Source organism: Lycorma delicatula, chromosome 2 (assembly GCF_047948215.1).
Source record: "Lycorma delicatula isolate Av1 chromosome 2, ASM4794821v1, whole genome shotgun sequence".
NCBI lineage: Eukaryota > Metazoa > Arthropoda > Insecta > Hemiptera > Fulgoridae > Lycorma > Lycorma delicatula.
The window spans coordinates 119,734,776-119,857,067 of NC_134456.1; the positions used below are offsets into that span (position 1 = coordinate 119,734,776).

The following is a 122,292-nucleotide window of genomic DNA, read 5'->3' on the forward strand; positions in this document are numbered from 1 at the left end:
TGTAGAGCAAATGTTAAACTTGAGAAAGCAATTCTGACTAGTACCTCACGAGCTTTACATACATTTCAACAAGGATAGACAGTTAGTTGAAAGAATGAATATTAGTACACCCTCTGGAAGAGGGTGTAATGCTTCAATTAAGGAGGGCAACTTTAACCCATTCCCTGACCAATATTGGATTTTTTTTTTTTAAATTACTATTTTAAAAATTTCTTATTTAAGTTTAAATTAACCTTAAAATTACTAAAAAAAATCATATTTTCCATTTTTGTGTAAACAAGAGTACGGTCACCTCCTCTGGAAGATAATTCCGTTATTGTCTTAGACAACGCTCTTTATTATTAACGGAAAATGTGTTTCTCTTTCACATACACTGACATCATTACTTCTGAAGCACCAGAAAGTGCTATGCACAATCAGAAGTTATTCATTGCAATTGATAAAATGGTAACTGCCCATAACACCTTCTTCCACTGTAGTTATTAAATTTTTTGTATCATACCAGCTTTATACCCTGTAACTAGCAGCCTTTTTTTGACTCATTTTGGTGGCTAAAATTGCTAATGCAATTTAGCCACCACTAGAGATAGCAAACTTCTTATAATCTACCATGTTTATCTACTATATATATATAGCAGCACTGAGTTATTTGGGAGTTGATGGCAAATTGTTTAATACTGGTTGTTATGTTCCAAACCTATAAAATCATTTTAATGGGATTTAAGTGTTTTTATACCTATTCCAATTTTTACAGCGGTATTAATCATTAAAAATTTCTTATGTGAAACATTATCTTATAATTAATATTTTTAGTTCTAGTTACTTCAATATATTTTTCACATACTGTTAATATGGGCATCTTCTGTTGGAAGTCTGTTTTCACAAAATTTTTATTAATTTACATACAACCATTTAACACTTGTGAGAGGTGCCATTCATTGCTGGTTACAATTCATGACCACTATGATATTACCATTAAGCTCAGTCATGAGTATTGCCAACAAAATGGCCATCACACTCAACATGATAATTAACACACTGGGCCTTAAAATTTCATTTCCTGAAATGAATAGATTCATAATACAGTTAACATTGCTTTATTTTTCAGTAAAACAGAACAACTGTAATTCTGTTAACTCTAGTCATAGAGAAGATGTCTAGTTCTTGATTTTCATAAGTTTTCAACTAACTCATCTGTTTGTAATAGAGCATTTGTTTAAATAAAATATACTAGTAAATAACCCACATAAAACAAGATAAAAAAATGGAAGAAAGCATTTATTTTAAAGAAAAAACTAATAATGAAAAGAGAGAAATTAAAAAAAAAATCAGCTACTTTGAGGTAGAAAGGAGCTGCTTACTTTTCTGAAAGATGTTGTTTAGTATCTGAGAAGCAGGTAAAGTTAGGAGAGTAATGTTATGATAAGTGCCCACTAAAGTGCAGTAACAAATTTAATTTATGAAAAATGGCGTAAAACAGTATATATTAATCTTAAAAATTATTATTCTTTTTAAGAGTACCCGCTAAAAAAAAGAACAACAGTTGAGAGGTTCAGGAAAGATGGTTATGAACATAAGACTGTATTATTTTGAGTACATTAGTGCATGTGATGCAGAAATGAAAGGGTATGTAAATCTGCATTCTCCTTTTGGTTATCAGATTATGGAAAAGAAAATAGAATACAAAATAAAATATAAAGTGGTTTTGTTGCTGCTCCCTCTTATAAAAGAGGACACCATTGAAACAGATCAAACTAGGTAGATAATAATTTAAAGAATTTCATTATTAAATATATAATCAATATAAGTTTCCTGCTGAACATGAAACTAAGTATTCAAGGAAAAAATCCACCAAATAAATATTTGTCGCCCCTTGTAAATGTCCCAATAATGTAGAAATTATACTTAGTTTACAAAACTTCACCTCAAAAATACTAAGTTAAAAAATGTACTTATTATAGTAACAGAGTTCAACTTGTCCTTTGAATGAACTAAGAGTGAATAACTCTTGCAGTATCTATAACTCTGGTCAAAGTGATGGAATTGCATAAAGACAATTATTAAGAAGCATTTAATCTACTTAAAACTTGGCTATTTAAAGGCTGAGAACTATGGAAATTACTCTGCTGAAATTGTCCACCTCAATTTATAGTAGATGTAAATGTATAATTTTTGGGTAAATATTATATCCAAAAATATAGAAAAAAGTAGTTTTTCACATGGATGAAAGATATCACTTACAGAGAAAGCAAAGAATCTACAGATCTGTTACCTTTTTTTGGAATTTGATCAAACAGTAAAAGATAAAGATATCTTGCTTATTTGGTCTGCTTTTTGTCCAGTTTAAAACAAAAATTTCATATGGTTATACCAGATTGTATTAAAAAAAAAAATTTAAATTCCCTGAAATGGGACATACAGATTTAGATTTAGACAGAAATTTTAGAAGTCTTGAGCAAAACTAAGATAACATGGAAATTTGTATGTTCCTACTCAATACAGAGATAATGAACACAACTAGTAAATAAAACTTGTTACAAACTTGACTGACCACTTTTGAGATTTCAGTTTATAAGATAAATCTGATTAATAGAAGATTGCTAAAACAGAAGATATTGTTCAGGGACTTCACAACATGGATACAATGGAAGAGTTTGTTTCATACCTTTGTTAAGGGAGTCATACAATGAATTTAGGAAAGTGAATATATTAACAAAAGTAATTAACACAGAAAATCGTGTTAACAATATTACAACAGATGAAATATGATGACAAACCATGTGGCAGATTTAATATGAAAAAGAATATCATTGATAATGATTACGTTATTGACATTTTATTACTAATATTATATATTATTTTACTAATCATGTATCTGGCTTCGCCTGATAGATATGGGTTAGAAATGAGAGCGGAGCCCTCATAGCAACATTTCTATCCCATATATTCAACATCAAATATTGTGGATGAAACCACACCAAACATTCAGAATTTTTGAATTTTAATCACCAATTTCCATAATGACGAGTTTATTTTATTGCTATATTTCTGTAAACTTAATCACTTGAGGTTGGTTGGAGGCTACACTGAAGTGAAAAGGAGAGCGGGAGTAATCTTTTCAAAGTGAAATGAAGATAACAATTTTATATCTTAGTTAAAAATGTTAGTGTGCAACATTTCATCACAACTGGAATAAAACTGTATATCTGTATAATAAACAGACATACAAACATTCTTCTTAATAGAAGATTGAATAAAATACTGTAAAATTTTCATTATATTGATTTTTTTTCCACAAGATCACAATAATACCTTAATCAGTTACAACTTCAATTTCTTAAATTTCATAAAATTTGTTGTTTAAAAAGTTAATAAAAATTTTCTAAACTACTTTATTTATGTGTTAAGAATATATAATATCTTAATTATACTTAACTGTAATTTCAGTAAGTCTCAGGTAAAATAGTAATACTGATAGACAAGAATATTACTTTAAGTAACTAAGAAAATAAATTTTTGAACACAGATAATTATAAAAAGTCAGATTCAAGGTGGGGGTAAACCCATCTTAGCAGAGAATAAAACAACACTTAATGTTGCAATTATGAAATAAAAGAGTTTAAGTAAATAGACAATATGCTTAAGAATGCTCTTCTATAAATTTAAAATATATTTTCTGTCATAAGGAACTACCAAAAATTACACAGTTGTTGGATCATTTTAATTTAGTCTCAAGAAGTAAGGGAAAAATGATTTAATTCTCTTAAACTAAATCGATATTAATTTATAATGTAAAATTTTACAATCAGAAATTTTTATAAAATTAAGTTATTTATTGTAATAGTTATAAATACAGTACATCCCCGCTATAACATGGCTCATTATACGGCGGATATGGATATAACGTGGATTATAACCTGTCCAAAAAATAAAATAGGATGATGAAATACTAGTCACCCTATCACTTACTATATTCAATATCGATGTAAAACCCACCATAAATCCTTTGAAACTGTCAACAATACGCTTCTAATATAACATCTGTCAATTAATCATGACTAATTTAAAAGCCTTGGAATTCCCAAAAACATGATTCAATAAAACTAAACGATGATTCTAACAGTAATACGAGAAATTTTTATGATATACTGCACATGACTCATTTCCTGTAACAGTGACAAGACCATCAATGTGCTGCCTGTACAAGGCACAGTATACAGTATCAGTATATACAGTACACAGTATTCAGTATAGTATCTGAATGTTATTTCGTATTGTGATTTATTGGTGAGCTGCTTTTACTGTGTTTATCAGTATTGTTAAGTTTTATTACGTTGGTTAATTTATTAGATTTTGTGGTGTTTGTTTTCGTTTGTAGTTGAATAACATGTCATCCAAACGAATAATGTATTCTGTAAAGGAAAAATTAGAAATTATTGAAAAGGTTAAGGCAGGTCGTTCGAAAGCCAGTTTATCCCAGGAATTGCGTTCCTTTATTGATCTGGTAGATGAAACAGTCAGACTTGATCGCAAAAAGGTTAGACTCAGTGATGTTAATGTTGTAGATGAGTGTATGTTCCTTTGGTTTTTGCAAAAACAGAGTGATGGAGTACCGCAGTTAGTGCCAGTACTTAAAGCCAAGGTACTAAATTTTCATGAACAAATTAACAATGTAGAAGAATTCAGTACTTCTAGCTGTTGGTTATTGTGATGGGAAAATCTATCACGGCATAGGCTAACTAAATATTGAAGGAGAATCTTGTTCAGCAGATTGATGGCAGCTGAACATTTTTTACAAATATTACAATCAGTTATAGAAGAGAATAACTTCAGTGATGAACAATTGTATAATTGTGATGAAACTGCGTTGCATTATAAACTACTGCCAACAAAAAACATAACTTTTCTTTTGTGTGCCAAAAAATCAGGAAATCATAAATTGAAGCTGTTGCTCATTGGCAAGTATGCCAGCCAACGTTGCTTCAAACACTTCAATATGAATTCATTATTGGTTATTTAAAAAAATAGTTAAACTGCTTGGATAACGTGTAATATTTTTTTAACGTGGTTTAGCAACAAATTTATGAGTTTGAAAATTGGAAGAACCTTTATTACTTCTTGACAACTGCCCAGCTCATCCGCTTACTGACTTGCTGTAATCTAAAGATGGGAAAATAATCGCAATGTTTTTACCCAAGAACACCACATCTTTGATCCAACCATTAGACAGAGGAGTTACTTGGGCATTTAAAGTCTGTTACTGACGAGAGCTACTGACCGCTATCATTTACTCAGAATTACAAGAACAGAATTTCTTAAAACTGTGTCATTAAAAAGTGTTGTACACAGTACTGAAAAAGCATGGAATAATGTAAATTCTATTACAATTCGAAATTGTTGGTCGGTATTGTCACAGAGTAATATAGAAAACATTGAAACAGGAAATGTTCATATTTTTATTGACAAATTCAACCCAGCAAGAATTGTCTGTAAGTGATCTTAATGAGTGGATTCAAGAAGACAATTCAACACCCATTGCCCATTACATGACCGATGAAGAAATTGTGAACTCCGTTCTACGATGTAACGATAATTTGTTGTAGGAAGAAGGGGGAAGATGTTGCAGAGGTTGCTGTTACAGAGAGGTCTACACACTCAGTAAAAGATGTTCTGGGAAATATAAATAGTATAATAACGTGGATGGAGCAAAAAAGTGATAGTGATGATCGTCATTTATTGCATTTACAAAGTTATATATTACATAGAAGAAACATACAAAAAAAAAAAACCAATAATCTTATTTTAAGAAATAATTACATTCAAAGAAAAAGTATCTATCTTTCACAGTTAACTTGTTTCTACTAAGTACACATTATACTGTGTTGGCTTTTTCTATTAAACCATTATTGCTTTGATTTTTTGCCTATTTTTTAATTGATTCCCTTTGTGATTTAAAATTTACTTCTCAAAATAACACGGTTACCCTATAACATGGATGTCATGTAAGTAGCCCAATAACCACATTACAGCGGGGTTACACTGTATTAAACACAGTAACTAATTTAGTACAATAAAAATAATAAATAAAATGTATTATATAACAAATAGTAAATATTTATAAACTATAAACTATAAATCAGATAAAAAAAAATAAAGAAGGAAATTAGGACAATAGTCCCTTGATCTGTACTATTTTGATATACATGGTTTTATATATATATATATATATATATAAATTGGTTGGTTATACATGTTTAAAATTATACATAGAAGCATCTGAGTTATATTGAATTTTTCAGATGAAGGCAAAGACTAACATTTCACCACAGAGGTGAACAAAAAGAATCATTAAAGTATTAAAATAAACCAGATTGAATAAATCTGACCAAATAACTTACACAGCAATGGTTAGGGAGGTAACAAGTTTGAATTTATAATTCTGCCAAATTACATCCAATTTATAATGCAATGATAAAAAATACTAAAGATTTATTTTAATGCTAATGCAGTAACTAATTGTTTAGTAACACTAGTCACACTAGCTTAACATCATAATTTTCAAAATATGTAACAAATAATTTATGTTAAATTATAACCATGAATTATACACAATACTTCTTTATTACGATGAGAATATAATGTATGTAACAGAAATTACATAACTCCATTAAATAGATGAACAAAGCATATATACATATATATATTTATTGGAGTTTTATATACACACACAGCTTCATGAAATCCTAATACTGCAATCTCTATATGTAGAAATAACAGTCGAGAAGAGATTATTTGGCATTTGCGAATAGGCCACACACTAGGCTCACTCATAGATATCTGATGACTCAAGTAGATGCACCCGTTTGTGCTTGCTGTGACTGCCAACTAACTGTGCACCACATCCTTGTGGATTGTATCTGTTATGCAGCATTGTAATGCAAATTGAAAGTAGGTGTTGGTGTTGACATGCAAAGTATGCTGGGGAACAAAGCAATGATGTTATTGGATGTCTTGCAATTTGTAATGGTCATGCATCTTTCACTCAAAAATTTGACAATTCATATGGTCTTAGTAGTCTGTTTATGATGTTTGGCATATGCCAGAGGTTAATTTCGCTTTTTTACATTACTCTTTTAATGCTGAATTCACTTCAGTTTCATTTTTATTTTAATATGTCATGGGCTCTTTCCATCTACGCTGTGTTTTTATATTACTTTAGCTTTTTTTTTTAATTGTTTCTTTTAAATATTTACACGTTTACTATATAAATATCAAACCTGGGTGCTAATATTTTGTTGTGCTCCCAGGAAAAAATCTAAATGTTATCTAAAACTGTGATGTAATCCAAAAATTCTAATTCAACTTAGGTCTTAACCTTTATAATAATTTTTCAGTATAAAACCTCCACAAAAATCAAGGAATTGGAATAAATATATGAATTTTACATGATAATGCATTTATAAATAACTTAAACAATTTATAAACTGAAACAAAAGTGCTGGATATGTCATATAATTATTAATAAACACAATGCATAAAGTAGTGCACTACTGGTAGTACTATATCCAGTTAACAAAGTATGAATATTTTATAGTGACCGAGAAAAAGTACAATAATTACATTTAAAATATTCAACACCTCATCACACAAACTAAATTACCTTCATAGAAAAATTAAAAAAATCACAGAGAATTGCAAAAACGTAAAAAATTAAAATTAATTGTAATAACTAGAACTACGTGATTAAATTTAACTAGAATCATTAATTAAATTTAAAAATAGTAAGCAACTCAAACAGAGATACACGATTTTTAACAGAAAAACCTATTAATAATTAAAAAAAACTATGGATCAATAAAATATCTAATCAGTGGTATCTCTCAAATCTCTGTTGTAATTAGGAATAAGTAAGTATTATTAGGTCAACCAATGGAAACAATTACTACATATGTAATAAAGATTTATAAGGGAAGTGTATAATCATAGGAAACATTACTGAAAAGAAAAAATATAATCCCTACTGAGATTTTGAATTTTTTTTTTTTTTATAGTCACATCATCTTAAACACGTAACTACTAAGTACATAAAATCTTATTATGTTTTTATTTCTTTCACATACTGGAATAATTTTTAAAAATTAACTGTCTCTGTGAAATGTATTTTTAAGGGCAATTTTATTATCAAAAATGACATTTTTTGTATAATTACTTATATAACTTACCTTTAATCTATTATTAAAACTGTGTACATTGGTGATATTTAATATTCTAGTGAAATTTTTATGAGCATTTATGTTGGTATGTACTTATGGTAAAGAACAGCAATGCTGATCAGTTACAATAGCAATAGTTCAAATTTCAGGGAAAGCTAAGAGAATAACTGAGTCATTAATATATATGGAAAGAATGATTATCACTAAATTATATTCATATAAATATTACCATTAAGAAACATTTCATAATTGATGTTTCAAGTTTATGTTTAGTTAAAAAAAGGTAGCAACAATGATAACAACATTCGGGGAATATCTGGGCTTGCCAAATCAAAGACATTAGTTAATAGATGGATTCTAGACATTACATTCAGATATCATACAGGCACAAAAAAAAGAAAAAAAAGAAGTAAAATGGTAAATTTACAACAAATATTATTATTTTCCTATACCATTAAAGGGAAATTAACATTAAAGATGTATTTTTAAAGAATCACAAGTTATGAAATTAAAGCAACAGAAAATCACATAAAAAATAAAACATTTAAGTAACAAAATCAATCAATTTTGAATTTATGAAGTTATTTATCTGAACATCAAATTGGAAAACTCTGCTATCCTTACTTGTTAAATAATCAAAATATATAAATAAATTAAGTTTATGAAATGACAATATAAACCTAACATTAATTAATGAATATACTATCATTCTGTTTAAATAAAAAAAAAAAAAAATAAGAATAGTAAGTATGAACACATTTTTGGTTGGGTAAGTTAAATTTTATAAATAATAATTACAAAAATAAGAACATTATGTACGAACATACACAGTATGTTTGAAAAGTCTCCAAACTGAATTAAATAAAAATATAGAATAAACAAATTAAAGATAAATTTACTCACATCAGCCCTCTACACAAAACTCTTCTCTAGTTATATGCTCATTGCACCACCTGTACAGCCTTTCAAACGCTCTGGAGAAATCAATTTCTGGGATTGTCTTCAAAAAAAGCAGCCTTTCATCTTCAACTTGAGTTTTGGCAACAGAAAATAGTCTGCTGGAGCCAAGTTGGGTGAATAGGGTGAGTGGGATAAGATTTGATTTGGAGCATAATAACGTGTTAAAACTGTTGCCACGTGTGCCGGGGCATTGTCGTGTAAGAGTCCAATTGCCCGGATCCCGGTACTCGGGCCAGATTCAAATCATCAGGCGTTTCATTACTTCCAAATAGAATTTAGAATTCATGGATCGACCAGTTGGGTCAAGTTCATGATGAATCAGGCCCTTTGAGTCGAAAAATGCAATCAATATAGTTTTCACTCTTGATTTTTATTGCCTGACTTTTGCCAGTCTTTTGTGCTCCAGGACTCAACCAAGCAGCAGATTGACGCTTTGTTTGTAGATCATACAGAAGCACCAGTTTTCATCCCCAGTTACAATTGTTTGCAAAAGTTTCGGGTCACTATCAGCGGTTTTGATTAAATCTTGAGCAGAAGAAAGACGCACCTGTTTTTGTTCTTCATTCAAGAAGTGTAGAAAGAAACAAGAACACACCTTTTGGCAGTTCATTTTTTCTGTTAGAATTCTATGTACCGCGTCTTTACCAATGTTTAGTTCTTTTGCTATAGCCTGAAGAGTAAGATGAGGTTGTTCGAGCAGGAGCGTACACACTTTTGCAACGTTTTCATCATGAACAGCTGTTGACGGCCTCCTGCTTCGTTCAACAACATCCAACGACTCTCTACAGTACTTAAACTGCTTCCAACACTTGACGGCTTGTTGTATTATAAACTAAGTTTCAATGGAAAATTTTTGAAGTTGAAGACAAAATTTTATCACGCTTCTCTATTCCATGTCACGAGCTCATACAAGGTCACACAAACGCAATGTACATGGCTGAAAATAACTCGCGATTGGAGTGATAAAACATGATAAAATTTTGTACACACATCCATCATCATACTACATAGTTCTTTGGTTGTCAGAGAGATGGTGCTACTTATATAGACTACAAAAATTTATTTCAGGAACTTTTCATACCTACTGTGTATACAGTATTTTTAATTTATGCCTTACAGCATAAAACACACCAATAATGTTGGTTGTGCAAGTTAAATTTCATACATCAGAAAATATAAATTAAATAAAAAATTTCATAAATTCTAATCATACAGCAGCACTTGTATGGATACCATATCATTTTTTTTTTTTTTTTGAGAATAAACCATGCTGAATGGAATTATAAGGAAATTATAGTGTTAAAAAAATGAGAGATTTGGTTGCACAGAAAATTTGGTATAGAACTGAACTAGTTTAAGAAGTGAACTATTATTTGCTTTCGGTCATAGCTTATTATTCCTATGTTGGCAAATTACAATTTTTACATATAATTTTAGAATACTTTACAATTAAGGGTACTGGGGAAAAGATAGAATATCCGTTTTTTGTCCAATTCTACCCTTTTTTACTATCCTATTTTACCCTTACTTATACTGTTTACAATTTACAACAGTTTTTTTATTTTTATTGCAGTATTTTTATATTTATTTTTTTATTTATATTTATAAGTTCTGTGTTAAGGGGCTGGGTGCCAATAAGTATTCCTTTGTCCATCTCTCCAACAGCCCTCCACAATCAGTCAATACACTTGCCACGGTTAGGCAGTTTCTACTTCGCCTCTTGGAAGCAAACAGACTGTGTCTGTTGTACTTTTTACAACACTAAAGTTTTCATGTGTTTTTTCTTTTCAATTGACTTCTTGTGTTATTAATTTTTTCATAACATGTCTCATATACTGCGCACTAGTGAAATCGATTATATTCTGAGCGAAAGTTCAGAAGAAGGTGACACAGTAGGGCAAATTTTATTCTTATCTCTATTATTATTCTTATTCTTTATTATAGGATTATTCTTATGTTCTTATCTTTATTTTATTCTTTGGATAAAGTATAAAATTTGTATATTTTCTCAAAGTTTCAGGCTAATGCGCTACTACCAGGTGTAAGATAATATAATTTACCTTTTTATTTGCACATAACTGTTCTAGAGGCAAGTTTTCCGTGGTACAGCACTTCGAAGTATTAGTTTTTTATTTTTCGGCCCACCCTATTGGGCACAATAGAAATTTCCAAAGAATTTGGAAATCTACTAAAAATCAATGGATTTGTGGATGACAAAGAATTACAAACCATATGAAAGGATGTTCCAATTACAGGCAAACGTACAATGAAAAAAAAAACTTTTTGAACTTTACAACAATGGAGTTCAAAAGTTTGTTTTCACAAACTGAGACTCCCTCACTGTGGCTGGAAACTATGTAAAAGTAGATAATAGTTTTGATTAAGTTATATGTGCCAAAAATTAATAACTATACCAGTTTTAAAAAAAAATTAAGCTTTTTTATAAATACTTCCCGTACTTTGAAAGTATGTTTGTTATTTACTTTAGATATGAAATGGTCAGATTTGAGTAAATGCTCTACAGTAAGATATAAATTTATTGATGAAAATGAGAAATGTATCAGTTTTCCAGCCGTGAGGATCCTGTGTCAACACAAGAGAATCAAAATTGGCTCGGTTCACTGCAAGGTAGTGGACTGGAAAGAAGATGTAAGGTGTTTCAAGTGCTGGGGTAACGGTCACATGAAAGCTTAATGTAATGGGCCTGATCGCAAGTCTCTGAGCAACTGTCTTGTCTGTAATATTGTGGGGGCAAAGGACAGGGAGCAGGACCTGTCCAATAGTGGAAGAGAAGACTAAGCAAGGTTCTGCCCAAGTATGAATTCCTCCAAATCATTGTTAATAGGACCATCCCAGTGCATGATATGCACAATGTGGCCAGGGACAAGGAGGTAGATGTAGTACTGATTAGTGAACCAAATACCAGGAAAATCAGCGAAGACTGGGTCTCAGATATTGATGGTGACAGCATTGTATGCTATCCCAGCTTCCTTTTGTTAGCACTGGCAGTGGGAGGGGATATGTATTTGTAGAGCTGCAGGATGTTGTCTACAGCTGTTACATTTCTTCCAATGTGCCACTCTAATGCTCTGAGGAATTCCTTGAGGAGCTGACAAGCTCCATTTCAAGGATGATTAAACAAGTTATCATTTTCGGGGACTTCAATGCTAAAAGCACCAACTGGGATGACCTCTCACAGAAGTTACAGACGTGAGACTCGTGAAAGCAATGGACCTGATTCGACTGGCTTGCATTAACCAGGGGAATGCCACAACATTTACCAGAGGGAACTACAATAGTGACAGTTGTAACGTTCATATCAGATGACCTCGTCAGGAGGGTGGGAGGTCATGGAAGAAGTCCCTGAAATGACCATAAGTTTATTTACTTCCAGATGCAGTTGGATCGCCCCCCAAGGGATGTAAGGCTATCAAGGTGGAGACCTACACCGGTGGAGATTGGGAGGATCAAGAAGGCACTGAGGAGGGAGGTGGCAGAGGTCAAAATGCTACTGTACGATAACTCTGTCTGCCTTATGAAAAAGGTTTGTGCACAAATCTTATCCATAAGGTGAAGCCTGCAATCCATAGATCCAAGCTGCAGAAATGGAAGGAGCTGTCTGCAGCTTGATGCTAATCATATTCCCTAACATCTAGAAAACAGAGGCATTCACATTTCATCTCACAGGAATAATAATTATAAAAATTGTTTTATATATACATATTTTATAAAAATTAATATTCAGTAATTATGAAAAAAAAAACTTTAAAATATTATTAATAAGAACAGATCATATGTATATATGTATATATGTATTTATGTATTAATGTTTTTTTGGGCAAACTTTCTTCCAACAGTGATACTCAGCTCTTGTAATATTGTTTTCATCTTGTACTTTTTGTTTTTATTGTTACAATAATCTTAGGCACAAATAATACTTTTACAACTCCTCTTCTAAATTATTGTGTTATCAATAAGACAATACATACCAAAGGGACAGAAATTTTCCTATTTGTCACTGTAGTATAAGTACTTATTGAATTTACTACTGAAGTTGTTAGAAGCAAGTCAAAAATCACTTTTCTATATCACTTAATGGCTCTCCATAAGAATGGGAGTAAGATAAGATAAATCTGTATATGATTTTCCTTTATTGCATTACTCTAAAGCTGCAGGTTTCAGAACATGAATTCTGCATTTCATTTGAGACACAATTTTATTTATTTGTGTTATTTTCAGTAACCACTTTAAAATGTTTCTCCTGTCTTTTTACTAAAGAACAACATTAATAATCTAATAAGCAACACACTTTCCTCAATGAAGCTTCTTAAGGATTATTTCAGGTGGAATAAATTTTATACTTCTATAGTTTCCCACAGTTTAATAATTTCTCTGCAAGTTGAATATTCAAATAAAAATTATCTGCGAATAATGAGCAATCACAGTCCAGGTAAAGCTCTGCTGCTTCCATAATTATATTTTTAGAAGCAGGCCCTTCTCTTATTCCCTTTTCCTTTCTACAGAAAATTTTGTACACAAGATTATAAAAATCTTTTATACACAATTTGAATATTTTTATACCATACATGTGATTTTGCTTTTAATGTATTGACAAACAAGCATTTCATCTAAAATTGAATTGTGCTTTCACTGACATACATGTTATGTCCATGCTCAACAACCATTTTAAAACTGATCAAAAATCCTTGTATTTTATGTAACCTATTATCATCTGTACTGCATTTCCATTACTGGAACAGTAAAAATAGGCTGAACATCAATTCAAAACAATTTCTGCTCATTTGTTTTCCAATAATAAACATATAAATCATCTGATTGCTAATGTGTTAAAGTAAGGACTGGGTCCGAAGGTGTGTAAAGGATTATGCCTAAAAATTTCTTCATTTCAACTAAATTTGCACCTTTCCAGTGTTTTATTCTTGCATTAAATGAAATGTACTAGCAGGATTGCATCTATTGAACAGCATACATATTAGTTTCTTCTGCTAATTCTAATAAGATGTTATCAGTCACAAACAAATTCCAAAAGTCAAAAGGACAGCACATAATAATCCATGGTTTATATTATATCTAGATTAATACCTAAACTTATATCGTCTGCATTATAAGGTATCTCGCCAGTTCATTTTCTTTCCCTACAGACCTCCATGCACAATTACCATCAGATACATTTGGCAGTACAGCAGGCAAATAAATCTTTGTTATTTTCAGGAAGAATAATTTAGATCTTTGCATCAATCAGTATATCATTGTCAATGGGAACATCTAATCTAATCTTACTTTCAGCTCCTAGTTGAATAATTAGTTTCTTAATAATTAACTGATCTAAAACAGATACATCATTGACCATAGCCAAATCTATTATAATGTTATCATCTACAGGTAAATCTAACCTCAAATTATCAACAGTTTGAATTTCTGTAATCTTCATCAACAGCCTCATCATTGTCAGTTTTCTCTTCAGAATCAGAATTGATTTTTGAATCATCTTCCAGTCTCAATCAGGATTATACTGACTATAATCTTCAAGCAAACTTTCTCATCAGTCAAAGGTGGTGTAGCACTCCACAGCAATATGATCATCATCCTTTTCTACACATAAATACTACTAAAACCTCACTAATTACACTAAATTGTTAATAAAATTGTCGACACAATAATTATTTACTGCTAAAATCAAACCTCAACAAAAACAAGAATACACATAAAAAAAAGGCAAATAAACATTGTGTTAACTGAAATACTGAATTCTTCATTGCAAACAGAGATATGAAAACAAGTATACAAAGAACTTGCCAATACAATAAAACATATTTGAAAAATCTCACAAAAACTAATCTGAAATATAAGTAATTGTAAACTATTAAATATTTCAATAACATATAAAAACTAAAAGAAAAGTCATATTTTTAAAATTTGTTCTTTAAAATAATATGTTATTTGTACATAAAATATGAGACGTAAAATAAGGTTTTGCTTCATTAAAAAGATCTTATTCATTAAGGTCTTGCCTCAGAAATGAATACAGTGATATATAAATATCAGCCTCATGGCTCCAGGAAATAATAAAGAAAAGCCTGATTTTAAGTCTCATGGAAGTTAAATTGATACACTAATTTGTTTACTGGCATTCATCTAAATGATGCGAGACCTAATTTTAGGTCACATGGCAATTAACCTTTTAAACAAAAAAATTTCTCTTGCTACCTAATATAATACAAAAAATGTACTTATAAATTAAAAGAATAGTAGTCAAGTGTATAAAAAAAAGGAAGAATGGAGATCATTAAATAATCTTATAATCATAATTTAAATAAATTCAGTCAAAAACCATCTACAGACACTTCTTTGCTAATTTTTAAGTAACTAGAAGTATAGAAAACATAATAAAAAATTTTTTATTTTACACAAATTATTTATCAATTGTCATGCAAATCTCTAAATACTATAATAAAGAAACGTTATGACTTTATTTTATAAATACCATAAAAAAATGAATTTAATTTTTAAACATTTTTAACTAACTTCATATCAAAACGTGATCAAAATATAAAAATACTGATCACTAATTAAATACAACATTACAACTGTAAAGTTTTTTGAAGAATATATTAATTACATTACAAATGATATTCCAATTGTAGATAAATTATAAAATATTTTTTAATAAAAATGTAAATTGACAAAAAAGAAGTTCACAAGAGTTGGCATAAAAGGCACTGGTAAATACTATAAAAAAATACATACTTTTAAGTAAAGGCACATTTAAGTTAACAACAATTGTCAGTAATATTGTATCTGATTACTCTTTTCATGATTTTTCTGTTATCTGATAACAAAAACAACCTGAAAAGATAACTAAAATTTTGTTCCAATAAAAATTATTAGCTCTTTTATTAAAATTACTTTTTTAAAGCAGAAATAAAATTAACTACATCGTTTAAAGCATAAATTGAAGTATATGCTGATTTTCATACGCTATTCAGATATACATATATTTGCAGCAAGAATATTTAATATATACAAACATAATATTATTTTACACAGCCATAAGATTATCTTCTGTTAGAACAGAAAGATGCAAGGTACCAGAGGAAGGTAATTGTGTTTCATCATCATTCTGCTTCTGTTTAACTGGTGCTACAAGGATAGCAGATAAAGGAGTTGGACTATGTGTAACTAAAGCAGGTAGTTCACACTGTCCTAAAAGTTCATCAGGTAAAATTGTATTATGATTATAAACCTGAAAAAAAAGGCATTAATGTACACATTTTTACATAGACACTCAATCATAGGAATAAAATTTTTAAGTTGAAAAAAATATGCTACAACAGAAATAAGCTTGCTTACATACTAATAAAGAAATTCTACACTTTAACATCATAATCACAATAATGCTGGTAGAACAGCTGCATCTGATACCTCAAGATAACAGTTCCATGGCATGAGAAGTATGAATCTTTTTGGTATATGTTAAATTTGATCTAACAACATTGAAAAGTAAGATTGGTGCACTTGAACAATGATAAAAAAGTAATGTAGATTAAAATAAGTTTTATGATCACACAGATCTGAGAATTTGGATCAAAATTTTAAGGTAAATATGATTTAGAATAAAATAAAGAATAGCGAGAAAGAAACAGCTTGTTTTTGTAGAGTGGTATTGGGATGTAGATGTTTATCTACTCTACTGCAGAGTGGCATTCAAATTAAATAACTTTTACACAATATCAAATTTTCTTTTTGTCTTTCATTAAAGATAGGATTTTTTTTACCAAACCATATTTTTTAACATTATAATAAGTAACTATAATTTACCATAATTTTAATGAATAATGGAATGGAAAGAGGACTGTAAAGGAAAGAGTTTCTATTATAACAGCTACATTGGCTGTCTGTAAAGAAAGAATACGCTTTTCAATCAACAATGGATACAGTATTTGCTTGATGTATATGTACAACTGTTTAAATGTCTAGTACTGCAAAGGATTAACTGTTGAATGACAGTTTCTATAAATACCTAGTAAAAACAGTCTAAAGAATGTTTCAGATAATCAAAAGAATACGTGAAATGGATCCCCTAGGCACTTTTGAATTCCTTTTCCCACTTTTGAACTAATTAATTTTTTCTTCTGACTAAATTAAGTGGTATTTACTGAGGTAACAAAAGTCAATACCATGAAGAAAACTGCACGTGGTATAGAGATCTTTACGTCACTTAATTATGAACATAAAACGCTAATACACATAGAACAGTAAAATAGTGAACTATAGTTGAATGATATTAATTTATCACTCGACATTAAAGTTTCTAATTTCAATTACCTTTAACTTGAGTGGCTTATCAACATTTTTTCGGTAAAAAACAAATGAATTATTCCAAACAGGATCAAAATCATTCTTAGCAGGTGGTGTTTTACCTTTCTTGGACTCACATACAATAACACAATAAGGATTAAGTTCTGAAAGAAAAAAAAAATTATGAGCATTTACTGAACTAGAATATTTCTAGTAATCATCATACTTAACCCATCCCCTTTTTGAGTGGAGGAAAATTCTTATAAAAATAGTCTAATTTATATCAAATATTTTCAATAGAGTTATTATTAATAATAAAATTAAGAAAATATATATATAGTCATTGATAATAGTCTGGCAAATTACATTCCAGTAGCAGAATACACTTACATCTTTTGAACTTAAATGCAAAAATTTAATTTCTTTAATTTGAGCAAAAAAATTGCTATAATAAAAGTAGATTTCAAACTAAGAATTGGAAATACTTATTAATATTTATTAATTTAAATCTAAATAATAGTATGTTACAAATGAAAAGGTTCAAAAGACTGCAGATGTTATCTATAATATTGAAGATAATAATCTATTAGTTTCAATTTGATTGAAAGAGAAAATCTTTTTTTAATATTTTTAATTTTTGTTTTTTAAATACAAGATAGAAATACTTTATATTTAAGAATTTTACAATTTTATACAAAACAGGTAGTGAAAATATTCTTACAGGGTACACAGATAGTAGGGCTTAATAAGTAATAGATAATAAAGTTTGGGTCTGTAACAAATATTAAAAGGAAATATTTAAAAAAATAATATTCTTATGGTTAAATACAAGTAATTAGACTATATAAAAATATTGGTCACTTTTTTAAAAAATTATCTGAAATTAATGAAACAGTTTATAAACTGGTTGTTAATGTTGGTAAATGAATATGAGTATAACAAAAATGTGCTTTGACAATTGAAAAATTAAGAATCAAACATACCATAACTGTGAACAGAGTACATAACCAAAAGTATATATTTTCACACAGATTATAATCAGTGTTGGGAATATACTGATACTGAGTTTCTATTGTAAAATTAGAAACTGCACCTTAAATATCAGAAATTGGATGCACTGAAAACTTATTTATTCATTGATTTACAATAATTTAACAAACATTTATTTATGGAATATAATTTCAAATCTTTAAGTAAAGATAAACAACCCATATCTGAAACTGGACACTGAATTTTTTAATACAATGGTTTTAACTTAAAACAAGAAACTATACAATTGTTAAACTTTTTCTCTTAACAGTTTTTATTTTTTCATAACTTATTTACTTTTACTATAATCTTGCATATTTTTTATCTCTTTTATCTGGAGATTTTTTTCTCTTTTACAGTATTTAAATGAGAAGGTTATGTAGTTAAAGAAATTGGTGAAGTTTAAAAATATATTGCTTGAACCATTAAAATACTAATAACAATTTATTATATTCATTACCACTTACTTGAACTTTGCCAATAACTTGGGTTAATTCTAGTTAGTGATTCAGCACGAATAATTTTTATCACAGTAACCCATTGAAATTCTCCAGTAACACAGCTTAATGGACATTTTGGAAAGTCCTCTTTCAATTCTCTGAAATTATATATTTAATAAAAATAGATGAAATATTTCTTTTGACACTACTAGATACTTTTATTAAATAAAAATATAATTAATATTAATTCTGATATAGTGAATAACAGATAAATAAAAAAATGAAAAAACAATAAACAAAATAATGAAAGTATTAAGAATACCTTAAGTGTATGTTACGATGAGAAAAAATCCTTAACAAGTATCCAGCATGTTCTCCAGGTTTAAAAGTAGTTGGTATTACAACATATCGTCCTTCTGTCAAAGAGCCACGATAGACAACTTCTCTCCGTCGCTTATGATCAAGATTGATAATAGTAGGGCAATGAGGCCATTGTCTATGTAAACGAATAGCTCTATTCTCTTCTACCTTAAAAAATAACATAAAATATTACATGTATTAATTTAGTAAAGGCAATAAAATATAAATTACATTTTTTCATAATGAATTAAGGTTAAACATTTCAATTAGATAGTAAAAAAATATTGAATGTAAATGATTTTTTCAAATCTTCTAGAATGAATGATGCCACTTGGGTTGCATGCATGTTTTACACTTCAATTCAGTTTTATGATTTCATCATAAGATTATGCTAATTGTATTTATCCTAAGAAAAATCACAAACATTTACTATTTAATTTCTTAAGTACTGAAAGTTGTGTTTTCTTATGTACATTTTTACTCTTTAATATCTTAATACAGTAAAATTTAAATAAAAACTGGTTAAACTTCTACCATTACGAAAATACTGAATTTGAAATTCCTCACAAATTGGGAAATAAAAATTCAAATAGCAAATTAAGATTTCTATGATTACTGCCTTTATTATATATGTATATACATAGTATGCAGTACACTAATGAATACTACTGTATGTTATTTATCAAAGAATAATTTTAAAATTCCTTATTACTACAGACTGGTCATCTTCATTTTATTCCTAAAATGTGTGTGTTAATGTCACACCTCAAATATATATATAAAAACTAAAAGAAAAGTCATATTTTTAACATTTGTTCTTTAAAATAATATGTTATTTGTACATAAAATATGAACCAAATAACCTAAAATAACCAACATACACAGTAACAGAATCTAAAAAACTAATACCAAAAGTAAAATTTCACAGGATCCTACATCAGTCTATAATTTATTAAAAATCCAAAACTACATCAAAGAAAAATAAAAAATAATGAAAATTAAAAATTTAGAAAAAATAAATCCCAATAAACACAACACTTGAACAATATAACTGAATGTCAACTGAAATGATAAGCAACCCAGATTTTTTTACAGACTGAAAATGCAGGATCCCATGAAAGTCGACTTTTGGTATTAGTTTTTTAGGTTCTATTACTGTGGTGGTAATTTTGTTGTTGTTGTGAATATATATATATATATTCACACAAAATATATTTTTCCTTTAATTTGTATTATTAAAATTTAAGCAAAATAAATTTAAGAAAACAATACATTGTAGAAAAAAAATTATTTATAATAAATATAAAAATCATGTCAGTATGTATAAGTACTATATTATTAGCTTGCACATGAAAACATTTATGTATTTGCAAGCGCAAGAGTGTCTTAACCGCAGCAAGCCATTTTTTTTTTCTTATATTTTCATAATAATTATTTTAATATCTTAGTAATCTTTCCTCATACTCTTAATAAATAAAAAGAAAACAAGAGTCTAAATTAGAGTACACAAAAAGAATACATCAAAAGAAAGTGAACAAAATTGTATAAATACCCTTTTTTCTATAACTGCAGTCTAACTAGAATACATATTTGGAAAGAAATAATGACTCAATAACTGCATAAGTTATAAAAATAACTGATTATGCCAGTAGAATTGCATATAAAAAAATATAAGCTAATATGACAGATATGAAATTCTGTAATTGTGAAATTGACTGTCTTCTGTTTTAAGAAATATTTTTATGAAAACAATTAACCTAAGGTAAGGTAATTAATCTAAGATACCCTCTGAATAAATAAAACAAATTTTATTTCAGTACCTTAATAATAAAGAAACCTATAAGATAATTCAAGAAATTTACAGGTTCTATTTCCATTCTCTCTTGGTCATGGAACTGCATAAGTTGAACGACTATCTCTTCTTCATCTTGAAAATCACACACATACTGCAAATAACATTAATTTTAAATAATTCAATTTAATAATTCAAATGTTTATTCAAATGATTGTTTAAACAAAGTGGAGGCCATTAAAGTCGCATCTCACTACAAATAAAATGTAAAGGTAATATTAAATTTCACAACACAGATTAACTTATTTTTACTGAAAAAAATGCCAGTAAGAAAAAATATTTGTTTAATGATTCTTTGTTTGTTTTTCATAATTGTTCTAGGCAGATGTGTACAATTAGTAGTCAGGTGTTTGGTTTATAATAATTATATTATTTAGCACTTTTTTGTTGTTTCCATTACTTTATATAAGTCATGTAGATACAATATGTATAGATTCATTAAAATGACTATTTTAATTAATATTTAATGAGAGGAAGGAATATTGCACAGTTTCTGACCTGTCATACTCTATCATTAATAGTAATGCATACTAGATATTTTATCTGTGATGCACACTCTGGCTTCCTTTTGCTGAGCACATTTTTTTCTCTCAAGAACGATGAATATTCTTTAGAAAAATCACAAGAGGCAAAAAGTGTTCCTCTTTTATAGTTTTATGGAATACAAACATTAAAATTTGAAAGTAGTGTAAATTTTTAATTTTGTCCCCCAGTGAAGCTATTTTGTCCCCTCCTTTAGGTAAGACAATTCAAAATAGCCTTTGTTACTTCCAGACCAAAGACCTGTTACTACCCAAAAGTTGGAAGTAATTCGTTGGTCAATGAAGCTAAACTGACAGGAACACATACACATAATAGCTAAATGCATTACCATTCCTCCTATAGATGAAGTTGGGCACAAGGCAAACAATATAAGAAAAGGTGTCTACATGGAAGCATACTTGGACTCCGACTAGGAGTACGGATGGGGAGGGTGGCCCTCCTGAGGAGAGGTATCACGACGAAAAGGTATAGTAGAGTACTATACCTTCGTACATCTTGGGATATCTCCAGAAATATTGAGGAACATAGAAGCTTAAGAGTTTCTCTTGAGTATTTTATATAAAGCATAGATTCCAGAAACGTTCCTCACTATTAGGGAGTGATATTACTTTTCCCTATTATAATGACAAAAAATATTACAAAAAATAAAACAACAGAGAGTGCCAAACTTTATCTAACTTTGCCTTCATTGTTTAGCAAAGGTTAATTCCATAATGATATGGAGGGAGTAAAATACAGCAATAAATAACTAATGATCACAACTTCAATAAATATATTAGAGAAGCATTCAGTTTAACTAAAATAAATTACCCAATTAAAATATTTAATAATTGAAAAAGTTTATCCTTATGAGTTACTGCCTTTTTATACATTATTAAATTAAGTCTACAACTTATTTTTGTTAATAGAATATACTTATTTTTAAATATTGCTGTTTCTAGTGTTTTAATTCAGTAAAAAATTTTATACAAATTTGGTTAAATTTCTATTGAAAAAGTTTAATCTCTGCCACAAAAATTTGAAATGCCCAGGGTTTTTTTTTCTAATTATTCATTAAAAAATGTCTAAGGAATGACAAGGTAATGCACCTTTATCAAGAAAGATAATTATACTGCTGCTAAAGCAAGAATACAACATTATAGTCAATGAGCTATTAATTTAGTTTCTATTTGGCAGTACTCATCAAAATCAAGAAACTTTTAAAGGAAGTACAGCAAATTACAAAAAACAATATATGGTGGGATTCTGCAAATAGAACTCAAAACTTATATATGTATTAAAACTGTTAAGGTACTCATGTTAAAACATAAACAGACTAGGAAAATGTATAATTAGAATAACTATAAATAAACATATAATATAATTAACAAAATAATTCACAGATTAATTGATAATAAATAATTTTCTTTTGTCTTTTTTACTCATTTCATATATATTTTTGAGCTTCTAGCCCAATAAACAAAATCCAAATTTAAAATAACACTTAAAAATATTAATTAAAAAAAAATGACAGCTAAGGAAACAGAAATTAAACCTACTTCATAATATATGTAATGTAAAAATTATGAAATTAATGCATACCTGAGGATTTCTCAACATAGTTTCACCAGCACCACCAGACCTATCAGCTGAAGTTCCAAGCATACCACTCTGCCATTCACCTAAATAAACTGCTTCACGCCATTTTCGTCCAGGACATATAAATAGATTCCGCGATAACAACCTACATATTGTAAGCTCTGTGAACTGTGATACAACATCTTCAAGAGGCATCCTAATAATGAAAAAAAGCTTTCAAATAGCTTAGCTCAATAGCAAAATAAATTTAAATGCCTGTAATTTACATAACAATTCATAAATTACTGTTGCTCGTGTAAATATAATATTAAAGACAATGTATCTTGAATTTCTACAAACCAATTTTTTTAATCTATTAACTTTATTGATTTCACAAATTAATTTCACTTTGCAAAGTAAAATTTTTTCAAGATAAAATGCAGCAAAAAAAAAGTGATGAATTTTTTTTACAGACTTCAAAAAAGTATATTAGTTTTGGTTGCATGGAGGGACTAAGGGATGAAATTGAATTTTCTGTACATATTAAAGTATGAGGAATATAAAAATACCATTCACTTAAAATATAATTTCCTCATATATATATATATATATATACATACACAAGGGTGAATCAATACAAACCTCTCAGTTAGCCTTGCGTCAACAACAAAAATTCTTGTTGTTGACACAAGGCTAATGGAGAGGGCGTGGCTTCTCAGTGTTGTATGTAAGGATGCATGAAGGGGATCTCACTCTCAGAAAGTCAGCTCACTACTTTTTTTTTTAGTCAGTATAACAATGTGAGGGCAGGAGGTATCATCGCATGTTGCGCAATGTTTTATTACTAAATTTCTCACGACATAAGGTGTGAAACGACCTGAAATTTTGAGAAGACTTTAGGCACAGTTCAGAGACAGCATACTTATTTTAATTCAAGATATGAATGGCATAAGCAGTTTTCGGAAGGATGAGAACAATGCTAGTTGAAAATAGGTCATCAATATCGCTCAAGGACAAGTGCTACTGCTGAAAACGTTCTCATGGTTTGTTGCCTTATTGAGGACAACTATCGATCAGAAATTGCTTCCGAGATCAGAATACGCTACAGTGGTGCTCAAGCAATCATTACTAGCATGCTTGGATTTAAAAACGCGGCAGCAAGATGGGTCCCTCATCTAGTGAAGGTCAGAAGCTCTATCGGCTAGAGGTATGACAGCGGTTGATGACTGGTTATCAAGCTGAAGAATTTTTTTTGGATCGAATCATGATCTATGATAAAACCCCAGAATCAAAACAAGCAAGTATGAAGTGGTGAAAAAGAGCAGAAACCGCACAAATTACAGCCAAAATTCAACTGTCAGCAAGAATGAAATATTTTCATGGGATCCCCACCCTCAGTCATGATTGAAATAATTCTGTTATTATATTAATATGAGTATTAAAATAATGAAAATTACCTATTAATTTATACAAGTGTTGCAGTTTTTATAATAACATCTCTCTAAAACACTGTCTGATGGTTTATCAAATTGAAATTTATTTACATTTATATATGTAACATTTTTCTAATATATTTAATTTTATGTAATCTTTATTAATTTCTAAATTTTTGTTAATATCAAAAATAGGATGTTTATCATTTATTAGATGGTCTGCCATATTAGATGAACCTAGTTTATTATTTTTGCAATTTCTATAATGTTAAATATCTCATTTTAAAGATTCTATTTGTTTTTCCTGTATAAATACAATCACAATCATTACATTTAATTTTATAAATTCAAAAAGATTGTTTATTTTATTATAATTTTTGTTTTTTAAATACTTTATTATTCAGTTATTAGGTTTGCATGCTGATTTAAGCTTTTCTTTATTGAAAGTTTTAGTAATTTTTTTGATATTATTACTGTATAAATACTTTATATACATTTTTTCACTTTTTTGTTTCTTATTATACGATAAGGCAGTTATTTTGTTATTATGTTTTGATAGTTTTTTTTTTAATACTCGCTTTATTTTAACTTAATGTTTTTTCAATTTTTTTTCCATTTTGTCCTCAAATCTTGCATTCTTAATTTAACATAATTCCTGACATTGCTGACTGATTAAATTTATCACAGTTACTAAGGTCGAGTGACAATACAATATTCCACCATTACTTTTGCAAACATCCCCCATATGGGGGTAAATTAAGGGTGCAATTATAATAATTTAACATACTTCCTGACATTGCCTATTGATGAAATTTTGCATAGTTACTAAGTATGGGTGACAATACAATATTCCATCATTACTTTTGCAAACACCCATGTACGATCATTTTTATTGAGAAACAATTTTGGTGGTATTTGTTCAACAATAAATATTTGATTGTTCAAATTTATTTATCTATCTACTTTGGCAGTAGTTGTTGCGTTCTTTTTCTAAAATCATGCTGAAACAGAAGACGTAATATTGATAGAAAATCTCATATTCGAAGTGACTGTCTACATCGCATTTACATAAGACTATGGAAGAGTGTGAGGATCTATTTTAATATTAAAGCCACTTTAAAGTTTGAATCTGCTTTTGAATATGATATAATAAAATTGAAGAAAACTCAATAAAATAATGCAAACAAGATCTACAAATAACTGTTAATAATTATTATTCTTATATGAATGATTTATTATTACTTTTAAAAAAAGTATGCAAAATACAAAAAAAAAGTTTAGTGATATTTTTTAACATAGTCATACTTCTCAAAACATTCACCAGGATGAAGCCAATCAAAAGCCACCTGGCTTTTGATTGCAAGTATTGCAATAAAACATACTTTCTTTTCTACCACCCTTACCTTCCTATCGCTACACACTACACAGTCTTTATGCTTATTTGATGCTTCTTTATAAATAAAATGAGGTTTATTATCAAACACTCTTCAGCATCAGAACTTGAAGGTCGCCCTCTTTTTCTTCTCTCCTGATTACAGACATCAACAAATTGGTAAAGCAAACGTTTGTGAACCCTCTTATGTGCGAGAACATTTTCATTTTCTACCCATTTATCCCAGCAATATAACAAACAGGCACTTACAATCCCAATCTCAAGCAGCCAAAAGAACATACAATCTGTTTGTTTTGCCATGCAAGTAACATCATTTTGGTGCCACTATGATACGCAACCTGTTCATGCACTTTAATTTAAAAATTTTAATAACTTCAGGGACTTCCTTACGGTATAACAGTGCCATAATTTATAAGCACACAGTGTACCACTGTGTGCTTATAAAGTTAAAGTGCTAAATTAGGACTGGTGTAAAATCGATAAGTATGTAAATGGTAACCTAAACCCCCGATTGTAAGGCACAACTTTATTGAGAACTATTCGACTTGTAAAAGGCAGTTCTGGTCGATCTAGAATGTCTGTTGTTGCCTTCCCAAATTAGAGAATAAATGTACATATATAACCACTCAAGCAATCTGCTAAAACAAAAATGCATAGAACCTATTTTGTGGGATTCATAGGGTTGTAGCATTTAAATTTAATTCTTCCTTTAAGACCCACAGTACTTTCATCGATAACATCTTGTGCTAGAAAAAAGTTTACCCTGCATTGTTTACCAATATACTTGGAAACATTTCTTACCTTTCCGCCTCTCAAACAAATTCCTGCATTTGGGTGATTTGGAGAACATAAATAAAATGCCCAAAATATTTGAAGGAAGCAATGACGTACAAATATATCTTTAAAGAATGACATTTTATCCTGCCATTCTTCTGACCAATATTCTTTAATATCGGTTTTAGGGTTTACGCCCATATAAATTATTACCCCCAGAAAAGCTTTAATTTCAAGAAGGCTGACATCCTTCCAGCCCTACCATATAAAATACTGCTTAAGCGGTATGCATTTTTTATTTTTTCTTCTGTGTATCAATTAATTTCGGCAACAAATCAGACAATAACAAATCAGTAAAATATAACTGAAAGTACTGCAATTCAGTTTTCACATTACTGGATCACATCGTGAAACTGTAAATGGAAATTTGGGCAAATCACAATCAATTACATTGTATTTTTCCCATAACACAATAGAACAAGTATCACTGAATAGCCCATTTCCCGAAGGTAAATCAATGTAATTATTACAATTATTGATATTACTCACAAAAATATCCTCAATATTGTCACAAACAAGCAGACCACTAACCTCGAATTCACTATCACTTTTTGATCCTGAAGGCAAATCAGAGTATTTTCACTATCTGCTGGATTGCAGTCACTAAACAGACTTTCTGAATCGTCACTAGAAAAACCCATTCACAATATTTTCCAATTCAAAATCACGAATTTGATTACGAGAACTTCCAGCCATCTTTTGTACCTTAACTTGTTTATTCACAATTCAGATAAGATGTTGAAACAGCCTACTAGATATTTTGTTGTATGTGCGTTCATTTACTAATAACAGATTCAGATTAAACAGCTGATGCTAAACTAAATGGAATACGATGTCGAGCGAGAACTGTCTAAATGTCGAGTGATGCTCTGTTCAATTTTTACTGATGTCTGAATATCATGTCGAGCATTGCATGACATTGGACTGCTTTGTGAATTATATCATGTCAAGTGATACTAGCCTCTAGGTCTGATGTTAATTTAGGAATGAACAATAAAGGACTGCAAAGGGTTAATAGTAAAGATTTACAGATTGGTGCAATGATTAAAATATGCAATCATTGTTTTGCAAAAAACAATGCAAACCCGGCATGTGTTGTTCTGGTGGGAAAGTTTTACTTCCTACACTTAATGAGCTACCAGAACCAATCAACAGTTTAGTTTTAGGATCTCATCCTTTGTCAAAACATTTTCGCCATAATGTTGGAAAATACAACACTTTATTTCAGATGACTTCTTCGGTGCTACACAAATTGCAGAAGGGAATTTTATGCCTACGTTTAAAATTCAAGGTCAAGCTTACCATTGCATAGCAAGTTTATTGCCAGCACCTGGTATGGATCACCAATTTTTACAAATTTACTTCCTTTCTGATACTGATCAAACTTCTCTTTGTATTGTTCCAAACGTGAAGATGGAACAACAGTACTGCACAGCAAGTTTTGCTGGGACATAATAATTTGATCAGAGAGTCTAAATACAATATTGACAACACACCTTTGGATAACACGGAAGATTTTAAATTAATAATTCATGCTGATCGTGTACCTGTTAATCAGCATAGAGATCGCTATAATGCTCCATCTACTAATGAAGTTTCTGTTTTACTGGTCGATAAAGGTCCTAGAGATATGATCTTATGTTGTCGTGACAGTCAAATGCAATGTGTATCTGAGCTTCATCGTTCTTATGATCCTTTACAATAACCCCTTATATGTTTTTGAAGGGTGAAGACTGCTATTATCTAACTATTAAATTTTAAGAAAATTAAATAATAATGAATAACATAAAACAGTTTCCTACATGCAATTTTATGTTTATTGACTTATGGTCAAGATAACATTGAAAATATTTTACATTATTACAGAAACTTATTTAATCAATATTGTGTTAACAAGATGGCCAAAATGATCACTGAAAGATTAGCCTTTATTCATAATAACAGAAAAAAATTATGTGCTGATGATTATTCATTTTTGAGACACTGCGCAATAAGACACCAATGTTAATACTAACAACATGGGTCAAAGTATCATACTCCCTCATCTTTCACTGGTTCACCATGGTATATACATCAGAAATTTCAAGATGCTGACATACATGTGTGGACATGGGCATCCAGATTTATTTATAACTTTTATGTGCAATCCTGAATGGCCAGAAATAAAACCGAACTATTCATTGGTCAAAAATCTTCTGATAGACACGATATTATATCCAGTTTCCCATTTGAAATTGAAAAACTTCTAGACCTTATTTACAAAAAAGAAATATTTGGTTCAGTCAATTGCTATGCACTAAGTGTCGAGTGGCAAAAACAAAGATTACCTCATAACTAAAATACGACCTGATGAAATTGATCTTATCATATCTGCTGAACTCCCTGATATGTCACAGACCATGTGGTGATATAAATAGGTCATCACCATGCATGATAGATGGAACAGGTTCAAAAAAGTATCCTTGAAGGTACATCTGCTACACTCAAACTGCAGATGACAGTTACTCGACTTATTACAAGAGAAGTCCAGAGAACGGAGGTCATACGACAAATTTAAACATGCAAGGTAACATAATTGATATTGATAATAAATGGATCATACCACATTGTCCACTACTGTCACATTGATTTAATGTCCACATAAATGTTGAATTTTGCAACTCTGTGTAAGCGATTTGATATATCTGCAAATATATTATCAGAGGTTCAGATCAAGCAACTTTTTTGGTTGAAAATTAAAGAGATGAATTGAATCGGTACATTAATGGTAGATATATATGTACATCTTACGCTGATTGGCAATTTTTTGACTTTTCAATACATCTACGTTATCCCACCATTGTTCACTTAGAAAACTACCAACATATTTATTTCACTGAACAAAATTTTCAACAAGTTCTTGAAAGTCCACAGAAGACCAATCTTATTGCTTTTTTTGAACTTTGTCAGTCAGATAACTTCACTAAGACACTGTTACATCCTGAAATTCCTAGATACTATACTATATCCGTAATAATAACAAGTTTAGCAGAAGAAAGCACAGATCTAACATCAAAAAATTTCCTGGAATCAAAACGGATGCTGCTCTGGGTGAGTATATACAATTCATCCAAACCAAAGTGAATGCTTTCATCTACATATGTTATTGCACAATGTTCAAAGAACCTACATACACCTTTTGATTATTTGAAAACTGTTGATGGTGTGCTATACCAAACATATAACGCTGCTTGCATTTCATTTGGCTTACTGGAAAATCATCGCTGGAAAGACATACTTGCTAATGCAAGCATGTCTAGTATCTGTCTAGTCTTCGCCTAAACTGAGAGAAATATTTTCAATTATATTAGTTTTTTGTCATCCTGCCCAACTGAACGTATTGTGGAAAATGTTCCAAAAAGATTTTTTTAAAGATATTTTATATCAAATCTGACATCAAACCAATAATGTTGAGATTACAATTACAGATGAAATATTGAATGATGAATATTGAATATTGACTGGCTGCACCTATCCTCCGGTTACTTGACTAAAGTACATTAAAAGAAGAATTGACTGCTACAGGGAAACGCAAGTAACCATACCGCACAGGCGAAGTGGCGATGGGGAGCTAATATATACACACATGGTGAGCAACATAAAACCGAATCCATAACATAACTGCTGCAGAATCGGTAGGTTATGTGATTATGTTGGAATGAAATTTTATGAATGATATGGATAAATTAAATAAGAAAAACATAAAACATCATTTAAATGTTACATTTATTTACCTTATTGTTATAATAGATGTTCAAAATGATCACCCTGGGCATCGATGCACTTTTGTGCTTGACTGATCATATTGAGAGTTGTCTGATGCAAAATGTTGTTGTCAGTTGTACTGATTTCTCTTGGAGTAACTACCTTCAGTTTCATCAATATTGTGGGACGAGACACAAACTCTCTCCTTTAAGTAACCCAAAAGGAAAAAAATATTGCAAGTACTCAACTCAGGGGAACGTGGGAGACCACTGTCCTCTGCTGACAGCTCATTCATTTGTGAAAGCTGCATGAACATGATTCAGTGAAACCTTTGATGTGTGACACATTGATCCGTCTTGTTGGAAGAAGCTTTTTTTTTTTCATTGTCAGTTAATTACACATAGAATTCTTTGAAAATGACACCTGGAGTGGCAGTAATTTTCCTTTCAATATCAGCAATGGCCTGTGGAGTCCTAATGGAAGATTGCCTATTTTGTTTTGTATTTGAAACTGAACCTGTTGTATGCCATTTTCTAACTCACTGGGATATAGGCATTTGGCAATTTTTTTATGAATACTTGACGTGATTCTTCAAACGATCCAGAAAGAATATAGGCCTCAACTATAGTTATCCTCTCCTGGACTGAATAAGGCATTTCACACAAACACAACTGCACTGCAACAAAATGGTATACTGCACTGACACATAACCACTTGACAAACAGCAGCAAAAATCAGTAGTAACATTGACTAGAGGATGCATATGTTATATCCACTAGTGGATGTAGTATATCCACTAATCACGGTAGTTGTATATAAGTCTTTCATAAATAGTGTTGGATAGCGGTTTCATTATGAGTTCTGTTTTATGTTGCTCACTCTGTATGTGAGCAACATAAAACTTGTGACTACTGTCACAGTACAGTAGTCTGAGTAGACTTAAGTTTTTGTATATTTGATGTTTTTTTTAACTTTGGCATTCTGTAAATTTTGATAAACTTCATAAAAGTGACTTCTTACATCCTTAATTCTGTGCCAATGAATATGCTTAATTCAGTGCCAACTTCAAGAAAGCAAAATTTAAAGCATTGAAAAAAATTTATATTGTTTTGAAGTTGGTTATGTTTTATTTAATATATGGTTAAGTCCACAAAAAACTTGCCTTTCTTAGAAATTTATTTGCCAAAAATACACTAGCAAAAAACCTTAAATAAAAATAAGAAAAGAAATACAGAATACGTTAAAAGTTTTCGAGAATGTGAACGCTATCTTGAAAAAGATTCTTACAGGGCAGCAGCAATTCCTCTAGAAAATAACAAAATCAGTCTGTCTGATAAATTAAGCTTTGAAAATAGTTATTAAAATATGCTTTTTACAGCTGATGAGATAAGTTAGGATTGGTGTACAGTTATACATAAAATGAGTATATAAAACATAAAACGAATCAAGCTAATGCCTCTGGTGAAATCATAATAGAAATAATTAAAAAAACACAAAATGCCACCAATTTTTTAAAAAAAACCTGTTCAAAATATCATTTAGATTAAATTCTGTTCTATTTATTTGTTGTAATTTCTTCTGCCATATTTTTACTGAAATAAAATAAACAGAGTAAATTGAAATAGAGTATACAGAGATGGGCGAATTCTCTCACCCATCTCTTCACTAATGACACCCAGATTTTCAGGAAAATAGTCCACATGTGAATTTAAGAAGTCAACAGCCTAAATGAATAAACAGTAAAAATCAGTTTGACTAAGAAGGACATAATGCCAACCAATACTTTAAAAACAGTTTTTAGGGTAAGTGTGAATCAGTATCAAAAATAAATCAGGCATTCAGGTAGTAGACACAGACCCTTATTTTTATATACATATAGATTTTTTATCATTCAAAAAACAATAAAATAATATCTACATTATTTTAAGTTCTTACATGGAATAATAATTATTATCTTTTATGACCACAAAGGATCACTTTAGTCAATCCATTATCCAGGTCTCTGATACGGGACTGTTTGGGCCTTCCAGTCCTTTGAGTACCTTTCTTTGTGCCCTTTCTAGTGTTGAAAATTTTCATGTTATGAGTTTTTTCTTGTGACTGTAAAACGAGTGTATTTGTTCATGATTTTCATGTTTAATTTTATTTTAACTGTGGTGTCTTTTGATGTAAGGCCAATTTCCTTCAGATCCTCTCTTATTCCTCTGATTCATCTACATCCCGTCTTGGGTGTTTTTCAAGTCGAGATTGTACTGTACTAGCTGTTTCATTAGTCTTGAATCTTGCATCCTCAGTCTGCAGACTTATGCAGTCTGCTGCATAAGTGGCTTCTGGTTTTGGTAATTGTGTTGTAGTGTCTTATTTTTGCTTTTATTGATAGGCAATTTTTATTGTAAGTGTACCAGGTTAATTTTTGAGCTTTAACTAGTTTGTTTCTTCTTATTTGGACCACGGTTTTTTCATTTAGGTTGTTTATTATTTCTCTGAGATATATAAATTGGGTGACTATTTTGATTTTATTAATGTTTATGTTTACTTCTTTTTTGTTGGTTTTTAGAGCATAATTTCTGTCATTTCAAATGATATTTTGAGACCAAGAAGGTTTTAGAAGTTATACATAGAATAATAATATATATACCTTTACACAGGAAAACCTACTCTTGTTAGCAACACTGAAAATGCATATTTAAAGTTGATTAATAGATTTCAATACTGACTATGATACAGTGTGAACATGCAATTAAATTTTAAATGATATAATTATCCAAATTTTTTTAATAATTGCTAAGAATTTTATATATCACAGACACTAAAGATTTACAGTGATTACATAAGCTTGCGATGGCTGTGTTCTTTAGTTTTTGATAATTGACATTGTATTTTCTAGTGCTGAATCTGAAGATAACCTTCATTTCTTTCCACTATGTCAGGAGTTTTCCACAAATCACAATTTCAAAATTTGTAAAAAGTTGAAAAATTGTGGAAAAGATATTAAAGTTTTTTTTAATAATAAATTAATATAATATATTAATTTTTTGGCTTGTACTATGCATTCTTATAACTAAACAGTTTAGTGTTTTGAAAAGGTGGTTGGGGGGGATCACTGACACCTTAATTTCTATAAAAACTGCCATGAAATAAGCCTAATTTCTATAATAGTGCATTTTTAAATTTATTTATTTTTTATTTATTTAATTAATTTTTATGAGGTACCTTATTTTTATGAGGCCTTTAGAAACCACTCCCCTCTTTACCAAACTTTAATGATGAAGTATGTAAAATACTTACAATCTTATTCCACATGTCAAAGTTTCTTTGGATGGCTTATACTCTGCTTTGCGCTTTTCCTTCTATATTCTCTAAAGGGTTCATTTTGGTGTAACATCCAGCAATAGTCTGCCATCAATGTAGTAGCCCATCTTCCTCGATACCTCCTTTCCACTTCTTTGATGACCTGATGAAATCTCTCAATCATCTCTTCGCTAATGGCACCCAGATTTTCAGGAAAATAGTCCAAATGTGAATTTTGGAACCTTCAAGCTCGTGGAGCAGCCTAAATTTTTGTACTTCTGCAGCATGTTCTCAATGATTGATTTGAAGTTCAGATCCTTCTTATTGCCCAGAAATTTGGTTACTATATCTTTACAGGATCTGCAGGCTTCTTTTTCTGCAACTTCCATTTGTTTCTGAAAATTACCACAATCTTTGAGAAGTTTTCTAATGTCAGATCCAGTAAAGACACCCTCTTTCAGTTTGCTGGTTGATAAGACTGGAAATTTGTCACAGATATATTTAAAACATTTACCTTCTTTTGGTAAGACTAACTTGATATCCAGAGGTGGAAGGAGAATCTATGAGAGCTTTGGATCTATGAGAGCTTTTCAGAGCTCAATTTTTTTCCAAGTTCTAATGAAGCTTTTTTTGGCCAATCTTTCCTTATCCAATGGTTTTCTCTGCCTCTGTATTCTTCACAAAAAAAAAACACAAGGAAACTTTGTGTATCCTCCTTGCTGTCCTAGCAGCATCGATATTATTTTGAGATCACTGCATGAAAACCACTTATGATTGTCGTATTTAATTTTATTGAGAATGAATTCCAAATTATCATAACCCTCTTTTAAATGAACAGGATGTTCGATGGGTATTGCTGGCTACATATTCCCATTGTGAAGGACAACTTTGAGGCTTCTTTTGAACGAATATATTAACAGTTTCCAATCAGTACTTCCATACAGAATGTTAGATAGTCAAAAGTCCACATACATCAGTGCAAAAGACTAATTCTCCTTTTCCGAAAAATACGGGATAAAACCCCTTTTCTCTGTACCTGAACTAGGAAAATGAAGTGCCACCTGCTAGCAGGTTAAGCCTTTGAAACCAGCAATCCTGAATTTTCTTTGTTCAGATGTAAGTCTCGAACCCAATAGTTTAGTTCAGACTGTGAATGAAGCTCTGGCGCACAGCTATCTCTGGGTTTGTACACCTCGACGTTGTGGAACTGTCTATTTTAAATTTTCTGATGGAATTGGTACTGGTACATCTGGACCATGAGAAACCATATATAAAGCATATGGCATATTTGGATAAACAATTCCTTTTTTTATTCTTCAAATTGAAACTGCAAACACAAGTTGAACAAAAGTAACAATCATTGGTGTGATTTCGTGGCTCTCGCCACACCACTTTGGAAGCATTCCAAATCTGAATGCTTCTTGTTCACCCTTTGAACACCATCTCAAGTCCTTCAACACAAGTGAGCAAATGTAATGGGCTGCCCAAGTTTTATCTTGATTTCATATTTTCACTCCAAAATTCATAGGGTAAACTTGTCGAACTAACTTGTTATAACTGAATACAAATATAAAAAAAGAAACTGCAGAATTTTGTCAGCCTCTTGAAGCCATTTTGAAAACTGAAAGTTTGCTTTATGGCCTGAAAATATATTTTCCACCAGCAAAACCACATTTGATCATGGAGGATGAAAAAAAGCTCGATTTACACATGCTGATGGTTGAAACAGCCCTGATAGCAGTTGCACGGTGCATGAGTGATGCCAATAAACATCTTATAACTTGTTACATCTTGTCACACAACTTGCAACTTAGCTAAGCTCTCACACACCATCTCATCATCTTCAACCCCCCCCCTGTTCTTCTCTTCAGACCACTCACAACTGTTTAGCTATAAGAATGCATACTATAAGGCAAAAAAGTGAATAAATTATATTAAAAAATTAAAAAAAAAAAAAAAAATCTTATGCCTATTTTATAAGATCTAATTTTCACAATTTAACATTTTACAAATTTTGAAATTTTTAATTTTAAAAAATCCTGGTGTAATGGAAAAAATGAATGTTATTTACAGATTCAGCACTAAAAAATACATAGGAATCAATTATCAAAAGTTAAAAAATGTTCCACAACCCAAGCTTTGCAGGCTTGAGTTATCTATATGTATTTCTAAACTATTATTTATATATTATTATAGATTATTTATATTGATAATGCCAAAAGTGTTTTCTTCAAAAGTTATGATCATGGTGTTTCATTACTGCACTAGTAATTCTATTTATTTAGACACAGTAAAATATTTTTAACCATAACTTCCCAACCAATAGTGGTAATAACTATTAAAAAATTGTATATGAAAAAATAGTAATAATACTTTACCAAAATTCACTTTTATCTCTGAAAACCAAACCGAGCCTTTCTCGTTCACACTCCTTTACTTTTGCCCAGTCTGAATTCTGTGAAAGCATTCTTGAAACAGATGCAGCTGAAAATGCAAATTCTACATCTGAACCACTCCTTGCACCACTGAAATAATCAATCAGAATCAATGATTTGTTTTGGTAAAAAAAAGAAAAGAAATTAGTAATAAATTTTATCCATAAAAAAGTATTAAATGACACTTTTAAAGGTTTTTTTCTAATCTATCACTTGCCTAAACTGAAGTACTTCCATAGCGGTCCTTTATATTAACAGAGTAATCTTTCAATCAGCAATCTTCTTTTTTATCCAACACATTTAATCGCGTGTCTTTCATATTTTATTTCAATCTAAAATTAAGTTTTTCATCTGATACTTAAAGGAGATTATTCTTCATTATATCTAACTACTTTAAAAAATGAAGTCAATTAATTCATTAAGTTTTGTTTAAACTTTTTTCTTTGTTCTAGCTATTCTGCTTATTTTCATGTAAATTCAAAAAAATACGGTAATTAAGTTTGTCAGTTTTACAAACAAGGCAATAGATAATAATCAGAAAATTTTTAATGCTAAAAAAATTATTTAAGTGCATTAAATAGTATATAAAATGTAGAATTTATAAGTTATAGTAGAAAAATCTGTAAATATAAATGCAAGTGCTAAGAATAAATAAAACTAACAGTAAAAAGTGTTATAAGTCTAAGTAAAAACCTGAGTACATAAAATAAGTAAACACCTACTTACAATTTCAATTTTATAACAGAATTCTTCTGGAAAGATTAAGCTAAAATCTCATAGGTTCAATAAGATCTTTTATGATAAAAAAAAAAATGAACTGAAAATTTGGTTAAAATTAGCATTTAAAGGATATCAGTATAATTATATCAAAAAACTAAAAACTCAATCCTTGGACAATGTACCCTAAGACTACTGTCATTTTTTAACCATCAAAACCATGATAATGGTATAAGTATTAAATGACTGTGAAAATAAATAATTCATTAACTGAATATGAGGTAGTGTCTATAAAAAAATCAATCAAGATTCAGCAATATTACAAGTGGATTGGTGAAAGGCTGTGGCAAAGGACTGGTAGGTTACACAAACTGCAACGTTTTGAACTGTGAAATTCAGTGCAAGAAGTCTGCAAAAATGACATGCAAGAGCAAAGCAAAGATAATTAAAATCAGCAGTGATAGATGGTGTTGAAGCAATCTGAGTGTTGCCATGGAAGTGGGAAAGCATCTTTAACTAAATACTAATATACAGGTTGTTTCAAAATGAATATCAGGGTTTTAAAGTTATGTAATTTGTATTAAGTTTTACTTACATTGATAAATCATACAGAAAATGAGAAAGCAACTCAAACAGTATTTTCTATAAGTGTTCAATGTAAGCACCATTCATCACATCACACACATCCAGCCAATAGAAGAGTCCATCCCATACTTCAATCAGCAGGTCTGGAGTAATTGATGTGACAGCTGCTTCAATCCTGTGTCTCAAGTCTGGTAGGGTAGGGTAGGTCAGCTGGTAGCAGTGGCATATACACTTGATTGATCATTTATAAACCCCTCGTTAGAATCAATAACCGCCTTGGTTTAATACCTCGGTTAGGTGTTTTAATTCTATATCTTAATTTCACTGGTTCATAATTCCAATAAATAATACTCATTGTTCAGCCATGATAAATATAATTTAACATAATTTTTAAATTTTACACTATAAAATATTACATTGTTGAATATGATATGAGTTGACAACTATATACCTATGATAGTATGAAGTGTAGATGAAAACTGAACAACACAATAAATTAGATACATTGTTACTATTAAATATCAGTTGGTAATGTAGGTCAGCTTAATATAAATAAATTACTCTTACAAATGAAGAAGAAAAAGAGACATTAGTCTTAATATAACTGCCCGTCAAAAATCAATTTTTTTTTATATTAATAATGAAAATTAGACAAACAACAACAATAGTAACAATGAAACATGAAAATAATAATACTAATAACCGATCTGTAATCACATTATGTTATATGAATGATCAACAATATGATTGTAAATAAATGAATCATACAATTGTGAATAATAAGCAAATAATATAATCTATAGTGTTATATCTTGCAATTGTTTGTGTTATTTATTTTGCAATTGTATTCACATTCCTTTTTCACACTGTGATAATAATTATAAAGCTCACAATTATCTTAACTTGGTTTATAAACCATATTTTTCTTTGAATATATAAATAATATATAAACTGATCAAAATCAATGATCTGAATATTTCAATTATATAGATCTAGGATTTATTCTAATATATTGTTCGTGTGTTTACTGGGAAAATGTAGTCAACGGCCAGTATATAACTCATGCCATTGACAATTCACATATACAATTAATTGTATCTACAATCATATGGATCTAGGATCTCTTTTAATGTGTTGTTCTTGTCTACTATGAAAATGTACCAATGGACAAATAAATATGTACATAATCTCATATAAATAGATTAAATAATTAATAAATCTTGGGAAATCTATTCTTCATAGAAGTCAATTAATAAATTACTTCTAGTGTCTTAATGCACCACAATAACAAATCAATAAATAAACATATAATGTATATGTTGTATGTATGTACATGTTGTAAGCCTGTGTGCATGTAGTAGTATATGTGTGTATGTATGTAGTATAGTAACTTGTCTGTAATTGTTTAGGAGTGTAAGAATAATATGAATGTGAAATCACACATAAATTAATATAAACATACAGATTAGATTATAATAGTAACACAATATTTATGAACATATTAACAATCATAATATGTGAAAACAAATCAAATGATATTACAACAATAATGTATATAAACATTAAATCAATCATTAGAGATTGGTAATAAGCATAATTTATGCATAAGTCTCCTAAATCGACCACTAACTGTACGTATATCAACAACCCTTCCTAAGCTGTCAGAACCCAGATAAACCTGGGTAAGAATTCTATGTTTCCAATGCATGGGTGAAGAATTTTTGTTTGTGATTAATATTAAGTCACTAACACAAAGGTTACAGGAAGGAAAACACTATTTATTGCATTGCAGAAGATGTAAGTAATCCTTAAACCACATTGCTTCCATCAAATAGATTGCACAAATTTTTGGAGTAGTTGCCAGTGGCCTAAGTGTCATTTCAATTTTTTGGTAATTGAGTTCAGGCAAAGAGGTGAGTGGACATCCAATGACAAAGTGTCCTGGATATAAAGTTCTGGATCTCTGTGATCTGTAGAAATAGCAAAAATAGGACAGGAATCAAGACAGGCTTCAATTTGAGAAAAAAACTGTGTGTAATTCCTCAAGATTAAGGATTGTTTGCCCTATTATGCATGTGATATTTAACACTTTTGACTGTGCTCTCCCATAAACCATCAAAATGGTGAGAAGGGGGAGGAATAAATGACCAGATTATACCTTGTGTAGATGAGAATGCTTGAATGTTTGACTTGTTTTTCTGAATTTAAAAGGTAAAATAAATTATAAAGTATTTTCTGGCACAACGAAGTTGGAACCGTTATCGAAAAAGACTTGAGAAGGGATACCCCTATGTGATATATATCTTTTAATGCTGTAATAAACAACTGTGAAGTCAGGTCAGAAACTAATTCTAAGTGAATAGCTTTGGTAGTGAGACATAAAAAAGTTCCATTGTGATACCCCGTGTGACAATAACATTCGTAAATGGTATAAGAAATTTGAAACCACTGGCTGTATTTGTAAAGGGAAGAGTACAGGATGACTTGAGTGTGGCACCTGCTTGCCATGATAAATCATATGACCGTCACAGTCTCATATAAATAATTTCATGCAAGTAGAGAATGGTCGGAAAGTAATTACACTGGAAGGTGGTAGCTGACTAAACTGTAGAACCTAGGTTTTTGTATTAAATCAAAAGCATACCAAACATTTACAAATGATAGAAGAAATTATTCTTTTACCGTTTATTATCCAAAATTTTTGACATACAGAATGATGCGTTAATTGAACACCAAAATGCAAAAGACGCAAATACTCAGCATTAATAATTTATTTTGTAATACTAGCCATTAATGTAAAATTAGGGGATGCCTGTCTCTCTAATATGGTAATATAATACAGTGTTTTAATCTGCCTCCTACATGAAATAAACCTAAAGTATCCAAAAATGGATCAATTGTTATAAGTTTGCTTTGATTAGCAATAGCTTTATTATTTTTGAGATTGTTAATTTCATTACTGAAATACATGTACTGTGATTGTTATATGAAAAAGTTAAGAGTATGGTTTAGTTCCTTTATAGTTAGGGAACCACTGATTCGTTCAGACTGCTTTAACATTGTGAAAAAATCTAAAACAGAAACTAAATGTGCGAATTAATGTATGTAGAGATGAATATCTTTCTGTGTAATCAAATACAACAGTAGATACAAATAATATTGAAATAGTTCTGCATGTTTTATTAAAAATTCAGAATTCATATTACAATTGTTGAAACTAATACTGTGTACTTATCGTCTTATTATTGGCCAATAATAAGAAGATTGTAAAAGCCAATAAAGAACATGCCACCTAAGTGACATATTAAGTAATTTATTTGGAGTACAACCTGTAGACAATAAGTTAACTGGATTTTCAGAATATTTGACATAATGCCAATTAGCATTTGAAGTATTTCATTGAATCAGTAATTCTATTACTGACAAATACTTTCCAATTACATGATTGTCCATGAATCCAATATAATGCTACTGTAGAATCTGTATATAAATACATTTCATCAAAATGTACATTTAAGGCATTAATTACCTTCCATAACAAATGTCTAAGTAGTAAAAAACCACAAAGTTAAAAGTCTTGGCAATGTAATTTGTTTTAAGGGAGCTAATTTTGATTTAGAACAAAGCAGATTAGATGAAATTGTATGGTTAGCAAATATAATTTAAATTTAATATTAATATATTTAATGTATTACATATTTTGTATATATAATGTATTTAATTTATAATTTAATTTAATATAATTTTTAAATTTTACACTATAAAATATTATATTGTTGAATATGCTATGAGTTGCTGCATATGTACCTGATGATAGTATGAAGTAAAGATGAAGACTAAACAGTACAATGAATTAGATACATTGTTACTATTAAATATCAGCTGGTAATGTAAGCCAGCTGAATATAAACAAATTACTCTTACAAATGAATAAGAAGAAAGAGAGACATGAGTCTTAACACCCCTAAAGAAAAAAATGACATGGGTCAGATCAGGTGGATGTGGAGGCCACAGTAAACAAGCCCTATTATCTTGACCCCGGCGACCAATCCAGTGGTCTAGGAGAATTTCATTCAACCAATCACATACAGCATTATGTCAGTGAGGAAGCGCACCATCTTGTTACCAAATAAAGTTCTGTATTTCGTATTGCAGTTGAAGAAAAAACCGTAGTTGTAGCATATCAAAATAGTTCGTTCGCGACTCACGCAACCATGAAAAAAAAAACAGCCTGTAAAATTGTCAGCATATGGCACAAAAAACATTGAGTTTTGGGGAGTCTCGTTCACACTGCAATATTTCAGGATTTTCTGATCCCCAGATGTGTATTTTATGAGTGTTTACTTTTCAATTAACATGAAATGTTGGATCATCACTGAATATGCACAATAAAAAAATCTTCATCATCACAATGCACCATTTCATTTGGTAAGTTAGCACTGTTTAGGACAGGTTTGAAGCTATAGGCTTTAGAGCCTACTGCTGTAAACAATATGGACACCGTTATAAACATTTCCTTAAAACTTTTCACACAGATCTCACTAGAATTTTTAATTTGTGGCTAGCCTTCCAAACGGATTTTCTAACGGGTTTTGTGCGACACACAAAACTCTTACACATTCAATATTGTCTTCGCACACACTCAAGTCATCCTGTACTCTTCCCTTTACAAACTCAGCCAGTGGTTTGAAATTGTTTATACCATTTACGAATGTTATTGTCACTCAGGAGATCACAATGGAACTTCAAATGGAATGTATTCACACTTTGCAAACTGCAAAACACAGAATGCTTTCTGTTGGAGGGAGGGGGGTCCATCTTTGATACTAGTGCTTTTAAGTGAAAGATACTGGAAATAGTTTATGAGCTTGCACACAGTTAAAACTGTTTCTCTTTCATTTCATGTATAATTAATCAGTGTACATGAAACTTGTGAATATTACATAGCTTTAAAACCCTGATAATCAGTTTGAAACACATCATACTATGATCAAACAGTCTTTAAGCCCTTCTTTGTTATCTCCAGATTCATGAAATAAGGCTTAAATGAGGACTGATAACAGTTTTCTGATTATTTCTAAAGTGGGATAAAGATGATTTCTTACATTTTGCATTAACTGACAAATTCTTTGTATGGACAGGTTAGAGATTGAACAAAATGGTACGGCCATACTACTCTGAAAAAAATCTTGAATGGTGAACAATAACAGGATACTTGTTAGACGGGTGACTGGATCTGAATGTTTTTTCCTTTATACTAAAGTAATGAGGTTTATTAAGAGATGTGTCAATTATAGATTGGCAAAATCTGAGGAATATCATTTTCCGAGAAAATGTAATTTAATTTTTGCAAGATGTCAGTAGGTCTGCTTTCTTCACAGCAAACCCCCCCAATGATTCATGCCAAATGCAACAGAGGAAGTGTTGCAGAAGCGCATTTGTTGTGAATGACCTGCTTAGAATGTAACAGAGTTCTTTGGGGCTGTTTTGAAGGCTGCTATTGAGTATAATAATATTACACCAGTTTCACATGAAGTGGGCTGGGTATCGACAATTTGAACACTTATTATATATTCCTATTCAAAAATATTGCATGCTGTTCAAGAAGGCAAACACCTCATACTAATGTAAATACATGTATAAAGGGCTATTAATGTTGAACTATATATGAATGGTAATTTTAGTTCTACCTAGATAGATATCCTTCTACATTACTTCTTTCAACCAAGTTTCATTAAAAGTTGAAGTAATATTTTAGACACATTTATTTTTTATATATAAAAAAAAAACATTACTTTGAGCAACAATATTTTGGAGTAAAAGTTACAATAGATACTTGAATACATGTGTATTATTTGTTGTTAAATAATATAACCTATTGACACTTACAAAAGAGGATAGATGATAATTATAGTTCAAAATAGTCTATTTGTGTGGTTCATGTAACACAGTACTATGTACATGTAATACAGTAATTTTATTTAACTTAACTAATTTATAAAACTGGGAACATAACAAGGTCAAGAAATAACATGATCTAGATCATTTGTTCTCAAAGTGGGTGATAACGCCCCCTTATGGGTGCTGCAGGCCTTCAGAAAGGGGCGCTAGAAGGCCGACAGAAAATTGGGAATGTTCAGGCAATCTAGGATGATGGTTGGTTTAAAAAAAAAGCAAAAATTATATTTTACTGATATTTCAAACTAAAATTAAATACCTACTACACTAGTAAAAAAAATTAAAGGGACACCGATATTTTATGGTAAAAAATGATTGTATTCAAACTACTTTAACTTTGCAACCAAGAGGCTTAGAGACAAATAAAAAAAAATTAAAGCTTGAATACTCTACTTTTTGACAGTATACTTTAGATTTCAATAATCGGTGAGAAGAAAAGTTTTAAAAATGTTTCTTCATGTATGATCAAGCGCATGGGGGAAATAAAATTTTCTCAGTAAACTGCATTAAAATCATTTTAAAGTTTAAGAATTAAGCTTTAACTTTTTTTTTGTATGTCTCTATGTTTTTTCTGAACCGAATACTCCACTTTAAAGATAAAAGGCCACTTTTGTCTTTAATGCTGCATATCTCCCGATCTAAGCAACGTATTGATACAAATAAATATGGAAATTTAAGAGTTTTTGTAAATGCTGTTTTTAAGAACACATCTTAAAAACAGCAATTGCAATTATTATTTTTTAAAAATTGAAAAAAAAAAAAATTTTTTTTTAAATTTAAAAAATTTTTTAAAATGTTGGGGGCACTAGAAAATTTTTGATTCTCAATGTGGGAATCAATGGTCAAAGATCATAGATTCTCAAACTTTTTCGCCCACCGCCCACATTAAGAATCAAAAATTTTCTGTGTCCTAAAAATGTTTAAACAATTTTAAAATCGTTTTTTAAAAATTTCAAAATTTTTAAATGATCGAGACTGTAACATGATCTTGGGTTAAGCTGAGAGCAGATGATACATGTTGCACTCTCTTAAAGATTTCAATACCTCGGAACAAACTGAACAAAAGCCAAAAATTGCAACAATTAGTAAGCTAGAAGCATGGCCAGATGCCATAGCTTCTTTTGAAAAGCTTTTTTTTTAAAAAAAAGAAATTCTTATTTTACTTAAAATCAAAAAATAACCAAATTTTAAAACAGTGTTTACCTCCTAGCAAATAACCTCTTATACTAGCAAAATTACTTGATAAATAAGTAAATTAAATAACATATAAGTAAAATGATAACCACTGTTTAACAACCATTTTATGACTAAATATATGTAATGTATCCATAACATTAAAAAAAAGTAGAGAGGATAATGTCTAAGAAGTGATTACTTGCTAACTATTCAAATTGTACCTAAACTTCCTAAAATTCAAGGCAACTAAAGACAGACATATTTCATAAAATTTTATTTTTTAGACATGTAACATTTTATATTTTCATGATTGCCTTGTTAATTCTTACAAGCAATAAGATGATTTTTTTTATCTCCTAATACTATCAAGGGTTCAAGCAGAAAATGCACTAGATATACAAGCTCAAAATAATTAAGTAATAAAAGAAACAATTCTGAAAAATTTCAAGTATTAATCTCAAGATCTGAAAGGAAATCTCAAGTACAGTAGTATAGAAATTCTGATCTTCAGCACATTCAAATCAAGAATTTGTGATAGAATGGGCACATATTACAATGCCAATAGATTAAAAACAAATCTTTTTAAACATTACTTTAGTGTAGAAATCTTACCTTTTTCTAAAGACTGAAATTTCAGTGAATGTTGTCTGGGTAAATAAAGGTAAATATAAAACAGCCATACTGAAAGATATTATAATGAATTTTTTTTTTTAATGTGAATTAAGTGAATTTAAGTGTAAAAATATACAGAATTTCTAAATAAGAAATCATAAAATGTAGCATAAAGAGAGCAAATATTAAAGCAAAAGAAAAAACAGAAAATAAGGTAATTAAAATTAAATTACCAGTAAATTAAGTAATCAAGTAATTAAGTAATGCTAAACATACACAAGCAATTAAAAAAAAAAAAAAATACAGTTCAAACAAAAGAATTAAAACTCAAAATAGTAATAAAAAAATTTACACTGTATATTTATAAATTTTAGATAAGTAAATGTTATATCCAGTAAAGATAAATTGAATTAAAAGAACACTTCATATTTAATAAATGATATGATAATCATAGTAGGTATTGATGCTTCACTGTTTTAAAAATGAGAATGACTGAAATGCCATACCATCTATAATGTACAAGGGCCATTCAATAGTTAGACACAAATACCTTTAGAGGCAAAACAGTTGGTAAGAGAATTAAGATACTTTTATAACAGTCAGCTGGTAACCCTGTGTTGACTTTTAACTGGCAGTTTGAGTAAAATTTTTTTGTTTATAACCTCAAAATTCATTTTATTATGGCAAGTTCTCTTGAAGTTGAACAACATGCAGTGGTCTATTTTTTGCTTTCCAAGGGTGTAAAACTAGTTAACATTTACTAAAATATGACCAAAGAGTACTGTTTGTTTGGTGCTTGTTTAGTCGCTCTCATTGAGAGAGACTAAACAAGCATCGTTCTGGATGTCCAATTGAAGTTGGACAATTTTCAGGCAATGGAGTGCCTAAAAATTGCATAGACTCTCTCAACCAACAATTCCAATGAATTACAGTTGAGATTACAGGTGAAAAATTATAAATAAATGTTCATACAATTCATAACATTTTCACCAACAAGCTAAAGTATCGTAAAACAATTTCAAGATGGGTTCCAAGAGAGTTGATAGGTCAACATAAGAAGACAAGACTTTGCATCTCCACAGAGTTGGAACAATGGTATCAGCAGGAAGGTGATGCTTTTTATACAGTATTCTAACCTGTAATGAGGTATGATTCACCATTGTAATCAGAATCAAAAAGATGGAGCATGAAGTGAAAGCACATGAATTTACCTGGCAAGAAAAGATTCTGAACTAAACCATCAGCAGAAAAATCATGAGAAAATCTTTTGCGATGCAAAAGGCCTGGTTTTTGTCGATTTTGTAGAAGATCAATGAACAATAATCACTGCCTATTACTGTGACATGATTATAAAAAGCTTCAGAGCAATTTGTGAATGACCCATGTAAATTAGTTTGAAATTTTATTCTAGAAAGATATTTTTTTTATAAAGTATTTCAAATGTTATCCAGTAAAACATAATTTGATTGAACAGATACAGCTATTAACCACTCAAAAATTGGAATGTCATTTTGGAATTTTTTATACGTAAAACAAAGACATTTATTTATCTTCTTTTTTTTTGTTTTATAAAGATTCATTAAACATTCTCAAAATTTTGTAAAATATTTTTTCTCAGCTTTGAAAATACAAATTTCTGTTTAAAAACATAAAATGGCAGATAAGACAGAAAAAAGAGTTTTCAAACAACAACAACAACAATTCGAAGTTTTTAAGCAATTTGTAGGAAATGGTTTGGTTACCTTAATGTCTTGAAATTATGCATTTGTTTTTATTATGTACATACATTTTCATATTTTTATATAAAAATTAGCCATAAATTAATTTCAAAAATATCAAAGAAAGCAAAGGCAGATTACAACATAGTGCTTAAGCAATGGAATGCCGATTGCATAAATTGTAAAATGAATAGGTTTAGTTTAAATTCACATCATGACAGGGAAAGTTATTATACAAAAACTACTAAATTTACATGTAAGATAAATACATAAATTTGAACAATTAAAGAAAAAATTTCTATAAAGGCAAAAAATAGTAAGTAAAAAATGAAAATTTTAATAGATGATTAAAAATATAATGAAAAACCATATTCGTAGTTAACTTACACATTTTCTACTAGTGTTGGTTTCTTCCCTTTCTGTCATTTATTCGTACGCAAGCTACTCTTGGATTTTGTTATTTTTATCCTAAAATAAATAAATATTTTTAAAACTGTTTAATTATATAATATATCTTTACAATATAACTTTCCAAATGACTGAAAAAAAGTTACTTAAAACAAAAAAAAAATTTTATGGAACATACTCGCAAAATTTTTTATTAAATTCATTTATTTTGTTATTTGAAAAGAGGAATTTAATCTTATTAATGAAGTTGTTTTTTAATTACAGATTACTGTACAACAAAATAAAAATTATTTTTTACAATATGTTTATTAATAAAATTTAAAACATATGATAGAAAAAAGGTTATACGCAAAAAGCCATCAATACAGCAAATCATCATGCAGTCTAATAGTTATTAAAAGTATTTTTACTAGAATTAAAAATAAAATGTTAAAAAAGAAAGAAAACCGCTATATGCAAAACATGCTACTAAGCTACTTAGTGTAAGCATACAGGGCACATTTACATCAACGACAAGAACATCACATTAATACATAACAGTTGTAAGATATAAAACAAGAAATAAAACATACAACCAATTTATTTGATGTAACACAACAAATATATAGAAATATTTTTATAGAGTTCTTAAACCTCAAAGAAAACAAATTAAATATAAAAAACTGAAAACAATTAAATATCAAAATTATGATTAGCAGATTTTAACAGGCCAAGAATAAGGACATCATTAGACAATAAATGTCTAAATACAGAAATTCATCATATCCAAATACACCTGCAATAAATATATATCTTAAAATATTTTAATATAACAAAAATTGTCTACCACTGTGAAGCAATAACAAACACAGGCTTACAGAGTGAACTATTCAATTCTGATAAACTGGAAATAGTCTGGAAAAAACTGGAAAAAGTTAGAGATATAAATATTGTTTCAGATTGTACAGGACATTCCATGTCATCAATCAGTAACTCAGTAGAGTACAGTTGGACATTCTATGATGTCCTACATCCTTGAATGGATTAATTAATAAACCAAACAATTATGACTCAAATCAAATACATATTTTTAAAAAATGTTAATGTCAAGCTAAAAAGATCAAATTTGTTAATACAAATAAAAAGTATATCTTTTAGAATTTATAAAAATATAAATGTTTGTGTTGCTTGATCATCAATATTATTTTGATTTGATTTTACAAAATCCACCTTTGCGTGACAATTTTGTTAACAAAACTGTAATAAACATATAATTACCTATTCTCCTTAAACACTGATGATAAATAGATACATCAAAACAACTAATTCATAATGTGGAAAAATTTATTACGTAGAGTGAATGTAAAAAATGCTAAAATAAACAATGGTATTTCAATATAAAAACTACGTTTTACATAAATAAAACAACACTCTTGGCCAACAAAACTGTTAGTTTCTGTCTAATTCAAAGTAATTGTTAGGGAATAAATGCAGGAATGAAATTTAATTCGTACAACATACGTAGCCTACTACAGACTCAAGAGAGATAAAAGAGCCAAGCATACAAATACAAATTTTTAATTGTTAGTTTTTTTTTTGGTCACAAGTCTAGCTAGGATAGTTTATTTATCACAAAATTATATTTGATCAGTTAGATAAAATAAGTCATTAAACATACTAAATTCCAAACAAAAAATTATAGTACAAACCACGTAAGAAAAGAATTAAAAAACACTATGTATAATATTAATGTTTTTAATCACTATAATAAACAAAACTTATTCTTTAAAATAATACAAACAACAAGTTTCTTTCAAGCAATTTACATTTTCTACGTAAACTGTAATTTATCATAATTTACTGGCGAGCAGGATTTATTTATAATAAAAACTGTTATGCACAAGTACTGACAATGTTATATCATAGGATAAAGCTTTTAACCTTAAAAATGCAGACCTTTACCTATCAGCAGTGGCTGGACGTCGGCGTTCATCTCTAGGATCACGTAACCTTATCATTGAAGCTTTTTCTCGGCCTCTATAGGAAATTTTGAAAAGATTATAATAAAAAATATTATCATAACTAGTTAAAATTAGGGTGAAATGTAATTTTCTTAACATTTATAACTAGTATTTTTCTTAACAATATAATCTTTTAAATCTATAGTACAAGGAAATTTTCTTCAATATGCATAAAACAGTGCCACGAGTATCTAAAATACAACATATCATACCATTTAATTATGGCTATAATTAGTTTTCAGGTTGTTTTTTTTTTTAATTTACCTGTATCATTTACATCCTGATGAAAAAACAGAATGTGATTTATTTATTTCCTTTTTTTAAAGAGATTATTAATACTGGATAAACAGGATATAATTTACCCATAAATCTGACCAGAGTTTACAGTAGTTTAGCATATATTAAGACCAACCACTTTGGTTGGTCTGACCCAACCAAAGTTGATTAAACCCGACTTATTGGGGTTTAATCTTAATTAAATATGTAATACAGGAATTCAAATTTACATGCAAGTATCTGAAGATAGGTGAACAGAATCACAGAATATCTGATTGCCAACAAACCTAACAAATTAAAAATTTAAATAAAAATTAATTCTCTCTTATAAGTCCCAAACTCTGGCTTCATCGTGTTATGTGTCTAAATTTGTATTTTCTGATAAACTCATCTTTAAAATAATTTTTAACAGGATTATTAAAAAGTTTATGAAGTTTTTTGTATAAAGATACTAGAATTCTACAAATACTTTAGGCTTCCAGTAAATAAAAAACATTTAATATTTAAGAAGAAATTGAAGATATGACAAAATTAATGAACCAAGATTTCCTAATGCATTATTTTATTGAAATTAATCTTTTTAATATTCATATTATTCCTCTGTACTGTTAAATTATAATTTAAATTTTATTAACATAAACCAATTAGTACAGAATATTGAAATAATACATACATCTTATCTTAATTTTATCATGATAAAAGCATTATAATAGAATTTTTAACATTTTTAATATCTTCATTTAATATGGCTCAATCTAATATTCAATTATGGCTCAGGATGCAGGATCTGCAAAAATACTATCATGATAAAGTTAAGATAAGATGTGTTTGATTTCAATACTCTGTACTAGGTGGTTTATGTTAATAAATTAAAAATATTCCTAATACATAAATTTAAATTATTACTGTAAATATATATATAACTTATAAATTATAAAAAATAATAGAATTGTATGCTCTGAATGATTACTACAAAAACTGTTACACAGCCCCACTGAGATGACATATTAAAATCAAGCAAGAAGTATATATAATACTTCTTGTTATACTTTGTACAACAATTAGAAATATAACATTAACATCAATATTCAGCTAGACATCGAATATGGTAGAGCAGTAACTCATAGGGTATCAACATATTAAATGACAAAATCAAATAGCAAACTGACAATTTGCAAACCAAACTTGTCTATAAAAATATCATTAAAGATTTCTAATTTAATTATTTTTTTATGCAATATTTATTACTATTCTCACAAACACTATGCATTAACTGTATTACATGATCTGATGTAATCATTTTTTCTTGTAAAAACTTTATTACTACAATGACTACATTTAAGATTTTTCTTTTAAAAAAACCAGAGGTGTAATTTAGACTCATGAAGTGCAGGAGCAGTGGACTTGAGGGGCCTCTTAATTTTTTTTTACATAAACTGTTACATGAACCTGGAACAAAGTACACAACCTACCAAGCTATAACCTATAGTCCAGTGTAAACACTAGACTGCCAGTCTAGTGTTTACCCTGGACATGTGTATCTAGTGTATGAGAGCATACCATTGGAAATGGATGGCAAATGTTAAAGGCAGTTATATGCCTTGCCTGGTTCCTCACACATATCAGATTTCAGGATGGTTCTCCCTAAATGTAACATTATGCCAGCTGTAATAATAGCAACAAAATGTTTTATAAGCATAGTAATAAAACGCTATGGTCAACTTCCATGTACTTTCAAAGGCCAGTGAAAAAAATCAACTGTTCAGGTTAAGATAAATATTTTTTTAACTGCTGTTGGATAACATATATACTTTTTTTAAAGTTGACTAATTTTGGTAACACTTTGACTTCTTTGTATTCATTAATCTTTTAAACAAAATGTAAAAACTACTTTCCTCACCTTGTCATAAATTATACTTAAACAATATTAAAAACAGACTACATAACTACACAATAGCTTAAAACTTACAAATAATAAATCTAATAACTTAATAAAATAATAACTAAATAATTATTAATAATTAATAAATTAATAACTTATTAATTTAGTACATGCATTAGTTTAAATCATTTGAAAAAATAGCACTGGAAGGGGGCAAAAAATGTATTTTGCTGGGAGGGCCTGGATTAAAAAAGTTATGCCATGCAAATAACATAGTTATATTGCTACTATTATAAAATAATAAATATCTACGGTTATTTAAAGATCAATTTAAAAAAGTTAAGTCGTCTTGCCATGTTGAGCATGACAACTAAGACCCACACTACCAATCATGGAAGGTTTTTCTTTATCATTTACCAACTCCTTATTCTTTTCCTTAGCCTTTATCTCTTCTTCTCCATTACGGTTTTCTGGATATAGCTTAGATCCCCTATAATGAGGATGACAAAGCCTTGATGATAAGAGTTAGTGTACCTTTAACATTATCTGGTGAGGGGGCTGCCTGTGGACCGACTCACACTGTCTGCTGTTGGTAGCTCCATAATAAGCCAAATATAACAAGTACCCATAGGATAAATACAGGACTTTTAGTCCCCCAAAATCTCTCTAGAATTACATAAACAGAATTAGCACTGCCCCCTCATCAGCATAAACACTTTCTTTCTTGGATTATACAGTGCTCATGGTTAGACGTACTAAAATAAATTTAAAACGTCTGAAAATTTACACCTACCTAAAAACATAGATGGATACAATTGCTCTTCCTTACCTATTCTTCAATAAGTAGGTGATGGCTTGGCATTAGATAAATAGAAAATTCTGACAAATAATCAAGGGCTCAAGTAAACCTTAATAAAGAATAAGATTAGTAGAGAGATTAAAACAGTTTTTGTTAAATTAAAAAGTAAATCAATACTACAGTACAAAATATAAGAAATAATACTGCTAAAATATTTACAATGTTTATTAAAATTCTGGAGAAAACTACTGTCCTAGTATATTAAGTGTATAAATAACTACTGAACAATAGTTAACAGCTGAATTTTTAGTTCAATATTAAAAAATTTTTAAACGCAAAAGAAATACTAAAAAAAAAAGAAGAGGTACTGTCACTGTAATACACCAGTTTATAAACATAACGTTCAGAATAAATAAACATACCAAGAAAAAAAAAGATAAATAAAAATAATAAGTAAAATGAAAAGAAATTAAACTTAAAACAATTGCTATACTTGAACATAGTTCGTAGATTGGTTTCAGCTAAGCGTACTCGCCTAACATCAGTCACATGATATGCATGTCCTCTAAACAATCCAAGTGGTGTTCTTGATCCAATCTCATTATCCGTGGGAGCCTAAACAACAAAATTACAATTTTATTTTTGGAGTTAAATTACAGTAAAACACAACTTAATGTATTTCTTACTTTCTTTTATCTTTGAACCATTAAGAATCAGGTTGACAAACGTGGAAAACTGGCTTAGTGTTGAAACTATTAAACAGTAATGAAGATGTAATTTTGATAAAAGAGTTACTAACATGACTGGATATACAAAACTAATGAAAATCTTTAATTGACTGTATTTTTTACATCAAACTTTTAAGGTAAAGAATTGTAATTTAAAAGTTTTCAATGTTACTTACACAGTTGTATTAAGTCCTTAAATTAATTTCAACAAATAAAACATAAATATAAGCATGTGCATCAACTTTAGTTTGAGAAGCAACTAAATAAGATTAAAAAAAAAAATCTGTAAACCAACTTGTAATTATTTGAGAAAAGTAATGGAATCACTAAGATAAAACAACAATTTCAAGTTTTTATGATAATATTATCACATCTTTAGGCACTGCTCCTTACTGATGAGTAATTCTAGTCAAGTAAAGGAGAACTAAATTAATTTTTTTTACATACTTTTGATAGGTTGATGCAACAAAAATATACATTATTCTATTACTATGCACTTTACTTTTATTCTATTACACCTAACCAGTGCTTCCAAGACATATAAGAAAAAAAAAAAGACTACTAGTTGTTTAATATTTATTTACAAGTTTTAAGGAGAAATCTATACCTTGGCTAAAATATAGTTTTAAAATCTATTATAATTTTTCCAGGGTGAAGTTAGACTGTAACTTAACTATTATTTGTAAATTCATTACTACTGAAATTAGTGCTTAAAATTTATTTTAAATGCTTAATAGATAACTGCAATAAAAATATTCTGCAAATGTAAATAATCTAAGATATGTTCAAAGTTAGGGTGGCAAAATGTAAATCAATGTAATGCATATTAAAAAATATACTGACTCATATATTGACTGATATGTTTCAATAGAAGATAAAGTACAGTAATGAAATGAAGTAATAAACTCATTCACCAATACAGAAGATAAGAGTTTGAGATAAAACATTCAATTATCTAGGCAGGCTTACTTGAAAATACAATCAGAATCACAGTAATAACAGCTGAGTTCAGTTAAATGTGTATATATCAAATATCAAAACATTTCACTCAGTTTAATTATATTTAATATTATTATTGTTTTATAATGTGATATTTTTGTGGTTCATTCTATGAAATATCGTAGCTGACAATGGAAACACATGAAGTTTCAGTGCTCCATAATAAATCATCAATTGTATATGGATATCCACTTACAGTAAAACAACAAATATGGTTACATTTTATTGTTCCTGGTATTGGTTTTTTATTACTTTTAGTTCTTAATTTTAGTTTTGATTTTGGTGTTGCAGTAAGATTAATAATCGAAAACAAAAAAAATTATGGATTAATGACAATACTTTTAATGTATCTTCCTTCTTTTATTTGTTTTTTACTACAGCTCTTCAAACCACCTTCACCAAGAACTAGTAAAATAATATTATTATGGCTGTTGAAAGAAGTTGGATACTTTATCTTCTTTCCATACAGGATAATAAAATGGTAATGTATGAAATTCAATATTTTATCTACACATTATAAACATAATAATTTATAAAAGAAAAATATACATAAAATTACACAGCAGGTTACACATGGATAAGATTAGGTTATAAATAATTTTCAATTGAATTTAAGTGACAAAATAAATTAGGAAGAACTAAGCAGATCCTAAACTATTTTCATACAGAGAAAAATAATAAAACAAAGGAAGAAAAATCTATAAAAAGTTATTTGTGTTTAACTTTAATAAGACGTTATTCACATCAATTTTCTCAGAATTAAATTCTCTACAAAGTTAACTTGAAATTTTTATTTGTTTATTGGTAAATTAACAAAGTTATTTTATTCCAAACCTAAAAAAAAGTGTATGGACAAAACTTTTCAGACAGAATGTTTTCATATTTTATCCAGTTTTTCTTAAAACATAAGTGAGATAGAGGTCTGAAACCACTTTTATTTCAGTTCTTAGATCAAAAACCTTCTGAAAACAACTAATGTATCTCAAGAATTTTAGTATAGTTATGTTCATAGAGGGAACAGAAAGCAGGGCTAAATGTTTCACAAACCAAAACCAAAATGTTTCACTCTCTAATGAACGGTTTTCTGACCTGGGTTCATATAAACTTTTTTTCTTATTTTTGGCTGTAGAATCATCTCCCAAGAGATTATTGTGTAATTTGGAATCACTTGTATACATATATAATATTATAAAAGTACAGCAAATGATGAAATGCTTTTATTATTCTTTAATCAAGTAACAAAATTTGGTGTAGCTAATGTATAAAATTCTATCAAAATTGGTGAATAAAAACAAATATTAAAAAGCAATATACTTTCCTGATTTTTTTTAATAAAAATATTGGCAATATATCTAAATAATCCTAAAAATCTGAGCTTAAATCGACTACTTTTCTATTTTTATTCATATGACAAACATTTTTATAATTATAACTTATTCATTATTAAAAGAAAATAGAAAAATTCCTAGATTGATTCATAAATTCAACATGTGCTAATAAATTACAATTCAAAAGACGTCAAATTACATTAATTTGAGCTATTTTAACAAAAAAAAAGAAATAAAAAAATGTATAAAAATTTTTAATTGTAAAATAGTTTTTGACTACTACAGTAAACTTAGTAAAGTGTAAAGTGTCATGAAAATATTACTAGCAACACAGGTAATGATAACAGTACTGTCGTAAAAAAACTTCAGATACCAATCTCAGATAATGTTATTACCAGAATCAGGTAATATTTTTACGACATTCACTTTAAATTTCAAATAATAATTTTATGATTTACACCTTAAATTAAAGTGTACTGTAGTAATTTTAAAAATCCTTATATATTCTTTAACACACTCTATATGATGGACGAGTCTAACTCGCAGCCAACCATCTTTGCTCAGTTGAACGATGGGACGAGTATAGATCGTCTTTGTGTTTAAAATTCTATATTTCATTAGACAACTCTACGTCATCTTTCGTTGATCTCAGATGTTCAGTGTTTTATACTGAATTTGTATATAAAGTTGCTTTCACTATCTATTGCAAAATGTTTTCCTATGACAGTTCAAGTAAGATGATATTTGTGAGGAAAGTTTGTTTACATGCACGTTGTTGATTTATTTTCCATGTTTATTCTACTGCCACAATTACTTTTGTTATTACTGTTTAAAGATTATCAAAATGAGTGAATTTATGACCCTAAATTAGACAAACAGGTGTATGATATCTTGGATGACAGCAATGGAGACAATTCTGATTCTGACAAATAAATTGGTTGTGTCTGTTGAACGTGAACAAATTAGTGAATTGAGTTTTGACAGTGGTTCTGAAGGGGAACTAGATGATAAGGATAGGGACCCGACATACAAAGACCAGGTGATTTGTATTCATCAAATGATTAATATGGTCACCAGTGTTCAAAAATAAAAAAAGTTGTTTCTGTAGTTGAACCTTCAGTAAGAGATATTATTTCTAATAGTTCTACTATTACTCCTCTAGTTTTTCTTCAGAAATCCAAAACACTTCTGCTGACAATTCTATTTGTACTAATTACATTTAGACCTACCTTCAACTTCATCAACTCCTTTTATTGGCTGCTCTCATAAGTTGAGTTGATTTTATTGATTTATATAAGCAAAGACAAGAATCTTTTGATAGAGAAATAGTATGTAAAATAAGTTTACAGAATGAATGTAGCAAACTGTGAAGGCATACATGTTTAAGCAAGTTACTAGTTGAAGTAATATGATATTAAACAATTTTTAAAATATTTTCTAGTAAATAGGGCTGAATGAACACTTAATCACATTAATAAGGGAATTGTTGTGTGCCTACTTGTATAATTCTTATCAAATAAACTATTCCAGGATTTCCCTGATAGGATGAAGGAAAATAACAGTAAAACGTAATTTAAAGTAACTTACAATAATTGAAAAAAAAATTTATTTTTAAATATTTTAAAAGTCATCCAAAAAAATACATCCTCAAATTAGATGAAATGAAAATCATAATTATATTTAAAATCAAATGTGTAAATTATATTTAATTTTAATTAATATCTAAAAAGGAATATTACTTCTGTATTTATTGTTATTCCATCTATGATTAGATGAGGTTCAATTAATTTGTAGCAAAACTAGTGTACATAAGGTTAGTTTCAATTGACATGGTTTGATAGGCTTACCTATTTTGCATTCTGATTTTATGTTCTATTATCTTATTAATGGAACAAATAAGCAGCCCAAATTGCAGGTGGTTTGTCAAAGTTATAAATTTTAAAGAATTACTAACACTTTTTTGATGAATTTTTTAATGATTAGTTCATTACTACATTGTCATTGTGAAATAATAATTATTTCACAATAATTGTCTTACAACGTTTGAAATAGATCCAATATTTTTGTATGTCAGCAATATTGTTACCATTCTTATTACAACCCCACTGCCCAAAATTATTTATAAGATTTTACTTTATAAGCAAGAATTGTTTTCTGTAATAAGTTCGTTACAGGGTCGTTACATTATACATTCTTTAAACTGTCATTCATATAGTATCAACAATAGCATCTTCTGCCAAGTATGAAGTGAATGCGGTAATTCGATTTCTTCAGGCTGAGGGGTGTAATGCAGCTGAAATTCATCGACGAATAACTAATGTGTACGGTGAAACTTCAATGAGTGACAGCAAAGTGCGACAATGGTGCAGGAACTTTAAAGCAGGACATACAGATCTACATGATGCAGGCGGTCAGGGAAGGAAGCAAGTGTCAACCGATGATCTCGTTGAGCGAGTGGATGAGGCAATTTGAGAAAATCGTCGGTTCACAATTTCTGTATTGAGTGATTAGTTTCCTGAAATTTCAAGGTCAGCTCTCTACACCATTGTGAGTGAGAGACTTCAGTACCGCAAACTGTGTGCGAGATGGGTTCCCAAGATGCTGTCTGACCATCACAAAACAATGAGAATGGACGCCTCCCTAACGTTTCTCCAGCGCTACCACAATGCAGGAGAAGATTTTTGAACAAAATTGTCACAGGGGACGAGACATGGGTCCATTTTGAAAGTGAAGAAACAAAAGAACAATCCAAACAGTGGATACATTCTCATTCTCCCAGTAAACCAAAGAAGTTCAAGCAAACCTTCAACAGAAAGTGTATGGCTACTGTGTTCTGGGATTGGAAATGGAGTTCTCTTGGTGGAATTCATGGAACGTGGCATGACAATCACTGCCAGCCTCATACTGTGTGACCCTTCAACTTCTATGAAGGGCAATTCAGAGTAAGCAGGGAGGAATGTTGTCATCAGTCATTGTCTTTCTCCATGACAATGCTCGGCCGCACACTGCAGCTGTAACAAAGAAGCTCCTGTAGCGTTTTTGTTGGGAAGTGTTTGATCACCCACCATACAGCCTGGACTTGGCTCCATCCGATTTTCACCTCTTTGCTGACATGAAATGCTGGCTAGGAGGACAACACTTTGGCACATATATCGAGCTGCAGACCAGCGGAGAAACATGGCTAAAAACACAGGCGGCTCCGTTCTATGATGAGGGTATTGAAAAATTGGTACCACGCTACGACAAATGTCTAAATCGGAGTGGCGACTATGTAGAGAAATAGCGTAATTATGTAAGTACTTGTTACAAATAAAAAATTTTTTATTTTCACTGTGGTTTTAATTTCGTGACCGATCGGACCTTGAAAAAAATAACCCTCATATATTCAAAAAGATATTAATCAACAAATACTTTTTTACCTCAGATTTTTATATTTTTCAACTCAAAACATTGAGAAATAGTAACTAAAAATGTTACCTAATATTGTTATGTACTATTAATTACCTTCACAATGCAGCATTAAAGCAGTTTGACTTTTTCCAAGTTAGTCTCTTGAGTCTTGAAAACACCAGAATCAACAAAATGCAGATTAATTGAACAAATCAATTAAAAAGTCACACACAAACTGTTATGACTAATCCTTTTCTATAAACTGTTGGATGTACTTTATAAAATTTACTTAACAATTCTATCATTCCTGTTTAGCCTAGGAGAGCAGTTATTTTGGATTGCAGAAATACTAAGGAATAAAGAAAACCAGGAAGAGGCACTCAGAGGTTATGAAAATAGTTTACCAGAATCTACTGAAACATATTTATTTTTACAAATTTTCTTTCAAAATATTCCACAAGCATTATTACAGTTTCATATGATAACTGTCGGTATATCTAATTATGATGAAACAGGTATGTAATACAGAATTCTCTAAGACATGTATAAAATGGTATAAAACAAAAGCATGTATTGCACAACAAGATGAAAAGTTGTAAATTATTTTCAAAGCAAATTATTTATAAATATTAAAAATTATACATGATTTATCTAAATTTCAAATGTGAAAACAACCAATAATAATAACTTTTGGTAATTTACAATGAAAGTATTGACTTGCTTCTTTATGATGAAGAGAATTCATCATAAAGATCACCAGTAAATTTTTAGTTTCTTATAATTTACATTTAAACTTAAATTCCATAAAACTTCTAGTGATATTTTGTTATATACAAATTAATTTTTTGATAACAGAAACAAGAGGATATGAATTAGCCTCTAGGAAAATAATAAATATAATACAGTCCATAACAATAAAATGGTTCTCTCTTACCCCTTCCTACTTATGGTTAGTACATAAAGCAATGCACATATTATCACTAAATAAATAACTTTCTTTTAAAACTCTAGCAAAACCAATGAAAATGAGACTGGTCCGTTGAATGACCTAGATCATTCTCATTTTCTTCTACATTTACGAGGTTGCATACAATGAATTTATTACTGAAGGCCAGGTATTGTCTGTAGTCCCATAAAGTAAATATAAACTTAATTCTTTTTTTTTTTGTGTATGATATTGGGTAAACATGAAAAGAATACTGGAACTGTAATTTGTTATAATATCTCTTGGCTGAGATGTACAATAAAAATACATTTTATTTGTGCACAAAACTGAATATTGAAAGATAAGATAGATAGATAGATGGGTAGGGGGATCTTTCTGACTGACAACACCAGTAGCAAAGATGGCACTGAACCTTCTGTTTTGCAGTTTGCAAAATGTGAATCTGTAAAACTGTTCAATGTATATTCGGATGAAAGTATAATTATGATCCTCCAAGTGACTAACATTTGTCTGAGTAAGCATGAACACAAACTTCATAATGAAGTAGGTATGTTTAAAACAGACATAAAGATTACTACATCAAAGTAAATGACAAACTGATAACATAATTTCTTTTATGGTGATTATGATAATCCTCATATACAACCTGCCTCAGTTTTTTCATATTTTCAGGAAGAATGCTCATGAAGGGTTAGCGTAACTTCTCTCCGCTGTATGCTCTGTCCCTCTTGGAGCACAAGAGCCATTCAAATATTTTATCCTGCTCACTGCTTCATTCCTACACACCTGTAGGTTATATCAAAAGTTTCAGTATAGATTTCCCAAGTAGATATAGAATTTAATATTATCTCTCCTCTAACCTTGCAGTACATAAAGAAATTGCAGATGAGCCCACATACATGATCACAAAAACAAGTATACACAGGCATGTTTAAGCACTTTACATGTGGTGATCTGATAAGCACAAAATGATGCAATCAGCATGTTGACTCATGGAGGTCACAAGCTCACATTATTGAGCATATATGCCTGTTTCACTAAAGTATATTTTTTTTAAATTCATTATTCAAATTTTTTTATTCACCTCTGTACATGTATAATGAAACAGCAATTTCATGTGAATGAAACATGATGTACATTTACAGATATCTTTAATAATGTATTTATAATACATAGTATGTACATTGTTTCACAGAAACATTTCTTTGGTTGCAGATGTTATTCAAGCTTTCTGTTCAATTATATCATCAGCAATGGCAGCAATGGGCACAGTGAAATTACACAGATATGAAAGTCAACGTATTGGAGGAAGAAAACAAATTTGGGATCCAAAACCACAAGAACTGAAGCCTGAACCAACATCAGAAAGTACTCCTCTTGAAGACCCATTAATATCAAAACAACATACAGGTATACAACTACCAGTTCGTAGACCTCGAATAAAGGCTCTAGAAGAGGACAATCCTGTGGGAAAATTACTTTTATTTTTATTCTGGGTTATGTTTCTGTTTGGAAGAACTATTACAATAATAACAACCATAAATTTTTATCCAAGAATAGTTTTGTCTATTATAGCTACTCATGTTGTTATTATGTTTCTTTATTATGTATGGTATCCAATTCAAATATATAAAAAAATACTTTTGTCACTGACATCAATATTTGTTATAATAGAAGTTGGAATCAGGATACAGAAAATAGCATACCTATACTTTCTTTTCATAATTACAACATTAGCAGAAGACATTGGTTTAACAATATTATGGTTTGTATGGGGTGACTGGGAAGGTTGGTGGTATAATTATGTTATTTATGTTGACATAAATGCTCACTTTCTAGTGCTATTATTTTTTGCAATATATCTTGCACTTTTCAAACCAAAAGTTAAGTATCTTCCAAGAGATAAAAGGGTACCTTCATCAAATAGATCATCAGCAGCTGTTATGTAAATCTCAAATATGAAAATCAATTTCCTTTTTTTTGTATTCTTATATTATTAATGATACTGATAATACTCTGAAAAAAATGTGGAACAGAAATTTATCAGAAACAGCCAGTTCAAAATTTCAAATTTCTGAAATATTCTTCAGTATTTATGTACACCAAAATAAAGTTTTTTTTTGTTTTTCCATACATTAACAAAATCAATAGAGCAACAACAAAATTATTGTCAGTTTCTATCCCTCGTTTTTCACCAAATAAAAACTTCCATACATCCTGTTTAATATTTGTAAAATGTTGCTTATAAAGCAAGAAGGTGTAACAAATAAAAATCTTGATATTTTTTAAAGAGAACCAAAAAAATGAATTTTACAAAACTTATTAAAATCTTTAAATACCAAATTTCATGATTGAATAAATTAAAAAAATACCTAACCACTTTAAGAATAGTGTCACTTATACTAAGCAAAGAATTATATCATAATTCTGAAAAGATCTGGAAGAATATTTCAAATATACTAGAATCTACGTAATTCATCATTTTTGTAACCATAGGGATGAAGAAACAACGGAAAATAATGAATTACAGCAATTATGAACAGAACATATGATACATTCTAAAAGCATTCAAAATGTTAGTTTCTAGCCTAATTAGTTTTTTGCAGTATTTATATATTATAAAAAACATAAAATCACAACCGCATAATTATTTTTATACCATTGTAAAAGGATTATGATTAAATGATTTTTTTCAACTGAATGCAATAAAAAAAATTTACTACAAGAGTTTTAAAAAAGGAAACGTGTTAGAAGGAAATGAAAACATAAAAGTAAAGAAACAATAAGAAATTCAAAAACAGATAAAACTTGTTTAAAAATTGAATTATATTTTGCTTTTCTTTCTTTTTTTGTAATTTATTAGTTATCTTTTTTTAAAAAAAAGCTGGGTGTTTTCTTTTGCCAGAACAGTTTGTTCTTTTCTATGACAGGAATTAGATATGTTTTAATAGTATTAACTCATCAATTTAGCTTCTTTTTGTTTCATACTTATGAGCATTTAACTAATTTTTAAATGTATGATTTAGAATTATATTAAATTACACTATTAAATGGGTTAGCCTAAACTAACCTAAACGATGAGATTTTATTACAATTCAAAATTTTACACAATATAACAAAGCCTAACTTTGACATGCAACATTTGTTATCAGTGAAGTAATGAAAAAATGTTGAGAGAGATTGAGTAAGATGGGGTGATGGGGAGAGATGAGTGAAAATTAAAATGAATTAATTTTTTGTTTTGGAGATTTTATTAATTGGAAAGTGACTTTTTAAAATTATTTTCTAGTATATGTTTAAACCACAATATATATAAATTACTACTACATATAAATATAAACTTACCATAACAGTAAAACACATGAGAGAATGATTGGCTATTTCATTAAGTAACAAATTAAAAAAGTCAATACGCTTATCTTCCATAATGGCAAATTCCTCAGCTTGTATATCAACAACTTCAGAAACTCCTCCAGTGAAATCAACCAAAGCATCACATAAATGACCTTCTCGCAAAGCATCATAAGACCCATGCAATCTGCATAAATAACCACGTATAAATAAATAAATAAACAAATAACAAATCTATTTTATTTTGTATTTATTTATTTATTACATACAGAATTAATAACAATAGTATTGTGGAAATATAAAATAGAACTGTATTATTTTACTGAAAAGAAAAAAACAATAATATATCCTCTAGTGAAAGAAATAAAATATTTACTTATTTTTCATGTAGCTTAATCCAATACTAGTTTAGCTAAACCTCAAAATTATAACAATCATTCCTCAGTATTCTCTAACTTATTAAAAATATTTTTGGATATGTATTTATGAATATAATTTTAATTATATAAATTACGTCAAATATAAATTGCATTATCATAATTTCAGGTCAAAAACTGCAAGAAAACATTTCTTTTCAATTCCAAACTTAGTAAAACAATCTAAAACAGTACCCTTATTAGATCTAAAAGTATTAGTTTTTAACCAAAGAAGGTCTATTTTAGTTATAACCAGAAGGTTTATTATCATCAGTAGAAGGTCTATTATTACCAAGAAGGTCTCTAGTAATTATTTTAGGAATTAAACATAATTCTTACACAGAAATATAACATAATTTATATCTTTTAGTTAAATTAAACTGAGCTTATTTTGTTATTGTAACACTGTCACGGATTCTAGCAAGGTATTATTGCTAATAATTAATTATGCACATGTGTATTCTTTACTTTCATATGAGCTCATCTTCTCGTAAAATTCAGAAGATAGCATTAAAATATTTTTCGTAAAAGAAAATTTTGAGTTATATGAGACATGTTTTTTAGGTAAGGGTCATTTCAACTTTGTCGTCAATTTATAATTTAGAAAACAGATAGTACTTGTACAGCATTTTTATTCATAACAGCAGTTATCTGTTGGCAGCAATAATTCAGTCATATTTGCATTAGTTACCAACCACAACCTAAGATGAATATTAAAATAAATAGTCTCACAAAGTGTGAGGTTCAAACAGAATTCGTTTCCTAACAGCAAAAAACAAATCTGCTTTTGAAATCCACAAAAAAATGTTAAATGCTTATAAAATAAATGTTAGGTATGAAGATAAAATTAGAAAATTGTGTTTGTTTCAAGGAGGCAGAATGAATATTCTTGATCTAATCTGACCTGCCACCATCTGTCATGTTCTGCCCCCTTTGTTGAAAAAAATGAATAAAAAATTCACAAAAACAAACAATCTGCAGTTTCACAACAAATGAATTTCCAAACATATTATGTTCAATGATATATCAAATTTTAATGGAAAGACTGGGTTACAGAACGTTGTATACCAGGTGGGTGCCAAATATGTTGACAGGTGGTCATAACCGGGTTGGTCTACTGGTTAACGCGTCTTCCCAAATCAGCTGATTTGGAAGTCGCGAGAGTTACAGCATTCAAGTCCTAGTAAAGCCAGTTATTTTTACACGGATTTGAATACTAGATCGTGGATACCGGTGTTCTTTGATGGTTGGGTTTCAATTAACCACACATCTCAGGAATGGTCGAACTGAGAATGTACAAGACTACACTTCATTTACACTCATACATATCATCCTCATTCATCCTCTGAAGAATTTTCTAAACGGTAGTTACCGGAGGCGAAGCAGGAACAAGAAAGAGAAAAACATAAGGTCATAAGGAAAAACATCTTTCTGCAGTATAACAATTTTTGCAGAACTACCAAAATGAAGGTGGAATTCATTAACCACATTAAGTAAAAAAAACAAAGTTGAAACAAATCAGTAATATTGTTGTAGTGGCATTCACCACAATTTCTGAGACCCAAGACGTCCATTAAGTGCATTTATATAGGAAGTTTTTAAGTCCTTTAAACAACAAAGGGATATTGTTTATCCTTTGATCGTGAAAGTACTATAGATGGCAATGTTTAATGCAACAAATTTTTCATGTGCTGTAAGAAATATGAGAAGCTATCCAATGGGATTTTGTTTCCAATGACAATGATCAACAGTGAACTACAATAAAAATGTTCAAGAATTGCTGGGAAATCGTCAAACTTCCATTACACAGTCCCAATTTTTTTCCTAGAAATTATTACCTTCTTTTCCATTTAAAACAATAGTTTGTATCAGAGAGGTTTTGAAAATGAGGAACTGAAAAACGATGTAAATAATTGGTTTAAATCACTGGTGGGAAACATTTTTGAAGACAGAATAAAAAAAGGTTAGTAAAACAATACAAACATGCATTGTTCTGTATGATGATTATGTGAAAAAATAACATATACATGTAAGTTTATTTTAATATGTTAAAGTTAGTACTATGTCGCTCAATTTATTTTTATAGAAAACAGTCCTTGTTTAAAAAACATGTCTTATAGAAACCTTGTAAATTTAGTCTTAAAAAAAACTTAAGCTATTAACACTATCCTAAATGTGATATTTAATGTTTGGTAAATTAAAAAAATTAAAATTACATTTTAAAAATATTTTATTATGTAAAAACTATGACAAAGTAGAGAGATACATTACTTAAAGATTTGCTTTATGTTTATTTTGTGCTAGCATTTGTTTTTATAGACTACTATTTTTTATAAAATTTTGTTTTAAATGTTATGTAACTTATTTATATCATTTAATATTATGGTAAATTGCTAAACTATTAAAACCTACTTATTAATTTTGTATTTTACTGTTTAATTGGTTATATATAATTATGTAAAATTATTTATTATAGTATATTTAGTAATGACTTATAATCTAACATTTGAACATTTGACTTATAATCTAACATTTGAAAAATTCTGTAAATACGATGCATGATCACGTAATGAATTTTTTAAAATATTTTTTGTTATACGTAAAATACTTTATATTTTATTATAAAGAATGATTATATTATTAATTTACAATATATGAATATTTATTATATATTTAAATAGCATATTTTGTTTTTTTCTCTAACTCTATCATTTATGCATTCGCGCATATAATTTGTAAAGTTCATACATACTTTAAAAATGATGTAATCTGTCATCAAATTTTAAAGTTTTACAATGTTATAATCTTTGTAATTCATACTGACTTAGTTCTATGTATGTGAGAATTACACAAATGTTTTGGTATTTGAAATACAGTGCCACACATTACCTTCCTATTACATCTAATACATATTTCTTTTTGTTAATAATCTGGAAATGAACCTAACAGAAATCATGCGAAAACTATAATAAAATAGTTGGGGGAAAAACATTAAAACTAAATTCATCCAGGTACACAAATTACAAAATACTACACAAAAATTTCATAAGTTATACAGTTAATTATGTTACACATAATAGAAACTAATTAATGTAATCAAGGCAGGTAAATGTTTGTTAGAAATAACGTTAGCAACCTCCTTCTATACCTTATTATTATTATTATTTTATGATTTTGGACCACAATCCAAAGAGAACACAAAAATGAAAAATACAAAGTTCAAAAATTTGTTAAGTTAAGCATCTTTTACACATTCACTATGCAAGTAATAAATAACTGCCAACAACAAACATAAAAAATAAAAAGTAAATAGAAACTTACTTTGCATAAGCTTTCTCAACAAGAGCAGCCCAAAATTCATTTTCAGCACCACCTTGCAATGTAAGCAAAGTATTATCAACAGTTGGTAATAGATCATCCACTACAACATCTACCCACTGGCCGAACCTCCAAAACTGGAAATGGAACAATCCACAATATAATTCTGGTTTTGCTGAATCCCATTCTTGATCCCAGTAGTCCAATATTACCTGAAAACCATTAACTTATTTTAAGAAAAACCTTATAAAAACAAATCATTCTTAATTACAAAACAATTACTCTTAATTATTTTGCCATTAATTTAAAATTATTTATTAACACACAATATGTACTTTTCAATAGTTACTTATTGATAAGTTTTATATTAAGTTATGAAATCAAATTAACTTCTTTATTTTGTAAGAGCTCCTGTGATCCTGTAATTTATTTTTCACTCAATATATTCACTTAACATGTAAAATTTAACGCATTCTATTCAAACAGTTAAAATTCCAAATAATTCAATTCATTTATAGGACTTTCCTACCATGCGGCTTTTTTCTGATGCATAGGTTACACAATCATATACACACAATTTAATTTAAAATATTTATCATTTTATTTAAATATATTTCTGGTTTATTTAATTCGATGATTTTTAACTAGCGCACACATACTGTATTTCATTCGCGCAGGTGTGGCAGTACTAATGGCCACTTCAAAAACTTTTTTACACGCTAAATATTTATTTACTTAATTCTACTGCTCACCTGTGATGTCACAATATAGCAGACAACTACAGCAGCTGTACGTCAGTGCTACACTAGTGCTTGTGGTGAGTGGTATTGACGCAGTATACCCACTTGGCCAATAGTTTATTGAGAGCATTTTTTGAGGTGTGGGTATAATTTTGCAAAACTTTTTTTGTAAATATTATTTTTTAACTGTTAACAAATGCGCCTAAGTAAAATAGGACCTTAACTAGACGAAATCTCAAGATTCTGAGGGTGGCCTTGCTCTATAACCTCACTCCCTTGATCTTTTAAGTTAAAAATTTAATGGCATCAATACCCCATATAGTAGTAATCTGACCAAGTTTGGTCAAAATCGGTCCAGTAGTTCTGGAAATACAAGATGATTTAAAGGGCGATATCAAACATCCAGAAAATTTCTGACATGTACATATAAACATCCAGAAAATTTCATCCGGTTTTTGGGTTCCTTAGGTGTCAAAAGTCAAGATCCAGTGAAAACCACGTATGCCCAAACTGGACATTTACAATACTTTCCCTTAGCTCTGCTACAGTGCTAGACAGGAAAGTAAAATGGTGTAATTATTCAAAAGGTGAAATTGCAGGGCACAGCCTCTCTGGTTATATATATTCAAGTCATATAAATATTCAATAAAAAAGTATTATTTACATGTGTATTAGTAAATAAATACTACGTTCAATATTAATCTGTTTGCAATTCATTTGAGAACTGACATCTTTCTAAAGATGTATTAGCTACACAATTAAAACGTAAGGAAAGAACTGTACACATATGTTATTTGATATTTTTAAATGAAGATATGCAGGAGTAAAATAAAGAAAATGCAAAGAGAATAAATTACTCTAATAGCTATATAGAAACTAGAGAGAATCTTGATCTACCATCTGGCATTATACTGCAAGAAACTTTTAATAAGCTTATGATAAAAGTTAAATAATGATCATACATCCAACATTCTTTTTTTCTCTTAAAATATAATTATTATTATTATTATATAATAATTATAAATATATTATTATAATTACATTCACATTAAACTCACTACTAAATTGTAAAGCGAAGATAAATATCACATGGACTTTTGTTAAGAATAAATTCCATAATCGCTTAGTCAAAACAGCTTTTGATCTCTTAGCATCAGTAATCTCATTATCACCTTTAGAGATCTGTTAACAATATCACAATTAGAATTAATCTTAAATTTCTTCAAATGTTTCCAAATTACAGTACAGATTAACATCATAGAAGATTTACAACCTTCTACATTGTGGAGGGATACAGGCAAGTCATTTTTCTTATTTGTGAATCACAACCAATTATAAGGCAATGTAACTTCAAAAAATAACAATCAAACAAATATCACTGTCCAGAAATATTTTTCCTAAGCATCATGAAATTATACTAATAATTACCTAGAAATTGGATTGTGGGAAATTCTGAATGCCAAAATTGTCATCAATGACAATCACATGAAGTTTAGATACCGTGGAAAGTATAAAGCCAATAAAATTATAATGTTCAGTTCCATTCAGCAGCCAAAATTGCTAGATAATGATTAATTATATTATCCAGATAAAAATTAAATGTGAAATTAATATGCATCCAGTATAACAATGATTTGAATACTAGATCGTGAATACCGGTGTTCTTTGGTGGTTGGGTTTCAATTAACCACACATCTCAGGAATGGTCGAACTGAGAATGTACAAGACTACAATTCATTTACACTCATACATATCATCCTCATTCATCCTCTGAAGAATTATCTAAACGGTAGTTACCGGAGGCTAAACAGGAAAAAGAAAGAAAGTATAACAATGACAGAAATAGTAACAAACCAAAACCATTGTAAAAGTACAAATCAGTTTTCATTACAACAAATAAAATAATTACAATCCTCATCTAAAATACATACTCTATTGCGAATTTCTGGTACACCAGCTAAAACAGCACATGCAGATACTATCCAGTTACAACTTAGTTCCCCAGGTCTAACAGTGCGAGAAGTCTCAATATCAACAAATAAACGAGGAGAAGCACTTAAGTCCTAGAAATATGAGAAACATAATGATCAGCAGAATGAAGCAAAAACAGACATGATAAACCAAACATAAATGAATATTATAAATCTAAATTAACATTAACTTCAATTAATTTATCATTTTTATTAACATCAATGGTATTTTCCGGCACATTCAGTTCAGGAATGAAGGGTCACATTACAGACTTTTTCACATGCTTTATTGCTTTTATAATTATATTTAATTAATACATATAAAAACATTTCACGTTATGAAATTAAAAATAGAAATCACTTTAAGAATAACATAAAAACAGTTCTGCCAGAAGATTTTTCAGGAACTAAATGTGCAGTTCCTTCTTTAACTGAATTACCAGTGAAGCCGACTCAAAAAAATTTTATAGAGGTAAAATTTTCATATAATTTGTAAGCCAGTTAATAATATGTAATATTACAGAAGGATTATATTGTTACATCATGCTTATCAATGAATTTAATTTATGGTTAAATAAAATAATACAAATTTAATGTACAATGCAATTCTACAGATCTATCCACATTAACTTCAATAAGATAATATATCTGAATTTGCACAAATTTTTTTTTTTTTTTTAATATTTGAATCCTTCTCAGAGAAATATTATATTTTAAATTACAATCAAAATCAATTTACAGAACACAAATAACTTTTGTCAAGATATAAAAGATAGTACAGAAATAACATATTTAAGGCTATTAAAACTATATCAAAAGCTTTACAAAGGACTAACTCCATTCATTACCAGGTAATAGACAAAAGCATTTAATGAAAAAATGTAATACATCTTTTATAATTATGAAGTGTGTTAAAAAAATTACCAAACTTTTATAATAGTGCCAACTTGGGCATAGAGCATATTCCAACAAGTAGCAACTTTCAGAAACAAACATAGTTGGGCAAATCATACTACCATTGGTTAGCTAAAACAGTTTGAGTAAACAAATATATTAACTTTTCATTGGATTTTTAACAAAATGAAAATGAAAGATCTTGCAGATAGCATTTGTTAAATTTTGCTCTAAGGTAAAACTTTCACAGAGATTTAAAACACTTCAGCAAGAATTTGAGGAAATCTATATAAACAGACTGCAATATTATTATAGTTCAATAGTTTTAAAGGGAGCAGAAGATTGATCAATTAGCAGAAGATTGATCCTAGGCCCAGAGAACCTTCCACGACAACAAATGATAAGATTAATGCAGTTCATGCTATGGTTTGTGAAGATGATCGTTGTTTAACTGTGATGATAGAACAGAAACTTTGGAGTGCTGCACTGCCAGCAATATACAATTTTGAAGATAATAGACCTATATAAAATTGTAAATACATTAATAAATTTTTATTACACAAATTCATATTTTTCTAAACACATCTGATTAGTATCAGTGTTCTACTATTTAGCAGGACACTAAATAGCAGTGGCTCTCCATTCTTTTCTACTTTCACCTAACCTTTTTTATGAAGATAACTTCTCTTTTCTTTTGCATGATCATTGAGCAGTTTCCATGTTTATCATCCTATTTTTCTTTTAACATTCACTGTACCCTCTAGACAACATTTACAAAACAATCCTTTTATAACGCATGCCCAATTCAATATCTTTCCTATCTCTCAAAGTCTGCAGTAGAGATCTACCCTCTTTCACACCTCATTTTTACTAATTCTGTCTGTTCAATTTATCTTTTCCATCATCCTCCAAATCCACATTTTGAAAACTTCTAATCTTTTCTCATTTTCCTGGCATAAAATCCACTTCTCCCCCCCCCCCACAACCATGTAATGGAGTGAAGTTCTTTCTACACTCCATAAAAAACATTTGAAGAGTTTTTTCCTCAAATGTTTAACAAACTTACTACACAACAAGCTTCTATTTCAATTGAAAGCTTCTTTTACCATTGCAATTCTAGTTTTTATTTCCTTTGTGCATTTTATCATCACAGATAGTGTTCTCAAAATATTTAAAGGACTCACCAAATGTTCAATATCTTCTCCTTCTAGGTTAACTAACATTTTTTCTTATTCTTTCCAACAATCAAACATTTATTTTTCTTACTACTGAACATACCTTACATTTAAATAACTTCCAAATAAAATAAAAAATACACTAGTTAAGATTTTTCTACCTCTAAATAGCTTCACATTAGCAGACTAACAGATTAGTAAGTGGAAAAGTAATTAATAAGATATAATTTTCAAAAATCTTTTTCTAAAAATATCATTACACAAATTTTCCAGCTTGATCTTAATCTATCTGGAAAGTAACTTAAATATAACTTTTCTGCAAACAAAAGATCCCGATCATAAGAATTTTAGCAGCCCCACTCAATAAATGTATATTATAATAATTAAAGTAGGATTTAACATAACTGCAATATAGTTTCAGAAAAAATTTGGATTCTGTTATTTTTTAAACACGATTCAATAGAAAAATATTAATGACAATTTTAGAATATAATTTCTCAATTACACAAAAAGAATATAATTTCTCAATACTCAAAACAACAGCCTGTATAATTTACTTTTATAACATCTTTAAGACCTTAAACTGAAAAATCTTTTGGTTACTGAATTAAACAGAACTGGTTTCAAATAGAGCTATCCTAAATAGTCTATTTGGTTTCAAATAGAGCTATCCTAAATAGTCTACTTGGTTTCAAATAGAGCTATCCTACTGTTCTAGGATTGGTATCCTAGAGTGTAATCTTATTTTCCAATTTAATTGTAGAAATAAACTGGATATCAAAATTACACTCAGAAATTGTTCACAAAACTTTATAAAATCTAAACCTATATAGTTATTTCAATTATTAAACAATTATTTGCAAATGAGGCAAAAAAAGTATACATAAAACTAAGTTAATAAAAAAATGAAAAAAGGAATAATGATAATAAAAAAAATAATTTGCTTAGATACTGGTTTCCAATCACTGTTCAACAACGAAGTTTCTCTATCACTACTGATTAAGTTTTGCAACAATCTAATTCCTGCTTAATTTCTACATTTTTTTAAAACTGTACTTTCTAATTAACAAATTTAATGTCAGTTTTCAGACAATGTTGGACTACAGCCAATTTCTCTGGTCATCTATATTTATAATAAACTTTAATGCTTTTTTATTCCAATATCAATAAGCCTTCTTTTTAGTATGCCCTACATATTTAAAACTGGAATTATTGTCTTTACAAATCAATTTATAAATGCCACTTCTTTAATATTATGAAAAATTGGGGACAATTTCCTTGATTCACAGTAATCCCAAAGTAAGTTGCGATTTAAAAAAAAATTTGTCCTTGTTCCTGTAAAGGGGAAATATATACAAGTCCATCCTTTCTCTTATCCTTCTGCTCCATTTTCTAAATTTTTGTAATTCTTTTCTGTCTGCTGACAATGATATTTTAAGTAAAATCATTAGACTCCATTATATCAATAATAAATGTTTTTTTCTATAATAAACATCCAAATCAAATAGCACACAGTTTGTTCTAACCCATCTTGTTAAAGGCTGCTGTCTTAAACAAATTTTTTTTCATCCTGACAGAACGAAAAGAGCCAACCATAAGTGTGCACGCATACATACACTTTTTTTAAGTACATATCAACAATGATTTTGTTATCTGCATGAATTAATCTTAAATCCAAAAATGGAAATTTTGTCATTTAATATTCATTATTTTTTTATCTTCTACTGACAAAAGACTGTTAAAACTTAGAAAGGACATTAAGTTTAGATTTTAAGTTATATTTTTGTAAGCAGAACTGTTTATTTTATAAAAGTTATTGCAGTAAGAAAGAAACCTTTCCTCAGTGGAAAAGCCCAAAATATAAAAGGCATTGTCTTCACTCAAATATAGAATAAAAAATATGGGAATAAAATACCCCATATTGCACACAGTTTTAGAGGAAAAATCTTTCAGTTGAGCATATAACAGAAAAGTGATTTTGAGACACTTTGTAATTACACAAAGACTTCAAAATAAACTTCAATACTAGTTACAGATTAAAAAAAAAAAATTATTTATTATCAGATATTTATTCTAGTAATAATAAATAATGAATGGAAGCTAGATTCTATGCCGAAAAGCATCTCAGCTTTTCATCCTGTGGTTCCAGGTTCGAATCCTGTTCAGGCATCAAAAAAATTCTATATCAAAGACAAGCTTCAAGCCTATGTGGAGAGATAAAAAAAACAAAGTTATTTTACATGTAAACCTCTTAAAGACTAGTTTTAATAAAGAATTTTTGTTAAACAATATTTTTTTAATAATTAGTAAAAAAATAAAAGTAAAAACTATTTTTTAAATAAATAAATGGTAATACCAATTCAATCGCCATTATTTTCTTCAACATATCTTCACAAAAAAAAAGCATTAAAATGTTTAACATATTCATTTGTATGCTACTGTTTTACATACATTAGAAAAATAATAAACATAGATTCAATTAACAAGTTTACCTAGAACTGAAAAGTGGTAAAATAAATAACTGTAACAAAAAAAAAATTAACACGGCTTCTCCACATAATGGCACCATTTTATTAATAATGCACTTCGCCTCTATATTTAACACTCCATTTTTTGCTTCATTATTAACAAAACACTTTTTAAGTGACACTATTTCAATCTCTCTATTACAAAATAAATAATTCACATCAGACATTTAAGAATATTACTAAATTAAATTCATTCTGATATAACTTACTCCAGGTCTTTTCCAATGAATGTTGGGTGGAATACTTGACGTCCCAATAACTGAATCAATAGCAGGAAACGTAGGATCAATAAATAATGTATGTTCTTCACGATGATGTTTCTTAAGTTGATGATAATCTTGCTTTTTGTACAGAATAACATTTTCTTGAAACTTTTTCATTATTTGTAGAAGACTCATAAGTAATGAAATCAATATCAGAATGCATCTATAACAAGTTGCTCAGCTGTAATAACTGAATGATACCATTCTATTCAACATGCAAGCCATTCATTGTGTATTGCTGTGTGTCGTATTGTCCTCCTATATGGTAGCCTACAAAGACACACAAACAAAATTTAACATAAAGATAAAAGAAATCAATAAATCTTTGAATATAAAATATTATACAATACAAACCATTCAAAAAAATAAGGGCAATGACCTCAAATAAAACTGCAGGAAACAAACAATTAATAATGTATACAGAGTTGTATCAAAACTTAAGTACTTTCCTTGACAACTCCACATCCCATGTATATAGCGAAAATAATTAAATTAAAAACTGCTAAAAATGACAAAGAGGAATAAAAATAAATGAGTGTTTTACAAATATTAATTAGTTGCAATTTTCCACAAAATCACTAAAAAGTATAGTAAGAAAAACTTCACTGATTTTATATAATTAAACAAATTTTACATAATCCTCAATGAATGATTAAATGGTGAAAATGATACAATGTAGTGGTAGTTCAGTTTACATTATGAATCACATAAAATAAATATACTATGCATAAAAAAAGACATTAATATTTTAGCAGTAGCTATAATAAATAAATTTATACTGCATGCGTATTTGAAAAAGCCATTATATATTAACTATAAAAAGTTTTAATTATTCTGCTAATCCTTTGAAGAACTAAATTTTGACTAATCTTGCAATAATCACCACCGCTTCTAAAAATGACTATACTCATGTATTCCGATACAAAGTTATACAGTTTTCCAAAATTGTGTTCACTACCACGTAAAATGGGGAAAAAAGATTATGCATTTTCTGACATATAATCAGAATGGATACAAAGCTTCTGTAACACATTATAACTTTCAGTTTGACTTTTTTTTTGTCTTCAGTCATTTGACTGGTTTGATGCAGCTCTCCAAGATTCCCTATCTAGTGCTAGTCATTTCATTTCAGTATACCCTCTACATCCTACATCCCTAACAATTTGTTTTACATATTCCAAACGTGGCCTGCCTACACAATTTTTCCCTTCTACCTGTCCTTCCAATATTAAAGCGACTATTCCAGGGTGCCTTAGTACGTGGCCTATAAGTCTGTCTCTTCGTTTAGCTATATTTTTCCAAATGCTTCTTTCTTCATCTATTTGCTGCAATTGTAGTCAGATCTGCAATATTTGGAACGCAATGTTGATGTAAGAGCTAATAGAATGAATAAGTTAATCATGTAATACAGGTCATTTCAAATTCTTTTCAATGGTTTTCCATCGTTTCGTCCATCTTTAGTAATTCTACTTCCCAAATAACAAAATTCTTCTACCTCCATAATCTTTTCTCCTCCTATTTTCACATTCAGTGGTCCATCTTTGTTATTTCTACTTCATTTCATTACTTTTGTTTTGTTCTTGTTTATTTTCATGCAATAGTTCTCGCGTAGGGCTTCATCTATGCCGTCATTGTTTCTTCTAAATCCTTTTTACTCTCGGCTAGAATTACTATATCATCAGCAAATCGTGGCATCTTTATCTTTTCACCTTGTACTGTTCCTCCGAATCTAAATTGTTCTTTAACATCATTAACTGCTAGTTCCATGTAAAGATTAAAAAGTAACGGAGATAGGGAACATCCTTGTCGGACTCCCTTTTTTATTACTGCTTCTTTCTTATGTTCTTCAATTGTTACTGTTGCTGTTTGGTTCCTGTACATGTTAGCAATTGTTGTTCTATCTCTGTATTTGAACCCTAATTTTTTTTTAAATGCTGAACATTTTATTCCAGTCTACGTTACCGAATGCCTTTTCTAGGTCTATAAACGCCAAGTATGTTGGTTTGTTTTTCTTTAATCTTCCTTCTACTATTAATCTGAGGCCTAAAATTGCTTCCCTTGTCCCTATACTTTTCCTGAAACCAAATTGGTCTTCTCCTAACACTTCTTCCACTCTCCTCTCAATTCTTCTGTATAGAATTCTAGTTAAGATTTTTGATGCATGACTAGTTAAACTAATTGTTCTGTATTCTTCACATTTATCTGCCCCTGCTTTCTTTGGTATCATGACTAACACTTTTTTTGAAGTCTGACGGAAATTCCCATTTTTCATAAATATTACACACCAGTTTGTATAATCTATCAATCGCTTCCTCATCTGCACTGTGCAGTAATTCTACAGGTATTCCGTCTATTCCAGGAGCCTTTCAAATCTTTTAATGCTCTCTTAAATTCAGATCTCAGTATTGTTTCTTCCATTTAATCCTCCTCAACTTCCTCTTCTTCCTCTATAACACCATTTTCTAATTCATTTCCTCCATATAACTCTTCAATATATTCCACCCATCTATCGACTTTACCTTTCGTATTATATATTGGTGTACCATCTTTGTTTAACACATTATTAGATTTTAATTTATGTACCCCAAAATTTTCCTTAACTTTCCTGTATGCTCCGTCTATTTTACCAATGTTCATTTCTCTTTCCACTTCTGAACACTTTTCTTTAATCCACTCTTCTTTCGCCAGTTTGCACTTCCTGTTTACAGCATTTATTAGCTTCTAAACTATCGGCAATTAGCTTAATTGCCGATAGTTCCTTTTACTTTCTTCATCACTAGCATTCTTATATTTTCTACGTTCATCCATCAGCTGCAATACATCATCTGAAACCCAAGATTTTCTACCAGTTCTCTTTATTCCGCCTAAGTTTGCTTCTGCTGATTTAAGAATTTCCTTTTTAACATTCTCCCATTCTTCTTCTACATTTTCTACCTTATTTTTTTTACTCAGACCTCTTGCGATGTCCTCCTCAAAAATCTTCTTTACCTCCTCTTCCTCAAGCTTCTCTAAATTCCACCAATTCATCTGACACCTTTTCTTCAGGTTTTTAAACCTGAAGTTTGACTAACAAAATAAAACAAATCATTACATCATCACACACAACACATCTCCAAATACAATTTTCCTAGAATATATCTAAACTGTTGAGATGCACAATATTCATTAGTCAAACAGAACACTGAACAAATATGTAATGAACATTTAAAAGTAATCAGCAGCATTGAGTCATTTTTCTAACCACCTATGGACACAAATCACAAATTCAACACAAACAACAACCTTGACATTCTATAAACATAAAACAGGACAACATCTTATTATCAGTTTGAACTTTATGAGATACATCAAAATTTAACAAATCCAACAGTGACAAACTAAATGAATAGATACAATTCAAATCACACATATTTTCTGCCCATATTCTTAATATGAGACTGTACTTTTAACAGAATACAATTCACTAAGGATGATTTCAAAAATGATTGAAAACATTAGGAAATATTTTTAAAAAATCATTTTATTGTAAAATTTGGTTCACTGTGTCTTTTCAAAAGTTTAAATTTATAAAGTTCCTTTGTCAAGTAGCTCAGTTGATCTGAAAGTATTTAATGTGAATAAAGTTGTCAGGTAGTAAGAAAGAAAGCTTGACCATTAGATCTATCTATCTATCTCTCAAGTCTAATATGCTTAATGGTAATAAAATGTTCACAAAATTACAGATTGCCGGTGAGCTGTGGTAACAAAAATTATACAAAAAGTAAAACTTAGCATAAATATTTTTATAAGTTCAGATACGGCAATTACAAAAATAGGTCTAATAATCTATTTTTGAAAAACTGGAAAACTGATCTAATATAACATTACTGCAGAGAAATATAGAACTTCAGGGATTCAGAGAAAGGAAACAGTAAAGCACAAAAATGTATCATGAATAACTCTGATTATGTATATCTACATTTATTGCACTTTCAGCAATTTTAAACAGCGGGTATTTTGTTTTATCAAAATTAATACTCATATGAATGTCTGAATGACTGATTGTACGTTATTGTTGAAGTGTAACAAAAATACAAAATTAAGACCAATTATAAAAAATAATACAAATAAAATGAAAACAAAAGCAAGATAAAGTAAAATAATAATAAAGTTAAACAATACTTCAGTAATATTAATAAACTGCAAGAAATATATTAATTAAAATCACAATAATATGAACAAACTCTAAATACACATAAAACTGGACCGCATCTTGTCACACTAGAATACATCAATATTTAACAAATCCAACAGTGTTATACTAAATGAATAAATAAAAATAAAATAGATCTACCACGGTGTTTCAAATATATCTTAAGATCTATGAGTTGAATAGAACTGATTAACTTCACGAAATTCATGAAGTGGGAGTAAGCAATTGGCACCTCTAGTATTTCCAGATAAGAGAAGAAAAAAATTACAACTATCTGCATTTGTTTTTTTTTTAATTAAGTAAAAACATAAATAACAATATTTGTTTTACTGATTTTCAACAAACTTAATTAATTAAAGGAAAGAGTAACATATTCAACTCATTTGGTGTCAAAGAAATATCATACCAAGCAATTAAAGAACTCTACAACCTCCCATTGAACTTATAAACTACACACGGTTGTATGTACCTGCCTAAAATACAATGCATACTGGTCAACTCAAAATTCAAAGCATTTTAATAGTCTTCAAAGCCATCGAATACAAACCAACAAAATATATTAAAAATTAGAACATTTGTCATAATAAAAACAAACATTTTTTTTTTGTAATAAGAAACAAACATTTTTTTATGTACCTTTTTGTTATCAGTCTTGTGACTTTGATACACTGTGTATTGTAATGATGTTTCAGAACTACTCTCCACTACTACATTTAGAATTATTACACTGGGGGTTTATATACTAATACAAAAAATTCTAGTGCATAGAAATGAATAAACACATAATGCTCACTGCAAAATAAACATTATAAAAATACATGCCCAGCTAAAAAAAAAAGCCACTGACTATCCTCTTAACATATATGTGATATACACCTTCACCATTGGTTATATACTTTATAACGTTTAACCGCACAAAAAAATTGGGTTTTTCTTTTCAGGTATTTAGAGTTCTTGGTACTTACGTATTAACGCCACCGCAGCTACAGCTTTATTTAAAAACAAAGTAGTCAATCGGATTTCGGTGGAAAATGAACAGTCTCTTTATTAATTTTAATAAATGGTTATTTATATTTATTTATTTTATAAAAATAATTTAATCAAACTTAACCTACGCTCACTTCGCTCGCTAACCTTGACTAATTAACAGGTAATTTTTTGAATATTTATTTAATAAATTCAGTAATTATTGCAATTATTTATTATTTAAATAATCAAAACAATCCTGTTAATTAGTCAAGGTTAGCGAGCATAAGTTAAGTTTGGTAAATAAATGTAAATAACCATTTATTATAATTAATAAAGAGACTGTTTTGAATCTATGTTAAACTCTATATCGGCCCATTTTCCACCGAAATCCGATTGACTACTTTGTTTTTAAATAAAGCTGTAGCTGCAGTGGCGTTAATACGTAAGTACCGAGTTCTTAAATATAAAATGATATCAAAGAGTAGTAATTCTATCTCTGAAGATGAAACATAGAATCTGAAGCACATCAATTAATATACGTTTTATCAACATCACAAGATGAGTAGTTTTTTTATAAATAATCTCCCAAAGAAGATTTTAAGTACTAATTAACTTTGATACCATAATCTAAATGTTTAAATTATCTATGAGCCTCAAATATTAGAACATAGACAAACTAAATAAAAACATTAAAATTAAATAACAGCAACCATATAAAATAATATCAGTGTAATATATGAAATTTTATTCTCTTGCTATAGGATGATTAATATATCAAGATAACACTGAAACTGTTTTAATGAGAAATTAGAAAATATGAAGAATAAAAGAAAGTGAGATATATGGAAATTTTTAAAAAGAATAAATATAAAGGAAATCCCATCACAGCCTGTAAAAACATTCTTAATTATTCTTTAAGTTTAAATAGTTGGAATTTAATTTATCAAAATGGCACTGAAAAGCTTTATATTAGCAAATTATTTTAGATATTAGATTAAGTGACTGGTCCATTCAAGCAACAAAATTTACTTAATTCATTGTTCATTTGATTAATATATTCCTTAGAACATAACAAGGAATAATACTCACAATCCAATATTAGACCAGCAAAATGGCAAGAGCTAAAATTGTTTGAACAAGCTTTAGTAATACTAGTCTAGCACTACAGCATAAAATGTCCCTTTCTAGCAAAATCTATTACAATAATTTTCATACATGCTTTGAAAATATCTACACTTTTTCTATATTTCCTTCTTTAATTATTTATTGATTAATATATTGTGAAAGTCTATACAATTTAATGTAGTTTTGTTAATTCAGGGTTCACAGACTTCACTAGTTCTAGTAACAAGTGTAATTATAGCTCTTTATGTTCCTAGGTGTTTAGGCTAGGGTGTGTTTGGTGAACCTGGGAAAAGTCAACGTTCTATCTGGAAGACCCGCTGCTCTACTCTTGACATTCTGTATATGCTGTAGCAAGATATCACATACGTTTCATTAGAAAATAAATAAATTAAAATCTACCTTTATATAATAAATTTATATATATATATATATTTATTTATAGAATAAATAAATATAAATACAATCTAACCAAACTTACAATATTACTTGTAACCAGCAATATCTTCCAGTATTGTCAGGAAAGGATTACGGTCACCAAGACAATGTCTCCACATAAACTCACACATGTAACTGTCTGCCATGGCTTGATGAGTTCCAAAGTGACACTGGTTCCTTCTTTTTGCTAAGCTCCATAGTCCTTCTATATGTTGTGTATGAGAACCAGCAATTGGATCAATGAAGTTACGTGAGTGGTTTAAAGTTAAGTGAGTGTAGTTGCAGTTTTTATTTCTTATGCCGTTATACGTAGCCCATTGATCGGAATGGACAATCGTTCCTGGCCTAATGTTTTTAACAATTATGGGCAATAGAGTAGCTTCGGTTTTATCGGGAACTGCAAACAGGAAGCATTCGTTTGTTTCGCGACATACGCCACCGAAAACACACTGACTGAAGGGTTGTCGCCCGCGGTTATATTTCCTTTTTTTAAAAACCGATTCACCTATTTCTACATTCATATTAGGACCACCAATCTCAGTTGGATTTCTAAGCAATTTCGCCGCGCACGCTTCTCTTAAAATGTTATTCCAGTCCACCACCGTTGGAGGTGAAATGTTCAACTCCCTCTTGCAAAAAGTAATACTTGTCATTTCGTAACTCCAACAATATATGAATAACAATATAGTGGAATAATCTACTTTCACCTGTTCGAGCCATGTGTCTTTCTTCAGCTGTACATCTTCACGACATCCCATACGGTGACAACGCCAACGGTCTCTTGAATCGGATAGACATAGAGTCATTTCATGACCAAGCGAACACGTTTTACGAAAGGGTAATATTCCCACGCACTGCAAAAATTCAACAGCAGTTTCTTTTTGTTTAATTAATTCATGCAACTCAAATAACGTGTTAGGCATCTCCATTATTCAACAAAAATTATAACTTTCAGAGGCAAATACAATAACCCCAAGAAAAGAAGTTGCTAAACTACCGTGTAGGGATGAGCATAATCGATTTAGTTAATCGAAATAATCGATTATAAAAATTGTATGCGATTATTCATAGTTTCCTAACGGTTACGTAATAATCTATAAGTAACAATCGTAATCGAGTATATAAGTGATAAGTAATAATCCTTATCGTTACGGACACGATTAATAATCGTTAATGTATACTTTTACAACACAATCTCATAAATAACGCAGTGTTCCGAGAATGATTATTAATCGTAAATGAGTTGTAGTATATTTTATCAATCAAAACTATTTATTTATATTAATCATTTTTTTTTATTTTATTTTAAGATTGTATTACTTTACAACAGGCTATAAGATATCGAGTAATGGGAGTAATCGGTAACAGTAAATAATCGCCGTAATCGCTCATTTAGAATGATCGTATAATAGTCCCAAGTTTTTGCTTTTAGTTTTACGTAGGAGGAAGTCAAAAATCTGCTCGCAAATACCAAAACGCGCCCATATGTGGTTATGTCTGGTTCCATCAAACCGACTCAGGTCGATCAAGCTAGGACCGACTACCCCCCCCCCCCCCCCAGCGACATGCCCGATACCAACTTTTCGGCATCACTCAGAACATGCCGGCCCGCTGCGTGAGACGTCAGATGGGAAGCCAAGCTGCAGAGAAGGGAAACCTCAATGATCCCCTAATCCCGGCGACCAGGCAATCCACTGCCCAGACAAGACTCAAGAGCGTAGATGTCTTAACAGCTAGACTTGAACAAGCTTATCTTTCATTACAGAGGCAGAACTTAAGTAGCCCAAAACTTGAACAAGCATAATCGTGTTATTGAACAATTATAATGTATCTGCCCAGCTTGATTATTTATAATCTATTACAAAAATCATCCGATTGCTAACGATTGATTATTGAAATAATCAATTACGCCTAACATTACTACCGTGATATCTGAATACCTACATAAGACGTACGTAAAATTAAAATTGGACGTATTTATTTAATACGTCCTGAATATCGCAATCGGTTAGCTAATAAACTTGATATCTGAATAGTTTTTTTCTGTTTAGCCTCCGGAATCACCGTAAGGTGGTTCAGAGGATAAGTGAGGATGACATGTATGAAAGTAAACTGAAGTGTAACTCTTGTAGTCTCAGGTCGACCATTCCTGAAATGTGATTAATTGAAACCCAATCACCAAAGAACACCGGTTCCACGATCTAGTATTCAAATCCACATAAAAATAACTGCCTTTAGTAGGATTTGAACTTCAAAATCAGCAGAATTGCGATAACAAGTTTAACCACTAGACCAAACCGTCGGGTTAATATCGGAATACGTAAACAGGATGTAGGATGTACTATCGACGAATAGCGAGCGTAGGTTAAGAGTTTGGTTAAATCATATTCACAATTAAGATTTATTTATTATATAAATTTATGTATTTATTATATATAGTTAGATTATAATTTTATTTATTTTCTCCTTTCAGTGGCGCCAACTACAGATCGCCTGCGGGCACCTTCTTGAAAAGTACACAATAATTTTCTGAACCAAAATAAATATTAGGTCTACCCTTAAGATTTTTGCATTAAAAATTAAAATTAGTAGCTTACATAAAAAAAAAATATATATTTTTTTAATATTTAGCAGTAACTTATCGTATCTTAACGATAAGTTAAGATACGATAAGATAACCCTTATCTTATCGTATCGAGGGTATTAAGATAACCCTCGTATCTTAATACAAGGGTGATTTTTTTAAGGTCCGATCGGTCACGAAATTAAAACCATAGTGAAAATAAAAATTTTTTTATTTGTAACAAGTACTTACATAATTACGCTATTTCTCTACACAGTCGCCACTACGATTTACACATTTGTCGTAGCGTGGTATCAACTTTTCAATACCCTCGTCATAGAATGGAGCCGCCTGTGTTTTCAGCCATGTTTCTACGCTTGTCTGGAGCTCGATGTCTGTGCCAAAATGTTGTCCTCCTAGCCAGCGTTTCATGTGAGCAAACAGGTAAAAATCGGATGGAGCCAAGTTCGGGCTGTATGGTGGGTGATCAAACACTTCCAAACGAAAACGCTGCAGGAGCTTCTTTGTTACAGCTGCAGTGTGCGGCCGAGCATTGTCATGGAGAAAGACAGTGCCTGATGACAACATTTCTTTCCGCTTATTCTGAATTGCCCTTCGTAGACCTTGAAGAGTCACGCAGTATGAGGCTGCAGTGATGGTCGTGCCACGTTCCATGAATTCCACCAAGAGAACTCCATTTCCAATCCCAGAACACAGTAGCCATACACTTTCTGTTGGAGAAGGTTCGCTTGAACTTCTTTGGTTTACTGGGAGAATGAGAATGCATCCACTGTTTGGATTGTTCTTTTGTTTCTTCACTTTCAAAATGGACCCATGTCTCGTCCCCTGTGACAATTTTATTCAAAAATTTTCTCCTTCATTGTGGTAGCGCTGGAGAAACGTTAGGGAGGCGTCCATTCTCATTGTTTTGTGATGGTCGGACAGCATCTAGGGAACCCATCTCGCACACAGTTTGCGATACTGAAGTCTCTCACTCACAATGGTGTAGAGAGCTGACCTTGAAATTTCAGGAAACTAATCACTCAATACAGAAATTGTGAACCGACGATTTTCTTGAATTGCCTCATCCACTCGCTCAACGAGATCATCGGTTGACACTCACTTCCTTCCCTGACCGCCTGCATCATGAACATCTGTACGTCCTGCTTTAAAGTTCCTGCACCATTGTCGCACTTTGCTGTCACTCATTGAAGTTTCACCGTACACATTAGTTATTCGTCGATGAATTTCAGCTGCATTACACCCCTCAGCCTGAAGAATTCGAATTACCGCACGCACTTCATAATTGGCGGGAGATGTTATTGTTGTAAACATGTTTACGTGCTAGCTACGTGTTCAGATCTAAACGAAGTGACTCGGCGTCATTGAAGGCCTTATAGAGACGCTGCGCAACACATATGCGCAAAGTTTCATCTGAATTTTGCGCGGATTTTTATTTCGACCTTGAAAAAAATAACCCTCGTATGTAATACCAAATTTAAAAATATGTACGACAGTTTAAAGAATGTTTAATGTAACGGCCCTCTAACGAACTTATTACAGAAAACAATACTGGCTTATGAAGTAAAATCTTTTAAATAATTTTGGGCAATGGGGTTGTAATAAAAATGGTAACAATACTGTTGACATACAAAAATATTGGGTCTATTTCAAACATTGTAAGACAATTATTGTGAAATAATTATTATTTCACAATAATGACAACATAGTAATGCAATCATTAAAAAATTCATCATAAATGAGTTAGTAATTCTTTAAAATTTATAACTTTGACAAACCACCTGCAATTTGGGCTGCTTATTTGTTCCATTAATAAGATAATAGAACATAAAATCAGAATGCAAAATAGGTAAGCCTATCAAACCATGTCAATTGAAACTAACCTTATGTACACTAGTTTTGCTACAAATTAATTGAACCTCATCTAATCATAGATGGAATAACAATAAATACAGAAGTAATATTCCTTTTTAGATATTAATTAAAATTAAATATAATTTACACATTTGATTTTAAATATGATTTTCATTTCATCTAATTTGAGGATGTATTTCTTTTGGATGACTTTTAAAATATTTAAAAATAAATTTTTTTCCATTATTGTAAGCTATACTTTAAATTAGCTTTTACTGTTATTTTCCTTCATCCTATCAGGGAAATCCTGGAATAGTTTATTTGATAAGAATTATACAAGTAGGCACACAATGTGATTAAGTGTTCATTCAGCCCTATTTACTAGAAAATATCGTATTACTTCAACTAGTAACTTACTTAAACATGTATGCTTTCACAGCTTACAAGATTCATTCTGTAAATATAAAGAACATATTTTACATACTATTTCTCTAATCACTGGTCAAAAAAATTAATTAAAATATTATAAGGTATTATTGTAAAATAATAATTTCAAAAGATTCTTTCCTTCACTTATACAATCAATAAAATCAACTGTACTTCAAATTAACATGTGTAAACTATCTCCCTAAAGAACAAATATAGCTGTAGGTTTCAAAAACAAATTAAATCTTGAAATTTAAAAAAAAACTAAATACTTTTATTAAAAAAAATTATACAGATAACCCAAAGAAGTAAGTAAAAAGAAAAAAACTGAAAATAGCATCATAATATCGTATTAGTTCATTAATACTGAGAGAAAAATAATAATCAATGTCCAATCATAACTATAATAAAATATTAGACAAAACATAAATTATTGATAATATTTATCCAAATTTTAGAAATGCGCTAACCATAACTTACTCTGACACCCTAATTAATATTTTAACATATTTTAAATGCATATCATTTAACTAATTTACTTAAAAATATATGTATTACGTTACCAGCAATACAAGAGTAACAATGCTGAATATTGGTAACTACGTGAAAAGTTAGTATGCATGAAGCATAACAATGACTGTTATGATGATGCAATGAGCAATGTAATAAAATTCATGATTAAAATCTTTATTGGTAGTTTCCTGTCAAAACCTACGAATTTTAACACACTTTTGTAATAAAATATATTTATATCTACTATTAGAACACAGTTCATAAGATAAACCTAGATAGAATAAATCAAATGTCCTCCTTTAAACAAATCTCATACATAATTTTTTTTTTGTTTTTAAGTGATGTATCTTCACAAAAGTTAAAATTAAAAATACCTTAAGAAAACAGGACTTCCCTAATTTGTTTAATTTGCAAGATGTAAACATGGGAACAATCAAAATCCACAGAAAACTGATTGCGAACAATCATAGATAACTCTTCTAATCCCATAAAAAGAATTAACTTTCAGCTTCAACAATGATAAGTAAATTTTTAAACAAATTTCAAAATAAAAATATAAAATTGGCAAAATACAAATTCATAATGCTCTCATTAACAACACTGAAAAAACTGAGCATCATTTTTTTTTAAATTCAGGACACTATTATATTGCACAGAGAAATATAAACAAAAAAAGATACACATTATTCACAAAAAATCCATACACCAATTCCAACAAATCTGGTTTGACTACAATAAAAAAAATCATCTACTCAGAACTTACAGTTCTGAGTTCATAAGGCAAACAGTATAGAATTTACTACAAAATATAAAAAAAACATCAAAAAATTTCACATTGAAATTACCTCACTGAAACAAGTGACATGCACAAAACCTAACATAATACAGCAAAGGATGCAAACTTGACTCAATTAAGAAACTCTGTTTTATGTAAATTAATATAATTTAAATCACACATTCTCTTCAAACACATGATCTTTCAAAATCCAATTTGAATACAAACTTTACACTCACCTCTAACAGTAGCAGTTATATAGAAACTAAATGATAATGAGCAAAAGATAGCTCAGATAGAGGTAAAGAATTCTGATAACTTTAACCTTTAAAAAAGTACATTGTCAATTGTTGAAAAATTCAGATTTTTAAGGATTTCTTTTGTAATAGCTGAAAAAGTATCTATATATTAAATGAAAAGAATTGCTGCTGATATAACAGCATATTCCTTCCATTATCACTTTTCTTTGTAATTAATTTTAAAAAAATAATCTCAATTAAAGTTATTTTTTCCCTATTCTATTGTTTAATTCCATAATTAATTTAAAAGATTCATTATAAAAAATTTTACAGAATAAACAAATTAAAAACTGAAAATACCTCTTAATACCTCTTCACAAAGAAATAACAGTTAGAAATAAAATAACTGATTTTTTTTCAAAATGATCCACTTTTCCTCCTCATTTTAATTTTATTCAAACTGGAAGGAAAGGTTCTACAAAAATATGATGGAATCTCATATGGTAGGAGGGAACCTAAATACGATTATTTTTTTATATAATTTATTACATACCCCGTAAGAGGTTTTAGGTGGTATACCTAAAAATGAGATAGGTATTATCTCATAAACATAAGACAAAGGTAAAGAAAATAAAACAATGTTATATGAAACATATTTAAATATTACTTTATATAAAACAATCATTCCTTTAGTAAACATATTCAAAATTATAAGGCTTCCCAGAATAACCAAAGAGTTTATCAAATTCAAAAAATTATTTTTATATACACAAAAAAAAACAAACAACGTAATAAAACCTAAAACTATAAATTGAAATCAGTCATATTTAATTAAAGTAGGAAAAAAGTAATTTTAAATGATTACATTTAAACTTCAAACTATTATTACTATCACAAAAAAAGGTGGTTCACTTCTGGGTATGACATCACTATAAATATGTTGCTAGTAACTCACTAGTAAACAAAAATTTATGAAAAAAATGAAAATGACAGTTGATCACCTTACTTTTATTTCAGTTATAAACAATTTAAGTTCTACACAAGCAAAATCAAAACTAGTAACATGCCAAAATCAGAGCTCACTGCTACACAAAGGAAGGCGACAGAACATTCTTAATTGAGCTTACCATTGTGATAACATTTGTAATAAATTTATTCAGCATTCATTATTCTTCTTTGTGTATGTATCTGCGATGACACAAAAGCAAAGGAACTGCTGAAGGTCGAATTACTATAACAAAATAACCTAAAAGCGTAAGATATCACAGTCGAACGAGGACTTATATTAGTCATTGTCATAAGTCTAATTATAGAATAATGTCATTTTAGCTGTTTTCTTTCTCTAAAGTTAAAGGAGAATAATTTTCTATAATACTAAATAAGGTTAATAACAGGGCAAACATTCCTAGCAAGCTGCAAATAAAAATAAACTACGCGCTGCCCGTAACTACAACAAAGCAAACAAACACAAAGGCTAGACAGCTGTTCCTTTTAAACTTAAATTCCCTTCACGGCAGAAAAATTCCCGTTAATGAAAAATCATTCCAGAGTTCGCTATCAGCGTTACGAAATAGCGTATTTTTGAAGCCTCGCTCGTCTTGTTTGGTGAAGCCATAGAACGTAAAATGTTTTTTTCTTTTCAATTTAGGATGCAATTTAAATGAAAATTTATAAGTTAGTTATTCATTAAAGACGTAACATATTTAATCCCTATCATTTAACTTGCGGATGGTCAGTATGTTAATAAAGTATTAACATAATATCATTAAGTTCATAATTGAAAAGCGTAGTTCTAAACCTGCTAATTTCTTTACCAATACTTTTCAAGAATGGTAAAAATTGTCATAGCTGTTTTATATAAACACAAATGCTAATGTTTTATCTTTGAAATTTATTTTGTTTTGAGAATGTTAAGTTAAAATTATAACAAGAAATTGTTTAGAAATAAGACTTATTATTAAAAATTTAGAATTAAAATTTGGCAACAGATTTCCTTTTTTGCAACTTTTGAAAGTAACTAACCTACATTGCATTGTATAATTGAGACCTTACATTCTCATTGTTTCATCTAATTTCAATCATTTCTTGGTTATCTTAGTTATCTTATCATATTCCATTACACCATTATCATGGTCCACCAATTTTAAACTTTCCTTTATAAGATTCCGCTACAAACTTCAATCTTCTAAAATTCATTTTAAAACCTTTTCATTTTCTACTACACCAATGAAACTAATTTTCAGTAATAGCGCTTTAATGGGTTGTGTCCTGTTTTAACTACCATCCATCTGTTTTTGGATGATTAATTTACCACATAAGATTGAAACTTATGTGTTATAATATGGAATGGAGATTTCTGTAGCACATGAAAATTCTTTGCTTAATCTGGATTTGAATCTGAAACTTTTGAGATGAAAAGTTAAAATACTGCAACTTTGACAGAAGTGAATATTTTTATTTGGTAGTGTCAGGTTTTTGGTGTATATTTATTTTTATACTGTTTGTTTTAATAAGGTTTTTGCTTATTTGTTTTTTTTTTCAGTTTTAATTTGTTTTAAATAAATTTAGCTGATTTTATTTTTTTTTATACGTGGTTTCAGCTGGGTTAATCATTTTCAATTGTTTAAATATAAAAACAAAACTTAAAATAAATATTGACAAAAATCTGTTAATAAACAAACAACCAATAAATTTGAAAATAGAAAAATTATAATTTTACCTGTGCTTATAAAATAAAAAAGTACTGAAAATAAAAACAATTATTTACTATAATATTTAGAATACTGTTTCAGGCAGTCAAAATCAAAAAAAATTAAACCTAAAATAATAAAGAAATATTTAAGGTTAACATTTAAAATCTTTTCAATTCAATAACAGTTTTTATAAAAAAATCAATCTTGTTGTGTATAAACTTGTTTTTGGATTGCTAGCTAATCTTTTTTTTATTGATAACCTACAAGTGAAAGCTAAAACTAAGTTCCAGACTTGTAAAAGAATGAGCTTTCGTTGAGAAAGTTAAGTAATGTGTTTATTGTTTTGGAAGCATTTCAATACAATGGACATTGTGTTAAAAAATCAAACTAAAAAAAATAATAAAATTATGTATGAAATTGAAAGTAATCAGAATTTATATTGAAAATAAAGAGAACATTAGGTAAAGCACTGTTGAGTTCATTATAATTGATAAAGTACGACAGGGGTTAAAGTTTTATCAGTTTTATCAACTGATAAGACAATATACTTGATATAATCAGTGATAACATAATGAAATGTCCTGGAATTATCACCACAAGTTGTTTGATGGGAAACTGGAATACTGAGGTTGAAGAAGGTGAAGAGAAAGGTGTGGTAGGAAAATTTGGCTTAGGAGTAAGGAATAGGAGGAACACATTTTGCCCAGAGGAAAAAATTACACTGATAAACATAATTTTTGTTTCCTAACATGCAACACATGATTTTAATCTGTCTTTTGATGCTGAAAACGAATATGAATGCAGAATCTTTCTATCTCCCACCATTTTTGAAAAATTTTTACATTTTAATTAAAGGATTTTTTACATTTTTCAATATATAGTTAGCATTCTAAGCTCCTATATTGTATATTGTTAGCTCATTTTTTTATTGTTTAACTTTGTTAACATAATTTGTAAGCTATAAATAAAGAATACTAGACAAAGAATTAAATCATATCATAGTTACATACTATGACATCATATCTAATACTGAAGAGTGAGCCTTCATGGACAAGTTTAATCATGTCTGTGCAGATCACAACATGTAACTGAAAACACAGCTGTGTTGTTTGTATTAAGCACTGGCTTTAGGAATGAATTAATTTTGTTCAGTCTTATTAATGTCTTAATTTTGTTATTCAGTGTCATAATGCCTGGAAATTGTGTAAATGATGTGGATGCCTTTTGTTATGTATGTAGTGAGTTTACTGTAAAATCAAATAGAAAAAACATTACATCTTTAATTAAAAAAGCATATCATTTGTACTTTCAGTGTAAAATTGGTGATGAGGATAAGACGTGGGTTCCTCATATAGTATGCATTAATTATTCTGTATATATAAGAGTATGGCTGAAAGGTATATGGAAGGCTTTGCCATTTAGTGTCCTTTGGCGTGAACCAAAGGATCATGTAACCAATTGTTACTTGTGTTTAACAAGTATGTCTGGAATTTCTAAAAAAATCTAAACATAGTGTAAAATATCCTTCATTGCAATTTGCAATCAGGCCTGTAACTCACAGTGAAATTATTCCAGTTCCTGAGCCACCTGTGAATGTATGTTTCAAAAGCAGTGATGAAGAATCAGGCAGTATTGAAGAAGAACAATGATTTTGATTTTGAATTATCTTTCAATAAGCCACATCTTACATCACAAGGTGAATTATATGACTTGATTAGGGATTTAAATTTATTAAAAAATAAGCTGAACTGTTAGGATCAAGATTGCAAGGTTGGAGAATTTACTTACAAAAAATACAAAAATTTCAGGCTTTCAAATCTGACAAAAAGAACTTTCTCAGTACCTTATTGATTAAAATAATTTGGTTTATTGCACATATATTGATGAGCTTATGTTGCAGTTAGGACAAGTTCATAAACCTGAGGACTGGCACCTTTTCATAGATTCGTCCAAGTATAGATTAAAAGTGGTTTTACTACATGAATGGTAACAAATATCCTTCGATACCAATCGCTTATAATATTAATTTGAAAGAGACATACGATATGATAAAAAATATTCTTGAAAAGATAAATTATAAAAACATAGCTGGAACATATGTGGTGATTTGAAAGTTATAGCCATTTTGTTAGGCATGCAGTTGGGCTTAACAGCCCAACTGCTGTTAAGGGCTGTTAAGAGACCTAAACTGGAGGTTGGTAAGAATAATAGTAGAAAATGCAGTAGAGGAACAGATTGGCTTCAGGAAAGGGAAAGGATACAGAGATGCCATTAGGCTATTAAGGATGATTGGAAAGCAATATTTAGATAGAATAAGAGGAATAGTCTGTTTCAAAGATTTAGAGAAGGCATTTGATAAAGGCAAATGGGAAAAATATTAGAGATTCTTAAAGAAAAAAATGGAAAGACAGAATGTTAATTAAAGAATTGTACATGAGACAAACAGCAATGAAAATAAATAAGAATGTGAATGTAAGCAAGTAAGAGACTAGATGGGTCTACGATGAGGTGTTAGGCAAGGATTCTGTCTCTCATTCACAATGTTCAATATTTACATTGAAGACATGATAAGGAATGCATTAGAAGGAAGAGAAGGAATAAGTGTAGGAAGATGAAAAATAAGTAGCATAAGCTTTGCTGATGATAAAATAATTCTAGCTAATAGAACACATGCACTTCACAGATTGTTAACAGCCTTGGAGGAAGGAATAAAAAGTATTGAATGAAAATAAATATAGGAAAACTAAGTAATGGTACTAAACAAAAAAGGGACTTTAGGGATGAGGATAAATGAAGGAAGAATAGAAAAAGTAAAGAATTACAGATACTTGGGTACTATGGTTACAGAGGACTGGAAGAAAACAGTGGAGATAAAAAGAAAGATAGTGATGGCAAAGAAAGCTTTCAGTAAAAAGAGGAAATTACTGTGTAGTAAAAGTCTGGAAGAGTTGAGAAAGAGGAAAAAGCCTATGTATGGAGTGTCCTATTATATGGAAGTGAAAATGCTGAGGAAGAGAGAAAAGAACTGGATTGAGGCTTTTTAGATGTGGATATGGAGAAGGATGGAGAAAGTGAGGAATCAAAAGTAACAAAAAGGGATTAAAAAAATCCCTTTTGGCATGCCAGAAGGTGGAGCTAGATTTAACCAATGCTAAGTAGGGGATAAAAACAATTTCCACCTTAAAGTTAAGAAAAACTTCAAATTTAATCAATAGCACAATGGTTGCATGTGAAAAAAGGTTTCACATGTTTAGCATACAAGCCCCATCTTACAATTCCAGCAATATTTTTGTCATCCCTTGCCGTAAGAGTTGGTCATATCAAAAATTGTTTCAGAACAAAGTTTTAGGTAATGTTTAGAGGACTAACGACCACTTTAAGCTGTTTTGATACTGTGCCTATTAAAGTAGGTATGTTTTTTTGTCTTCAAAACCCCATTCCCCCTCCCCTGGGCCAATGGCTAGTTATATCAAAAACCTTTACTTACATAAGTTTTAGGCCCTTACCTGAGCAATCATAGGAACTTTACATGAATTCGATATTTTACTTAATTAGAAAGTTATAGCGATATTTTTTTTTTTTTTTAAAAGCCCCCCCCCCCCCCATTTCCATTCCCATGATCCGACTTTGGTTGTTAACGAGCTCGATTGAGATTTTGGGTCGAGTTTTTTTTTAGGGAACAGTTTGAAAGTGACTGGTGTAAAATTATGGTAGTTATCGTGTCCACAAGAAAGTGACATATGTATATATATATATACATGTAGTGTCACTATATATATAAATGTATATAAAAACTTTTGAGCTGACTGTGGTTTTGAGGTCTGGGGGATGTGAAACGCGAAGATATGTTGGTACCCATAATACCCACAATAGGTAGCCTTCTTATGAAATTTAACTAAAAGAAATAGCTGGAAGAGTACACAAAAGAAAAGGCAACTGGTTAGGATATTAGGTTGGAGAAAGTGGAATCTTGATAACTGGATTGGCAGGGTCAGTGAAAGAAAAAAATAAGTGAGGAAGAAGTTAATAGTTGAGGTGAAGTTTGGAAAGTTCAAGGGAACAAAGAAAAAGACTTGGGACAGAAATGGATGAAGACCGTGGTTGCCTAAGGGACCTGCTGCCAGGCAGAACAATCGGATGGTGATGTTATATTTAAGCAATATTTATGAGCAAAATGCAGCATTAAAAATTATTTTGCCTGTATTATTTTTTAACAAAAATGTTGATTGAATGATACATAAGTTAGTAAGTATTAAAAGTTAATTATTTTATAAGATCATTTACAATGTAAAAAATGTAATTAAACATATCAAAGCAAGTAAAATATAACTGAGACTGAGCAACACTTACATATATATTTGCAGATTTTTTGGTTATCTTCAAAATATCATTTTTGGATAAAAATTATCAGCTTCCAGTTGCTATCGTTAAATTTCATAATTATAGAAGACCAATTTATGAAAATACTGGATGAGTTCCAGTGTAACATTAAAATTAACTCGAAAACAAATTTTTCAAACAAGCAGTACCCACTACTACTTTATTCTGGCCAAAAAAATAAATAACGGGATTTACATTGGAATTGTAGTAACTTATACAATAATACATTAAACTTATACTATATTCAAAAAATAACTTCTTCGACTCCCAAAATCCAAGCACTATATTCAGTTAAAACACATGAGGATGTCATCCAATATGAATAATTAATTAGTAACTCATTAATATTTATTTGATAGATTTGACAAATAAAACATTCACAAATATTAAGTCTATGGAAAATACGAACAAAGCAGTAACAATGAGAAACCATGTTCACATGTTTGTTTCTTAAAATTATATTACTTTTAGAATTTAAGATGAATATTGTAAAACTAAACTTTCTGTATTACTTTTTGTTTAAAGTTAAAGCCCTTCTCTTTTATTACATTATTTTTCTAAGCTAGTTTAAAATGCATGGAATTTGAAATCCCAACTGTTAGCTAAGTATCAGTTAGTCAGTTAATGGAATTCAGACAAACGCGGATTGCGAATTAACAGATAAAATCGAATCAAAAATGAGTCTGTTATTTTTGTACTGTTAATATGAGGAAAAGTTAGAGGGAACGTCGTATAAGCAGGAGGCGGATGAGAACAGTGGACGTAAATTGTGTTGAGATTATTGTCTGTGATAATTAATTGCATTATTTATCTGTACTTCATATTTATGCATTTAATCGTAATATATCAGTAATTCTTTTCGTTTATATTGATACCTGTTGTTGACTGGAAAAACAAAGTTGTTTAACTGGAGACAAAATTTACTGAAGAGTTACGACCTACGATAACTGAAAAATTTGTTGCTTGAGGAAGTTGTTTATAATTTTGGAGTTTTTGTGTTATTGCTTCTGTGTTGGGATTACTAACGCTTTTGATAATTAATTATTTTTGGTAAGTTTTGCGATTAGAATGCGTCTGAAATTTGTTAAAGTTAAAATTACCATTTTATTATGTGTCATTGTTTCTTATTTGATTCTTAACATTGATGCTGCATTACTACTTGCTAATTATTTTATTTATTAACCTTACTAGCAACCTACAGTGAATAACGTGAAGTACTGACCTGGGTCCAAAGGGCACGTTTTGAATTGTTAAGTATGCAAGTAAAAAAAAGTTAATTACAGTAGAATAGAATGCAACATTTTATTTAATATTTATACAGTTAAAAACGGATATTTACACACTTTTTTGTTCTAATTAGATTTATTGATATTGGTAATTAAGAGTTGTCTTTCGTTTGTACATTTATCACACTATTTGGCATTCTTTAAAATAGTCTAGTTTGCATATGTAATTTTCACATTCATCACATTTTTGTCTATGTTTATTGCCACTTCCTGCTTAGATAACATCTGCCTCTTTTTCTTCTTCCCTGATTGATTGCATCAGGTGTTGGCTGTTGAAGTGGTGCTTTTTTTCAGTGGTATTTCTCTTCCCATAATTTCAGTCACTCGAATTATATGTTTTCTGTAATTTTTGCCAACAGTATTTTCAATTTCTTCGGCTCTTCTCTGTATTGCTGCTTCTAATAATTAAATTCTTAAATGTTCAAGGTACTTCAAATGATGTTGAATCACTTCCAAATTGCTACTTTGTTACTGTATACTTAGTATTGTAATTGTTACTTTGTCTTGTATATTTGAAAATATTTTGAATTTACTCATCTTAGATTAGGTACCATTGACACTAGAAATGCTCACTACTAACTGATAACCTAAAAACAAACTATGTTAGGTAACTTTTTAACCTAAAAACAAATATACTTGCTTATTATCCTAGAGGAATCTAGGTTCTTCAAGGTTATGTTTTAGTTACCTAAGTTAGTAGTAGGTCGACCCACCGGGTTGGTCTAGTGGTGAACGCGTTATCCCAAATTAGCTGATTTGGGAAAGTCGAGAGTTCCGGCGTTCAAGTCCTAGTAAAGTCAGTTATTTTTTCACGGATTTGAATACTAGATCGTGGATATCTGTGTTCTTTGGTGGTTGGGTTTCAATTAACCACACATCTCAGGAATGGTCAAACTGAGACTGTACAAGACTACACATCATTTACACTCATACATATCATCCTCATTCATCCTCTGAAGTATTATCTGAACGGTAATTACCGGAGGCTAAACAGGAAAAAGAAAGAAAGTTAGTAGTAGGTCAACCCATGGGGTTTGGTATAGTGGTAAATGCATCTTTGCAAATCACCTGATTTTGAAGTCGAGAGTTCCAGTGTTCAAGTCCTAGTAAAGGTAGTTACTTGTAAACGGATTTGAATACAAGATCGTGGATACTGGTGTTCTTTGGTGGTTGGGTTTCAGTTAACTACACATCTCAGAAATGGTCGACCTGAGACTGGGACTGTACAAGACTACACTTCACTTAACACTCATACATATCATCCTCATTCATCCTCCAAAGTAATACCTGACTGTGATAAATGGAGGCTAAACAGGAAAAAGGAAGTTAGTAGTAGGTTGACGGCCTCCATGGTGCGAATGGTAGCGTTTCAGTCTTTCATCTGAATGTCCTGGGTTCGAATCCCGGTCAGGCATGCCATTTTAACAAGCTACAAAAATTTTCATTCATCTCATCCTCCGAAGCAATACCTAACATTGGTCCTGGAGGTTGTTAAAAAAAGAAAGTTAGTAGTAAGTTACTACTAACTGATAGAGAATAAAGAGTTAACCTCTTGTTGAACCAGGTAGAGAAACTATAACTGTTACTTTAGGTTACTGACATGGGTCCTTCAGGACTCAGGTAAGAAATATTTCTTTTTAAATTGTTTATTTAAAAAAATATAACATACTTTTGCCAACAGTCATGAAATCCTGTTCTTGAATATTTATGTAAAATACTTAAAAGATTAAACATTTTTGAAAATGAATAATTAAAAAATAAAGTAAATTGTGTCTTTTGAGCCCGCCTGGACCTGAGATTGGTACTCAAAGTGTTAATATGGACCACCATCACATCTATTTTTTATTTATTTGTTTTGTTTTTTGTTGCTGTTGATCATGTTTTCTGAGAGTGTGCCAAGATCGTTTCAGACAAATGCTAACTTTTACTTTTTTTGTCCATGGAATATTACACCTTCCGTTATTACTTCAGTGATCCGTAGAAGTATGTAAATTACTCATATGGCTCACCTTCATTAGGGTGCAAAAGAAAATATTTACGTATTCTATTATGTTACTGAACATAATGAACAGTTTATTGAACATGCATACTCAAGACAAATATTTTCAATGCTTCATTCTTGTAATTCACAGAAATTTGGTAATTATAGAGTCTTTTAATTTATGTAAAAAAAATTATTCCTCTATCTCAGTTTGTATACCTTTCATCATAATAGCAAAATCAGATCGCTCATTTCCTAAATCCTAGTGTTCCTGAATGCATATCATTATGTAATCATTTGCTCTAATTGCTCTAATTTTTTCTGTTCAGTGTTCCATTTAAAATTTGCAAAAGAATCTTTATTGAATGGAAAATTAAACTAATTGCAGTGAAATCTTGACAGTGCACCATGCTTTTTAGTGACAGAAATTATGGTTGTTTTGAGAAAGTCTTCGCCATATTCCAATGTTGTAGATCATACTACACATTTTAACCATCTCTTGTGGGTAGAGTACTAACTTTGTTAAGGGATTTACTCAGTCCTGTTGTCAGCTTTTCCATTCTTTATATCTTTTATTGCTTACTCTTTTAATGTCTGTGGACTTACTCGTTGCATTAGTGTTCTTACATTCTATGTGTTCATAAGTATGTTTTGATTTCTTGCCATCTCATATTACTCCCCCTGGTGATCCAGATGAAAACTGAAGAAATATACATCATGTAGTAGAAGAATGTCAAGTCATGATTGAAGAGAATCATTAGGTGGTTATAGTGTTGGCTTTTGCCTGCAGATCATCCACCCCTAACTTGGGGAACAAATGCTTCTGTAAATTATTTCTTAGTCTTGCTTGGGTGACCCTTCCCTTTTTTCTGTTTAGCCTGCAGAACCACCGAAAGGTATTACTTGAGAGAATGAACGAGAATGATGTGTATGAGTGTAAATGGAGTGTAATCTTGTACAGTCTCAGGTCGACCATTCCTGAGATATGTGGTTAATTGAAATCCAACTACCAAGGAACACCAGTATTCACAATCCAGTATTCAAATCCATACAAAAGTAAGTGCCTTTACTAAGATTTGAACCTTAGAACTCTTGACTTGAAAATCACCTGATTTGCAATGAAAAACCCGAATTAAAATATGTAGAGTTAATAAGAGTTATTATAATCCAACTTTTGTAATAAGCAGGATAATGGTACTTACGTATTAGCCCATCGACCATAACCATAATGATCCCGTAACTTTGAAAATACTTCAAAGTTAAGAGATCATTAATATATTTTATATATTAAAAATATAAGCATTATTGCTTATATTTATACATATAAATTAACTAAACTTAATCTATGCTTGATTTGCTCGCTAACCTTGATTAATTAACAGTAATGTTTTGATTATTTAAATAAGAAATAATTGCAATAATTACTGAATTTGTTATTTAAATACTCAAAACATTACTGGTTAATTAGTTAAGGTTAGCAAGCATAGGTTAAGTTGGGTTACCCACTGGGTTGGTCTAGTGGTGAACGCGTCTTCCCAAATCAGCTGATTTGGAAGTCGAGAGTTCCAGCGTTCAAGTTAGGACTTGAAAGCCAGTTATTTTTACACGGATTTGAATACTAGATCGTGGATACCGGTGTTCTTTGGTGGTTGGGTTTCAATTAACCACACATCTCAGTAATGGGCGAACTGAGAATGTACAAGACTACACTTCATTTACACTCATCATCATCCTCATCCTCATTCATCCTCTGAAGAATTATCTAAACGGTAGTTACCGGAGGCTAAACAGGAAACAGACAGAAAGAAAGGTTAAGTTGGGTTAAATTATATTTATAAAATAAATAAATATAAATAGTTATAAAAGTGGTAATATAATTGTTATATCAGGTGATATTAACAATAATCTAAAGGTTTGCAATTTATTGGTCAGTGAGCTAATAATAATAAAATAATAAGTAATAATAATAATATATAATAAGTAATAATATAAAATAAGTACTGGATAATCAGCCAACTTTTTAACTGCAAGTGAATTGTAAAATATATTTTTTATTACTAAAATTTTTTTTTTAACAAATGAAGGTACTGTAACTTATAGGATATTAATGATGATGACAGGTTATGCTCCTTATTTAGTTTTAAGTTACTGTAGCCTGTTATATGAAGAAATACAAGTGAAGCTAGACTACAGTTTACCACTAGACCAACCTGGTGGGTTTGCTTGAGTCACCATTGTAATTCTCATGACCAGTGAAGCATATAAGTCCCACCATTAAAATCAATGTCTTGTACTCCCTAGGTGTGATGTATTTCATTACTGGTCTGTAAAAATTAGTTAGCTTCAGATATTTCAAAATTATCCTCATGTATGCATTTATTCATTATTAGTGAACATTTTTTTTCAGGTGTTTTGCTTTGAGCTATTTAATTGGAATTTATTTCTTCTCGATTAGTTTTGTAACTTTTTTCTTCAATAAAATAATATTACTGTTTTTTATAATTTTAATCATCTAATTTTGATAATATTAGAATATTCTTTTTTTCAGAATTTGTAGTCATGAAAACTTCTTGTGAGCTTAGGAATACCTTTTCTGGGTGTACCCTCAGATCAGGGGCACTATTTTTTGGTTGGATGATGGTAGTAAGTATTATTTTACTTATTGATTTATATAAACCATTAAAACAAAGATATTATTTTTGTCATCAATAATTTTATTTCAGTCATTCTTAGTAGGTTATTGTTATTTTATTATTAATATTAGTAATTTTTTATGTTAAGTATAATTTGTTACATAAAAAAATCTTTCATTATCATATATGACTCTACATTACTGTCTGTCAGCCTGTTTTACTGAAAAAAAAAAATAGTTATTATAAATGTTAACCCATTCATTAATTACATTTAGTTTTAAAGTTAAGTTAAGTTAAGCAATTCTATTTCTTAACTATGTGTAGGTAGTATACTCATTGTTTGTCTGGCTTGATGTTTCTTTTCTTTGTGATTTGTCTTCATATATTTTAATAATGGAGAATTTCTGTTCCACAATCTGGTTTCAACTTAATGTTTAAGCATGAAGTTAAATTAGATTGCACAAGAGATATTTTCAGGTTACTGTATCTTATTCAGGTGTACATATTTCCTTTTTTAAATATTGGTAAATGTTTGATGGTGAAGTCTTAATAATCTCTGTTGTTTGCTATCAGAAATGAATGAATAAATTTCATGTACAATTTTGAAAATTTGTAAGCTGTTGAAAAATTAGTTTTAATTGATTGTAGATTAAATGTTAAATAAAATAATTTACTCTGTGCTAACTGATATCATAATTAAAATATCTAGAGTTAGAATACAGTTATTGAAATCCAACTTTTGTAATTAGTAGGATAATTAACCAACTTTTTAAGTGTAAGTGAATTGTAAAATATTTTTTTATTACTAACGGTTTTTTTAAAACAAAATGAAGGTATTGTAACATATAGGATATTAATGATAACAGGTTATTTTCCTTAATTAGTTTGAAGTTACTACAGCCCAGCATATGAAGAAATGTAATTGAAGCTAGACTACAGTAATTTCTCAATAAATCACCATAAAAATGCAATATAAGCCAAGCCAAACTTGGTTTTCTACATACAACTTATTCAAACAACAATAAGTGTAAATTTACATTCTCAAGGGAAATTCTGGAAACATAATTTTTCTGAGCCATTTTTTACTTATGTTATTTCTGGCCTCAAGAACTTAAACAAACAATTTTTGTAGAATGTCCAGTTTTCACACTCATCAAGTTTCAAGTTGTTAATCCAATATTTTGGCAATGTTAGCTCTTTAAAAATACATTTTTTCCCCATATTCTACTACAGGAAGGAAATTATTTTTCACATTAATAAACAGTATTACAACAGAAATTGGTTTTGGAACCTACACCTTCCCTTATATTAACTTTTAATCTTAAGGTACCATCAGAGAAGATTTTTGTTTTTGTTTTTATTTTTATGTTTCTTTTAAATAATTTTATTGCTTTTAGGATTCCGACTGTGATATTAGTTGTAAGTTTTTAGTGATACCAGTTTTAAGTTTTATTTCATTTTTAATGTTTTAGTTTTTGTGTTATTTTTTTATGTTAGTTATAGTTTTTATGTTAGTTCTTAATGTTTTGTTATCAGAACGGGGTTCTTTACACCCCGTCTCAGACTTTGTAAAATTCTATTTATTTCTAGTTCCATTTTATATATTTTTATTTTTTATTATATTTATGCTTATTTTATAATTCAATGTTTATGGCTGTGATATTAATTTTAATTGTATTTTAAGAAACGTTTTATCTGAAAACCTTTAAAAAAGGTCATATGTGATATTAATTGTAAGTTTTTTGTTTAATTTTTAGATCGTTTCTAGTTAGCTATTTTGTTTTTTTATGAAACCTATTTATTTCAGGCAATGACGTGAAAGCGTTTTATGCCCTCCAAAAAAAAAAAGAAACCCTCTGAGTGTGGGAAGGAGGCTCTAGCTCCAGTACGCATGTGCTCTGCTGGCTGGAGTGGGCTGTTATGTCATCGGTACTTGTGGGAATCATATGTCAGTCTCAATCCTTTGGTAATTGTTGGTCCACTTGAATAAACCAACAAATTTGGGCATTTAAAAAGGCTTCAATTGACTTGTCAGCCGAAGATGTTTGGAATGACAAAGAAACTAGAAATGTGAAAGAGGTGAAAAATCTAATGTGCATTTTCTTATAGTTAGTTATAAAAAGGAAGGTAAATCCTTTACTAAAGTCTCTCCGTTTCATATAAATAATTGCATTGTAGCAGCTTGTAACTATCAAAGTCTATTAAAAACTTTAGGAGTGGCGCCCTTCTGATTGAGATTAGTAATAATGAACACAGTTTGAAGCTCCTAGCCCTTAGATATGTAGGAAAGGATGAAGTGATCATGGAGCCCCACAATACACCGAATTCCAGCAAGGGAGTGATCTTCTGTAGTGACTTGAATGATATTGAACTATTTGAAATATCTGAAGAGCTATCACCATAGTTTGTTTCATCTGTGCAGAGTATTGTGAGACCCACCAGGTTGGTCTAGTGGTGAACTCATCCTCACAAATCAGTTGATTTCAAAGTCGAAAGTTCTAAGGTTCAATTCCTAGTAAAGGCAGTTACTTTTGTACTGATTTGAATACTAGTTTGTAGCTAGAACAGATATAAAATTGGTAATGTTTTTTATTTCACATTTTAAAGGAAAGTGAAGTCATAAGTTATTAATTGCTTAATAATACTTAAGTTCACAGCTGGTTCATTATTAAAAAATAAGAAATAAGAAAGTGACAGGATGTTTACATTTATCAAGAGTATGAAGAAAGCACATGAATCTGAACAGTTAGATTGTGGATACTGGTGTTCTTTGGTTGTTGGGTTCCAATTTACCACACACCTCAGGAATGGTTGATCTGAGACTGTACAAGAATATACTTCATTTACATTCATACATATTATTCTCATTCATTCTCTGAAGTAATACTTATGCTGGTTCCAGAGGCTAAACAGAAAAAAAAGAGGATTGTGAGAACGGAGAATGGTGTTGATGTGCCAACATTCTAACTTATACTAACCTTTTCAATTCCAGCTGTTTCTCAGTGAATAAGAATTGGCTACCTATCCGTCCATTTGCAACCATCACCAAGTCAAAGACGCTTCTTTCACTGCCAGGGTCATGGTCACAACAGAGATAGTTGCATGAAGGAATAAGTTTGTGCATGTTGCAGTTGTACAGTCATTATTATAGCACATGAGCTGAAATAGAAAAATGTTTTAATTGTAAAGGTCCACACACTATTAGGTCTCGAGACTGCCCCTCTATAAGGAAGAAAAGGCTGTATTAAAAATCTGTACCAAGCAGAAAGTGTCCTTTCCTGGGTCTCATTGGGAATACAGAAAATCCCTGTTTGAGGAATACAGTACAAGTCGGTGTTAGTTTTATGCAAGCTCTCTAATAAGTACAAAAAGAAAACTATATGCATTAAGCAGAAGTAACGAAAATGGTAGAGGCTTTGTTAGACCAAGTAAAATCACTCACATCTGCTGTTATAACATTGAATGAAGTTTACTTTTGCTAGAAAGTCTGAAAACCACTTAAAATCAATCCACTAGCAAAGAAAATTCCTGCTGCACCAATAATACAGCAAGCAACCAAGATCCCTATGAAGGGCTCTGCTAAAAACTCATCACCTGGTGTGGTATTTCTGGCGTCCCAGCTTTCAAGTCCCTACCACAATTTTGAGGACACTTTGATGATATGGAGGTTGATGAAGTGCCCGGTGAAGCAAAGAACTTACTACAAGTTATCAATAACAAAAAGAAAAACCAGATTGTATTTGACAAATAATATGCATGCAGAGTTTTATATATAAAAGGAAAAGAATATTTTTATGTTTACCAGTATTTATTGGAATATTTTGTGGTCTATGTTATTGCCATGAGGGTATTGAAAAACTATAATAAAGGAAGAAAAGTACTGTGTCTGTAGGAGAATCACCTCCTTCCCCAGGAAGATGTGGAAATTGCAGTGGCCGCCTGTATTCTGCCAGCAACAAACATCCCTGCAGTCTCAGTGAAGATATTGGCACTATTCAAAATGATTACCTGCAGTTTATACTTTCCTCCAAATTCTGACTTTAATGAGAATGATCTGACCAGTTTGTTTTCCCAGATTCCCGTATCCTGCATAATAATTGGCGATTTCAACACCCATCACTATTAATGGGGTTCATCAAGTTCTTCTCAAGGTACTACAGTTGATCGATTGAGGTAGAACTTAGAGCTCTGCTTATTGAATGATGGATCATACACATTTATGTCATCTTCATCAGGAACATTTTTGTGCATTGATCCAACCTTGTGTTCAGCAACCTTACTCCCATGTCTTATGTGCGTATTTCCAAAACTTCTTTGGAAGTGGTTATAGGTCGATTGTTATCTCAGTCGGTAATAGTGATTTGCCTCGGAGTCAGTCATGCAGATGGGTGGTTGGGAAGCAGACTGGATGGGATATTAAGGTTCCTTTAACCAATATGACAAGAATAGTACAGAGTGATTTTTTAGTCCTGTTACCCAATTTTTAATGTCTGGTAATTTTTTTCTAAGAAAGGGAAATTTTGTTTTGTGACATGAAGTTGGTAGTACTACTCAACCGGTATAGATATGGTAGTGTGAGTTGATTCTCCTTGATCTGTGTAAACTTTTGTGCCGTTTCCGGTCATATTACGAACAGAATGTCTTTACCATAGAACAACAAGTTTTCATCCTTGAACAATATTTTGCTATGAAATCGTACGCGAGTGTAAAAGAATAATTTCAAATTAAATTTGTTGGTGTTGCTCCGCCAGAAAAAATGTCAATTTCTAGGCTAGCAAACCGATTTCGAGAGGCAGGTAGTGTTTGCAACAGAAAATGTAGTGGTCGACCAACTCGTTTGACAGATGACGTTTTAGAGAATGTGAAAACAAGATTGCTCAATTCTCCTTGGAAAAGTTTACGAAAACTTTCCACGCAAGATGGTTTGTCATATACGAGTGTTCAGAAAGCTGCTAAAAAATTGAAATTGTATCCGTATCGCGTACGATTAGTCCAAGAGCTTCAGCCTCCAGATTTAAACAAGCGATTGAAATGTTGCTGTTGGTTTAGGTCTCTCGTAAATGATAACGGAATCAAGTTTTTAAACACAGTGTTCTTTAGTGATGAAGCTTGGATCCATCTCGATGGTTATGTGAACAGTCAAAACTGTCGAATTTGGGCAGTTGAAAATCCTAACGCTTTACAAAGACAAATCTTTGCATCCTGAAAAAATTGGTGTGTGGTATGCGATATCTCGTCATCGTATAGTCGGACCCATATTCTTTGAACAGACAGTAAATGGTGACGTATACAGGAATATTGTGTGCCAATTTGTGTCCTTCCTGGAACCTCAAGAATGGTATTGCTGGTTTCAGCAAAATGGCGCTACATGCCACACGTCTCGAGAAACCATGAATTTTCTGCAAGATTTCTTTGATGATCGAATAATAAGCAAGGGGTTATGGCCTCCAAGGTCGCCAGACCTCACATTTCCTGACTACTTTTTGTGGAGCTATATTAAGTTCGAGGCCTTGAAAAACAATCCTGACACTATTGATGAACTTAAAGTCAATATTACAGATTTAATCACGAATATTTCCAATGCAACTCTTAAAAAGGTTTCTGCTAATATGCTGCAAAAAGTCTGTGCGTCTTATCTGATGGTCCTGTACTGATGGTCTTATCTGACCGCCCCAAACAGACTAAAACCCGTTTGGAGTAATCCTGCGCACCCCGGAAAAAAAAACCATTAGGCATAACGTCGGGGTACGCAGGCTCCAGACCGGTTCCCTCTAGCTTCAATGAAAATTCGAACCAACACACCACAACGACTTAACATTACAACTTTAACGTACTACAATTCTACAATAACTACTATATTATGTATATAATAATATATCTGCAACACGAATATTTTTTCCCAACACGACGGTAACATGGTAGCGAATAACGCAATAACAGCGCGAATTACAGCACCAAATCCGCAAGATAACCCCCTAACACGCAAATTACACACATGAATTTACACATACACTAATTACACTACAAGTATTTACAAATACACAAATTACACTACTAGTTAAAAAGTTATACTTACCCTACAAAAATACACACGACATAACACTAGGACGGCATTTTTTTTTTAACGTAGACACCTATCGCGTAAACAAATAAATCCAAGAAAAACACGATAAACAACCCGACGCAAATTACATTATAAAACTAACTACTACCCGAATTACACTACGAATTCCACCGATTCTCGCCCTCCATCTTCCTGCACATGGAAGACGTTATATACTTGGCCACGACCGTCCAGGACTCTTGCTTCGGAGCATGATGTCAGCGATATTGTCCGGGGAGATATGACTTACAGCCCGGAAAACATCGCTCTTTCTCTCTTCCAGCGTGGGCAGTCGAAGATAGTGTGCTCGGTGGTGGTGGTGGACACCGCCGAACAGTACCCACACTCAGTGGTGTCTCCTCCGCCCTCACGTAGAGGTAAGAATTGAAACATCCGTGACCACTGAAGAATTGGGAGAGAAAGTATTCAAGATGCCCCTAATTCCTGCACACCCAACCCTTCACATCGGGTAGCAGCCTCCTGGTCCAGGCCCCTTTGCTGGAAGTGCCCCACCTTCTCTGCCATCCGAAAAGGTTCTCCCTGGTCACACTGTGGGGAACACTCTCCTTCTCACACCGCTCCTTAGCCATCAGATCCAAGGGGGAGATCCCTGCCAAGATCATAGCTGTCTCGTATGTGACAGTTTTAGGAGGAAATAACTTAAGGCCATCCTCCTATGTAACCTCTCCAGAATCCCTCTACCTCTTATGACCTTTAAACCCGCCTCCCAGGCGTGGACTGGTTGAGTCCACGACTGACGCCAGCAGCTTCCTCTTTACCTTAGTGTCAATTTCTCTGACATGTACCTGGAAGGTCAATCTTTTGTCCAACCATACCTCCAGTTACTTAACTGCCGGAACCAGAACAATGACCTCGACCCGTACCCTAAAAACTATCTCCTCCAGCTTCCTCCTCCGCAGTCTGCAGCCCACTACCCTCCATCTAGCCCACAATGTTCCTGATCGTATCATTACATTTGGCGGTCAACTCCCTCTCTGTCTTGGTGGTCACCAGAAAAGCAAAGTTGTGTGTATATGCCAGGTTCTGCGCACCTTTCGGCAGCCCCAACCTAATCATAGGCCACGTTCCACAGAAACGGACCCAGGACTGACCCCTGAGGAACACCTGCCGTGACGCTCTTACGCACACGCACTCCCTCAGAATCATACACAGTATATCGATCACAAAGATAGCTACATAGGATCCTCCTCAGCTCCCCGCCAACTTTTCACTCCTTCAATGTACCCACGACCATCCTCCAAGGAAGTGAGTTTCTTGAAGTCAAACAGGACGACGCCAGCCATTTTCCTCGTCCTGCACGTTCCTGTGAGAGCGTCTCTCACGATGCCAACGACTTTACTAACGGCATCCACAGAAGACCTACCCCTCCAAAAGCCAAACTGGCTATCGCCAGACTGCCACTCTCCACGATCTTTTCCTCTAACCTAGCCAGTAGCAGCTACTCGAAAAGCTTACCTCCCATATTTAACAAGTATATCGATCGGTAAGCCGAAGGTTCCTCTGCAGGTCTTCTCGCCTTCCTGTTAGAATTAACCTGCCCACCTTCCTTCCATTCCACTAGGAAGCACTCGCTATGGAGCAAGCCGCTCATGCAGTCTGCCACCAGCTGGGATGCTGCCTCCATGAGTGCTTTGACTATTTCAACCAGCACCTTGTCTGATCCTGGACTTTTGCTAACCTTGAGTCTGCCAGCCGCCCTCATCACTTCTGAGGTGAAACTCTTCTCTTTGTCGGCGACCAGCTCCTCTCTGCGCTTGGGCTCACAACATAAAAAGAGGGTGTCAATCTGCTGGCCACCTCCCTACACAGAATGATGTGAATTTGATTTTAGTTAACTACACTTTTTTTTTAACATCCAATCAAAAGTTATGTGAATGGTTACATTTTTTAATTTATGCTGTAAAATTTGTAATTAATGTGAAAAAATTATTTTGATACAGCAATAGGATATGGAGATAGCAACTTTTTTTTAGAGACGTGTTGTTTTCAACCTGTTGGATGAAATGACATGAAGCTTGAGGAGGGTCAAGATAGGTATCCATAGTTTATAAATTAATGAAACCATTCGTTAATTATATGATTATATATCATCTATGTGTTAAAAAAAAAAATTGTAAATTCTTCATATTTATTTTTAAACATATATAACTTTTCAATTGATTCTCATAATTATAAAATTAAAAAAACATACTTTAATAAAAAAGTTAAAAATGTCACTGGTAATATTGTTAATTTCCACATTTAAGAATTACTTGTTAAACGTATAACACATATTATGTAGCCATATTTTTATTTTTTAGGTTTATGGGATTGGTTTAATGTGTTATTCAGTTAAAAATTTGATCTGTACAATTTATGTTTTTGAAGATGACTATATAAGTCTTCATTCTAATGGCATAACTACAAAGCCCGATATTGTTGAAGATATGACGGAAACTAAATCTGGTATGTGTTATTAGAACTTAAGTGATGTATTTAAAAATTATTTTTTCAATATCTTTCTAATTACATTAAGATCCAGAAATTCATGTATTTTAATATACAAAATTATTTATTTTTTTGACACACGTTGTCATTAACGATTACTAAGCTGTTTCATTTTATCCAGCTTGATCAACCTTGTTTATGTTTTTCCCCATTCTTCTTTCTCCGTTATTCTTCAAGTTATTTGGAACTGGTCATGTAATTTAAAAGTTTGAATTTTGGTATTTGTGTGACAAACCACACTTTTTTTTGGCTGTCTAATTTTTAAATGAGGAAAGTCATAAAAGATTTTAGCTTTATCCATACAACTTCTGAAAAAGTTTAATATAGAGCAAAAGCTACCTGAAAGATAAAATCTTTTTCAACTTTGCCTGCTTAAAAAGTGTACTGTATCAATTTTTAAAAAGTATTTAACATTTCATTTAGTTGGCATAAATTTTCTTACTCTGAACAGTAAGAAAAGTTTTTAAAAATTTGAAGTATTACATTTTTTATGAACAATTATTATATTAGATAGTTTTAGAAAAATTTAATTAAGTGATATTTAGTACTACTGTATTACAATTAAAATTCATTTGGTTTTGTCTTTGTGCTAGTGTGGCAGTGTGCATGTTCTATGTAATCCAGTGATCTTATACAATAAACATTGATATAAAAAATTGGATATAATCTCTCACACCAAAATAAAAAAAATACCATGTTTACAACTGTTTTGAGCTGAAAGACCATAAATTAATCTGATCACTTTATTTTGAAGCCGGTAAACCCTCTGTGCTGTACAGAACCTTCTGTACAACAACAGAGAACCTTTAATTTTATGATATAAAATGAAAGGTTCTCTGATATTGAAAAGTGAAAAAAAATTTGATAATACTTGATTAATAATTGAATACTGTTTTTTGAGAACGAAGATTGATGTGTTTTGCAATGTTAATAACCTGATTTTGCCATTTAAAGTTGTGAAATTATTATTATTATTTCAAAAAACGTGCTACTCCCTTTCATGATACTTGAGCTGCAACTTACAAGATCAGTAGAGCATTATTCATATATTTATTTATTTACTCTACAAAATTTCTGTTTCATATTCTTAGATACAAGCCTTAATCTTACATTGTAAATTAATCAACTAAGGAAAAAAAATATTTTTTTTTACTAAGAATCAGACATTTGTAAAATCATACCATAACAAACTATAATGCCATGAGTTATGAATTTTAAGTATATATTGTTTCTCATAGATTTTATTTTTTATTTTTAGATTATGTGGAGTGTGGAATTGTAACAATCATAATTACTGCAGCATATTTACTTAATTCAGTTATTTTGGTTATTGGTGTTTTCAAGGTAATTATAGTTGAAAATAATGAATTATATCATATAATCTTTTCTTATAATCTTATTCAATTAAGTATCAGATAAATAGTTTGCTTGAATTAGTTTATAAATCCTTTTTTTCTCTGAACTGTGCCTTATAGGATTTGTTACTTTTAATTATTCCATTGTATTTTTTTCTTCCTTATCATTTCTTTGCCATACTCATCATTTTCGCTATGTTGTACGAGTTCTGATTGTACAAGTGCTGCGTCATTTAATGTCTTTACTTTAATCTTTCACTTATCTTTGATATCCTAGTACATCATTCTGGAGCTTGTAACAAATCTGCTAGATAACTGTCATCAGTATATCATAAAGCTTTTTTTTACACTGGTTCCAATTATACCAAAATACAAGGGATTTTTGTGTACCTTTGCATCTTATCCACCACTGAAAAAACTATTAGAGGAATGAAACTTGACCCTCCCTTCACTTTCTTAATTGCAAAAATTATAGATTTTTCTTTTATGCTGTACATCTTCTGCACATTTTCATTACTACATAATTCTTTTTTGTACTCTGCCTTCCAATGTCTTTTAGACCTGCTTTTTCTCAGTATCAAAACTGTTTGTATAAGGCAAATTTTCACTTTTTATTGAAACTTGAATTATTTTTAATGATCAACTGATGTGATTCTTATCTGCCTTCCTATTATTATTGTTATCTTCCTGTTCCTATTGTTAATTTCACATATTCTTCTAATAAATTGTCCTTTGTTATATTTCTTTATCTTTTGTGTGATATTTTGAAACTAGACAAGAACACTCGTGCGATTTTCATCTCTTAAGTGGTTTCCTTTTCTTTTGTAGAGGTATTATTACTACCTTTATATATTATATACTAATAATATATATTATTACTAATATATATATATATATATATATATATATAATATATATTATTACTAATTTATGAATTTCTCCATAATCTCCACCTCCTTCCTAATTAGTATTCTGTATATTGTAATGTTTTTCACATTATTATTACCTTCTCTTTTGTTCCTAAAAAGTCTAATATCTCCTAAAGCTCTCTTAGTGATTCTGAATCCAAGGTATGAATGCAGATTTTTTGTATATTCAGTGAATACAGGCTGTCTTTTCTCAGCCTCTGTGTGTAATGATTTTTTTTTTTATTAGCACTTGTTTCTGTAGCTAGAAGCAAATTCTAATTTTGTGGATTGGGATTATCTAATAATACCTCTTGCATATGTATACTTGTTATAAAACCCTGTGAGAGTTCAGGGATTGCTTATTTCGAATTCATTATTGTAGTTAAATTTATGTAACGGGCAAATGATGAATGTTTTGAGATTATCCAATAGTCAAGATTACTTTTGAAGTTTATTATTATGATTCATGGAACAATAACTCTCTGTGTTTATTTGTTATTTTCTTTAACTAAATATCAAATATTGATTTAACTATCTTATCAAATGAAAAACTTAAAAATATGATGTAATTAGAATTATTAGGTTACGTTTCTTCAAAGATATTTTTACGTGAATGAGTTGGTAAATTCAATTTCAGTATAAACATAGAATAAAAATATATATAGAATTGAAAATTATATATTCAAATAATTATTTTATAATTTGTTAAAATAATTATAAAAGTAGTATCCAAAACTGATATATGGTAGAAAATAGTATTTTCATTAAATAGCTCCTGGTGGTGTTATTATCAGTTGTATTTGTAACATTTAACATAATCAAAAAAGTATGTTAACATATATTGCTTAAATAACCATTAGTGGTGAGGAATAGGAATCTTATACTGTTGACCTAGTGGTCATAAAAGATTATAAGATATAAATACTAGAAAAAACTGATGTGATGTGGATGATTAATAATGTATGATTAAGCTGCCAAAATTAAATATTATAATAAAATTAATATGTGTAGTGAATATAACAATTTTTTAATAAGATAAAATTTTAATGTAGTGTACTGTGATGTATAATCACAGGATCTTTTGTTGAGTATATTAAATCATTTTATTTGGTTTCACAGAAAAAACCAAACTTGATACTTCCATCATGGATCTGTATTGTTGTTATATTAATACACTTTTGTATATATACAGTTTATATTATGTTTTTTACATCGTTTGAAATGAATGAAGGTACTACACAAGTACTCTCTTTTACAGGTAAGTCGTTATTATTTTATTAATTACTGTTGTACATAGCAAAAAATAGATTTTATTCATTTAATTATTAGTGGTGTGTTGATTTTGGTACTTTTTACTGTATTGATTGGTTGTTTGATAAAACAATTAAACAGATTATAACTTCAAAAAAAAAATTTTTCATTAATGTTTTGTAGATACTCTGAAGAAATGAATATTTTTAAGGGTTGCTTTCCTATTTTATTTTAATATTGGTTTGTTGAATTTGGAGTTAAAGAAACCTATCATATCATATTTCTTCCATCTTTATATTCCTGTCATATTATTTTCTTTCTTTTTAAATCATATTTTTTTACGGAAGAAATAAAAATAACAGAATAGGCTCTTAATTTGGTATAAATTATGCTTTTTTTCATCAGTTTGTTAAAAAAATTATATCACTTTTAACTTTTTCATCTTCTATAAAAAAAAATTAATCATATTTATGTTAAACATAATTAAAAAAGTAAAAAAATCTTTTCTTCTACTTTTTACATTGTTTGTTAATTTGGAAGTGATAATGATTAATTAATAATTTTTTCAGTTGGTTTTTAGTTCTGTTTTAGAATTTTAAAAGAAAATATTGATGTAGATACAGCTGAAATAAATAACACTTATATTGTCAGGTATTGAAAATTTCTTGAATTGTATCTTAGGAGGTAGGTAAATGTCCTGGTAAGAGTCAGTACCCTTAAGCCATTTTATTAGCAGGTTCAGAGGTGTACAACATTTTCTTTTGCCCTAAGAAAAATAATAGAAACTTTTGCCAAAAATACCACATTTTAGGCTGAATCGCAATTTTTCAGTAGATTCCATACTCAAGCAGAGAAAAACTTAGTAGAAAAAGAGGATTAGTGAAATTGTAATCCTTTATTATCACCATTCCCTAGTTTGGCTGAGTTACTTATTAACAAAAGGAATTTTCCTTTAAAGTAAGAAAATTTAAAAAAAATATTTGTCACTAGTAGAAGCAAAACCTTGGAAAAAACTTATACACTATTGTTAAACTTTCTTAGATCAGGGCTTAGACCTTGATATTGTCTTGTATTTAATTTAGGATAACTTGTGTATTAATATATATATATATATATATATATATATATATATATAAAATTATTATTATTATAATATATATATATATATATATATATATATATATATATATATATTATTATATATTATATCAAATTTTATTAAAAATTAAAGAAGGTTTGTCTGCTTATTTATAATTTTTCTGGAACAATGGATCCAAACTGTGTCCAAACAGTAACCATCTTCTAAAATCAGTGAATTCAGTAATACCGAAGATAGAAAAGTATAAAATTGCATTTTAAGTTTTTAACTTAAGAACTGAGAGACCTTGGCTGTCAAACAAATTAGCCTAGCCTACTGCAGAGCAATAATTGTGCACTTTCACTGGACCAGCTTCTCAAAATCTCATCTACAAATTTATTAACAAATTATAGTAGATGGCTGATAATCATAATCTTACAGTCAGATGGTTAAGTGTGTTACTTTCAGTTGTTATTGATTATTTTTAACTTGAAAAAAGAGATCGTCTACCTTGAAAGATAGATCTCGCTAAAAAATTTAGGCTTGTTCAGAATCAAACCTTATATCCCACTTTACCTGTTAGAGGTGGTACTGACTAAACTGCTGAGGTAGTTGTATGTGTCTTTAAACTTTATTTATCAATGACATGTTTTGAAAATGTTCAGTGATGAAGTATCTCTGCTCAAAGACATGAGAGATGAAGAGGGTCCTAGTAAAAAAGAAAATATCTCTACTCCAGCTATGTGGTTTATATTTTTTTTCTTTATTTACAGCTGTCAGTGAATGAATTTTAAATGTATGTCAATGTTGATAATACTGTTTATTGATGATTTTATGACATTTTTATTTTATGTAATTAATTCCTTTATTTATAATGGCGACTTCTCAATATCGCGGAACAAATTTCTGCATATGTATTTCTTTAAATTTTTATCAATTTGTATTGTGCTTTCTGTATTCCTACATTCATTGCAGTTTTGTAAAATTAACAATCCATCTTCTCATGATTGGTATTATTGGTATTATATGATGTGAAGAGAAATATTTGAGTGTATGTTAGATGTTTTTTATCTCTGTCAGAGATGTTCACTGTACATTTAAATATTGTATTGTGATATGTATTCATTTTATATGATGTGAAGAGAAATATTTGAGTGTATGTTAGATGTTTTTTATCTCTGTCAGAGATGTTCACTGTACATTTAAATATTGTATTGTGATATGTATTCATTTCTTAGTGTTCCTCTGTATTTTGTTTGGTGTTTAAATATTTGTGACATTCTTAATTAATTTTGTAATGTGCATTATTCTTTGCTAGTTTTAGCATAACCCTTGTTTTTATGTATATATTTTCATTGTTTCAAGATTAATTATGCAGTAATAGAACTGAACCCATTAAAGAATGATTTAGTGAAATCTGTTTTATCATAAAACATATGAGAACAATGTTTCTACATTGTTCAAGGAGGACAAGACTGTTGAATGTATTTTCAGCTACTGGCATTTTAATTTTACTTCACACCCTTAATTTTCTGATATACTACTATCTTAGTTATTACAGTACTGACATGTTTTGCTGTATAAAGGTAATTTGTTTATATTTGGTACAAAAAATTATGTTAAAATGTTATATGGGAAATACATATGCACTTTTTAATTCTGTGTTCCAGGGCTGCATCTTTTCTCTTTGTACTTTATTGTTGGATATTATAGACAACTGCATAGTAATATGCGCAGACGTGTTTTAAATCAAAGACTTTTATTTAATGAACTTGTTCCTGATATCAGTAGACCAATTAAAGTTTCTGATCGCTTATTGGGCAATTTAAGTTAATGATGTCTTCAAAAGATCTGCTTATTCGTCTTATTTACTTAACATTTAAATATAATTATATAACACCATATTTTATAATATATCATTTACAGCAGTAGTTTGTATGAATGGTAATTCAGAACATATTTTTATATTACACTATTTTGTGAGAATTATTATATTTTTATTTACTTTACTACCATTGTATTTTTCAATTTATTCTTAATGATACCCATGAGCAGTTAGGATTGAAAGTGAGTGAATTATCAAAAAGTGATTTTTCTTTAATTAGTTATTTCAGACTGTGCTTAATCATGGTTTGTTGATGCAAGAATGAAGAATAATTTTAATAAAATAGAGTAAAGTTTAATAAATAGAAAGAAGAAAAAAGTAAATAGAATAAGGTAGAGTAGTAAATAGAATAATAAAGTTTAATAAATTTTCTATTGATTTTTTTTTTAATTTCAATGTATCTGAAGTTTATAAAAGGTAAAATATTTTATTTTGCTTATTAAATGTACTAAACAATCTTTAATTTTAAGATGAATTCTACACTTGCTGAACAAAATTAATTTTCTTAACCTTACTTGTATATATTCATTTTTTGTTATTAAAATATAGTTTACTTTTAAAAATAGTCATGTAAAATTTATTATTTTAAATGTTTTTGATAATATTAATATATCTTTCTCTTTTATAATGTTAATCAGTTACAAAAGTGGAGTTATTGTGTTATCCTTCAAAGACATTGTTACAAGCATGTAATGTTGTTTTGAATGAAATTTATTACTGTAGAAATTTGCATTTATTGCATTTCAAAAAATATATTATTTATTGATTAAACTCACCCTTAAAAAAAACAAAAAAAAAACAGAATTTTCTTGGTTGAAAATGTAATGATGACTATAAAAAATATTTCTGGATTTCATTGAGATGTTTTTGTAGTCATTGGTAAGAAAATAATTATTTATCATATTATTTAATACATTGAATGTGCCAAGGGTTATTTCGATATCGATGAGGTATGTTTCAAGTGTTTGTGTCTTTTATTTATCATTATTCCACATCTGTATAGGGTAGCTATTGTATATCCTAGATGGATTTGCAGTTGCAGTGTTTATGTACACTAGAATCTTAATTGTACAATCTTAACAGAAAACAAAGAGGGTATATGATAAAAAGAATGCTAGTCAACTAGAGTAGACAATTGAGAGCAAGATAACACAATATAAAAATAAAAATGTAAAATAAATAAAAATATAGGTAAATAAAATAAAATGATCGTTGGTTTTTTAATTAAAAATTTTAATTAATGTAAGACAATTTTAATTAATATAAAAAAAGATTTTAAAAGGATATATTTGTTAATGTTATTTAGATGAGAAATTATACAAAAAAATTACAACATTCTCTTTTTTTTTAGCATCTTATGTAACAGATAGTGTTATTAAACATACAAAATGTTTTTAGAAGCACTCAAATTTAGATTGGCAAAACACATTTCTCTCCTACAGTTTTCATACATTTCATGTTAATAAAAAGGTAAGCATGGTGGCCTCAGATCATCAGATGACCTCAGGTTCAATTTCCAACTGGATGTGTCATTTCATGATTCTATTCATCTTTCTCATTAAAGTATCTATAGGAGCATGCCCAGAGAAACAAACTCTTAAATTACCTCTACTTGTTGTAAATAATGCATTATTTATTTATTCAAGGACAAATCAAAGCGTTTCTGAATTAAAAACATTAAAGAAAAGTTTAGTGCAATTTAAAGTGTACTGCAATAAATAAGTTTTATTTTTAAACAAGAATCTAATGGTTCATTAAAATAATCTGTAGATGGTGCCTTTGATTTGCACGTCTTGTTATGTATGACATGTAATTTGGAAATATATACTTAAACGGGTGAATTTCATTATTTGTAGTCGTAATTAAGAATTCACAATATAAATTACTCTGTTACTATACAATTGGGTATCTGTGTTTGATCAGTTCAATTGAATTTTACCAACAGTATTGAAGAAATGTAGTAGTCATGACCTTTATCTAAAAATTTAGCTACTATTCTTGTGCTATAGTGCAGGATATTCGCACTAAATGTGTCTTAATGTTTACCTCAGAACATTACAATAGAACTTTGTGTTGATAGTGCCACCTTTGAGAGAAATTCATGATGCATAACCCTGAAAATGAAAATCTTATAAAAAAATTTGATGTGCTGGCTCTCTGTTGCACTTATCATTTGCCTCACCTTTTACAGTTTCAGAGATTTCTGGCTCATTGATAGTAAGGACTGCTGCTTAGGCTGGGTTGCAGCTACAGTATTAACTGGCATCACAAATAATGATTCTCAGCAAGGTTTGGTTAATCGAGCTTAATAGTGGAAATTCAGGCAGATTTTGACACGGTCTCCTGCTCAGGGATCAGGAGGCTGGGGATGAATTTAGCAATATGCATGTTTAAAATAGATGTAAAAACTGTATCTACTTTTCCAGATAATGCCAGAAATTTCCTTTTTTCTGTGACCTGATGAGTTATGTGAATGATGATCCTTATGCCCAGGTTGTTTAATTTTATTTAAATTTGTCAGAGCTCATGGAGGGTTGATCAGACATCTATTTGTGTCTGTTGAAGCATTAGTGCTACTCAGAACTTAGTCTTCCAGTACACTATTAGTGTACTGTAGACCATTTACTGTACTGTAGACCATTTCAAAAGTCTTGATTTTTGCAAATTTGACACAGAATTTAATATTGCTTCTCTTATTCGTAGAGCAGAGAATCTCATTTCAGTCAGATTACAAATGTCAAATGTACTTGTGCGTACAGTCACAAAACCAGTGTTTGTACAGTAGCATGCAAATTAATCCAAACGCAGATGTTATATAATAAAAAATAACTTTATGTAGAAAAAAAAAATCTTAACTAACTAACTGCGGACCCGGAGGTTAAGCAAAAAAAAAATATCGGTAATGAATAATAATTACGATTTTACAGTGATAATAGGAAATGCTTATTTATTCTTGGTAGGTAAATTGTCGACATTGTACTAAATAAATGTATGATTAAAATTTTCCACAGTTAAATATAAATTTCTATGATTATCGAATTTGATAATCTTTCTACTCTTTTTTAAAACGAGAATATCACGTAATATAACTCATTCTCTGTTTATGTTCTACTGCATCAAAATTAGACGAGAAATTTGAATAATTTAAAAACGATACGCATCAGAATAGTTTTAGTGGTGATTTTCTTGAAAGAATCAGTCACATTGCTGAAAATTTAAGCCAACATCTCTGTATTCGCTTAAAATGAAATAAAAATATTTATTTTATTTATGTAATAATACAGACTAATATTATTGACTTAGTAATTAAAACATATGGATGTCTTTGTAAATACAGAAATACTCCCTCATAAATTTCTATTTAAATATAACAAATGACTTTGCAAATGTTATGGATTTTACATTCAAACCAAACGTGATAAAAAATTCAACGGTACATTCTGAAATATATTAGTGTAATAGATTAATAATATTTCACAGTAAATATTAAATTTTTTTAAATTTCTAAACAATTAATGTTTCATGATAAGTTACATCATTTTACTTTCCAGTGAAAGTAGATATTAATGGGTAATGGTAAAAATACTTGCCTATAAAGTAACCAGATTTGTAGGAAATTTTATAATGGCAGAATCTAATGTAAGAATATGTAGAAAATTTAGGTACCGGCATTGAATACTTTTTAATTATAGTGCAATTTGGTAAAAATTTATTTAACATTACCCTTTCATAAGTCACCTAACGTGCATAAAAAGAATTAAGTGTGATCCAAACACAATTCTATTCCTCCGAAACAAAGTCGATAAAATATAAACCAATGACAATACATTTTCATCCTGCCATATCGAAGATTACCATAAGTATCACCGCCCCCACAGATTACTTCAATAACTAACTAATCAGAATATCGTATTTTCCTAATCAGTCACAAGTACGAATACGATTGACCAATCAAAAAGTCACTACATCACACCAATCACAACCTTAAATTTAACTGACGAATTATTAAGCAGTAAATTCCAACCAATCATAATCCTTTGTAACCAGTCATTACGAGTTGATAAATTTACTAATTGGAGTACTACAAATTTTGACCATAAACTGCGTACCGTCCCTGAATGTGTTTAACATTATAACATATACAATCACAAAACTTTACTTTTTATCGGACACAAGACTGAGAACCATCCAGACAACAATTAGTTTTGACCAAACACAAGAGAGAGACTTAGGCCTTGAAGGAGAACATTTTTGAAACTAGTTCAATTAGTAAAATGCACGGCGTTGCCGTCAAATGGAATCAGAAGAGAACGTGGAGCGTATCACTGAAACATTTCAAAGAAGCCCACATATGTTCATTCGCAGAGCTTCGTGGCAACCGTTAACAGAGTTGTACATAAGCTTCTGAAGTTGCACTTGTACAAAGTGCAATTGCTCCAAGCACTGAAACCAGAAGATAACCTGAAGAGAGCGGCTTTTACAAAAAAAAATCTGTACGCATTGACCAAAATCCTTAATTTCTGTCATTGATTTTTTTCCGATGAGGCCACATTTCACTTTCAGGCCACGACAGTATTCATAACTGTAGAAACTGGTGGTCAGAGCCTCCTCGTTAGATAGTTGAGTTTGAGAGAATCAGTCCTGAACTTAATGTGTGGTGTGGTCTCATGATGCCGTCATAGGGCCCTTTTTCTTCCCTGTAAATAATGTGACGAGCATTTCATATCTTGACATGTTGGAGCAGTTTGCATTCTCACAAATTGAGCATAAGCCATCCTAATAACATATTCCAGAAAGATAGGGCCCCCTGAACTGGCTCCTTGAGGTAAGGGAAAGCTGGATGAGCTTTTCCTAGTAGGTGGTTAAATTATCTGACCACCTTGTTCACCAGACATAACCCCTCTGGACGTTTGCTTCTGGGGTTATGTCAAAGACACAGTGTATACGAAAAAAGTAGCAAACATCAAGAAGTTGCGTGAGAGAATATGGAATGCCATTTCTACAACACAACAGAAATGCTTCAACAAACATGGCAAGAAGTCCCCTATCGGCTGGATAATTTTCGTGTGATTGGGAGGCACATGTGGAAGCGCTGAAATGTAATGTGATTTTTTTGTTACAACTTGATAAGACTGGCTTTAATTTAATTTTTGTTTCATATCGATTCTTGTAATATTTTGGGGGATCTAGTTAAATAAAAGTAGGACATTTCAAATGGGACACCCTCAAAATCTCATACAAAAATTATTGTTAGGAATTATTAACGTTGAAGGGGATAGAGACCTTTACTGCAACAGCAGGAATGAGAGTGGTAGTTGAATCCTTGTAGCCGACACCCCATTCGCTATTTTCATGAAGAATGGGTTGTCGGCTACAAGGATTCAACTAACCACTCTCATTCCTGCTTTGCAGTACACTGAGTTCAGTGCTCTGGATATCTCAAATCTCCACACACAAATACCATCTCCATCATTAATAGTAGGAGACTTCAATGCCCACCATGTTTCCTGGGGCTCGACCTTCTGCTCCACTCGAGGAAATATAGTACACACTGTGAGATAAGACTTAGACCTTTGTTTGCTGAATAGCAAACAAAGCTACCCCTCAAGCTACCGCCCTATTTCTTTAACAAGTGTTTTGTGTAAAATAATGGAGAGTATGGTAAACCGCAGGCTTACATGGTACTTGGAGAGACATGGCTTTCTATTTCCAGAACAGTGTGGTTTCCGACAAGGACGATCTTTCATTGACCATTTAGTGTCAGTGGAAACAGCCATACAGAATGCTTTCCTAAATCGCCAGCATCTCGTCGCTATCTTCTTTGATATAAAAAAGGCGTACGACACGGCCTGGCGACGTGGTATTCTTAACACCCTCAAAGAATGGGAAATCAAGGGCAATATGCTTGCTTTTATCCGGGGATTCTTAAATCACCGAACGTTTTGTGTTCATGTGGATGATTCGCTCTCAGGTAGTGTCATCTTGGAGAATGGAGTGCCTCAAGGTAGTTTGTTAAGTGCCACCTTATTTTCTGTAGCCATAAACAGTATTACCAATTGTGTGCAGGCTCCTGTCTCATGTTCTCTATTTGTTGACGATTTTGTTATTTACATTGCGAGCCGTTCAACACCCACAGCAGAGAGACTACTACAGAACAATATATCTCACGTTGAAGCTTGGTCCAGGATTACTGGTTTCACATTTTCATCCGACAAAACAAAATGTGTAGTCTTTTCTCGGTTACGAAACCGTTCTATTCTCCAAGTTTTTCTTAACGGAGAGCTTATTGCTCTCTCCTTATGTCAAGTTTTTTGGTTTATTTTTTGATAGCCGTCTTACTTGGGTCAAACATATAAAAGAATTAAAAACAAAATGTTCCAAACTTTTAGATATGATGCGAGTCCTTAGTAACACCAACTGGGGAGCCGATCGGTCATGTATGATACGTTTTTACTATTCCTTTGTTCGTTCCCGTTTAGATTATGGTTGTGTCGCCTACTCTTCAGCTCGTCAAACCGTGCTTAAAATGCTGGATGGTG

The 122,292-nt window shown here is 30.0% G+C and overlaps 4 protein-coding genes across 7 annotated transcripts; 2 read left to right on the forward strand and 2 right to left on the reverse strand.

Moving 5' to 3' along the window:
* Positions 1 to 15,471: 15,471 nt before the first annotated feature.
* Positions 15,472 to 89,169, reverse strand: LOC142319182 (calpain-5-like). 4 transcript variants are annotated; one of them, XM_075356166.1, is made up of 15 exons: positions 88,820 to 89,169; positions 86,157 to 86,193; positions 74,527 to 74,850; positions 69,682 to 69,813; positions 67,014 to 67,222; positions 63,271 to 63,463; positions 53,028 to 53,149; positions 49,519 to 49,593; positions 36,347 to 36,493; positions 23,298 to 23,490; positions 21,142 to 21,267; positions 19,284 to 19,489; positions 18,989 to 19,119; positions 17,520 to 17,656; positions 15,472 to 16,437 (listed from the first exon to the last, which is right to left on the reverse strand). In XM_075356166.1, exons 3-15 carry the CDS (start codon positions 74,713 to 74,715, stop codon positions 16,234 to 16,236), a joined length of 2,064 nt encoding a protein of 687 aa, XP_075212281.1. In that variant the 5' UTR covers positions 74,716 to 74,850; positions 86,157 to 86,193; positions 88,820 to 89,169; the 3' UTR covers positions 15,472 to 16,233. The 4 variants fall into 4 exon arrangements, with proteins under 4 accessions (XP_075212281.1, XP_075212284.1, XP_075212283.1 ...); XM_075356169.1 differs by lacking the exon at positions 86,157 to 86,193 and having other exon boundaries at positions 53,070 to 53,149; XM_075356168.1 differs by lacking the exon at positions 86,157 to 86,193 and having other exon boundaries at positions 21,184 to 21,267.
* On the forward strand, positions 54,271 to 62,215 carry LOC142319183 (uncharacterized). The gene is made up of 3 exons (XM_075356170.1): positions 54,271 to 54,742; positions 59,295 to 59,494; positions 61,141 to 62,215. The coding sequence occupies exons 1-3, from the start codon at positions 54,393 to 54,395 to the stop codon at positions 61,872 to 61,874; spliced, it is 1,284 nt and encodes a 427-aa protein (XP_075212285.1). The 5' UTR covers positions 54,271 to 54,392; the 3' UTR covers positions 61,875 to 62,215.
* Positions 81,349 to 82,230, reverse strand: LOC142319939 (uncharacterized). The gene has a single exon (XM_075357615.1). It carries the CDS (start codon positions 82,228 to 82,230, stop codon positions 81,349 to 81,351), a length of 882 nt encoding a protein of 293 aa, XP_075213730.1.
* A 6,287-nt stretch (positions 89,170 to 95,456) lies between the features above and the next one.
* LOC142319184 (uncharacterized) lies at positions 95,457 to 116,124 on the forward strand. Its single transcript, XM_075356171.1, has 6 exons — positions 95,457 to 95,815; positions 100,581 to 100,675; positions 109,090 to 109,234; positions 110,535 to 110,620; positions 112,659 to 112,797; positions 115,539 to 116,124. Exons 2-6 carry the CDS (start codon positions 100,592 to 100,594, stop codon positions 115,700 to 115,702), a joined length of 618 nt encoding a protein of 205 aa, XP_075212286.1. The 5' UTR covers positions 95,457 to 95,815; positions 100,581 to 100,591; the 3' UTR covers positions 115,703 to 116,124.
* The last annotated feature ends 6,168 nt before the right edge of the window (positions 116,125 to 122,292 follow it).

Bases quoted from the DNA above. Each gene is read 5' to 3' on its own strand.
- LOC142319183 (XM_075356170.1), top strand. From the start codon at position 54,393: ATGGAAACACATGAAGTTTCAGTGCTCCATAATAAATCATCAATTGTA. The intron at 54,743-59,294 runs GTAATGTATGAA...ATTCCTGTTTAG, and splicing joins CCATACAGGATAATAAAATG to CCTAGGAGAGCAGTTATTTT. The intron at 59,495-61,140 runs GTATGTAATACA...CTTTGGTTGCAG, and splicing joins ATCTAATTATGATGAAACAG to ATGTTATTCAAGCTTTCTGT.
- LOC142319182 (XM_075356165.1), bottom strand. From the start codon at position 74,715: ATGAGTCTTCTACAAATAATGAAAAAGTTTCAAGAAAATGTTATTCTG. The intron at 21,268-23,297 runs GTATGCATTAAT...TGTTATTTGCAG, and splicing joins CTATGTTGAGAAATCCTCAG to TATGTGTGTGATTTTCAAGA. The intron at 19,120-19,283 runs GTATTCTTAATA...ATATAATTTCAG, and splicing joins CATCGTAACATACACTTAAG to AGAATTGAAAGAGGACTTTC.
- LOC142319939 (XM_075357615.1), bottom strand. From the start codon at position 82,230: ATGGAGATGCCTAACACGTTATTTGAGTTGCATGAATTAATTAAACAA.
- LOC142319184 (XM_075356171.1), top strand. From the start codon at position 100,592: ATGAAAACTTCTTGTGAGCTTAGGAATACCTTTTCTGGGTGTACCCTC. The intron at 100,676-109,089 runs GTAAGTATTATT...TTTATTTTTTAG, and splicing joins TTTTTGGTTGGATGATGGTA to GTTTATGGGATTGGTTTAAT. The intron at 110,621-112,658 runs GTAATTATAGTT...TTGGTTTCACAG, and splicing joins TGGTTATTGGTGTTTTCAAG to AAAAAACCAAACTTGATACT.